The sequence below is a fragment of the Glandiceps talaboti genome, chromosome 13 (assembly GCF_964340395.1).
Source record: "Glandiceps talaboti chromosome 13, keGlaTala1.1, whole genome shotgun sequence".
In the NCBI taxonomy this organism is placed as follows: Eukaryota; Metazoa; Hemichordata; class Enteropneusta; family Spengelidae; genus Glandiceps; species Glandiceps talaboti.
Genome location: NC_135561.1, coordinates 19,681,719 through 19,825,897, shown reverse-complemented (window position 1 = coordinate 19,825,897; position 144,179 = coordinate 19,681,719). Strand labels below are relative to the sequence as shown.

Genomic DNA, 144,179 nt, shown 5'->3' with positions numbered 1-144,179 from the left:
TGGCCATTATGTTTCAACGGAAATTTTGTTTACTTTTTCAGAAATTTACTGTACCCATGGCACAATCTATCAGCAATGTGCACCCTCATGTGCTACATCGTGTTCAGCAGTATCACATGGTCCGGAATGCACAGAGGATTGTGTTGAAGGCTGTACCTGTCCACCTGGTGAAGTTATGGGTCAATATGGATTTTGTGTGTCAATCAGAGAATGCCCTTGTAGACATCAAAATCAACAGTTTTCTCCTGGACAAGTTCTCAGCATTGGCTGTGGTGAATGGTAAGCAAACTTTCATTTTTTGCAGACTTGAAGGACAGAGCCAGTAAAATTAGCTCCAGCATCAATCACCACCAAACAATTCTATCAACTGGCCAGAAAGTGGTCTTATGTCCAATGGCATAACGTTAAAGAACAATAAGGGACAAGATCAATTGTTCAGTATATGATAAAAACTAAATTCTTTTAGTTTCAGGAACCCCCCCCCCCCCAACTTGTTGGCCAAAATTGATAATTGTTTCAGAAAGCACAATCAATTTCCTATCAGTATTTAGTACTGTGAATATAAAGCCAGTGTGTTGTGAGACAAATACCCCTTTTATTTACACATTACTGTATTTCAGTGCCATGCATTTACTATTACAGTGAAAATTCTTCCACTTCACAATTTGACAAAATTGTTTATAATTATTTGCATTTAAAGGTGCAAAACATATTTCATTATAAAAGTAAAACCGTTTTTGTCACTGAGATGAGAACTAAAATGGCACCCCATCACAAACTAAAAGAATTACATTTATTATCCAACATTGAACTAGCTCATGCCACAAGTAGTCCAGAGGAGCTACTGCAATTTGTAGTTGGTGGTCTGCAATGGAAATTCAGTGGTTATTGGACTCATTTACTGCACCTAACAAAAATGCTGTACATAAGACAAGATGCTTCCTATAACAAATGAAATGCATGGTTACTGCTTTGAGTATCGTCACTCTGTCCAACTCATCTAAACCATCTCACTCTATTCTTGAGACCTGAAAGAGTATTTTACCATCTGGGCATGTTATAAAGTTAATGTTCATGTAACATCTTGGTTGACACCATGACCTCTGTTCCCTATGTTACACTATGCATTTCTCCAGTCACATGTGAGAATAAGTCAACCTTCTTGTTCTGTTTTGACCAGCTAGCATGAGGTAATATACTATTGCAGGTAGAGAGAATTGAAATTCTTGTTTCACTGTTTTTATTTAGTACCTGTGCAAATGGTGACTGGAATTGTCTGGACATCAACTGTGACGATACAGTATGTGGTGCAAATCAAGAATACACAAGTTGTGAGTCTGCCTGTCCACACACTTGTAATAATCATCATAATTATGTACCATGTGAAGATGATATATGTGAGCCAGGCTGTAAATGCATGGATGGCTATATCTGGGATGGTGATAGATGTGTTCTACCAAAAGACTGTCCCTGTATGCATGGCGGTAAATTGTATGAACGTGGAGAACAAATAAAGATAGATTGTAATAAATGGTAAGCTTCATGAAAATCTTGCCTTTTACTTAAGGAGAGTATTTTTATTTTATTTTTCCAGCAATTTTGAACTTTGTTTTTGCTATTTTCTCTGTGTGTCTATCACTCACCTTAACTTAGTATGCAACTTGGAAATAAAAGTTTTAAACGTTTGTGGTTACTTTTTTCATTCTAATCCATTTTCAGTTAAAACAAGTAAAAAATCTATGACATCAAGCTACCATTTTTACAAGAGCTTGTTTGCAAATTATCAGTGAAGACAGAAAAATATCAAACAAAACACTAGGCCATATTCTGAAACAATTATTCTGAAAATAAATGTTACACCACACTGTAACCAATTATGTATACTATTAACATTGAAATATTTTTTCCTTCTCTATGATAGTTTGTGCACTGGAGCCAATCAGTGGATCTGTGAAACCAAGGAGTGTAATGGTAAGTTCATATCAGACATGCATGTATCATATGTATGTATGTATGTATGTCTGTCTGTCTGTCTGTCTGTCTGACTGTATGTATGTATGTATGTATGTATGTATGTATGTATGTAAATATGAAATAAGTAACTACGGGTTTCATACTGAAGTTGTCGTATTAATACTAGGAAGCCTTGGCAATGTTCACTACAGATTTGTAAGTGGCCTTACGAAAGTAGGTTTGAATAAGAGTAATGCTAATTGTATTTCAAAATATTGCAGCATTACCGCCATTAGTTCAATAATTGGTTCTAGTACTATCTGGAGAAAAAGATGCAAGCATTATAACAACTAACACACTTATATTTGCCTTGTGATGTGGATAACATGTTCAAATGCAATTTTATATATTTCCTGCTAGATGCAGTGTGAACCCAATAATACTGTACCTGTACATAATAATTTAATGTATTTCGGAAATAAGCATAATTTGATATGTATGTATGTATGTATGTATGTATGTATGTATGTATGTATGTATGTATGTATGTATGTATGTATTAAATTTACTAAGTATTACTCCTGAAAATGTCTCTGTTTGTCTTATTTGATATGAATATAGGACTTTGTACAGTGTATGGTGATCCCCATTACATCACATTTGATGGAAAACACTATGATTTCCAGGGATCCTGTTCCTATATTCTGTCACGGTCATCATACAGAAATCCATCCCTCTTCAGTATAGCTGCTGAAAATGTACAGTGTGGTACAAGTGGTGTCACCTGTGCCAAAACTATCACCATGACGATGGGTAAGTGACATGATAGTAATCAATAACTGTTTATGAAGGAATTTGAAAATGCCAAAAATGCCATTTTAATTTAATCTTGCAAATCAACTTTATTCTGTAATGCTCAAAATTCTGAAATTGTACAAAATGAAATAATGTTATCTTGTAACATGAAATTTTTACTTTCCACAAAAAATAAAGTTATCCAATTAACAAAAACTACACAATTTTGAAATACAGAATTAATTTATGTTTGTAATTAGTCTATTGAAACAATACAAATTACACATCAATGAAAGCCGAACATAATAAACAGTTAAAACAAAAACAAGGAAATTGTCAATGTGTGATTATAATAAATGTATTCATACAATGAGGAATTATACATCAACAAAAGTCAAAAATAATTCCCCAAAAAATACTAAGTGGAGATTTTAATTTCTTGTCAAATGGAGAGGAAGGGACCAATGAAACAACTCCAAAAACAAGAAAATAACCGAAGTTTTTATTTTCATGTTAAAGGGAGAGAAAAAGGACCTACATTGTACCTTATGATGAAAAGACAAGAGAAAATCATTTGAAGTTTTTGTTTGTATGTTACAGGGAGAGGAAATGACCAACACAGATTAGTGTTGACAAGAGGGAAACCCCCAGAGATAACGTATGGAGATGGTCCAGGCTTTGTTGTATCCCAGGTTGGACTTTTTGTCTTTGTACATACCAGAATTGGTGTCACTTTGACATGGGACAATGGTACCAGAGTTTACATCAATCTAGCACCTGTGCATAAACAAATGGTAAGTGTTTTCATTGTTCCTTGGATTTTAAAGATTCTGGTGATTTTAAGGAGTTAGTGCCATTGGGGGCTAATTAACAAAAATGCTATTTTGAGAAAAAATTAATTTGCGTCACTAGTTCCTCAAATTTAAATATTTCATTAGACACTGTCTGTATTCACCCAGAAGAATTTTGGTGAGATAAGAGAGGAAAGGGAAAACTATCATAAAATATGTCATTTTTAGAAAATAACAAAATTTGACTCTGAGCCAACTTTTAATTTACATATTTATCTAGATAGCTTCCAGAATACAGCCTGGCCTTTATTGCGGTATGATATCATACATGAACAAAGTTAGAAGTGTTGAAATTGAAAAATCAGAAAAATGAAGTTTAGGCTCTTTTAATAAATCCTTCATATGTCTGTAATATATTGGTGAGAGAACATAGCTTTTTTCTTCTATACAATCAAATACAGCTAAAATAGGCAGAGTTCCCCAGAAGTCTAGAGTACTAGGTATAATTTATATTGAGAATCAAAGTAGATCGTTTTACAGGTTTAGGTTGTTGTTTTGCTGGATAGATAACAACACTAGCTGAAGTCAGCATGATTGTTATTCAGTGTAGTTTCAAAAGCTGAATGAATGTAAACAAAACTTCAATTACAAACCTGTGTTCAGCAGTTAAAGTGCTCTTGGCACTCTTGGTGAGTAAAACTACAACCTCAGCTAGCCAACTGATTGATGGCCATAGATGGATTCACATACACAAATGATGACTATGTTGGGATTGGTTGGCCATGTGGTGTCTTTATCTTTTTCTCTCATTTACAGATTGAAGGTCTATGTGGTAACTACAATGGTGACCAAAATGATGATTTTGTGCCACCATCTGGAGGCTTTGCGTTAGAAAGTCCAGGTGAATTTGGGGATAGTTGGAAAGTGTTTGATTACTGCCCAGAAGCACCAATCATTGAAGATACATGTGCTCTCCATCCTGAAAGAAAGACGTGGTCTAAAAAACAATGTAGTGTACTGAAATCAGACACTTTTAGACCATGCCATAGCAAAGTTCCTTATGAATCTTGGCTCAGAAGATGTGAATTTGATGCTTGTGGTTGTGATATGGGCGGTGATTGTGAGTGTCTTTGTACAGCCATTGCAGCATATCAATATGAGTGCAACAGGCATGGTATACATATTCGTTGGCGAACTCAAGAACTCTGTCGTAAGTGTACATTTTATTTACTTGCCTTTGAAAATATCTGTATGTTATGAAAATTGGAAGGAAAGTGTCACAGTCATAATTTTTCATAATTATTTGTGAATACACCTGACTGTTATTTACTACACTGTCACAAAGTATTCTGGGAACAAAACAAAATTAGGAGCTTCCCTCCTCTTGAAATTATAGCCTCAGCATTGTTTGGGCAAAGATTAAAAAGTGATGATCCTCCTAACTTTATTTGTTTCCCAGAATTCCTCATGAACCCAGTGTACAGTAGGGTGCTTCTAAGCCAGATATGCAAATTGTATATACTCTATTCTATTTGAAAGTGGTTGCACAGTGCAGGATTGATGAAAATAACTTTAGTCCTCCCCTATTATTATCATTATTTATGTATTTATTTATACATCAATACATCCATGATATGGGTTTTCATGCAATTGCTAAATATAATAAAAACAAAGTTAAAATCAAATCCACATGACAGATACAAAGAATTATGCAACAATATTGAACACCGAGAGGAGTGGGAGAATGCAGAAGGTATTAGATTGATGAACTGTTTGCAATGATGGATGCCCTGTATCTGAAGGATCGAGAGTGGGCTTTTGGAATGTGGAATTTGGTTCTTGTGTTGTGTTGATGAACGGTATCATTGGTTGTTATAAGTTCAGAAAGGTATGATGGTACTTTGTTAGTAATACATTTCTTGATAGACATACATAAGTGCAACTAAGACCCCTTTAACAATCATTTCATGTGATTTGGTCCACAGCTATTCAGTGTGAGGAGTGTTTAGTGTATGTTCCATGCTTACCGATCTGTAATGCAACTTGTGAACACTGGCATCGCAGGGACCCAGATGGCGAATGTTTAGATATCTGCATTGAAGGCTGCGAATGCCCGGAAGGTGAAATCTGGCAAGGAGGGGAATGTGTGCCTGAATGTACACCTGGTCCAGGGTGTCCTCCAGGTTGTCCTACACCACCTGTATGTCCACCTGGGTATGAGTTGAGAATTATCGGGGATGATGGATGTTGTCCTTTCTTTACTTGCGTACCGATAGAATACACAACAACTTCAACACCAGTAACGTTTATCACAACTCCACCGATTCCAACAACGACACCATCGTTTACATCTGAGCATACCACATCAATACCAAGTACAACAGTAACTGGTATGTCACCTAACTTGTCTTTTAAATCTAAGGTTACAATTGTACTTTTGTCACAGAATCATAGAACTCTTGTATTCCAAAACTAAAATATTTTGTAAGTGAGAGTCCTTTTGTAAAAATATCACTGTTACAGTCACCTGATTGGCCATTTGCTAGAATCACTACACAGAAATGATTACCATTTATGTACCACCTGATTTACATATGGTACAATTTACATATATGTTATCTGATCCCCAATAGGTCATTATCTGGACAGAGATGAATCATCAGTGTTCCACCTGATTTACATACAATTTACATAAAATATTATCTCATCCCCAATATGTCATCAACATTCCACCTGATTTACATACAATTTACATAAATGTTAGCACACTTCTGATTGACCAATCTACAACTTAATATGTTATATCTACACTTTTGTTTGAAAGAAAAAACTATGTGTCTTTTTGGCTAAATGTTTTATTGGTATGTACGATTTAAATTTAAGTCAATTTGTTACATTCAAATCCTCTGATGATACTTTCATGAAGATGCCACTTTTTAAAACTGAATGTTTTTGTCATTCTTTTTTTAATAGAGCTTTTTACTCATGTAGTGCAATGCCCTTTCATGGCATAACTTTAGCTAGTGTTAGGTCATACAGGTTTAAATTATTAAAACATTACATGGATCTTTTAAATAATAAATTTTCTCCTGACAATACTGTACTTGGGTAGGACAATGCCACTGTAAAACATGCCACCTTTGTTAAGTTCTGCATTTTTAAATTTGTACAGATATATTTTAATGTATCATAATTTTGTCTTTTCTGCTTTTGTGTACATTTTACATGTCTTTTTATCCTGTCCTTTGTATATCGTTTTTCCCTCGTATTCATTTGTATGTGCAATTTGTTTTTGTTCTATTGTGGAGGGTCGCTTTCTATAGGTGTTTAAGCCCCTGTGTGACTCATCCTGACATTATGTCAAAGCTGAATAAATATTCTTTTATTTTAGTGCAGAGCTTAGCATTGTTCATTTTATAAACACAGTGTGTTATGGGATCATGCAATGTACCAAACCCATGACAGAGTTTTCTTAAAGTTCTTATCTTCTAAGTAAATATTGTACTTGGAGAAACTGATACTATTGATACTATTGACAATTGATATTGTCTCACCATAGTTTGCCCGACATGTGTGACACCAACATGTCCGCCAGGATCAGAACTGATACCCATTGGATATGATGGGTGCTGTACTGAATTTGAATGTCGAATTGTAACCATGCCAACATCAGTTGTAACGACAGCCTATACTACTACACAGCAAGGATCAACCAGTAAGTTGTTATGAATTACTCTTCGTCATCAATGTACAACAAAATAATTAATGGCTTGCAAAAGAAATGAATAATACAGAATATGGTGTTGTTTGCATTACTTTTATAAAAGTGTAAGGCCAAATAAAAAAATAGAGTGTTTCTGATAACCTGACTTAACCCTAGTTTAAGCCACCGACTCTACACTTTACTTCTATTTCCGTTTACGCCATCATGCATTTGCCTCATCTGTGGTCACTTTTTGTAAAAATCATATTCCAGAGAGAAAGAATGTCTTTTTAGCATTTGCCTCATCTGTGGTCACTTTTTGTAAAAATCATATTCCAGAGAGAAAGAATGTCTTTTTAGCATTTGCCTCATCTGTGGTCACTTTTTGTAAAAATCGTATTCCAGAGAGAAAGCATGTCTTTTTAGACTATAACAGTACAGTCTGCATAACATTCATTCAGATAGGTGGCTTTAATTTAAAGAGTATCTTGTAGAAGTGCTCTTTTTGATGGGGTTCTGCTTTTCCTTTTGTGGGCAGTTCAACCTCTTTACCTGCCAGGGAAGTAGATGTCAAGATTATTGTGAATGTTTAGGCAGGTAATAAAGCTGTCTGCTGATCTATTTTACTTTACTTCTCAGCGTGCCCTGTGACTTGTCCACCTATTCCAACATGTCCAATTGGATATGAACCAATAAGTGAATGGGATGGTTGTTGTGAAGTATCAGGGGGTTGTACTCCTATTCCATCACCAACCCCAGGTAAGTCATCCTTACTTATTGTGAAGTATCAGGGGGTTGTACTCCTATTCCATCAGCAGCCCCAGGTAAGTCATCCTTGCTTTAATGTGAAATATCAGGGGGTTGAACTCCTATTCCATCACCAGCCCCAGGTAAGTCATCCTTGCTTATGATTATTGTGAAATAATGGGAGTGGGAGGGGGGGGGGGGTGTACATTGCTCTCCCGTTTCATAACCAACCATAGTTATCCTTGCTTATAGTGAAGTATCAGGGGGTTGTACTCCTAACTCCTATTCCATCACCAACCCCAGGTTTTAAAGTTGTCCTTGCTTATTGTGAAGTAGCAGGGGTTGTACATCATACTCCTGTTTCATCACCAACCCTAGTCATCCTGGGGGGGTGGGGGGGTGGGGGTGGGGGGGTGGTACCCGTATTTCAACCCGAACCTCAGATTGGTCATCCTTACATGTTGTGGCATACCAATATCAAGGGTTGTACTCATGTTCCATCCACAACCTCAGCTGCAAATAGTGATTCCAAATAAGTTGCATACTTATACCTGATTGAATTATTATGGAAATATCTATAAATCTTGACAATGATATTTGTAATCTACAGAATGTACTCTCCCCCACCCACCCACCCACCCACCCACCCACCCATGACATGAATGTTGACAATGGTCTTTGTAATCTACAGAATGTACTTGCCCCCCACCATTGACTTGTCCCACTGGATCACTGACTGTCACGGAAGGCTATGATGACTGTGGCTGTCCAATCTATGAGTGTGTCAAAGAATGTATGTATACTTTTCATATTTTAATGCATTATCATATGACAAGTATTTTTTTTCTAGTACATAGCGAATGTCATAATACCATGCAGCTTTTCTGTTTGATACAACCACGCAGAAACCAACAAGAAACTGGACATGCTACACTTTAAGATTGAATGAATACAGTTTCTTGCTATGTTTTGTCTAAGTGAAATGAACTACACATGCTACCATACAGATATCAACTGAACACCGCAAAGGACATTTTACTTGCCCTTCATCGGGTGTTTGATACTATGAAACACATTGTAACCCGAATGTCTGCATGGAGTTACAGTATATTTAATTTCATTTAGACTAAAGTAAATGTAGCAAAAAATGCGATCGTGCTATTAAAGTGTAGCATATGCAGTTTCTTGTTGGTTTCTGCGTGGTTGTAGCAAACAGAAAAGCTCCACAGTATTGTGAAATTCAGTGAATATCATTTTCTACATTATTTTTGGTGCATTTGAAAAATAATCATGCACTTACTGAAATATATTACTATTAAATATAATAATGAGGGGTTTATGTACCCAGAGAGAAATAATGTGAAGAAATAATTCATAAGATGCAGTGTGTGATAATAATATAATCATCTCTTTTGCATGGCCCAAGAGTCTTCTCTCTAGTAAACACATTGATTCATTTAGGTATAATAATCAATTAGAGAAAAGATAATGACAACGACGACGATGGCAACGACGACGACGACGACGACGACGATGATGACGACGACAACAACAAAACACTTCACAGAAAGAACGATTTTAAGTTTAAATTTTGAAAATTATTCTATTATTAAAGCAGTGGTGAATTTTTTTTTTCATATTTGCCATCTAGTTTATAATTTTACCATAGTTATAGATAACGACCACTTGTTAGTATATGTATATTGTATCATTTGTACTTTAATGATTCATCTCTGAATTCAAAAGTGGTCTCTGTATTTAAGTTTCTTTTTCAGAAACTGTGAAATATTCACTGCTTCCTTCAACTGTAAAGTGTTCTAATGTATTTCAATAGCATGTCTTTTCTCTTTTAATGCCTACATAAACAAGTTATTGTCTTTTTTTACAGTGACACCACCACCAACACACTTCCCAACAGTGTCATGGCCTCCGAGACCTAACCAAACAACAACAGCCATTCCTTCAAGTAAGATAGCACTTTTTAAATATATTTGGTTGTAAAATAACACCAGAATAAATGTTGATAAGACTCTGGGATCATAGATACAAATGAAAATTTGTACCCACAGCACAGTAAAAAAATCAGTTTGATGTACTTGGAGAACAAAACTTCATTTTTAAATATAATTTATTAGAAGTAAATCTTTTCTGTTCTTAGATTAAATTGCTGCATGCATACATTAGCAGTATTAACACTGCAAATATATCGGGCTACTACTGAATATAGATTATAGTTATCAAGCCAGTACACTTATTGAGAAGGCATACACTGAATGAATATGACTGACAGAAGTAAATCACAGGGACTAACAATTTCTTGATATCTGTATTACTGCATTCATCTTATACTAGAATGTACAAAAAGAACAAGAAGGCCGACATATTCTCATCAGTGCCCATAATTATGGATGTGTAGGATGTATAGAGAAGGTACATCAACCAAAAAGAATATTATTGATATTTTAATGACATACCTATGGGGTCAAAGTCAAGAATTCAAGATACAGCAGTTTCGAAAAAATATATTACCATAACATTCGTTGTAGCACAACTAAAACAAAAATTAATGAAAATTTCGTATTTTAAATTTCAGCTATGCTGCCAGCCACAACGACTGGACCCACACAAATAGGTACAACTCCTGTACCTCCAGGCAGCACTCCTGCACCACCAGGTACCACATCAGGACCTCCAGGCAGTACTCCTGCACCACCAGGTACCACATCAGGACCTCCAGGCAGTACTCCTGCACCACCAGGTACTACATCAGGACCTCCAGGCAGTACTCCTGCACCACCAGGTACTACATCAGGACCTCCAGGCAGTACTCCTGCACCACCAGGTACCACATCAGGACCTCCAGGCAGCACTCCTGCACCACCAGGTACCACATCAGGACCTCCAGGCAGCACTCCTGCACCACCAGGTACCACATCAGGACCTCCAGGCAGCACTCCTGCACCACCAGGTACCACATCAGGACCTCCAGGCAGCACTCCTGCACCACCAGGTACCACATCAGGACCTCCAGGCAGCACTCCTGCACCACCAGGTACCACATCTGGACCTCCAGGCAGCACTCCTGCACCACCAGGTACCACATCAGGACCTCCAGGCAGCACTCCTGCACCACCAGGTACCACATCAGGACCTCCAGGCAGCACTCCTGCACCACCAGTTACTACATCAGGACCTCCAGGCAGCACTCCTGCACCACCAGGTACCACATCAGGACCTCCAGGCAGCACTCCTGCACCACCAGGTACCACATCAGGACCTCCAGGCAGTACTCCTGCACCACCAGGTACCACATCAGGACCTCCAGGCAGCACTCCTGCACCACCAGGTACCACATCAGGTCCTCCAGGCAGTACTCCTGCACCACCAGGTACCACATCAGGACCTCCAGGCAGCACTCCTGCACCACCAGGTACCACATCAGGACCTCCAGGCAGTACTCCTGCACCACCAGGTACCACATCAGGACCTCCAGGCAGTACTCCTGCACCACCAGGTACCACATCAGGACCTCCAGGCAGCACTCCTGCACCACCAGGTACCACATCAGGACCTCCAGGCAGCACTCCTGCACCACCAGGTACCACATCCGGACCTCCAGGCAGTACTCCTGCACCACCAGGTACCACATCAGGACCTCCAGGCAGCACTCCTGCACCACCAGGTACCACATCAGGACCTCCAGGCAGTACTCCTGCACCACCAGGTACCACATCAGGACCTCCAGGCAGTACTCCTGCGCCACCAGGTACCACATCAGGACCTCCAGGCAGCACTCCTGCACCACCAGGTACCACATCCGGACCTCCAGGCAGTACTCCTGCACCACCAGGTACCACATCAGGACCTCCAGGCAGCACTCCTGCACCACCAGGTACCACATCAGGACCTCCAGGCAGTACTCCTGCACCACCAGGTACCACATCAGGACCTCCAGGCAGCACTCCTGCACCACCAGGTACCACATCAGGACCTCCAGGCAGCACTCCTGCACCACCAGGTACCACATCAGGACCTCCAGGCAGCACTCCTGCACCACCAGGTACCACGTCAGGACCTCCAGGCAGCACTCCTGCACCACCAGGTACTACATCAGGACCTCCAGGCAGCACTCCTGCACCACCAGGTACCACATCAGGACCTCCAGGCAGCACTCCTGCACCACCAGGTACCACATCAGGACCTCCAGGCAGTACTCCTGCACCACCGGGTACCACATCAGGACCTCCAGGCAGCACTCCTGCACCACCAGGTACCACATCAGGTCCTCCAGGCAGTACTCCTGCACCACCAGGTACCACATCAGGACCTCCAGGCACTACTCCTGCACCACCAGGTACCACATCAGGACCTCCAGGCAGCACTCCTGCACCACCAGGTACCACATCAGGACCTCCAGGCAGTACTCCTGCACCACCAGGTACCACATCAGGACCTCCAGGCAGTACTCCTGCGCCACCAGGTACCACATCAGGACCTCCAGGCAGCACTCCTGCACCACCAGGTACCACATCTGGACCTCCAGGCAGTACTCCTGCACCACCAGGTACCACATCCGGACCTCCAGGAAGTACTCCTGCACCACCAGGTACCACATCAGGACCTCCAGGCAGCACTCCTGCACCACCAGGTACCACATCAGGACCTCCAGGCAGCACTCCTGCACCACCAGGTACCACATCAGGACCTCCAGGCAGCACTCCTGCACCACCAGGTACCACATCAGGACCTCCAGGCAGTACTCCTGCACCACCAGGTACCACATCAGGACCTCCAGGCAGCACTCCTGCACCACCAGGTACAACATCAGGTCCTCCAGGCAGTACTCCTGCACCACCAGGTACCACATCAGGACCTCCAGGCAGTACTCCTGCACCACCAGGTACCACATCAGGATCTCCAGGCAGTACTCCTGCACCACCAGGTACCACATCAGGACCTCCAGGCAGCACTCCTGCACCACCAGCTACTACATCAGGACCTCCAGGCAGCACTCCTGCACCACCAGCTACCACATCAGGACCTCCAGGCAGCACTCCTGCACCACCAGGTACCACATCAGGACCTCCAGGCAGCACTCCTGCACCACCAGGTACCACATCAGGGCCCCCAGGCAGTACTCCTGCACCACCAGGTACCACATCAGGACCTCCAGGCAGCACACCTGCACCACCAGGTACCACATCAGGACCTCCAGGCAGCACTCCTGCACCACCAGTTACCACATCTGGACCTCCAGGCAGCACTCCTGCACCACCAGGTACCACATCAGGACCTCCAGGCAGTACTCCTGCACCACCAGGTACCACATCAGGACCTCCAGGCAGTACTCCTGCGCCACCAGGTACCACATCAGGACCTCCAGGCAGCACTCCTGCACCACCAGGTACCACATCTGGACCTCCAGGCAGCACTCCTGCACCACCAGGTACCACATCCGGACCTCCAGGAAGTACTCCTGCACCACCAGGTACCACATCAGGACCTCCAGGCAGCACTCCTGCACCACCAGGTACCACATCAGGACCTCCAGGCAGCACTCCTGCACCACCAGGTACCACATCAGGACCTCCAGGCAGTACTCCTGCACCACCAGGTACCACATCAGGACCTCCAGGCAGCACTCCTGCACCACCAGGTACAACATCAGGTCCTCCAGGCAGTACTCCTGCACCACCAGGTACCACATCAGGACCTCCAGGCAGTACTCCTGCACCACCAGGTACCACATCAGGACCTCCAGGCAGCACTCCTGCACCACCAGGTACCACATCAGGACCTCCAGGCAGCACTCCTGCACCACCAGCTACTACATCAGGACCTCCAGGCAGCACTCCTGCACCACCAGCTACCACATCAGGACCTCCAGGCAGCACTCCTGCACCACCAGGTACCACATCAGGACCTCCAGGCAGCACTCCTGCACCACCAGGTACCACATCAGGGCCCCCAGGCAGTACTCCTGCACCACCAGGTACCACATCAGGACCTCCAGGCAGCACACCTGCACCACCAGGTACCACATCAGGACCTCCAGGCAGCACTCCTGCACCACCAGTTACCACATCAGGACCTCCAGGCAGCACTCCTGCACCACCAGGTACCACATCAGGTCCTCCAGGCAGCACTCCTGCACCACCAGGTACCACATCAGGACCTCCAGGCAGCACTCCTGCACCACCAGGTACCACATCAGGACCTCCAGGCAGTACTCCTGCACCACCAGGTACCACATCAGGACCTCCAGGCAGCACTCCTGCACCACCAGGTACCACATCAGGACCTCCAGGCAGTACTCCTGCACCACCAGGTACCACATCAGGACCTCCAGGCAGCACTCCTGCACCACCAGGTACCACATCAGGACCTCCAGGCAGCACTCCTGCACCTCCAGGTACCACATCAGGTCCTCCAGGCAGCACTCCTGCACCACCAGGCACCACATCAGGACCTCCATTCAGCACTCCTGCACCACCAGGCACCACATCAGGACCTCCATTCAGCACTCCTGCACCACCAGGTACCACATCAGGACCTCCAGGCAGCACTCCTGCACCTCCAGGTACCACATCAGGTCCTCCAGGCAGCACTCCTGCACCACCAGGTACCACATCAGGACCTCCAGGCAGTACTCCTGCACCACCAGGTACCACATCAGGACCTCCAGGCAGCACTCCTGCACCACCAGGTACCACATCAGGACCTCCAGGCAGCACTCCTGCACCACCAGGTACCACATCTGGACCTCCAGGCAGCACTCCTGCACCACCAGGTACCACATCAGGACCTCCAGGCAGCACTCCTGCACCACCAGGTACCACATCTGGACCTCCAGGCAGCACTCCTGCACCACCAGGTACCACACCAGGACCTCCAGGCAGCACTCCTGCACCACCAGGTACCACACCAGGACCTCCAGGCAGCACTCCTGCACCACCAGGTACCACATCAGGACCTCCAGGCAGCACTCCTGCACCACCAGGTACCACATCTGGACCTCCAGGCAGCACTCCTGCACCACCAGGTACCACATCAGGACCTCCAGGCAGTACTCCTGCACCACCAGGTACCACATCAGGACCTCCAGCCAGTACTCCTGCACCACCAGGTACCACATCCGGACCTCCAGGCAGCACTCCTGCACCACCAGGTACCACATCAGGACCTCCAGGCAGCACTCCTGCACCACCAGGTACCACATCAGGACCTCCAGGCAGTACTCCTGCACCACCAGGTACCACATCAGGACCTCCAGGCAGCACTCCTGCACCACCAGTTACTACATCAGGACCTCCAGGCAGCACTCCTGCACCACCAGGTACCACATCAGGACCTCCAGGCAGCACTCCTGCACCACCAGGTACCACATCTGGACCTCCAGGCAGCACTCCTGCACCACCAGGTACCACATCAGGACCTCCAGGCAGTACTCCTGCACCACCAGGTACAACATCAGGACCACCAGTCAGTACTCCTGCACCACCAGGTACCACATCAGGACCTCCAGGCAGCACTCCTGCGCCACCAGGTACCACATCAGGACCTCCAGGCAGCACTCCTGCACCACCAGGTACCACATCAGGACCTCCAGGCAGTACTCCTGCACCACCAGGTACCACATCAGGGCCTCCAGGCAGTACTCCTGCACCACCAGGGACTACATCAGGACCTCCAGGCAGCACTCCTGCGCCACCAGGTACCACATCAGGACCTCCAGGCAGCACTCCTGCACCACCAGTTACCACATCAGGACCTCCAGGCAGCACTCCTGCACCACCAGGTACCACATCAGGTCCTCCAGGCAGCACTCCTGCACCACCAGGTACCACATCAGGACCTCCAGGCAGCACTCCTGCACCACCAGGTACCACATCAGGACCTCCAGGCAGTACTCCTGCACCACCAGGTACCACATCAGGACCTCCAGGCAGCACTCCTGCACCACCAGGTACCACATCAGGACCTCCAGGCAGTACTCCTGCACCACCAGGTACCACATCAGGACCTCCAGGCAGCACTCCTGCACCACCAGGTACCACATCAGGACCTCCAGGCAGCACTCCTGCACCTCCAGGTACCACATCAGGTCCTCCAGGCAGCACTCCTGCACCACCAGGCACCACATCAGGACCTCCATTCAGCACTCCTGCACCACCAGGCACCACATCAGGACCTCCATTCAGCACTCCTGCACCACCAGGTACCACATCAGGACCTCCAGGCAGCACTCCTGCACCTCCAGGTACCACATCAGGTCCTCCAGGCAGCACTCCTGCACCACCAGGTACCACATCAGGACCTCCAGGCAGTACTCCTGCACCACCAGGTACCACATCAGGACCTCCAGGCAGCACTCCTGCACCACCAGGTACCACATCAGGACCTCCAGGCAGCACTCCTGCACCACCAGGTACCACATCTGGACCTCCAGGCAGCACTCCTGCACCACCAGGTACCACATCAGGACCTCCAGGCAGCACTCCTGCACCACCAGGTACCACATCTGGACCTCCAGGCAGCACTCCTGCACCACCAGGTACCACACCAGGACCTCCAGGCAGCACTCCTGCACCACCAGGTACCACACCAGGACCTCCAGGCAGCACTCCTGCACCACCAGGTACCACATCAGGACCTCCAGGCAGCACTCCTGCACCACCAGGTACCACATCTGGACCTCCAGGCAGCACTCCTGCACCACCAGGTACCACATCAGGACCTCCAGGCAGTACTCCTGCACCACCAGGTACCACATCAGGACCTCCAGCCAGTACTCCTGCACCACCAGGTACCACATCCGGACCTCCAGGCAGCACTCCTGCACCACCAGGTACCACATCAGGACCTCCAGGCAGCACTCCTGCACCACCAGGTACCACATCAGGACCTCCAGGCAGTACTCCTGCACCACCAGGTACCACATCAGGACCTCCAGGCAGCACTCCTGCACCACCAGTTACTACATCAGGACCTCCAGGCAGCACTCCTGCACCACCAGGTACCACATCAGGACCTCCAGGCAGCACTCCTGCACCACCAGGTACCACATCTGGACCTCCAGGCAGCACTCCTGCACCACCAGGTACCACATCAGGACCTCCAGGCAGTACTCCTGCACCACCAGGTACAACATCAGGACCACCAGTCAGTACTCCTGCACCACCAGGTACCACATCAGGACCTCCAGGCAGCACTCCTGCGCCACCAGGTACCACATCAGGACCTCCAGGCAGCACTCCTGCACCACCAGGTACCACATCAGGACCTCCAGGCAGTACTCCTGCACCACCAGGTACCACATCAGGGCCTCCAGGCAGTACTCCTGCACCACCAGGGACTACATCAGGACCTCCAGGCAGCACTCCTGCGCCACCAGGTACCACATCAGGACCTCCAGGCAGTACTCCTGCACCACCAGGTACCACATCAGGGCCTCCAGGCAGTACTCCTGCACCACCAGGGACTACATCAGGACCTCCAGGCAGTACTCCTGCACCACCAGGTACCACATCAGGACCTCCAGGCAGTACTCCTGCACCACCAGGTACCACATCAGGACCTCCAGGCAGTACTCCTGCACCACCAGGTACCACATCAGGACCTCCAGGCAGTACTCCTGCACCACCAGGTACCACATCAGGGCCTCCAGGCAGTACTCCTGCACCACCAGGGACTACATCAGGACATCCAGGCAGCACTCCTGCACCACCAGGTACCACATCAGGACTACCAGCGACAACTCTGCCAATCACTACCGGTAAGATTTTCCTAAACATTATTTCTTCTTCAAAATTTTTAATTTTTCCTGTTTCTAGTATTTTGCTTCAGTTTGAATACAGAAAACTTGATTTTTACTGAAATCTGTTCATTAAACATGATATTTCTAAATTTCTGACTGCCAATTTCACCATTCATTTTCTCTATTTGCTAGTACTACTTATTCATATTCAGGGCCTGTACTTTCTATGGCATTGCTAGCTTTTCACATTCAGGGCTGTCATGTCGCATTATAAACTGAACATGATATGGGATGCATGGCATTTGTACAAATATGAAATAGTTAATATGAAAAATCCTTCATACAGGGTAAGGGAAGGCAGATATATCAAGTGCACCGTAATTACGTGTGAGGACAAGTTACGCCGAGTGAAGACGCATGAAGACGATAAACAACGAGAAACGGGAGATAATGAGGTGTTCGTAGTTCATGAATAACTGACAATAGATAATGACTTTTGCCCTCCTTTGTTTTCTATAAGTACATCGTATTCATGCGTTTTGGGATGTTATTGGATGTTATAGCCTTGGTTTGTTTCCAGTACCGACATCGTCTTTGTGCGTCTTTGACCGTAATTTGAAAAAAAAGTAAAAAAACATCGGAACTATGCACAATCAACAGGGCTCGAAATGAACTTGATTCCCTGGTAGCCCCATACAACACATGTAAAGGTACATACAACTAGTTAATATCATAAAATGATAAAAAGACATCCAGATGTCTAAAAAAAATATAATAATACACAGACAGAAGAGGAAGGTGTGCATACAAAATTATTAATCGAATTATAAAATTATACGCGATGTATCGGTAATCGACCGTGGCCCTTGGGAATGTGTTGACCTTTCCACAATTATACAACCAAAACCCTGTGTGTTTATGATGATGATGAAGCGAGAAATGGTCAATATAATTTGCACCAAAAAGCTCAATTTCCAAAATACAAGTACAACTTACGATGTCGGATTACGGTATGCCAGTGCCAGTGCAGTGGTACGGTGATTAGTGTGTTGCACTATACGCCCATTTCATATGTCATGACTAATTTTATATCTTTTAAATGCGACTACAAGTAAAACAGGTCTTAGAAATTCATAATTACTGCGAACAATATCAACTGAAACTTCATTTTATATGATAGGATTTAAGCCGAGAACGACTACGAGTGTCATTTACCAAATATGTATACATCGGCAATCAACGCACATGACATCAGCAATGACATGTAGACTCATTAGTGAATGACCGGTTTACTATTCTCAGGCTACGGACTCAGTGATATGAAACCTTGTATTTCCGCAATTTTCCAACGTAAAATGTAATTTACTTGAACTTTAGCCATAAACAAATGTTAATATCTTGGTAAGAAACATAGAGAAAAGTGACTCAGAAACAGTTGAATTACTTGTAATTTGCCTGACGAATCCACCGCTACTAACTTTAAATTGTAATCAGATAGAAAATTATCATGGATTCATTTGTGCTCGTTTATGCAGCTGTCTAATTTACATACCCTCAAAGCAACCCTTTAGAATGGAAATTACAGTTTTCAACAACAATGAAGTTTAGAATTATTCAATGTGAAACAATGAAATAATATCGGTGATTTGTAAAATGAAAAACAATTCTCAAATATCGGATTGCGGAGTGAGTAGATAGACGTTGTGAAAGCAACTAAAATTAAGAGAGCGAGCATAGCAGCGGGAGAATGCGTTGTGGTCGTTGCAGTGTCGTATTTTGTTTTTTGCACGGCACATTTTTTTTATCGTATATGCACACTTTCATTGCAAATACATTGTTCCACATTGTACATCTTCGAGATATTTTGTAAGCCTTTTAGGTAAATAGTGGCTCACTTAGGCTGCCAAATATTGAAAGTGGTAGCCCCGTGCTAACAGATAGACTGTTTCGAGCCCTGAGTACTTACGACCGGTATAGCGATCTACTATATAAATTAGTACACTGCTGTGTTTATCATTCCCTCTTCAAATTCATGAGGTTAAGAAAAAACAACATTTTGAAGAAGAAAAAATCCCTGAGTTTAAAAAGTACCAAATGTGAATGAAAAACAAATAATACAGTCAAACAAACTTTGAAATAATGTATTTTTTATTAATTACCGTTACTGGCTGAGTATCATGATTTGGTCCTGCTATATCAGATGACAGCATTAGTTACATACTGTAAACTTGATACGGAAAGCTGACATTAGGTGTCCTTGAAACTCAGAAATCTTGAACAAAAACTATCAACAACATCAAAGTTAGGATGCTTTGTAAATACCACTGTAATTATGTTCTGATTTTCACAACACATTCATTCTTCATGTCTTGGACCGGGCGCACATGCATTGGCCGTATAGTGGCCATGCCAGTGATCACACATTGATTCAGTGCCCAACATTCACATGTTTCACTGTCACCATCATGCAACGCGATCCCCTAACACAACTTTTCGGAATTAAAATACACATGTACTAATTTCGTTTCCATTAATCTAACCCCCATCAACAAATGAAAAAAAAACACAACCTGTCCCATAAATTTGTTCAATAGTACAGGAATCGATATATTCAAGAAGTCTGCGATTTATTCATGAAACATTGCGATCTTCCTTGTAACGTTCGCCGACTGATTTTCGTCCCTTATTCTCAAATTTACGAACAATACAAAAGAAAGAAAGGAAAAAACCAAGCTAGATTTATTAGATTATCTGTTGAGTGTTTGTACATCAAATTAAATACACCGACGTACACATCGGTACAGCCGCTGTGCTTCGGCCGTGGCTTGGATTTTGTGTATTCCTTGTCGCCCACTGGGGTGAACGGCAGTATGTTGAATGGAGTTATGTTGAAACGAAGATCAGGGCCCTGAAAAGGGCTGACAGGGAAAATATTCCCTGTACCTTCTGATCTTCATTGAGAACTAGACAAGAGACGTAGGTAAGACATCTGAAGCTATCGAAATACAAATGGGTAACTCTTTGGAGACACATACTAATATTATATGTATTGTTTAACCCATAGAACAACGTAAAGCCACGTCTTTCAGATTAGTGATTGACAGACAATAGATGTTTATGTACAAACTTTTGCTCATGAATATGCGTGAAACCTTATGAATATTCGTCATCCTTTATTGTCTTCACTCGTCTTTACCCGGCATAACGCGTCCTAACACGTAATTACGATACACTTGATATATCTGCCTTCCCTAATATAGTCAATCTAATCAAAACTTGGAGCCATTACTACTGACCTACATTGTACCAATGTGTATGTGTGCTAGATGTTTCCATTATCAGTTCTCTTGAAATAGCTCTCATCAAGATAACTTCCATTTTTTCAGGACCACCTGGCCATCCACCAGTAACAAGTAAGTGTGGTTATCTTGTTGTTATCCATATCACAAATGCACTGTGCCAGGTGCATTTTTATCTCTGCTGTCAGCGATATGTTTGATTTATTTCCGTTGTAGTACGTCGTCCATTGTCTGTCGACTTTTTCTGTTTTAATCTTCTCCAACACTGGGAGTCAGAATGTTTTGACATTTGGTGTGTGTGATGAAATAAAGAATACAACATCTTCACCTTGTCCATTTCCTGTACCGTTTATGTAACAAAGATGTTTAAAACGTAACAGAGATATTTTGACCAAAAAAATGGAAAAGGCATGCAGTGCTTATGGGACCACATGTTAGAATTGATACAACCCTGAGTCAACACTGTTTTCTTTCTATTTTCTTGAACACGTCAGCTTGTCCTACATGTCCAGAGCCAATCACCTGTCCTCCTGGTTTTGAACTAAAGAAAAAATTTGATGGTTGTTGCACACAGTATATTTGTTATGAACCAGCAACAACAGGTAAAGACAAACACTCATATTGGACAATTTTATTTTCATTCAGTGGTCTAGTATGTAATGACAAGAAGGGAATCTGTATAATTATGATTTCAGAAAGAAATGTTTTTTGAAAAATATTTTATGAAATGGCCAACAATAATATACTTATGACAAGCTGAACACAATAGTAGTGATGGAAATCATCTTCCGATTATATCTCCTTACAGTTTCTTAATAACATATATTTCTATACCATAAACATCTACTTTCTACCACCAGTGCTGTTAGTAACAGTTTCTCTAGAGTTGAGATGCTTTCTCTGGTGCAAAACATTCATATCCCTAATTGTCCAGTAACTTCTGTCATGACAAATGCCTATTAAAGCATGAAATAAATCATTATTACAGGACCTGTACCACCAGGTACCACATCAGGACCTCCAGGCAGCACTCCTGCACCACCAGGTACCACATCAGGACCTCCAGGCAGCACTCCTGTACCACCAGGTACCACATCCGGACCTCCAGGCAGCACTCCTGCACCACCAGGTACCACATCAGGACCTCCAGGCAGCACTCCTGCACCACCAGGTACCACATCAGGACCTCCAGGCAGCACTCCTATACCACCCGGTACCACATCAGGACTACCAGGCAGTACTCCTGCACCACCAGGTACCACATCAGGACCTCCAGGCAGCACTCCTGCACCACCAGGTACCACATCTGGACCTCCAGGCAGCACTCCTGCACCACCAGGTACCACATCAGGACCTCCAGGCAGCACTCCTGCACCACCAGGTACCACATCAGGACCTCCAGGCAGCACTCCTGCACCACCAGGTACAACATCAGGACCTCCAGGCAGCACTCCTGCACCACCAGGTACCACATCTGGACCTCCAGGCAGCACTCCTGCACCACCAGGTACCACATCAGGACCTCCAGGCAGTACTCCTGCACCACCAGGTACCACATCAGGACCTCCAGGCAGCACTCCTGCACCACCAGGTACCACATCAGGACCTCCAGGCAGCACTCCTGCACCACCAGGTACCACATCAGGACCTCCAGGCAGCACTCCTGCACCACCAGGTACCACATCGGGACCTCCAGGCAGTACTCCTGCTCCACCAGGTACCACATCAGGACCTCCTGGCAGCACTCCTGCACCACCAAGTACCACATCAGGACCTCCAGGCAGCACTCCTGCACCACCAGGTACCACATCGGGACCTCCAGGCAGTACTCCTGCACCACCAGGAACCACATCAGGACCTCCTGGCAGCACTCCTGCACCACCAGGTACCACATCGGGACCTCAAGGCAGCACTCCTGCACCACCAGGTACCACATCCGGACCTCCAGGCAGTACTCCTGCACCACCAGGTACCACATCAGGACCTCCAGGCAGCACTCCTGCACCACCAGGTACCACATCAGGACCTCCAGGCAGTACTCCTGCACCACCAGGTACCACATCAGGACCTCCAGGCAGCACTCCTGCACCACCAGGTACCACATCAGGACCTCAAGGCAGCACTCCTGCACCACCAGGTACCACATCCGGACCTCCAGGCAGTACTCCTGCACCACCAGGTACCACATCAGGGCCTCCAGGCAGCACTCCTGCACCACCAGGTACCACATCAGGACCACCAGGCAGCACTCCTGCACCACCAGGTACCACATCAGGACCTCCAGGCAGCACTCCAGCACCACCAGGTACCACATCAGGACCTCCAGGCAGTACTCCTGCACCACCAGGTACCACATCAGGGCCTCCAGGCAGTACTCCTGCTCCACCAGTTACCACATCAGGACCTCCAGGCAGCACTCCTGCACCACCAGGTACCACATCAGGACCTCCAGGCAGTACTCCTGCACCACCAGGTACCACATCAGGACCTCCAGGCAGCACTCCTGCACCACCAGGTACCACATCAGGACCACCAGTCACCACTCCTGCACCACCAGGTACCACATCAGGACCTCCAGGCAGCACTCCTGCACCACCAGGTACCACATCAGGACCTCCAGGCAGTACTCCTGCACCACCAGGTACTACATCAGGACCTCCAGGCAGCACTCCTGCACCACCAGGTACCACATCAGGACCTCCAGGCAGTACTCCTGCACCACCAGGTACCACATCAGGACCTCCAGGCAGCACTCCTGCACCACCAGGTACCACATCGGGACCTCCAGGCAGCACTACTGCACCACCAGGTACCACATCGGGACCTCCAGGCAGCACTCCTGCACCACCAGGTACCACATCAGGACCTCCAGGCAGCACTCCTGCACCACCAGGTACCACATCGGGACCTCCAGGCAGCACTCCTGCACCACCAGGTACCACATCAGGACCTCCAGGCAGCACTCCTGCACCACCAGGTACCACATCAGGACCTCCAGGCAGCACTCCAGCACCACCAGGTACCACATCCGGACCTCCAGGCAGTACTCCTGCACCACCAGGTACCACATTAGGACCTCCAGGCAGCACTCCTGCACCACCAGGTACCACATCAGGACCTCCAGGCAGCACTCCTGCACCACCAGGTACCACATCAGGACCTCCAGGCACCACTCCTGCACCACCTGGTACCACATCAGGACCTCCAGGCAGCACTCCTGCACCACCAGGTACCACATCAGGACCTCCAGGCAGCACTCCTGCACCACCAGGTACCACATCAGGACCTCCAGGCAGCACTCCTGCACCACCAGGTACCACATCAGGACCTCCAGGCAGCACTCCTGCACCACCAGGTACCACATCAGGACCTCCAGGCAGCACTCCTGCACCACCAGGTACCACATCCGGACCTCCAGGCAGTACTCCTGCACCACCAGGTACCACATCAGGGCCTCCAGGCAGCACTCCTGCACCACCAGGTACCACATCAGGACCTCCAGGCAGCACTCCTGCACCACCTGGTACCACATCCGGACCTCCAGGCAGTACTCCTGCACCACCAGGTACCACATCAGGGCCTCCAGGCAGCACTCCTGCACCACCAGGTACCACATCAGGGCCTCCAGGCAGTACTCCTGCACCACCAGGTACCACATCAGGGCCTCCAGGCAGTACTCCTGCTCCACCAGTTACCACATCAGGACCTCCGGGCAGCACTCCTGCACCACCAGGTACCACATCAGGACCTCCGGGCAGCACTCCTGCACCACCAGGTACCACATCAGGACCTCCAGGCAGCACTCCTGCACCACCAGGTACCACATCAGGACCTCCAGGCAGCACTCCTGCACCACCAGGTACCACATCAGGACCTCCAGGCAGCACTCCTGCACCACCAGGTACCACATCAGGACCTCCAGGCAGCACTCCTGCACCACCAGGTACCACATCAGGACCTCCAGGCAGCACTCCTGCACCACCAGGTACCACATCCGGACCTCCAGGCAGTACTCCTGCACCACCAGGTACCACATCAGGGCCTCCAGGCATCACTCCTGCACCACCAGGTACCACATCAGGACCTCCAGGCAGCACTCCTGCACCACCTGGTACCACATCCGGACCTCCAGGCAGTACTCCTGCACCACCAGGTACCACATCAGGGCCTCCAGGCAGCACTCCTGCACCACCAGGTACCACATCAGGACCTCCAGGCAGCACTCCTGCACCACCAGGTACCACATCAGGACCTCCAGGCAGCACTCCAGCACCACCAGGTACCACATCAGGACCTCCAGGCAGCACTCCTGCACCACCAGGTACCACATCAGGGCCTCCAGGCAGTACTCCTGCACCACCAGGTACCACATCAGGGCCTCCAGGCAGTACTCCTGCACCACCAGGTACCACATCAGGGCCTCCAGGCAGTACTCCTGCTCCACCAGTTACCACATCAGGACCTCCAGGCAGCACTCCTGCACCACCAGGTACCACATCAGGACCTCCAGGCAGTACTCCTGCACCACCAGGTACCACATCAGGACCTCCAGGCAGCACTCCTGCACCACCAGGTACCACATCAGGACCTCCAGGCAGCACTCCTGCGCCACCAGGTACCACATCAGGACCTCCAGGCAGCACTCCTGCACCACCAGGTACCACATCAGGACCTCCAGGCAGCACTCCTGCACCACCAGGTACCACATCAGGACCTCCAGGCAGCACTCCAGCACCACCAGGAACCACATCAGGACCTCCTGGCAGCACTCCTGCACCACCAGGTACCACATCGGGACCTCCAGGCAGCACTCCTGCACCACCAGGTACCACATCGGGACCTCCAGGCAGCACTCCTGCACCACCAGGTACCACATCAGGACCTCCAGGCAGCACTCCTGCACCACCAGGTACCACATCAGGACCTCCAGGCAGCACTCCAGCACCACCAGGTACCACATCCGGACCTCCAGGCAGTACTCCTGCACCACCAGGTACCACATTAGGACCTCCAGGCAGCACTCCTGCACCACCAGGTACCACATCAGGACCTCCAGGCAGCACTCCTGCACCACCAGGTACCACATCAGGACCTCCAGGCACCACTCCTGCACCACCTGGTACCACATCAGGACCTCCAGGCAGCACTCCTGCACCACCAGGTACCACATCAGGACCTCCAGGCAGCACTCCTGCACCACCAGGTACCACATCAGGACCTCCAGGCAGCACTCCTGCACCACCAGGTACCACATCAGGACCTCCAGGCAGCACTCCTGCACCACCAGGTACCACATCAGGACCTCCAGGCAGCACTCCTGCACCACCTGGTACCACATCCGGACCTCCAGGCAGTACTCCTGCACCACCAGGTACCACATCAGGGCCTCCAGGCAGCACTCCTGCACCACCAGGTACCACATCAGGACCTCCAGGCAGCACTCCAGCACCACCAGGTACCACATCAGGACCTCCAGGCAGTACTCCTGCACCACCAGGTACCACATCAGGGCCTCCAGGCAGTACTCCTGCACCACCAGGTACCACATCAGGGCCTCCAGGCAGTACTCCTGCTCCACCAGTTACCACATCAGGACCTCCAGGCAGCACTCCTGCACCACCAGGTACCACATCAGGACCTCCGGGCAGCACTCCTGCACCACCAGGTACCACATCAGGACCTCCAGGCAGCACTCCTGCACCACCAGGTACCACATCAGGACCTCCAGGCAGCACTCCTGCACCACCAGGTACCACATCAGGACCTACAGGCAGCACTCCTGCACCACCAGGTACCACATCAGGACCTCCAGGCAGCACTCCTGCACCACCAGGTACCACATCAGGACCTCCAGGCAGCACTCCTGCACCACCAGGTACCACATCCGGACCTCCAGGCAGTACTCCTGCACCACCAGGTACCACATCAGGGCCTCCAGGCATCACTCCTGCACCACCAGGTACCACATCAGGACCTCCAGGCAGCACTCCTGCACCACCTGGTACCACATCCGGACTTCCAGGCAGTACTCCTGCACCACCAGGTACCACATCAGGGCCTCCAGGCAGCACTCCTGCACCACCAGGTACCACATCAGGACCTCCAGGCAGCACTCCTGCACCACCAGGTACCACATCAGGACCTCCAGGCAGCACTCCAGCACCACCAGGTACCACATCAGGACCTCCAGGCAGCACTCCTGCACCACCAGGTACCACATCAGGGCCTCCAGGCAGTACTCCTGCACCACCAGGTACCACATCAGGGCCTCCAGGCAGTACTCCTGCACCACCAGGTACCACATCAGGGCCTCCAGGCAGTACTCCTGCTCCACCAGTTACCACATCAGGACCTCCAGGCAGCACTCCTGCACCACCAGGTACCACATCAGGACCTCCAGGCAGTACTCCTGCACCACCAGGTACCACATCAGGACCTCCAGGCAGCACTCCTGCACCACCAGGTACCACATCAGGACCTCCAGGCAGCACTCCTGCGCCACCAGGTACCACATCAGGACCTCCAGGCAGCACTCCTGCACCACCAGGTACCACATCAGGACCTCCAGGCAGCACTCCTGCACCACCAGGTACCACATCAGGACCTCCAGGCAGCACTCCAGCACCACCAGGAACCACATCAGGATCTCCTGGCAGCACTCCTGCACCACCAGGTACCACATCAGGACCTCCAGGCAGCACTCCTGCACCACCAGGTACCACATCAGGACCTCCAGGCAGCACTCCGGCACCACCAGGTACCACATCAGGACCTCCAGGCAGCACTCCTGCACCACCAGGTACCACATCAGGACCTCCAGGCAGCACTCCTGCACCACCAGGAACCACATCAGGACCTCCTGGCAGCACTCCTGCACCACCAGGTACCACATCAGGACCTCCAGGCAGCACTCCTGCACCACCAGGTACCACATCAGGACCTCCAGGCAGCACTCCGGCACCACCAGGTAACACATCAGGACCTCCAGGCAGCACTCCTGCACCACCAGGTACCACATCAGGACCTCCAGGCAGCACTCCTGCACCACCATTTACCACATCAGGACCTCCAGGCAGCACTCCTGCACCACCAGGTACCACATCAGGACCTCCAGGCAGCACTCCTGCACCACCAGGTACCACATCAGGACCTCCAGGCAGCACTCCTGCACCACCAGGTACCACATCAGGACCTCCAGGCAGCACTCCTGCACCACCAGGTACCACATCAGGACCTCCAGGCAGCACTCCTGCTCCACCATTTACCACATCAGGACCTCCAGGCAGCACTCCTGCACCACCAGGTACCACATCAGGACCTCCAGGCAGCACTCCTGCTCCACCATTTACCACATCAGGACCTCCAGGCAGCACTCCTGCACCACCAGGTACCACATCAGGACCTCCAGGCAGCACTCCTGCACCACCAGGTACCACATCAGGACCTCCGGGCAGCACTCCTATACCACCAGGTACCACATCAGGACCTCCAGGCAGTACTCCTGCACCACCAGGTACCACATCAGGACCTCCAGGCAGCACTCCTGCACCACCAGGTACCACATCAGGACCTCCAGGCAGCACTCCTGCACCACCAGGTACCACATCAGGACCTCCGGGCAGCACTCCTATACCACCAGTTACAACATCAGGACCTCCAGGCAGTACTCCTGCACCACCAGGTACCACATCAGGACCTCCAGGCAGCACTCCTGCACCACCAGGTACCACATCTGGACCTCCGGGCAGCACTCCTATACCACCCGGTACCACATCAGGACCTCCAGGCAGTACTCCTGCACCACCAGGTACCACATCAGGAGTACCAGGCAGCACTCCTGCACCACCAGGTACCACATCTGGACCTCCGGGCAGCACTCCTATACCACCCGGTACCACATCAGGACCTCCAGGCAGTACTCCTGCACCACCAGGTACCACATCAGGAGTACCAGGCAGCACTCCTGCACCACCAGGTACCACATCAATACTACCGCCTACAACTCTGCCAATTACTACCGGTAAGATTTTCCTAACATCATTTGTTCTTTAAAATTTTTAATTTTTCCTGTTTCTAGTATTTTGCTTCAGTTTGAATACAGAAATTCTGAAAATCTGAAATCTTTTCATTAAACATGATATTTCTAAATTCCTGTCTGCCAAGTTCACCATTCATTTACTCTATTTGTTAGTTCTACCTATTCATGTATTTTCTATGGCATGGCTAACTATTCACATTCAGGGCTGTCATGTCACATTAACTGACCATGACCTGTCCCACCAGGTACCATATCAGGTCCTGTACCACCAGGTACCACATCAGGACCTGTACCACCTGTACGGCATAGTGAAATGTTTATGTGCCTGTGTGTGTGTGTGTGTGTGTGTGTGTGTGTGTGTCTGTGTCTGTGTCTGTGTCAGTGTCTGTGTCTGTGTGTGTATGCAGACGGCTGCAGCTCAAAAACTGACAGACTGTTTGCCTTGCATTGGTTTTGGCTAGGGTGTGTAGTTGGGAAAATGTTCTGACACCATAGGTGTGTTAATTATTTGGGTATTTGTTCGTTAAATCTACCATGCATACTTTACCTTATATCATTTGTGAGTTGATTTTCCCAGGGATGTTTCTTGGGATGTTAAGATCGAGATTTAGAGATGAGATTAAGTGATAATGGAAATATGTTCTAATATATTATTTGGCATATATTTGATATGTTAATTTTGAGTTGATAAAAAGTTCAATTATATGGATATTAATTGTAATTGTCGTTTAACATAATTAATTGTAATTGTCGTTTAAGATAATTAATTGTAATTGTCATTTAACATAATTAATTATATCAGGACCAGAAGTTAGTACTTTGACTCCGCTTCCTCCAACTACAGAGTCAATTACCCCTACTGGTAAGTAGTATCAGTTGTTTATTAACACATTTTATGGTTTTATTTTAATCACACAAAAAAAGAAAATGATAAAAACAAAGCAAATTGACAGTGAATAAGTATACAATATACTGTTCACATTGAAGGTGTCCTAAGTGTAACAGGAATATTATTTTCCAATCAGGTCTAAAAAAAAATTGTTTTGTTTAGTTGCGGTTACCCGACCTGTTTGGTTGCATTTACCCAATCCTACCTAGTTTTTCACTGCCGACCCTAAACTTTTTTAATGTATTCGAGAATATAAATTGAAATAATAAAATTGCAAAAATTGCGAAGTCTCACAAGAAATAGTGGCTGCGGAAACTGAAATCAACTTTAAAAAACAGCCCCATTATATTCACTGAGAATTGTTAAATTGCCAATAATTAGACATTGTACATGTCAATTACAGGTCTGTTTTATCAGTAAACAGTACAGTAACAGGCTGAAATTGTGGTCATGGTGTGGGTTGCTGAATTTTAGGTGTGGAACAATAACAACCCCCCCCCCCCCCTCAAAAAAAAAAAAAAAAAAAAAATATATATATATATATATATATATATATATATATATATATATATATATATATATATATATATATATATATATATATATATATATTTCTTTTTTTTGGGGGGGGGGGTTGTTATTGTTCCACACCTAAAATTCATATATATATATATATATATATATATATATATATATATATATATATATATATATATATATATATATATATATATATATATATATATATATATATTTTTTTTTTTTTTTTTTTTTTTTTTTTTTTTTTTTTTTTTTTTTTTTGACAGTGAATAAGTATACAATATACTGTTCACATTGAAGGTGTCCTAAGTGTAACACTGTTCAGGGTGTACTGTGTGACAAATCATCACTTCTTACAGTTTCAAAAAATGTTCCAGTTGCAACTAGTGCAACTTTAACTGTCTTGCTTCACCACATGTATTGACAACCTTTTACCATATAACTTGTAGTCTTCACATTACTTTTACCATATAACTTGCAGTCTTCACATTACTTTTACCATATAACTTGTAGTCTTCACATTACTTTTACCATATAACTTGTAGTCTTCACATTACTTCTACCATATAATTTGTAGTCTTCACATTACTTTTACCATATAACTTGTAGTCTTCACATTACTTTTACCATATAACTTGTAGTCTTCACATCACTTTTACCATATAACTTGTAGTCTTCACATCACTTTTACCATATAACTTGTAGTCTTCACATCACTTTTACCATATAACTTGTAGTCTTCACATCACTTTTACCATATAACTTGTAGTCTTCACATCACTTTTACCATATAACTTGTAGTCTTCACATCACTTTTACCATATAACTTGTAGTCTTCACATCACTTTTACCATATAACTTGTAGTCTTCACATCACTTTTACCATATAACTTGTAGTCTTCACATTACTTTTACCATATAACTTGTAGTCTTCACATCACTTTTACCATATAACTTGTAGTCTTCACATCACTTTTACCATATAACTTGTAGTCTTCACATTACTTTTACCATATAACTTGTAGTCTTCACATTACTTTTACCATATAACTTGTAGTCTTCACATTACTTTTACCATATAACTTGCAGTCTTCACATTACTTTTACCATATAACTTGCAGTCTTCACATTACTTTTACCATATAACTTGTAGTCTTCACATTACTTTTACCATATAACTTGTAGTCTTCACATTACTTTTACCATATAACTTGTAGTCTTCACATTACTTTTACCATATAACTTGCAGTCTTCACATTACTTTTACCATATAACTTGTAGTCTTCACGTTACTTTTACCATATAACTTGTAGTCTTCACATTACTTTTACCATATAACTTGTAGTCTTCACATTACTTTTACCATATAACTTGTAGTCTTCACATTACTTTTACCATATAACTTGTAGTCTTCACATTACTTTTACCATATAACTTGTAGTCTTCACATCACTTTTACCATATAACTTGTAGTCTTCACATTACTTTTACCATATAACTTGTAGTCTTCACATTACTTTTACCATATAACTTGTAGTCTTCACATTACTTTTACCATATAACTTGTAGTCTTCACATTACTTTTACCATATAACTTGTAGTCTTCACATTACTTTTACCATATAACTTGTAGTCTTCACATCACTTTTACCATATAACTTGTAGTCTTCACATTACTTTTACCATATAACTTGTAGTCTTCACATTACTTTTACCATATAACTTGTAGTCTTCACATTACTTTTACCATATAACTTGTAGTCTTCACATCACTTTTACCATATAACTTGCAGTCTTCACATTACTTTTACCATATAACTTGTAGTCTTCACATCACTTTTACCATACGGTATAACTTGTAGTCTTCACATTACTTTTACCATATAACTAGTAGTCTTCACATTACTTTTACCATATAACTTGTAGTCTTCACATCACTTTTACCATATAACTTGCAGTCTTCACATCACTTTTACCATATAACTTGTAGTCTTCACATTACTTTTACCATATAACTTGCAGTCTTCACATCACTTTTACCATATAACTTGTAGTCTTCACATCACTTTTACCATATAACTTGTAGTCTTCACATCACTTTTACCATATAACTTGCAGTCTTCACATCACTTTTACCATATAACTTGTAGTCTTCACATTACTCTTAATTTGCAACACGATGTTTAATGTCATACTTGTTTTTCAAAATTATCAAAAAAGTTGAAAGGTAGCAAATGTAGAGAAAATCTTTTTTGCCTACTAAATAACTTAACATGACAGAACCCTAGTACTAAATATGTTTTACTAATAAATATTCGGTTTCCTCCTGAAAAATAGGGTTGTCGGACCACTGTGGTCAGGGTTTGAACCCATTCAGGGTTTGATTAAATTTACCACCCTGTAAGTAAGAAGAGTCATTCAGGTTGACTCTACCGAACAATGCAGGTTTTCCCGGGTACTCCGGTTCCTCCTGCATTAATACTGAACCCATGAGGAATGGCCCTCATTGGACTTCTTGGGAGACAAGTGTTTATATACTATTTATACTATCCAGTATAAATAAAGATTATTAAAAATCAAACAATAAACATGATCAACAGATTATTATCAAAGTACAAAATAATGTAATCAATTCATATTTTTTTGTTTAAACAGAGTGTCCGCCTGAACCAGAGTGTCCTCAGCCCACCTGTCCACCAGGGTTTGAATTGCAACCAATATCAAATGGACCATGTTGTCCACCAGTCTTCATTTGTGTACCAGGTATGAAATTAATTTCCAGACAGTTCATGATATCAAATGCTGCCTACCTACTTTTCTATCATTTTTTAAAGAATTGATAAAATACATCATTTGCAACTTTGTTTTAGGAACATTTAGATGTCCACCAGTTTTGTTTGCATTCTGGGTTAGATAGATAGATAGATATTATTTTATTAAAGTGACACAGTTTCTCATATACATAAGTACATATGTACATACAGTAGAGCAAATTCGTTGCAATATACAAGCAGTAATTAATGTGAAACCCCAGCGAAGGTAATTGGCTTACGAGTCACTTGTACCCAAATAAGTCTTCACGTGTGGTCTTCAAGAAAATATGAATCATAAGTATCACTTTTCCCCTAAGTTAGTATAAAACCATGAATCACTTTTCCAAATAGGGGGAGGACTATGTAACTGTAATCGTTTTCCTCTTCCTTATAAACATTTCGTACAAACACTTAGAGAATGTTTCAATATGACTTCTAGAGAAATGTTGCACAAGTTTCTCACTTGGTTGTGTACCAGTAGTTGTCTTCATAAATAGAATGAAATAAATAACTTACAGTAATTATCCTACTAGTTCAATATATCCATTTTGTGGTCACCAGTTTGGCCCTTATTTTTCTAAGGAAGTGTTACAAAACTTACACCACAGATTTTAATATGAAAATGAGGACTAAGAGTTTGCTTGTCACCTTGTGGATACTAATCACATGGCAGTAGATAAAACAGTCACTATTAACAGTATATAAAACTATGTGCAAAGTGTGTTAAAAAAACAATTGTTTTATTATAGAAAAATTACTCCACCCTAAACAACATAAATAAAACTATGGACTTTATAGATTAGAATACCATTATTCGACATAAGGGTTGTTGGTGGCTAAGTGGTTAAACCACTCGCCTCTTATCACTGTGGCCAGGGTTCGAACCCATTCAGGGTTTCATTAAAATTTACCACACTGTAATGTGTATAAGTAAGAAGAGTGTCGTTCAGGTTGACACTACCGAACAACGCAGGTTTTCCCTGGGTACCCTGGTTTCCTCCTGCCATAACACTGAATCCATGAGGGATGGCCCTCACTGGACTTCCTGGGAGATAAGTGTTTATATATATAGTTAAAGAACTATCCAGTATAAATATTTAATTATTTTGTTTTATTTAAGGTATGAAATAGAAATGATAGCTTTTCAAAGAAGTTTCTAGTACTTTGCCATGGCTACTGGACTATGATGTGGCAAAGTTTCCACATTCACCAAAACGATATTAATTAACAAATGCAATAAATGCTAATTTTGCAGCATGTGACTCTGAATGTCCAGAACCAGGTGAAGACTGTCCAGATGGGTACACCATGAAGTCACAGAATTTGTTGGATGATCCATGTGACTGTGATGACTTCTTCTATTGTGACGCTGGTGAGTTTTTAGGGTCAAAGGTCATATCTCTGTGTCTGGGGGAAGGGTAGATCCTGTGTGGTCAAACTGGGGGAGAGTTACCAGGGTCAAAGGTGACTTAATTTGCATGATCAGATATAGACATATAGTAACTTATATTAATTATACAATGATACACACGACAAAACAAAGTATTTCTCAAATACATACAGATTACAATTACACAAAAATGTACTTTAAGTAGATTACACTTGGAAGAATGAATGTTCATCAACTCTGCAGTCATATAGTTAATTTCTGCTCATAGTAAACAATGTCAAGGCTGTACTGCAATGCCAATGGAATATTGTTATTGTTTTGGAAGACATTAGCCCATTGCAGTACACACCTGATGATATTACAAGATGTCAGCAAAAATTTGGGATTTGCTTCCAGGAGATTTTTTGACCCTGTGAGTCGGAGTTGGTTGAATTGCCATCTGTGAAGTGGTCTGACCTTAGCTTACAGTATGCAAAATACTTCTTAGGGTGATAACGCATGCATAAACGACCAGAGTACTTTCCTTCAGACTTGGCAGTGTTGTTCGTTTTCATGGTCAGGTGACCGACTAAATTAGTATTCCTCTCGGGAATGACTAAGGTCACTCAGATATTGTTCCACTTGTGAGGAACTGATCAAAAGTCACAACGGACTGAGCAGCAAGATTTGCTCACTGGACATGGCAAGCAAAAGTCAAACACCTCGTAGAGGAATTGAATTCAACTTCAATAGACTACGAGGCAAGATGTGATTATTAATACTCGTAGTATTGAAAAACTTATTTATTTTGTTTCTTTTTCTTCCAATAGATCCAGGAATAGTCAGTTGTAATGCTAGTGCCTGTGCTAGTCCTCCAGTTTGTGCAAGTAATGAAGGTCTGGGCTGGAGTCATAACGATGGATGTTGTGACCATTATGTCTGTGAAACTAGTAAGTATAAGGTCTTCAATGTTATGACAGAATGCGCATCTCGAGAACTAATTCCCAAAATATAAAACTTCTCAAAATCTCTTGAAGTCTCCAATATGACGATTACTAAGTTGTTCTTGGACTTTTCACAATAATATTAAAAGCAAAAGAGAAAAAGAAATTTGGGAAATTCACCATCTTTGTTTTGAGCAAATCAACAGTCTGTTATTTTCCCCATAGACTTAATAGTTTTGTCGGCCATTTTGCATTCTAAAATACATGTAGTTTAAAGTTGCCATATGGATGAGGATTGGGTATTTATTTTGGATTTTTAATTTATAAAACAATTTTACCATGGCTTCCTACTTGAAAAATCTATATGAAGCAGCATATGCCAAGTCTGTGTTTGTAACGCAATACATTGCAAAAAGCTAAAAAAATGTGAAAAAAAAGTTTGTTAGTGTATGTACAATAACAAACATTTTACACATTTTATCATATTTTGCAATGTATTGAGTTACAAATAAGGACTTGGCATATGTTGTTTCACATTGATTTTTCAAGTAGGAAGCCATGATAAAATTGTTTTATAAATTAAAAATCCAAAATAAATACCCAATCCTCATCCATGTAGCCACTTTAATTTTAGTACCTATTCTTATTATTACTTAAATTTTATATCATAAGGAAAGAGAATACACGTCAAAGAGTACAAACAAAAAACAATACTAACACAAAACAAACACAGAATCAACTACAAAATAAGTGAGAAACAGCCACCATTGTGGATATGTTTTCTAGTTTTAGTATTACTTTGACTTAATCTAGAAAGTTTACACAGTGACCCCAGATAGTTTTTTATTTTCACTGAGAATGAGTTAAAGTTTTTAAAGTAACCAAAATTGTAATATTTTTGTTTTATTTCAAAGGCACTATGTCAAGAGTTCATTATAATTGATTAATTCAGACATTAGACAGCTGATAGCAATCTGTTCATTTTTTTCTCACAACAACAGTTGCAACTCAGTAATAAGCAATGTGAAGCTGAGGTCAGAGTGATAAAGATGACATTTAAACAATATGGAAGGTCAATATCAATTTACAGTTTCTAAGACAACTGATATGAAACACTGTTCACTTTTATTTCTATCAACAGTTGCCCCTATTGAGCAATGTGAAGCTGAGGTTGTAAAGATGACATTAAACATTGGAGATTGTCAGAGTATTACTGAAGTAGAACTAAGACAGTGTACTGGTATGTGTCATACAAGTACTTACTATAATGGAAATGGTGACTTGGAGAATGACTGTGATTGTTGCAGTGCATCGATAACCTCTACTAGGACAATTGATATGTTATGTACCGATGGCAGCACAACACCTATGGAGTATGAATACGTAGATGAATGCCAATGTCTGGAGTGTACAACTAGCATGATTCGTGATCTCTCTCCTGACTTTGTGTAATGGTGAGTATAGATAAGTGAAAATAACTGATATTTAGTGAGACAGGAAGACAGCAAATTGCTGTTTATTTATCATTATCTACAGGTACCTCTGTAGACTTTTCAGCCCAATGAGTCAATTAATTACAGCACAAGCAGGGTTACTTTGCTGTTTCACTCATGGGAAACTTTTATACACACTCCATAACTTCAAATACAAACTTTTGAAAGCAAACAACTATAGAGGTGCCGCACACATTTTAATAAATATATTGTTATCATTAGGAAAGTAACAATTGAAGCCATTAAAATCACCATGTTCATGTGTAATCCATTTAGTAGAATCCTATATCTACTGCACTGTAAAACATTAGCAATGATTTACACTTTTCAATGCGATTGCGTAAAGAATGATCTCTGTTACTGTTAGTCTGGAGTTGAAATGTGTCTATCTGATTCTTAAAAAGATCATATCCCATGAGTGAAATGCCAAAGTTGTCATGTTTGTACTGTAATATGTATACTTATAGACATTGCTATGTATAATGTAATGAACTTACCAGTGAATTGTAGAACTACTTGTTAGGTACTAAGGCCTAACAACAACAAAATTGTGTGGTTTCGATTACGCTCAATTTTAGAATAGGTGGGGTAGGTAGATTTTTTATTTTATTTTTATATATATATTTTTTTCATGTGTGGGTGTCTAGTTCAGGTAGTTATGTTTTCCGTTGTTTTCCATATGGTCCCTGTGTTATTAGTTTCGTCTCATCAGATGTACAGCCATTGCAGATTGGAATAATAGTTTCATATTGTCTTTTTAAGTTGATGTCAGTTTACTCATCCACTATTTCTTGTAAGATTTCCCAATTTTCGTGATTTTATTATTGAATACATGAAAAAAAGTTTACGATCAACAGTGAAAAACTAGATAGGGTCGGGTATTAAACCGGAACCAAACAATTTTTTTTCTACGCCTAATCACACCACATTAGCGTGTGTGTGTGTGTGTGTGTGTGTGTGTGTTTGGAGGGGAGGGGATGGGGTGTCATGTCTTTGAATGCAAAAGACTTGTTTTTTTTAACACAACTGAACTGAGGTTCAGTAATGCTTTTGGCAAGGTTTTGAAAAAATGACTGGGCAGATTCATTTGAAATTTGATGGGAATATTTGTAGGTGTGTCCAGCTGAAGAATTATTGAAGACAATATGACCTGATTGTTGATATGCAAATAAAACCTAAAAATATGATTTCTTGTCAAACAGCTAAAATTTCAAAATTACTACCTGGCTAATTTTCTAAAATGTTGTAATGATGTTTCTGGGGGTGTGAAGAGCTGTTGATGAAACGATTATACAATCATTAATATGCATATCATTTCTGGCTCTTTGGTAAAAAATGAAAACTTCAACACTACTTGGCAGACCTTCTTTATAAAGATTTCAAAATCAGATGTTCACAGCATCATTGGTGTTATTTTAAAATAATTGTTGAGATCTATATCTGAAATTAGAAATATTACACTGTAATATTACCATTGTGTACCCATACTACTAAATCATCAATTTCTTTTCTTTATTCCAGACATATTGCTTGGTTGAGTTTCCATGACAACTGATTGGCAAGACAGACAAGTCAGATTTCGAAATCTACGGAATGTCTGAACTTTTCTAGAATTTTTCAACAGGTGGTGGTTAGTTCTTGTCTCTCATAGTGAAAGAAAGACTTCTTTTACTCTTTTCACCAGAAAACAATTTATATCAAGACATGTGATCTATGTTACAGACTATTGAAAAGAAAACTTGAACTTGATGTACAAAAGAAATCAACAGCTTTACTTTACACTTCTGAAATCATGATAGCTGAAGGAACTCAAAACATACAGAATTTATCTGTCATGTTTTGACCCAACAAAGGCATAAATTTTACTCTGTGATAGAGAAGCTGGCTAGCAAATTTTACATTAATAATCATGAACAAATCGAAATGGAAAAATGTTCATATATCTCTGGTGTGTTTTCAAGATGTTTTTCTGATGTAGTTTCTGGATGTTTCTCTGATATGTGTTTTCTGGGTGTTTCTCTGATATGTGTTTTCTGGGTGTTTCTCTGATATGTGTTTTCTGGGTGTTTCTTTGATGTGTGTTTTCTGGATGTTAACTGCAGGAAAAGGAAAACACAATTTGGCAACAGAAATGTAATGTGACATCCCGAAAGTTGTGTTACGTTCTCTTCTTTCTTTCTTAATTTATAGTGTACACTGCCGTTTTAGAAGGTGCGTTCATTTACAGTGTACACTGCCGTTTTAGAAGGTGCGTTTATTTATAGTGTACTCTGCCGTTTTAGAAGTTACGTTGCAGGTACAGAGGTTGTATCTATTATACTGTTACTAAAGTCAATAAAGTACATTTTATTGGTAAATCAAATACTAGTTTCCATTAATTTGGCAGGTTTTTGTGTGAATGTATGAACCATGTGTGGGTAGAATATACTTCACTAAGGGTTGATCGCACAATGTCGCACAAGCTCAATAAACAAACATCGTTCATTTTATAGGAAAAAACCCCCTCCCCTCCCCTCCCCCTAAACGAACATTCACAAGTGCAACATCACACATTTATATATGATGTAAACCATGATGAAAATTGTAGCAGTGTAAAAACATGATGGTAAACATGAAGTTCCAACCTTATGAACCTGTTTACTGAGATAATGGTAAACACATCCAAATACTACCATAAACCCAGCACTGTAAATTGTATATCACATCAGAAGTATATTTTTATCACCTTATCAATATCTCATTAGTAAATACAGAAGCTTATATTATTGAAGGGTGTGAAAGTTTCAAAATTTGGTTAGAAGTGCGAACATGAAGTTCAGCAATTGCATTGACACCAGCCCCCTCCCCCTCCCCCCTAAACAGACAACATTCGCTTGTTGACAGGGTATTTCAAGTTGCTAAATATTCCACAAGATTATAGACAATGATCTGAGAGTAAATCTTACACAAATGAATTGTACAATGTTAGATTATTTGGTCAGTCATGACAACGGTAGGACATAAAAAAAAATCTTTATCACAGACTCAGTGCCTCATTTTTGGATCTAGACTTTGAGAAATCATGTAACACAGCACAGCTGTTCTTTTGAAAATTATTTCAAATGTGTGAGAACTTTTTGTGGGGGTAGGGGATTATACTTGAAGTATCAGAAACAGTAATTGAAAATAATCACATTTAATTTTCTCACTGGAATGCAAGTTGCTGAGGCTTTAAAAATATCTTCTCTACACGTTACCTATTTGAGATACACAAAATCCCTTAAAGGCCAAGGTTTCAATCCTAGGTTCTCACACCTGTTCTCATTGAAGCCACAAGGACTTGATGGGATCATACTTCTTTTATTCTGGACCATTTCTATAATTTGGCCAGACAACAATTTTCTTTGTGCCCACATTCTAATGTTAATGTGACATTAGCTTTTAACATGGAAACCATAACATGCCATTTAGTGTGTGTCACATCACATATGAATACAATGAAAGTGATAGAACAAAATGATATAGGGCTAAATACCACAGAGTATCTTACAGTCTACAAAATGTCATACATCATGGAAAGTTAACACCAACAATGCACACCAAACTTAACAATTCAACTCTGCCATGCATCATCAACCACCTGTCACTAGCTTATCAGTTGGTCTGATGAAGTGTCCAGGATAAGAAGTGAAATTGTTGCCACTGAAAGCAACTGTCCAGTCAGATAGATTGTAATTACTCTAATATCAACTAACACTTACCATTTCAAATAATGTACACATACCGTATGCATGACATTCAAACATAGATTCTATATTTCACTTTATTGAGTTAGATATATGGCAATAGTATATAATCCGATACATTATAACACATCAAACATCCTTATTTTGTCCTCAATGACAGGCGTCTTTGTGAGCAGAACAAGTATATATATGCCCTTGATAAAAAATAGATAAAATATTGAAAATCAAATAACTTACATATAACACAAAAATTAAACTCATTTCTATAGATATAAGCTTGGGATTTTGATCAGACAAGACTCAACTGAAAACTCACAAAATAAAGCATATATTACATTGACTAGAATCTTCATTAAAAACAAAAATTGCTAAAAACAAAAGTACTGGGTCCTTGCTTGAGTGAGGGCGCTAATACACGTCACAATCGTACTTCAAATTTTGCAAGTGCACATTATGCTGGTAAATCAAAACTTCAAACAGGTGTTAAAACACATTAATATGCAAATGTGCCATCCCACACACCAGGTGTAATGTACAATGTACAATGATTTCATATTATGCTTGCATAAACCAACTGATTTAAAGAATAGCTCATTGTAAATACTGACAGAATATGGCAATATGTAAATTGGGGAGCAGCGTAATTATGAACAAAATGCTCATAATTGTAATTTTTTTGATAACCTAGGTGGCAAAAGTAGTTATTTTTACTCACTTAGATGGTTATACTATGTGATTGTTTGCTAACTTAGGTTACCTTACAAAATGGAGTTTTGGCTAACCTATGTGACATTTTTTTGGGTTCATTTACATAGTAAAATAATTATTCTGGCCTACCTAGGTGGCAAAACTGATTTTTTTATGAACACCTAGAGCAAACTAATTTATGTTCCTCGCCTAGGCGGTTAAACTTATTTTTTGTTCACTTAGGTGGTAAAACATTTTTTTTTGCTAATCTAGGTGGTAAAACTGATTTGTTTGCTCACATTTGTAGTAAACTATGATATTGTATGAATAAAAACATTAAAATACAGTAAATAATATTACTTTTTGATAATCTATTTTTTCTTGTCCATAAAAATGTCAGTACTGATAATGAATACAAATAGTACTCCAAAGAACCCTATCAAGTAGTACTGAAAATGTATAATACCATATCTAGATATGTAAATGTTCTCTGCCAAGTACTATTCCATATCATACTCTTGGGGGATAATATTTTCCATTAAAATTTGAAGCTGGAGGCAAACCATTACATCAGAAAAAAATCAACCTCCAGAATCATGATATGTATTTTAAGTATTTGGCAACAAATTATTTCTATGATTAACCTTACAGACCTAAAAAACAGACCTTTGTTTCCATTTCACCGTTATGATTTGACAGGAATTACAAGTCTGTGGAAATGCAAGTACCCTGGATAAAAAAAATAAATATCTTCTTGGTCTTATCCTGGCTAAGTATGACAAGTCTTGTAACACTCTCTGGAACTCTGTGTTGACCTTATTTGTAAGTATTAACATGAAATGCACCTCAGTAATAAACTGTTTAAACAGTTTGCTGCTACATTGCTCATGAAAACTCCAACCTATTCTCAGTTAAAATCATGAGAAGAAAATTAGGGGTCATCGTACAAATCTTAGAAATCATTTTAGAATCCAATATGGCCACTGAATACAGTATTAACTCTATGGGAAAATAGAAGATTGTCGGTCTCCTTAAAACAAGATGGTTGACTTCTGAATCTCTGAGTTTTCTAATTTCAAAAGGACCAGAAGCAGACTTCCATATGGCAAAGTTAAGAGAGATTTAAAGAACTTTGATTTTCAGTTAAAGTCACCTCCGAGGTGTGTTCTATCTTAATTATACCTTGTATGACACCAACCTGATTATAATCCAATGTAGTTATCACACCTATTTGTTCATTATTACCTTCATTTTTTGCTTGAATTATCTATTGTATTACAGTACTTGTTCACAGTTTTATCTTTATCTCTGTCCCATGTGGCATTGATCGACTAAGACTAAAAATCAAAATCCACATAAGAAACCAGCACCCCACAAGGTCCATCTTAACGCCCACTACCACTCTCGTCAGAACCTTCCAGTTCTAGTCCCTGGTGGAATAATTTTGGAAGTGAAGACTACAAGGTATAAAATAAGGTATATAGTTATAGATTGAACTGAACAACTAGCATACCACTAGCCTTTAGATCCTTGCTATCACTGGGTACTTAGATAGATTGAAGCAATGTACTGTATGGCAGACTGATTGGTTTTGATAACACACTACCTTGGGAAGTGACAGTCCCTTGTTATTACAGTTTCTAAGATTCTAATTTTGTAGTATAAATCAGGTCAGGTCAGGTCAGGTCAGGTCAGGTCAGGTCAAACGTGATATTCTTTCCATTCTTCAACAGTAAGATTCGTCCCTTACTACTAGTATCTGAGTTTCTGCACTGCTGTAAAAATTAGGTCAGGTCAGGTCATAGGTGATATACTTTCCGTTCTTCAACAGTAGGACTCTTCCCTTACTACTAGTATCTGAGATTCTACTTTGCGATATAAATCTATATATCTTGCAGCTTTGGTTGTAAATGGTAAAATGTAGTCTGTACAAAAACTCTTTCTACTCAGGTGTTCTTCACCTCTATCTTTGAATTCACTGTATTTGATGGAGTTCAAAAATCCAATGGCAAAGTCATAGCAGTTGTGTTCATCCTCATGATATCTGTAAATAACAACAATAACAATAACAATAATAATAATAACAACAGCAACAACAACAACAACAACAACAACAACAACAACAAAGATAATAAATCTTGAAGTTCAGTTTAAATATTCTAAATAAAAATTGACTAAACAGGCCACCATTGTCAGCATCTTGTTATGGTAGAAAGATTACAGTTATTAGATTTAAGTGGCTGCATTTCCTTATGCTAAAAATGAGACCTGGAAATGTTGTTTTAACCAATCCTGCATCATGCCACCATTGTCAACATCTTGGTATGATAGGAATCCTGCATCATGCCACCAAAAGAGTTATAGAATTGGCAAATATGGCTTAAAGGTGATTCAAAATGCTCACATTCACTATCGCTAATTTGCTAGACGACATGTTTGTGAAATGCATTCTGGTTTTAAAACTTTTCAAAAGCGTCTGCAAACACCTTAAAATGACCCTTTTTCAGTCACTTCCCTTCGGATTTACTTCGAGAGTTTTCGGGTATTTCCGGTCCCACCTAGACCACGGGATTTTATGACGTCATAAAGAGACATGGATAGCACGTAGCCTATGGCGAGCGTAGTCACTAGGTGAACAAAACTCAACAGCATTGTGAAAAAATACATTGCTAGTGGTTGTAACAGACATCAGTAAACAAAAACTACACTCTACATGTCTTATTAACCAACATTTACCGATATTTACTCACACTTTCTGATTAATTGGCAGTGTCTGTGGGTATAAATGCTAAAATATGATCTCCCCATATTATGGTAAAATAAATAAAAACGGCTAGACTACAGAGTAGATATACATAAACACTTGTAATGTCGCTCGCGTGTTTCAATTTATTTATCTGATTTTTTTTATTATTTGCCGAGGAGAAGCATTACAATATCTTCGACAGGCATGGCGTCGACAGCATATTATAGCCCACTATACTCGACTATACTCACTGATGTCGCCTTTTGAACGGCGCATTTAGCAACAAAGTAAACATATTTATCTTGAATAAATATACTAGCTATTAGATTGCCATATCATCAGCAATAAAATTGTAAAGAATTGAGGAAATTTCGTGAGTTTAGTGTTGTCATTTACACGACTTTAGCAACTCGTCTGGAAGAAAACTTGTATGGTTTCCCTTGTTGCGATATCACTTAATTTAATGCAACAAGCCTATTTAATATTCATTAGAAGAATTCTGTAACGAATCATGGTATTCGAAGTGTACAGTTTATGAAACCAACAAATCAAATATCGCGATGTGTTCATGATATCAAATACGATTGGACAATATTGACGTCGGCAATCAAGGTCGTGACCCCAGCACATGGTTATGAAAGAAAGCCTGCAACTAGATACTTGGCTAGCCACGTCCGGTCCCGTTTCTCAGGGTTTGTTTTGAAGTTAGAGACGTTATTTCTGTACGACTTGAAGAATTTTACAATATATCTGATTGATAAATATGGATTACATCAACACGTGGATAAATTTAACCCGACACGAATGTGCACTGTGCTCTCCCGATTCCATATGTACATTGTACATACACTGCTTCAGCTTTGATCGGCGGCCTAGTATGAGCTTACTGCCGCGGCTGCGGTGACTGCACAAAACTTGACAACACTACCCCTCTACCGATATTATAATAATCACCTGTATACCGTGATAAAAACAAGCAATAATTCGAGTCCCCAACAAGTCGATGAGACCTACTTCTGTTCTGTCCGATCCGAATGCGAGTTTCTTAGGTTTTATATGGGTTTCAGACTCGGACTAGAGTATTACGCCCTAGACAATAATAGATGTAAACTTGTGTTCACAAGCCAAACATGTGACAATACAAGACCACAACGAAAACTGTGAAAAATTTGCAGGTCAGTCTCATTTTATATATGGACAACAAAATTAGGTCGGTCACAGTTCCATTTACATGTACATGATGCAATGACTCGGAGCGTACTTCCATATGCTCGGAGCAAATCGAATCAATTAGTGTATTATGGGACCAACAAATATATTGTGGCACATGTCCCGATACGCCTTCTTGAAGTTTCCCATTGGTATTCTAATAGCTAGTATATTTATTCGAGATGAAATATGTTTACTTTGTTGTTAAATGCACTGTTCAAAAGGCGACGCGAGTACGATTGGGCTAAAATATGCTGTCCTTGGCCCGGGGATGCCGTCAAACGTCACCACGGTATCGTAATGCTTCTTGTCGGCAAATAATAAAAAATCAGATAAATAAAAGTCAATGAATGTGAAACACGCGACATTACAAGTGTTTATATATATCTAGTCTAGCCGTTTTTGATTTATTTTGCCATAATATGGGGAGATCATATTTTAGCATTTATACCCACAGACACATTAGTGAGAAAGTGTGACTAAATATCGGTAAATGTTGGTTAATAAGACATGTAGAGTGTAGTTTTTGTTTACTGATGTCTGTTACAACCACTAGCAATGTATTTTTTCACAATGCTGTTGAGTTTTGTTCACCTAGTGACTACGCTCGCCATAGGCTACCGTGCTATCCATGTCTCTTTATGACGTCATAAAATCCCGTGGTCTAGGTGGGACCGGAAATACCCGAAAACTCTCGAAGTAAATCCGAAGGGAAGTGACTGAAAAAGGGTCATTTTAAGGTGTTTGCAGACGCTTTTGAAAAGTTTTAAAACCAGAATGCATTTCACAAACATGTCGTCTAGCAAATTAGCGATAGTGAATGTGAGCATTTTGAATCACCTTTAAATGAGGCTTGATGTATACTGGTACAAATAAATTATGGTAAAGTAAGCGAGGAGCCTCAGATCTTTTGAAACAATAATTGTGGTAAGTTCTTAACTTTGTTCTTGATTGTTAGGTTTTGTGATTGGTAGATTAATTGATTGATTGATTGATTGATTGATTGATTGACTGAATGAATGATTGATTGATTGATTAATTAATTGATTTCCTAGCTGTCTAATTGATTAACTAATTGATTTATTTGCTGATTGATTGATTGATTGATTGATTGATTGATTAATTGGTTGACCAATTGATTGATTGACTGAATTGATTAACTAATTGGTTGATTGATAGATTAACTATTTATTGATTGACATTGATTGATTGATTGATTGATTGACTGACTGACTGACTGACTGACTGACTTTCTGACTGACTGACTGACTGACTGACTGACTGATTGATTGATTGATTGATTGATTGATTGATTGATTGATTGATTGATTGATTGATTGATTGATTGATTGATTGATTGATTGATTGGATTGATTGAAAGGTTGGTACATTCTTTAATTTGTTAAATCAGAGTGGGTTTCAAAGCAATGGTAAATGTGTTTATTAAATTATTGATCTAACAATTGACTGTGAATATATAATTTACCTATCTGAAGCCCACTCTGGTGAACTGATATAATTTACCTATCTGAAGCCCACTCTGGTGAACTGATATAATTTACCTATCTGAAGCCCACTCTGGTGAACTGATATAATTTACCTATCTGAAGCCCACTCTGGTGAACTGATATAACTTTGCATAGATTCATCCCATATTTCCATGAGTTCATCATCATATTTATCTAACAATGGTATTGGTATAGAGTACTGCCAGCTGTACTTGTCTTTATCAACGTGGAGACCTCCTTCATCGTAGTTATATACAGCACCTGTTTAGAAATAGATATAAGTTTTAGCAGATATTTCTGAGAGATTTCTGCACAACTTGAGTCTCAAGTGATGCAGACTTGCTGAGCATCAATTCCTGGCTGTGTAAATTCCCCTTTTGTTAGACATGTATCACCAACTTAAGCAAAGCATTGACTAGGAAGGGGTTAAGATCATGGACAGTGAGGTGAGAAGGTTTGAGAGTGGAGTGTGAGTAACAGCTCATTTACACCACGGATGCTGGTATCGGGTCTGCAGGTGGAGGGATTGGCAGACCTAAGAAAACATGCCAGGCAAAAGACATACACCAACATGTAAAGCATTGACCATCCACTCAGGCATTAACATCATGTCTTTGTTAATCAATCACAGAATTCTGCCCAATGATAAGTTAGTGTTTATTGGAGCAGTTTAAGTTAGTAATGTCTAAATATAGTATATTTGGACAACTTTCGTTGGGAACCAAACAACTTTTGGCTCACGATTTTTCCATTAAGCTAGATGTGTTGAAGAGATATGATACCACGGGTAGATGTACATGTAGTATATAGACTATCCTATAAGTACTTAATGATGACATGCATTCTTTTTATTTGATTTTTAAAAAACCTTGTGTACAATTCTGCAAGTAAAAGATATGTCTAGTTGTATAGCTTCATGTCATTGTTAGCACAAAGTTCAGTTTGTTGAAAATGACAGAATTTCATTTTTTTTTGACAAGTCAACAATCATTACCTATATAAAAATGACAGTCAACAGGTTTTGCACTGACATTTTTTTTTGTTTTTAGAACCAAAATAAAATATGTGTGCGTGTGTGTGTGTATGTATGTATGTGTGTGTGTGTGTGTGTTTGTGTGCGTGTGCGTGTGTGTATGTATGTGTGTGTGTGTGTGTGTGTGTGTGTGTGTGTGTGTGTGTGTGTGTGTGTGTGTGTGTGTGCGTGCGTGTGCGCGCATGTGTGCATTATGCATATAAGATACTGTGTTATGTTTTTGTACATGTTTTGGTCAAAGTGCCATCTGTAAATACCATATACAAACAATTCACCTACCTTTCGAGCTTGTGATGCCGATATGAAGATTTGAGTTTCGTTGAAAATGTCTATAAAATGAAACAATGAGTCAAAAACACACTTTTAGTCCAGTGTATACGATATTGACATTGTGACTGAATTGAAGAATGTGTTAATATTTGAAAGAATCACCCATGTAATGTTATATTCCAATATATAGATTTGAGTTTCTTTGGAAATATCTATAATGATAACAATGAAGTACAACACAGGATGTGTTTAATACAAATGTACACATTGACTCACTGCATTACTGAAGAATGTGTTAATATCGGAATGATAAATTGTGTAGAGCTAAAGACTAATTAAATCTATCCTTGTGTAGTAAGTATATGAAATAATCCAACAATCTTCTGGTGCCAAGTTTAGAATATAGTTCTAAGCTTTTACTTTGTAGTAAGTAACCATAGACCGTGGGTGGAGGGTCTACGAAGTAACCATAGACCGTGGGTGGAGGGTCTATGAATTAACCATAGACCATGGGTGGAGGGTCTATGAAGTAACCATAGATCGTGGGTGGAGGGTCTATGAAGTAACCATAGATCGTGGGTGGAGGGTCTATGAAGTAACCATAGATCGTGGGTGGAGGATCTATGAATTAACCATAGACCGTGGGTGGAGGGTCTATGAAGTAACCATAGATCGTGGGTGGAGGGTCTATGAAGTAACCATAGATCGTGGGTGGAGGGTCTATGAATTAACCATAGATCGTGGGTGGAGGGTCTATGAAGTAACCATAGATCGTGGGTGGAGGATCTATGAATTAACCATAGACCGTGGGTGGAGGGTCTATGAAGTAACCATAGATCGTGGGTGGAGGGTCTATGAAGTAACCATAGATCGTGGGTGGAGGGTCGATGAATTAACCATAGACCGTGGGTGGAGGGTCGATGAAGTAACCATAGACCATGGGTGGAGGGTCAATGAATTAACCATAGATCGTGGGTGGAGGGTCTATGAAGTAACCATAGACCGTGGGTGGAGGGTCTATGAAGTAACCATAGACCGTGGGTGGAGGGTCGATGAATTAACCATAGACCGTGGGTGGAGGGTCGATGAATTAACCATAGACCGTGGGTGGAGGGTCGATGAATTAACCATAGACCGTGGGTGGAGGGTCGATGAATTAACCATACATATTGAAAATATTCTAATGGCAATTTTGAGATAAATAGGAGTTGTTTCCATATGACAAGTAAAATGTGACACTCCTGGCAATTACATCCAGTCAACTAAGAAAAACAACACCCACTTTTAAGATGTAAAAGGTACCATTAATTAATGTCAAATATTCCATACACTATATTTAGACATAAGACTACATTATATATACCTGTCTGTGACCACTCATGATTTAGGAGACTGTCGAGAGTTTTTTTTTTAAATCTATAGACACATAACTAAAGAGATGAAAACACACATTACACTGATGCCAAATGCTGCCATGATTATTCATGACTACATGTTTGTAATTTTTAAAGTGAATTGACATGAGTCACAGAGTTGCACCATCATAATATTATTCTAGGTTATATATTAACTAGTTTGTTTTAGCACCAAACACTTATTGCAGAAAATCTAATATAGAATTGTAGTTCTCTTAGCGGATGCAATGAAGGTTGTAGCTATTAATTACTAATTCATTTAGTCAAGGTCTAGTGCTATCTCTATGAGTGGCATATCGAATCTCAATCTCTGGAGTAAAGAGATGATTTGATACTAACACATCTCAGGCAAGGACAAAGAAATTTAAAGGTGGTTGACCTCCGACATGATGCACAGTTCCTAAAAATTTCTGATTTTTTTTTTTTTTAAATGGATGCAGTTGTACATGTACAAATGTACCGTATGTTCTTTACTTACTGTAAAAATGTTCCCTGTGTTGGCTTGATAACAACACTAAACGGTACCGCTTTGGCGTTGGCAAATGGGCTGGGTATTCGGAATGGCGGAGACAGACAAGGCGAAACTTCTAGATCAGAACCACAGACTGGACAGATGTCAGGTATTTCAAAACAAAACACATTCACTGGACTGCAGTGGTTGAAACAGAGCACTCCTAACTCCGGTGACGACATTATGAAGTTAAAACACAACTTTCACCAGCTGGAATGAAATAAAGAGTGGAAAGCAGTGGTCTTTGAGTGTTTATGTTTATAAATTAATCAGTAAATGAACATTGATATGTCACGGTATCGCTATTGTCATAGCAACGGAAACTTAATCCAAGATTGTTATTTGACACTGCACCTTGTACGTCACGACACCGGAAGCCATCGGGTGGTAACCCTCTCGAAATATTTTCGTGCGTCGAATAAACCACGACACTCAAAGATAACTGTCTTAGTCAGATAACATTGGATCCTGTGAGCTGACTATACCGATTTGAATCAAGTTATGCTATGGGACAAACAAAGCCGCTACAATCGGTTTATTATTGATATGCGGTACACTGTCGATCGGCTATGAATGGGCGCGGCCATTTTGACAATCAGGCTAATTTGGGACCCTTAAGAGACTAAACATTCACAAAATTCACTCTTAACTTTCAATAAAAATAAAATCAGTTGTAGGTATTTCTGATATGTAGCTACAAATTCAAGTTATATATTTATCGTCGAAGTATTGATAAAATTCACGAACTTTCTGAACTGACATTTTGACAAAATGATAGTGAAAGAGAGCAAAGGGGAGTCACCTGTAGATGCGCAACTAGTACCACTTTTTGGTATGACGTGCGCATTGTATTTCACTCCACCTGTATATTTTCACATTCCCTTTCTACAATAGGTCAAAAGACGATCGATACAGCTTCACCGATTACAACTCTTACACCTCATAAACATCATAATGAGCTCTTTAAACAATTCGTAAGGATTTCATGGAAGTCCAAAGGTAAGTAAAGCGCTTAGAATCAATTTCGATCGATCTGTTTTTCGTATTCCCGTTTGTTTGGTGCAATCAGTGATCACCCAGGTCAAGCGGAAAGTAACGGTGACGCTGTTATCGTTACATTCCACGCAACTATTGAGAGAGTATAAACCGAAATTAGTATTTATATAGTAGTATTCTAATACCCTTACATGTAAACGTTTGTCAGAAGTGCAAAAAGTAATAATACCCCTGCGTTTAGTTCCCATAAACTTAGCCGAATTTATGCGATCATGACGAGCGTGAATGCATCATTGGCCAGCAGTACGCAGTTGCATATTTTTAGTTGCAAACCCACCCCTATATTTGTATCAATATCATTTATTTTAGTATTACCCAAAGTGCACTCTCGTTACACAATACCAAAAATCATTTGTATCGTGCTTTAGGTTATGGGTAGGTGTGTAAACTGATCGCAATAACAGTATTCTGTCGAAATGTCACAGCTGTGAGTGCGAAACATGATCCCCAGAGAGGAAAACAGACATTTAAATGATCGCATTGTGTTGCTATAGTGATGTCATTTGCTAGCACATAAAAACGTAGACTAACCTTCTTTCTAACCCTGCATACCATTGGATAATAATGTCATTGTTAGACTTTAGCCGAGCACAAATTTGATATCCGCTTATTCATAATTATATACATATATATTGATAAATTTGGCAATGATATGTACATTCATGAATAATTGTAGTAAAATGTGTCAAATCTTTGCTACTACTATCTATAATTTTGGAACACATATTGACTAGATTTGGAATATAATATGTATGACAGATGATTATTACAGATCTGGGAAATAAAATGTTATTGAAACCAAATGTGAAAAAAACAACCTTAGTTCTGACATGAGAGCACAAATAATAAACCTAGTAGTAGTATACTTTGGATAAATCACTCGGAATTCTTCAGCTGTTATAATTATTGAGTGATTTATCATTTAGCCAAAAAGTATACTGGGTGAATTATTTATGGTCTTAGTTCAGAACTACATTGTAATACAAAGTCAGGTCTTGTATTCAGTATACAGACAGTGTGCCCTCTAATGATGAACATATTTTGTTGTGGTGGGTCAAAATGAGAAACACTGGCATTTCTTGTTGTGAATCACCACATACATTTGTAGTAAGAGATAGGGGAACACCAAATTTTGATGCATCACTAAAAGATACATATGTATACAATGTACTAGTCTGGATGCCAACATAGTCTCTAACTATTCCACTAACAAAGTGGAGGTGTAAATTGTAACAATATCGTAGGATCTAGATATACAGTCTGGAGCATTTATTTTTTGACATACGTTGTATTGAACTCACCTGGCTATATTGTATACATGTGTTGAATAGCATTGTCAAAAAATAAACATTGCTGTTCATCATGAACACAATAGTTGTTTATAAATACATTACACCTCATAATACTATTGCCCAAGGGGAACCATTTACAACATACAAAATGTATTATATACCAGCACATATTATTATCTAAATAATAAAGACCTCACACCTGACAGTCACTGTTACCTATTATTTGGTATCGATAACCTGCCTTCACTAGTACACTATGGTACATACAAACACTATATACACAAAGAATACATTTGTAATATTGACCTTTGTAATTTACATAGTGTGACCTCTCCACTTAAAATACACATTAATACATACAGTAAATATTTGAATAAGGATCCTATTATTATGCTTTTGTTTCCATTCAAATATTGTTTTTTAATAGTCTTACTCTTAAAGTGGTCACATGGATGAGGATTGGGTGTATTTATTTCGGATTTTTAATTTATAAAACAATTTTATCATGGCTTCCTATTTGAAAATAAATTGCTATAGATTAATAAAACCTGTAAAACATTTGTTATTGTATGTACAATAACAAACTTTTCACATTTTTTAAAAGCGTTTTGCAATGTATTGAGTTACAAACACAGACTTGGCATACGTATTTTCACATTGATTTTTCAAGTAGGAAGCCATGATAAAATTGTTTTATAAATTAAAAATCCAAAATAAATATGATCCCAATCTTCATCAATATGACCACTTTAAAACATAATATAGAAATTACTATGAGGTCCACTAGCATAAATTTTAAAGTATTATATTTAGAACTGGCATACATGTTATTCTTACTGTATGCACAGTGACCACAGGTACTACCACACATAGCTAGAACTTACACTATTATTAGATTCCCTACATGTACATATATTTAATTAAATTGAGATAAAAAAGGATTTAATATGCAGAAATTTATGCACAGATGTTTGTGATAATACGTTTCTGTAGTGAAGATATTGTAGGCTTAGTGCGTATTATTGTTACCATAGCAATAAGTACTTTTATTTGTATGAAGAATACAATGCACTAGATAATATCATTATCACCAAAAATATTATTTGCTGAAGTAAAAAACATGACCTCAGTTTGAAAATTCTGATGTACTAATAAGTGATTATTTCAATAATAATATAATTGGTATTGTATTATGAATTATTGTAAAATTAATTATAACTATTGTGTATTTGAACAATTCATGTAATATAAAGGCACCTGTACTTCTCATCAATTCGTAACACCTTAAAATAATGGGTCGGTCATTTCAAATAAAATAAAACATTAAAAAAGTAAGTGAATGTGTTGGTGATGTTTCCATTTCATAACCATACTTTAACAGTCTCAATGACTTCAAGGAAACTTTGAACCATTTGTTTTATTAAAGTTCCCAAATTTCAGCCATAAATGATAATTTTCACTCAGATAGGGGATTGTGGGGTCACCATCATATAATCAGTTATGTGAATTTTACTAATCCTGTCATCCATCCATCCATCCATCCATACATTTTTTAAAAAAAAATCATTTCACCAGATCAAAGAAATATAGGCAATATGCAATAAAAAAAGTAGATGTTACCAAATTCTCCTGTTTCTGTTAATACCAGGCAGTGTTATTACATGTACATGTACACATTAGTAATAAATAATGTTGTCGTGCTTTCCTACTCTGCGCTCAAAGCACTTTACCCCAGCACGGCTCTATAGCACTGTTACTTCTGGGGAGCAAGCAATCCATTGCAGCCTCTGTAAGTACATAGGATTAAAGCATTCACATTTCAACCTCTATCCTACCAGGTCCCCAATTATACAGCTGGGTTGACTGAGGCACAGACATGGTTCAAATCTTGCCCAAGGAATTTAGCCATTCAGAAACAAACAGATGCAACAGCACTCAAACCTGCAACCTGCAGATTTCAAGTTGGCCATGCTAACCATTCAACCATCATAACTCCACAAATAATTAATAAAAATACTGAGTGCATAGAAGTGTGAACTTTACTTCCGTTTGATACCAAGGTTCTTAAACTAGCTGAAACAAGCAAGTGTATTTTATAAAAAAGTGTGACCCCAGTAATGTTCATTTTCTTTAATACAATGTATCATAAATCTGCTAGGCAATTGAGATGAGCTTGGCACTGAATCCTTGCCACCCTATAGGATCTACATTGTATGTATCCCTATTTTCAGTGGAACATAATAAAATCAATCTGTAACGCTCTGAAATGATTTGCACTCGTGCTTACAGTGTTTTCTGTTGTACTTTCACTCGCTACCCTCATGAAAGTACGGGTGCAGAGAACACTGCAAGCACACATGCAAATACCCTTGAGTATGTCACACTTGTACTTACATGTCAAGGGGATACTGTCATATTATATGCCTTTGCTATTATTCATTAGTCTTTTGAAATTTACCTGAATGTTCAAAATCAAAGATAAATAAGTGATATCCAATGACTTTATGTATTTGATAACAGTTACAGGTGTCTGTGTATTTGATAACAGTTACAGGTGTCTGTGTATTTGATAACAATTACAGGTGTCTGTATTTGATAACAGGTATCTGTGTATTTGATAACAGTTACAGGTGTCTGTGTATTTGATAACAGTTACAGGTGTCTGTGTATTTGATAACAGTTACAGGTGTCTGTGTATTTGATAACAATTACAGGTGTCTGTATTTGATAACAGGTGTCTGTGTATTTGATAACAGTTACAGGTGTCTGTGTATTTGATAACAGGTACTGAGGTATCTGTGTATTTGATAACAGTTACAGGTGTCTGTGTATTTGATAACAGTTACAGGTCACTGAGGTGTCTGTGTATTTGATAACCGTTACAGGTGTAAAATCTACATCTACCATTGGGAAGAAGTCAAAGTTATGAAAACTACATTACCAAAGATGAACTCTACAACTATTGTGTCATGTGTAGTTGGACAAGTGATTTGACATCAGAAAACAAACCATACAGCTGTGGAAAACTGACTGTTAAGTGTGAAGTTGGGACAAATAACCACTGGATATACAATTGCAAGAAAACTGACCACTGGAGTTTCTGATCACTGGATGCACAAATGAATGAAAACACAGATCATCACAGGATTACCCACCATAGAAAAATGACCTCTGAATGTACAATTGAATAGCAGAATGGGTCTATAAAAACAATAAGTATACCCTGATAAACTGTAATGTGATGTAATATCAATTTTATTCCCCAGGCCTATAGTTTGATTTTAGAATCATTTCATTTCCAGTTGAAAATTGAATTATTAGACAAATTATGAACAGATGGTGTCAACAATATTGATTTTCAACACTTTCATCGATTATACTATTATTTGGTACATTGGAATCGGACATTGATATTATTGCCTGAATAGTAAGGGAGTGGCATACATGTATGTTGTCATAATCTATTAAAAAGCTTGTTACAATAAGTGACCCAACTGTTATTACAGTAATCTAGTGAAGTGGTTACTAATACCCAATATGTACATGTAGGTGTAAATAGATGGGTGGGTGCTATATACACATGTATGATTCATCAGTTATTTGATACAACAATGCCGTCTATGTTAGCATGGTATACTTTGAAAATCAGCATGCAGTTCTGGATTTTTATGATCCTATTATGCCCTTATATGGTGAGCTGTATTCTGTGTCCACGTGAGAATGGAACAGTGTGGCGGGATACATCCAGGACTGTCACCTTGTCGTGGTCGCTAGATAAAGTTTGTAATAGTTATTTGGAGTGCTATGGTGTTGAATCATCAGAAGTACTCTACCTGCCTCAACTCTGTCCAATAGAAATGCAGGAAGGGGATCAGCTGATCATCACACCAGCTGGGATACCGCTACCATTTATACATGCAGCTAAGGTCACAGAGGAAGAATTTCTAGCGTGTCCTAATTCATCGTATCCTGAAGAGTTCAAAATTGCGCCGTACGCAACCCAAGAAACTGTTTTAGTAAACCCATCGTTTTTGAGGCCAGGGTTGAATTACTTTGCCCAGTTGTTAAATGGTGCTTTTTCTAGGTGTGACTTTGGTCTGAGACTCAATGTCACTGTGAAACCCAACTATTGTAAAGAAAGTGATGATACAGCGCCATGTACTAATCAAGGAGTTTGCTTTTCTATGCCACAAGAGGGCGCTTATCAGTGTGACTGTAGCCCCTCATATGTTGGTGATTACTGTGAAGAGATTGATGGTTGCTATGCCAACCCTTGTTACCATGGAAGCACTTGTCAAGATTTTGCGCAAGGACATTCTGGGAGTGATTATGTTTGTACCTGTGCTCCTGGGTTTGCAGGTAAGTTGATGCCCAACTTGTAGGATACATGTACATGCTTGCATCATAAATGTTGGAAACTCTCTCCAATGTCTTTGCAGTAAGAGAATGAAAGCATCATTAGCCAAATACACGTATGGTTTATCAGCAGACATAAATCATTTTATGAAATCTGGCAAGTGGTGGTTGACATGCAGCAGTGAGTAAGAGTTATTGATGAAAATTATTTGAAGGCTGGACCACCATGTCATTAAGGCATGTCTGTATAACACACACACACGCATGCACGCACACACACGCACGTGCACACATGCACGCACACATACATGCACAGATGCATACACATATACCTAATGATACACGGACACAAACACAGATACAGATACAGATACAGACACAGACATACATGTACATACACACAGATGCATGCACACACACACACACACACACACGCGCATGTACATATATGTACTGTACATACATTGTAATTGTTTAGAGTTGATTGGTTATGGTGAAACATAGATAAGGGTAATAATTGTGTCATTGATTCAAACCTGTAGGAACACAGTGCTCTAAGTTGATTGGTCAATGTGATAGTACAATGTATGCATGTAATAATGGTCCATACATAAGGGTAATAATTGTATTATTTAACCTGTAAGAACCCAGTGTTCAGAGCTGATTGGTCAGTATGATAGTACAGTGTGTAATATACAATGGCGTAAGGGTAATAATTATATTGTTGCACTGCTAAGAACCCAGTGTTCAGAGTTGACTGGTCAGTGTGACAGTACAATATCATGGTATACCCCCCGGTATGTTAAGAGTAATAATTATATTATTTAACCTGTAGGTACCCAGTGCTCAGAGTTGATTGGTCAGTGTGATAGTACAATATGTAATAATGGTATTTGTACATCAATGTCTCCAACTACTTATCAATGTCAGTGTGATCTTGGATATACAGGTAAATAACAAAACTTTTATTTGAAGGCTACATGTATCTCAGATTGTTAGTTCAAGGAAGAGAACTTTTCATGTTAAAATCCCCTCCCCTAAAACAGATTTATTTAGGTCATAACTAGGGGTTTGAAACATCAATTATTGCAGTATACATGTATGTACATGAATAAGTGAAAATAAGTTTTGTTTTAAAATGTGTTGTCAGTGACTTAGTGGTTAAATCACTTGCCTCTTACCACTGCTGTCAGGGTTTGAACCCATTCAGGGTTTGAATAAATTTACCACGCTGTAAGTCAGAAGAGTGTCGTTCAGTTTGACTCTACGAACAATGTAGGTTTTCCCCAGGAAAAAACCTCACCTCTTTACAAAATACAGTAGCCGAGAGATAAAGCTGTAGGTCCCACCATCTGTACTCTTGCTTGCTAGCAAGAATGTTACCAGTTTAGATGCTTTTTAGATAAGAATAATTGGTATAAAAGTCTGTGGTACAGTCACTTCATTTATTTGTAATTTATGTAAGAAATCAACCTCATATGATTTTTCCCAAACTTAAGTAGCAATATTAATGACAAATGGGTTGTCATTTTGGATTTTTAATTCATAAAACATCTCTACAAAGTACTATGCTTCTATACTTGAAAAAACAATGTGAAACGGCATACACTAAGTCCATGTTTATAACTCGATAAATTGCAAAACATTCACAATTTGTTTGTTATTGTACTACATTGTACAATAACAAACTTTTACACAGATTTTAGCTTTTTGTAATTCTATTGAGTTACAAGCACGTACTTGGTTGATGCTGTTCCACATTGTATTTTTAGTAGGAAAACACAGTAAAATTGTTTTATGAATTAAAAATCCCAAAATAAATATCCATTTGTCATCCATATGGCCACTTTAAAATGGTTGCCACCAAACATGAACGCCAAGGATGATGAATCGTTCCGTCAAATAAGTATATGCCTAATTAACCCTGAATCAATATTGTGTCTCTACACAGGTGCAGTTTGTGATGCATGGGTCAACCAATGTAAAACAGACACATGTCATAATGGTGCCACCTGTATCAATCTATTTCTGAACTATACATGTGACTGTAGAGTAGGGTTCAAAGGTCGTAATTGCGAAATCAACATCGACGACTGTGCATCAAACCCTTGTCCTAACTTTGCAACATGCATAGATCTGGTGAACGAGTTCTACTGTAAATGTCCTCCAGGATTGGTAGGGACACTTTGTGAGGATACCAATGGATTTTGTAACATTAATCCCTGCTATAATGGAGGTACATGTGTAGATGAGGGAGACACTTATCAATGTGAATGCCCTGGAGACTGGGTCGGCATTGATTGCCAAGATAGGGCTAGTCTATGTGAAAGTGATACATGTGCTAATGATGGCACATGTAGTGAGACATCTGACACTGTGTCTTGTTACTGTAGGCCAGGGTATACAGGTAAGCTCAGATTAAATCTATGGTGTCATTACTACTTAAAATGTGTGCAGTCAAATGTTGGGAAAACTGATGGCAAAAACCGTATCATTCATGCTATAAGTAACACAATACCATGTTACCCCTGACAACCGACCAATGTGACCTGGTTTGAGTGTGAATGCAAGTGTATATGTGAAAGTAAGAGACAGGGATGAAGACAGTGTCAAAGGGAGTTGTGGTAGTAGCAGGAAATACAACTCAGAGCTAACACACCTCAGTGTATTTCCTTTACTTACCCTAGTATCACCAGTGCCACTGCAATGGCTAGTGAAATTTGAAAGAGGTATTCGTCTGAAGGCCACGTTGAATTTCACACAATGATATCATATCATATCATCTAATGACGTCATTACATGACAATTATCTGCTGATCTGCCAAACACAGATAATTATTCACAACTTAGAAAGGTACACTGAGAAATGTACTACTTACTAATTGCTGTACATACATGATATCGTTATTGACAGGTGCTAGATGTGAAGATATTATCAACTACTGTACATTCCAACTTTGTCAGAATGGTGCAGCTTGTATGAACTTTGGTGAAATCTTTAATATTCCCGGGTATAATTGTACATGTCAGCCAGGATTCATAGGTAAGCAGAACTATAGTTTTTAACTATTGCTCTCTTCATCCCAGCATAAAGGTTAGTAACATTTAGTAATTTCACAAAAAGTTCACATTATAAAGGAAGGGAAATTCTGACATCCCAACTTTTCAATGTGTCGAGACCATAGATCCTTGTGTTATTCCAACTTTTCTATCTTTCCATTTGTAGGATTCCACTGTGATAAGACATAGATCCTTGTGTTATTCCAACTTTTTAACTTTCCATTTGTAGGATTCCACTGTGACAAGACCATAGATCCTTGTGTTATTCCAACTTTTTTTAACTTTCCATTTGTAGGATTCCACTGTGATAACACCATAGATCCCTGTGATCCCAATCCATGTGAACACAATGGAGTGTGTAGCAATGGAGAAAATTATCAGTATTATAATTGCTCATGTCCACTAGGTAAGGTAAAAGTTAAACATGTTCACCTACAACATAATATATATGACCTACATGGGGTCAAAGTTCAAAGTTCAACCAAGTGTAATGGCGTAAACTATCACTGTAGTAAAAGTATAAGTATTACAATTGTTCATATCCACTAGCTAAGAAAAATATACATTCACATATATATAGTATATTATATTGCATATGTACCAGTGGATTATCTGCACAGTGCATGCATGTAGTGTTGGTATTTGAACTGCAGTGCAGTCCAAAAACATTTTTGTATGCAAATGGTATGCAAATTATGGTACAATAAGTCATTGCACACGGAAGTGCATGATCACACAGTCTGATTTTTATAGAATTTTACCGTTTCAGATAAACATGTGTAATACTAACAGAACCCATGCCATATGAGTTCCAGTGTGGGTACTTGGGGTATTTGCACTCATGCTTGCAGTGTTTTCTGCTGCACTTTCACTTGTTATGCTTGTGAAAGTGAGGCTGCTGTGAACACTACAAGCACTCATGTAAATACCCCGAGTACACCACACTTGTACTTGGTTCTGTCATAGAATATATAACCTGCTTTGGAGGTCAAAGTTCAACAGACTACAAGTGTGAAATCTATCTGTACTATGCTAGCTCAGTTGGGAAGCAAATCTTGGGCGGTACTGTAGTTTTTCCTTCTTCATCTAGATGCCAGGATTGTGATATAATCTGTGTAAGCAAATGTACTCATAACCTTTAACCTGTAACCTTTGACCTGCAGGGTACACTGGACAGAATTGTGAAGTCAATTTTGATGCCTGTGCTGACACATCACTATGCTTAAATGGTGCTATCTGTGTTGATAGTGATTTCGCATTTGAATATGCCTGTCTTTGTGCACCTGGTTTTACAGGTAAGATTACATTCTGTTGGTTAATATTGATTACCTGCATATACATTTGAATATGTCTGCCTTTGTGCACCAGTGTTTTTACTCGTAAGTGTGCATATCATTGGTCAATATGTATCACATGTCATGTATTCTTTGACCCTTATTCATTGATTTGTATTTCATAATATGCAAATATTTATCTACTGATTTAGAGGGTTATTGATGGCATTTTACAATTTTAACACATTACAGTGAACAATATCACATCACATACAGTGAATTGATTTGCTTCTTTAAAAAAATGTTACAGCAAAGTCGTGCTTGCAACACACTTCCAAAAGTGATTACACTCGGTTTACCTCAGTATAAAACCAATGCTGAACTGTATGATCAACAAAGTATTGTTTTCTATCCAATCAGGGCAATTGCTATCAATGTATCAGCTAAATAGTGAAATTGTTCATTAATATCATTGTATTTAGCGCCCTCATTGTCCATTGTTCAGATTTCATTTGTTTTTTTGTTGCCATTTAAAATAAATTTGCACACTTCAGGCAGTGACTGCAGTGCTAATATCAGTGACTGCCTAACTAAAATGGATGGAAGCAGGTGTGATCATTCTGTTTATCGCCCTCATTGCCCATTGTTCAAATTTCATTTGTTTTTTGTGACCATTTCAGGTAGTGACTGCAGTACTGACATCAATGAATGCCTATCCAATCCATGTCAACGTGGAGGAACCTGTGTGGATTTTGTTGGATATTATGAATGTCAGTGTGCACCTGGTTTTGAGGGTAATGATTGTGAACTTGGTGATGACAACTGTGAAAGTCAGGTGAGATTAAATGTACATGTAGGGTCAGTTTACAGCTATTACCAGGTACATCATGATTATATGATTTGTAGATTTTATACCATGTGTGGGCATACAGTTATGTTGTTATATTCTACTTACTGAAGCATACTTAACCAGCACTCTATTGGCAGAACCCAAACCTGGTATTGTAAGTAGGGTAGTTTAATATAGCCATGAGGGGAATAGGGAACTTGCAAACCCACCATGTTGAATGTTTCATCATGGGAAATGTGATAATAAATGCTAATCAATTAGTATTATGAACAATATTGTTATATTGTTTGTAACCACAAATGATCAATTCATAGTCACCCTGACCATTGTGGGAGGTTTATTTTATCAGTAGCTCCAGATTAGGTATTACGATAACCACAGATAATCCCATAGTCATTTGTATCTGAGCATGCTCAGTCTGGATTGCAAGTTCCCTATTGGGGGTTTGGTGATTATATACGTCAAAGTTCATATATATAATTCAAATTTCTTGAAAAAGCCAAAACTTCATACATATATATATATATATATATATAAACTAAACATGAAATACAAACTTGGAAATATTGGACAGGTAGACTCATTATAAACTTTTGCTGTTACTTTGTTCAAGAAACCGTCTACCCATTGTCAGTTTTATCAAAGAAAAAACCAGGGGTCACCATACAAATTTTGCAGGTAAAGGTCAAAATGTTACCAAGCCATTTTAGAATCTAATTCTATAGAAAAATAAAGGATTGACAATTTCCTTGAAAACAAGATGGTGGACACCTAATTTCTTTAATTATTTCAAAAGAACCAGAAGTAAGCTTTCATATGGCAAAGTTTTGGAAATATTTTCAGAAATTTAATTTTCAGTGAAATTCATCCCAAGCTGCGTTCTTCCTTAATTGCTTCTACCTGGAGTTAGGGTTATTTCAAATTATATATTGAATTGAACAGAAAATATTGTATCAGTTTTGGAATGCAAATATACAATGTATGTACATTCAAGTCACCCTTTTTACTTTTTACTTTTCTTCAGCCTTGTCAGAATGGTGGAACCTGTGGTAATTTATTTGGTGGATACACATGTGAATGTAGTCAGGGATTTGCAGGTGAAGACTGCGACATCAACGTCAATGAATGTAGCAGTAATCCATGCAGGAATAATGCCACCTGTCAAGATGGTGTAAACAGCTATATTTGCATATGTACACCTGGGTTCATAGGTCAGATTTGCGAAATTGACGTCGATGAATGTCAAAGTATACCATGTCAAAATGGAGGAATATGTACAGATAAAGAAAATGGATTTGACTGTCTCTGTACACCTGGTTTCACAGATGCTGTGTGCAGTACGAATATTAATGAGTGTCTTGTACACCTGTGTGAAAACGGTGCTACGTGTGTGGATGGTATTAACGGCTATACCTGTTCATGTCCAGGTGGTTTCACAGACACATACTGTCGTACCGAGATCAATGAATGCGATAGCTCACCATGTGAAAATGGAGCTACTTGTATTGACGCAATCAACAGCTATACGTGTGTATGTACTGTTGGTTACACTGGAGACAACTGCGATGATACGATAGACTACTGTGCAGCACAACCTTGTGAGAATGGTGGTGTCTGTACAAATGTTCTGACTGGTTTTATTTGCTATTGTACACCTGGGTATACGGGAGAGCGATGTTCGTTGGAGGTTGATGAGTGTAGAAGTAATCCGTGTCTAAATAGTGCAACATGTGTGGATGGAGTCAATAGTTTTACATGCACCTGTCAGTATGGATATACAGACCCCCTATGCAGTACTAAATTAACACCATGCCAGATGTCAGAATGTGAAAATGGAGGAACCTGTATTGAAACTGATTCGGAAGCCACGTAAGTTTAATCTTATTTCTGTTATTGGTGATTGAAAGCTGTATTCATAAAATCTCATTTTTTTTGGCAAATTTAAACCCCAATGTTTGAATGCCATCTTATCAGTGAAACCAAAAAGGTTAGATAAAATACAGTGACCTTAATAAGAATCATACAATGTTAATTTTGATGGCTGCCTTTGATGCCATTGTTAGCACATTTAGTCGTTTCCTTTAGGGGTTTCCTCCACTTTTAGTGTATGTACATGTATACTAAATTTTTACAATTTACTCACAAACCTGAAAGAAAACAGTGGCTATTTCATCAATAATCATCCAACAAAATTTTTATCAACAGTGCTACAGGGGGTTGTCTGACTCGATAAAATCTTACCAACAGAGACATTTGTAGAGTCAGACAATAAAATTATTGATAAGATTTTTGTTGAGCTAGATGATGGGTTATTTCAGGTTTCATAATTTTACATGTAATATGCCATTGCATTATATTATGCCTAGCAGTGTGCCCTCTAGGCCAATTTAATGCACCACTGATGCACACAATTTCTAGTGACGCACCAAAATTTGGTGTTCCCCTATCTCTTACTATGTGGTGACTCACAAGAAATGCCAGTTTTTATCATACTGACCCACAACAACAAAATTTGGCTATCATTAGAGGGCACACTGATGCCTAAATACTTGGTTGAGTTTTGGTAGTACCACCTAGCAGGTGTTAGGTGATTACTTTTATAAGTAGAATATATAGCAAAAATTGCCCCCCCCCCCCATGTACCTTTTAAAGTGACAGTAGTTTTAAATAACAGTTATTGGTACAGTATTTTAACAGAGCGAGTTGACTCACAACTCTGTGGTGAAATAAGAAAAGTCAGTCGAGTTCGCAGTTATCATACAGCACACATCAAAGTCATGAAAAAAGTTTCTACTGGATATTATATATTCTGAAGTTGAAAGCTGGGCTTATTATTTTAAATACATATTGAAATACTTACATTGCTAGTGCATGAGCATTTTTAGTTTGTGTGTTTTATGACTGCCAAAACAGCCATCGTTTGACTGGGTATACCGCCCTCTAGAGGCACAGTTTTGTAAAAGTGAAAGTAGATTGACTCCCTAGGTATTGTGTTTAGTAATATTCATTAACCTAAGGAGCCCCAAACATAATATCTGTGACTAGTGAGTGAATAGGTGTAACATTATGAAAATGTAGTAATACCTAGAATGGCTGCTCTGAACAACTTTATTCTTCTTGTGGTATATTTTCTACTATCCTGTCTCTGTCTGGTGTGTAGGTGTCAGTGTCCTGTTGGTTTTACGGGTGACTCCTGTCAAATAAACATCGATGAGTGTGCCAGCAATCCGTGTATGTTTGGAGCTACTTGCCAGGACTTGGTGAATGACTATAGCTGTGTATGTGTACCAGGATACCAAGGTAGGAACTGTGGTGAAAATATCCAGGAATGTGACTCCAATCCGTGCTTAAACGGAGCAACTTGTAAAGATCTGGTCAATGGATATCAGTGTGCTTGCCCAGTGGGATTGTTTACAGGTAAGTTAAGTTGACTGTATTGTTGTCATTTACAATTACTGTATCACTATTTTGTGTGTTGGGGTTTTACATTTTTAGAATGCCTAGTAAAAATAAAGAAAGCTTTCAAAGTTGTGAAGTTTATTTTACATTTAAGTAATATCTTGTGTTTGAAATGAATAAACAGCTCACAGAATTTGAGGATTTTTTTCATATCATTATCCATTGCATAAACACAGCTGAGAACCACACACAAGTATTAATCGTTGTCTACAATTACAACATTTATTGTACTGTCTGGGTATTTTATCTAAATTATAAAAGAAAAAGTTATGAAGTTGTAACATTTGTTATATTTAAGACTAATTTTGTATTTGAACTTGATAAAAAGTCGTTGAAAAATTTGTGAAAATTTTACCCATTATCACCTATTACATAAAGAGAACTAAGCACCACACAGAAATATTTTTGTCTGCAATTACAACATTTAGTGTGCCTGGATTTTATAATGTAAAACTCCCAGTAAAATGTTGCATTAGTAGTTGCAAAGTTTGTTTTACATTTCAAGAATAATTTGAATTTGAACTAGATAAAAAACTTCTCGATTTTGTGTAAATTTGACCCGTTATCACCCATTACATAAATACAGCACAGTACCACATACAAGGGTAGCACCTTTAACATGCTATTTATCAATAAACATCTAATCCATTGAATGAGTCATTCATCACAAAATGGGTGTAACAAAAATGACAAAATACTTATAAAAACTGCAATTCACTACTCATTTCTATACCAAACTGCAGCTGGCGTGGTTTACTTTATACATTCAAATCTCACAACGTGTCTTTTCAGCCAATGTCTGGTATTGTTTGCATAGTTCCAGTGACTGGCTGTAGAGTCATTGGAATGGTTCCAATGTATTGCATGCTACTACTACTACTCACTTCACAGTTGCTTGTTAGCTGTGAATAGAACAATGGATATAAATAAGTCTTTTATGAAGGAGAACAAAAGTAAACCTCAAAACAAAAGAAATGAATACTATACTCCCAAGTGTGTGAGGGAGTGTTTACAACTATTACTTCCAACTGTTGGGGTTAAAATTGTGATTTTTTTGAAAGTTAAGTCCAAATATTGCAGGAAAAGATACATGATGTTAGATGATGGAACATGCTGTATTACTATATACTATGTGTTCTCTGATACAAGTACTGTATTGTGTAATTGGATACTGTAAACCTATCACCATTAGACAATTTTGCAATTTTAGCTCTAGAGTCTTTAGCTAGTTCTCAAAGACTAATTTTCACTAATTACCAGATTGGTATATTGTGTTCATGTACAAGAAGACATTTTAGTCACTACTTATTTTTACGTTTCTGTTTTCCAGCAAACTAAGTGAAAATATAAGTCTTTAGAGAATATGTCCAGGTTTACAATATTTGTCATTTTGCAAGTACTTATTTATTATCTAGTTTAGTTTAGTTAGGAATTAGATATCTGTGTATAATAACATCCTATCACAGACTGGTATGGAAGTCATAATTATTGTTACTTTTTGAAGTCATTTTTGTTTTAAATGTTACTTTTTGAAGTCATTTTTGTCCTTGTATAATACAAAATTGTCTGATAAAACTGTATCAAAATTAACAACAACAACAAATTTCAAAATTGAATTTAAATGGCATAAGTTGAATTTCCACAATTTTATTTATTTATTTTTATTTATTTATTTATTTATTTATTTTTTTATTTTTTATTTTTTTTTGGGGGGGGGGTAAATATTTTGCTACAAGTTAAAAGTACTGTATAGTATTCTACAAAGTGAAGCCATCACTTGCTATCGGTAGTCACTCAAACCTAGTACAATATAAATTGGATTTTATCACATTGACATTAACATTATACTAGAATAATGCAATCATTTTATTTTTAAGAAATTTACACATTTTTTATGAATTTATGAATATTTACATCAGTACACAATAACAACGCTTTCTGTCTCATCATCAGTGAAGTTGTTGTCTTTGAGAACAATTCTCAGCCTATCAAAGAAAAATATGTCTCTTGTGAAATCAGATTTCAGTCAGTGACATCACATGAGTAACACATTTCAACATGAACCCTATATTTTCTTCTTTACAGCTGCACTAGTCTTTCAATCAGATAACCAACAATATATTTGAATACAGAAAATTGTTTAATAAATTAAAATACGAAAAATTAGACATTGGACATGTTGATTACAAGTCAATTTTATGCTTAAAAGTAGTAACGCACGGTAATATGTTGAAATTGCGATTCATTGGAGGGGTTGAGTTTTTGGGTGCAGACCCTAAAGTCAATTAGGATTTATTGTACCATACTGTAAATATACTGCTACACAAATATTTTCACCCGCAGGTGATTCAATACTGTTCAGGGTGTATGATATTACAAGTTAGTCATTATATATGTAACAAAAGTTGAAAACTGTCTCAAAAATCACTCCAGTTGCAACTAATGCAGCACAAATTAGAAATAGTCAATATTTAGAAGAAAAACATTAAATTTGCTCAAACAATAAAACCGCATTTCCTTGTTGAGGCAAAAAAATCATGGGAAACATTTGAAAATTAGTATTATTGCTACATGTAGTGTAAGGGTATTTGATGTAGATTTGAATAATGAACTTGTAAGTATATACAGAGTACACATCCAGTAACAGATGTTGTCAATCCTTTATTTATCCACTACTATACAAATTACCAATAACATTTTATTCAATGTTAATACTCTATAACATAAGCGATATGTTTTGTACATTGTAGAATGAAAGTGAGATTTCTAATTTAATTCATCATGGGTCACTGACTCTCATTGAACTATCAAAGGTCATTTTTGTCTGCCACCAAAATTACGAGAAGAGGGAGGTGTATGTATTGTAAAGGAATAATTGAATTATATACCCTACATGAATTTTGTGTTAGGATCTGTGAATTGAACCCTTTTTTTACATGCGTATAGTTTCTTCTCAGTTGAATTTTTACAGTCCCTAAATCTGGTCACACTTCTCTCATATTACAATCTTATTGAAGTTATTCTAGCTTCTTGCAACATGGAGGGGGGGAGGGGGGGGGGGGGGGTTAAAGACTGACAAGGTTGGTTAATGTATCTAAAGCAATTTCTGACCCCCATTTTGTGATGAAATTGTCTAGTTAACCAAGTTTCATTAAATTCTCAGAATTGCAAAATAAAATAATCCATAATCTATAACTACCAATGTTCAGAACTAAAGACCTCATTCACTACTCTCATAATAACATGCAAGTACTAAGAAATGATGTTAAGATTGATGGCAAATATCAATTCTTATCATCAATTAATTTCCAGCAATATTCGCTAGTATTCAGAACTAAAGCACCACATCTCCCTCACTAACACTGCAGTCTACATACCTGAAGGACACGAGATCCAACCTTCAATGTATTAACAATTTTTCACTGGCTAATGCATTCTCGCCAACCAGAGTTATTATTTCTACCACTACATTTCAAAATAAGTGGGAGGCTCGTTAAGAACGTTGTCGTAAAACAGAACGTGGTTTGTGACGATGCAAATAGAGTGGCTAAGCGCTAGTCCATCGAGTCTACATGTAGGCTTAGTTCAAGTAGTTGTATTTAAATATCCCTAACCCTAATGGTACTCTCGCCTTCATTTTGTGTTTTAAAACAAGTTATAGTGTATAACAAACATAAGGACCAGTGTTTTCCAGTCTTGCATCACAACCAATACATTGAAGGTTTCCGCTGTGACTACATGTACATTTGTACTTTTAATACTTCACCGTGTATGCTACACAGCTGTAACAAATGGTATAACATATTTACACTGTACACTTCTTTTATCAATTGTAATGCACTACATACAAATGTGTTTCTACTCATTGCTCTACCAAATTAAATAGTCTGAATTGATTGTATGAAACAACCCCACCACATGTCAAGTTGTCTTTGTTTAGGGCTAGTGTACCATATTTGTATTTGTACAGTTGGGGACATATTTCAGTTCCAATCAATGGATAATTCTCACTACATTGACATTACAGATCAATATTTCCACAATGTTTTTGTAAATCTACCAATCTCATGGAAAAAATAACCTTATTGGTAGCACAAGTTGTTATTTCTTAAGAAGATTTGTTATTATAATATAAAGTAAAATTGAAAAATTCAATTTTTTGAAATTTAATAGAAGATGGATGACAAAAGTTAACAAGCTGAGTTTATATATATTTTGGTTTTTGCTACATATTTAAAAGGTTACACTCATAGTGTTGTACTTTACTGACTCAGAAGCACGTCACTTTATTATCACTCATACATGACTAAACTCAAAACCTGGTATTATGATATAACTCGTAAACAATCCGATGACGTAATTTATCATACGTATCAAAAAATGTTTAGAAAATCCGTACTATGCAATCAACTGTTCTACATGTAACAATGTCAGTAGGTAATGGTAATGTTGCAAGAATGAATGTTCATGGACTCTGTGTTCATACTTCGTAATTAAATTTCTTCTAGACTCTGGGAGTAGAAATTTCATTATAAATAGTAAATGGTAACATTATAGAACATTATACTGGTATGTGGATTTGTAAGTATTTTCACTTGTATAACAAACTTATAAACTCAGTTTGCGTCACTTTAAATAAAAGTCCAGTATATTAACCTAAGTATTTATAGTAACATTAAGGTTGTTATTCAACATTTCAATGATCTATAAAGCTGAGTGAGTAGTATTGTTTAAACAACGAATTGACTACTTTAGGGTGGCCTTGGTTAATTTTATGTTCCTCATCATAACATCTTTAGGGACTAGATAAATAGTTCAATGTAGGATAAAAAACTATATTCTTGTACTTAAGCCTCAGACCCCCCCCCCCCCCCCCAAACTAAATTGGCCAAAATTGAAAATTGTTACAGAGATCACAATCATATCTGACAGACTGCGTAGTACGTAGTGTGTACATGTAGTACTATGAATAAAAAGCCAGTATGTAGTGGGGAAAAAATACTTCTGTTATTGACATCACTTTACTAACTGTATTTTGGTGCCATGTATTTACTATTATAGAGCAAATTCTTCTATTTCTCAATTTGACATTTTTAAAAAAATATTTTTATTTAGGGTTACAAAACAGATCCATTAAATGTAAACTAGATTTTGTAGGATCAGAAATAAAATGGCTCAAATTTCATATCAGGATCTCATTGAGCTAGACATAAAGAGAAATCTATAGATTTGATGTCATGGATAACATCTAGACTTTAAAAAGATTACTGATAAAATCACAGCCTGTGTACGGACTGACACTGTCCATTGGTAGACATGTGTATGTTTATATTGATTTATGATTGGCTACATATAGTACCGCAGTTGATCAATGGATATTTCTAACACATTTTCTGTTAGTAGAACAAAATATAGAAATATATATATTTGAAAGTATTGTACTTGCCAAGGGGGAAATATAATGATATTAATATGCATGACTGTACATGTTTTAGCTTAAACTAGGTGGATTTGTGCATGGCGAGTGAAACTTAAAGTTCTTTTGTGTATAATAATTGATTATTATAGATTGGCCATGAATAATGGGATTTATACTAGAGCTGTAACAGTCTGAAACATGTGTTGTGGTATTGTAGTTAAGGTCAAAGGTTATTGTGTTCATTTGCATAATAATGCCATAATAACTTACAGTACATGAAGTGTACAACAGCAAGTTGTATTGTTGTTTGACTCTGTACACATGAATATTGTGTGATTCTGTTCCCACTTAGACTAAGACTAAAAAATTCATCTTTCTCAACACCTTTATTAATTAGTAGCTAAACACTGATTGCAAGGGCACCCATGCATACTTAATTTAAGTTTTTCATCAGAACACCTTAAAAATGATGGGTCAGTCAGTCAGTTAAATTTAAATAAATAAGTCAGTGTATGAGTACTCGTTGGTGATACTTTCATTTCATTGAATCAATGACTAAATGACAAGTGAGCAACGCACTAAGCAATTCATTATTTATAGCCAACTGCTTCATGTACACACATAATCACAGGGCCTTGCAACATTACCAGGTACATAATCACAGGGCCTTGCAACATTACCAGGTACACTAATAATCACAGGGCCTTGTGATGTTACCAGGTACACTAATAATCACAGGGTCTTGCAACGTTACCAGGTGTATTGCAAGGAATCTGACCTGTGATTAGGAGGAGAACTTCTGACACCTTCAAAGTCAGTTTTAATTGTCCACCACTGATAAAACAACATTCTGATGAGTGGCTTCTCTAGACAACTGCTGCAATGGTTGTAAATTGTTGAAAACTCACAGATTATGTGTTCATCTTCCAGTCTCAAATTGAAATAAGCTAGTGTCAGAAATGTATGAGGAACATTAACAAACTAATGGTTGCAGTGTAGATACATATATGCAGGGATTATGTTTTCATACATTCTTATAATAAAATATTTTTTATATTTTCACAGGTAACCACTGTGAAACACCCACCCACCAGTACTGTTCCTTCTTCCCCTGTCAAAACAATGGAACATGCCAAATTATTGATGAGGATAATTATGCCTGTGACTGTCCCATTCACTACACAGGGAGTAACTGTGAAACTTACTTTAACTTCTGCGATAGCAATAACTGTATAAATGGAGCTACATGTCTTGAAGGATCAACGTCCTATTCTTGCCAATGTCCTCTAGGATTTACTGGACAGTTTTGTGAAGTTGATATTGATTATTGTGCTGATGTCATCTGTGAAAATGGTGCAGTATGTGTTGATGGACAGACAACATTCACATGTTTCTGTAGTCCTGGTTTCATGGGTGAACTTTGTGAAATCAACATCAATGAGTGTGGGTCACTGCCATGTGTCAATGATGGCACGTGTGTCGATGGAGTATTGGGGTACGAATGCCAATGTACGCCTGGATTCACTGGATCTAATTGTGAATCCGAGCTGAATGAATGTGAATCCAATCCCTGCTTAAATGATGGAAAGTGTATAGATCTGCTGAACGGATACCAATGTGATTGTAGCAGAGGTAAGCCTTGGAATCACACTGCCATTTTCATTCCCAACATTTCAACATATTCATTACATTTGTACATGTTCCCCTTATCATTATACTGTGTTCACACAGTCACTCAAATTATTATTTGGAATAGAAATTTTCAAAAGTATAAATATTGACATTTACTTTTTGTATGAAGAGAACTTCTCGATACGTGTACATAGCAACTTTATATTATTGTATGTGCCATCATTGTCAACTGACCAAAATTCATAACATTATTTTATAAAAGTCTCCTGAATGCAGTAATGACACAACCAACTACCCAATGTGTGTACTGCTATTCCCATCTACCCAATGTGTGTACTGCTATTCCCATTTTTTTTGCTTACCTATATTGAGTTTGGTCATCATTGATAAAGTTGAACACAGTTTATATTAATTTTGACAGGTTTTACTGGTCCCGAGTGTTCAACTGATATTGACCTGTGTGCACAGGGGTTCTGTCAGAATAATGCCACTGATTGTACAGAGTCTGAAGATGGACATAACTACACATGTACCTGTCTACAAGGTAATAGTACACTTACATGTATATGTACAAATGTAGTCTAGTGTTATTAGGCCCAATCTGTATATATTAATATGGGTCTGATTAAGATGACATTCATTATGCTAGATGACTTTGTGTAACATATTCACAGAGCTCTTAGAGCTGAAACTACCATTTTAGAGAGTATTACAGATTTTTTTTTATCTCCCTTATGTTGGACTATGGTATTATGAATATACAGGAAAGGAATCTGTCACTGTACTTTGGGGATTGTATTTGAGAAAATGTTGGCTTGATATACATTGCTGTTAGGAATGCTATTGAAAGCTTTGCAAATTTTACCAAACCCCCCCCCTCCCCGTTACCAGGGTTTCCAGACTTTAGCAAAAACTCTGTACATATACACACTGCATCCCAAACCATGGTGTGACCCCCCCCCCCCCAGCAAATAATATAACTGAATATGACATTGTTGTAAAATATTCAAAATATTCCATTTTATTTTAATTATCAGGTTTTACTGGATTCAACTGTGAAATTAATATCAATGAGTGTGAATCTAATCCGTGTGTTAATGATGCTATATGTAGAGATAAAGTCAGTGGTTACCAATGTTACTGTACTGATGGTATGTATCACACTACATTGATGTCTGCTTTGTCCACTATTAGTTTTACTGTCCTTCACCTATGTATGTTTTCCATGATCATGCACTTACATAAGTTAACATCAGGAAAGGATATGTTGTGAATTCACTATATTTAATAAAAAACGTAGATATTAAATGAGATAAAATGTGTTGGTTTCACTCACTTTCACGCATCAATATATGAAGCTGGCATTGATCGGAACTTTGACAGAAGTGACGTATATGCGTATGGGCCTTGATAGGTAACTTCTGCTTAGTGTATTGTCATCTGGTTGTATCGTTTTTAGAATTACAATACAATAGAAACACTCACATGTACAACATAAGTTGTCTAGCAAAGTCTACATTTCGCTTCCACCTAAGCTCTGATCGATGTCATCTCGTTACTGATATGATAAACAAAAGTAAACGAAACTAATGCATTTTATCTCCTTTTTGATAAACATAGTGTATTCATAATGTATCCTTTAAATAGCATACATGATTGTGGAATCGCAACAAGATGTAGCCAGTTCACTGTATTTAATACAGCTCTTAACATGATAAGAAAATGAATTGGCAACCTACCACAATCACCCAAAACTGTACAAATTGGGAGTGTGAGATAATACCCCTAGATATTGTCAGCAGTATAGACAGCGCCCTCTAGTGGTGTACAAGGTGAAATGCAAAGCCTTGAAACATTCCTGACCAGTCATATATCATTTGTATAGAAGAATGTCGATAACATGTAAAAATATTGTGTCAATTTATTTCTAGTGAAACAAATTATTAATACATCGTAAATTTATCTTTTTCAAAACAGAAATTATGCATCAGTGTTGTTTGATTGTTAGGACAGGAATGGTGTCATATAAAATTACAAATTGTAAGGTAGAGACCGTTTTTGCCAACAGAATTTAGATTTAAATGATACTTTATGTTTTTGCCACTAATGTTACAAATTTTAAAGTCGATGACATATTATATATCTTCATTTCATATAATTAGGTTATACAGGAACACACTGTCAAGTCAATTTTGATGACTGCGACAGTCTTCCATGTTTGAATGGTGCTACCTGCGTAGACTTAGTTGCTAATTTCAGCTGTGACTGTGTGGATGGATTTGATGGCGTCACTTGTGAAATCAACATAAATGATTGTGTACCAAACCAATGTCAGAATGGAGCTACGTGTACTGACCTAGTCAACGACTATCAGTGTCAGTGTGTACCAGGTAAGTCTACTTTTAAATCTGTGAGAATAACAACAGGAAAAAAAATTCATACAAAAGCATGTTTACTTAATTATTTGTAATATACTTGTATAAAACTGAAGAGGTACCAATCATGATTGATTTAATGATTTTCAGTAATTAGACTATATTTTCAAAATTCTTTCTTTTAAATTCAATATAATTTGGTACTGTTACATCAAACATACTTAATCGTTTATGTTCTGAAAAGCTTGTTGATGTAGCTTTAGTTTTAATGAGTCATTTGCATAATTAATGATTTTCAGTAATTAGGCTATATCTTTAAAATGCACTCTTCAAATTCAATTATATTTGGTACAGAACACTGAAGTAAAGCATTTTCTTTATGTGCTACATTTGTTTATAGCATTCTTATCAAGTGTAAAAGTATACCGGTTCAATTCGTTTATTTACAAGCCTAATGTGGGGCTTTTCTAATGTGGTCAATTAGCAAATTAAACAGTAAACTTATACACTTGATATGGATGCTATAAACTATTGTGGTGCATACAGTAAACACTTTACTTTGGTGTTATGGGTTGTACTTGATATGGATGCCATAAGCAATTGTGATACTTACAGAAACCCTTTACTTTAGTGTTATCGGTTGTACTTCAAACATAACTAATTGCATATGTTCTGTTGCATTCCAACAATTATTGTGTGTAGGAACAAAAATCTAAAGACTTTGCCCTTACGAAAGGTGTTCAGTTTAAATCTAGTTAATATTAGGATTAAGAATTATATGGATTTCTACCATTTTACCAGGTTTCCATGGTAAAGATTGCTCTGTAGAAATAGATGCTTTTTCATCCAATTCCTGCAATCCTACTGCAGTGCATAAATCTTGTAATAATAGAATTTCTATCATTTTACTAGGTTACCATGGTAAAGACTGTTCTGTAGAAATTGACGAGTGTTCATCCAATCCGTGCAATCCTACCAACACACTACAGTGTTCAGATCTATTAAATGACTATACCTGTCAGTGTCTACCAGGCTTTGATGGCAAGACTTGTAATGATGAAATCAATGAATGTACTGATCATACCTGTCTTAATAGAGCTACATGTATAGATGAAATCAATGGATATAGGTAAGAAATGACTACAGCTGATCCTGTATGGTTTGTTTATTTCTACTCTACATGTATACCTACATATTTTCAATACCTTTCAAACCCTTCAGGTCACAAGTATTTTCCAGCTGAATGAAGAAAAAATATTGGGAATAATATAATTATACCTCTTCTATGATATTTTATAAAAATTCAGGAAAGACATGAAGATTTAGAATGTTTTTGATTCATATTTCGAGGACATTGAACCAGTGATGTAGAGATTGGATGTTGTGATGTAGAACGATCAGGGTATAAATCCATATTTTCTGTTCAGAGAAAATAACTTGGCTTGTGTATGTTATAATGTTATATACCAATCGCTGTAACTTTATTTGTATATTTCAGGTGTGTCTGTGTGGATGGATTTACCGGTACATTCTGTGAAATTGATATCAATGAATGTGATAGTAACCCGTGTTTAAACGACGGAACCTGTCAGAACTCAATTAACAGTTATTCTTGTCAGTGTCCCAATGATGGTAGAAAGTACACAACAAACTGTGATGTCATCGCTCCATGTGTTGATAATGTGTGTCAGAATGATGCAGTATGTGTCGACAACATGGCGGAGTATTCCTATACTTGTCTGTGTGAGCCTGGTTTTGGTGGACGATACTGTGAAAATGACATTGACGAATGCATCATTTTCCAAGTTGAATGTCAGAATGGCGGTACTTGTGTTCATTACACAAATCTCTTTGTCTGTGAATGTCCTCCTGGTTACCAGGGAAACTTTTGTGAAACAGAGATAAATGAGTGTGCCAGCAACCCTTGTGTTAATAACAGTACTTGTAATGATATGGTCGGTGGTTATGTGTGTGTATGCCCTCTAGGGGTGACTGGGAGAAATTGTGAAGAGACACTATCGAGATGTGAGCAACAACCCTGTATGAATGGTGGAACGTGTCGCGATTTTCAATCCATTGGAGATGTCCAATTTCAGTGTGAATGTACGTCAGGTTTTGTTGGTCTATTCTGTGAGACTGAGCTTGACGAGTGTTTGTCAGAGCCTTGTCTGAACGGTGCTACTTGCCTTGATTTGGAGAATCAGTATTCATGCAATTGTGTGGCAGGCTGGGAAGGCATAAATTGCGGAAATGAAATCAACGAATGTGACAGCCAACCATGTTTGAATGGTGCAACATGTATCGATGAATTCAACGCTTTCACATGCACGTGTTTGCAAGGCTTTGACGGACCCTTATGTGATGTGAACATCGATGACTGTGCTTCCAACCCGTGTAACGTAAATGCTAGTCTATGCCAGGATCTTGTGAATGGATACAAATGTTACTGTCAGGATGGATTTACTGGCGAAACTTGTCAAATCAACATCAATGAGTGTTTGTATGGATTGTGTCAGAATGGAGCGACATGCATCGATGGTGTAGCCATCGTCACATGTGTATGTGTTGATGGATATACAGGCCAGTATTGTCAGGAGGAAATAAATGAATGTGTACCCAATCCATGTATCAATGCTGTCACATGTCTGGACTTACTGGCTGACTATCAATGTTCCTGTCAACCTGGATTTACTGGTAAGTTGTTACAAGATTTTGTCACTCTGATGTCAAAGATATTCTACTGAACTGAAATCTTGGGATTACAGACATATTTGTATGTTTTGTATGCCTTTAAATATCTTGACCCATGCTGGATGTGGTTTTTCATATTTTGTGTGAACATGTATATACATTGCATACACCCCCCCCCCCCCATATATTGTATGGTGTATGGTGGTGTACTGCAAGTTATTACAAATTTCAAAAGACATGCACACACACACACGCACACACACGCCCTCTCTGTCCCTCCCACTGACTCTCTCTCTCTCTCTCTCTCTCTCTCTCTCTCTCTCTCTCTCTCTCTCTCTCTCTCTCTCTCTCTCTCTCTCTCTCTCTCTCTCTCTCTCTCTCTCTCTCTCTCTCTTTCTCTCTCTCTCTCTCTCTCTCTCTCTCTCTCTCTCTCTCTCACTCTCTCTCTCTTTCTCTCTCTCACTCCCACTCGCCCTCCTCCCTCCCCCCACTCACTACTAACTCCATTCCTCTCCTCTCTCACTTCCTTCTTCCCTCATGCCCTCCTTCCCTCACCCATTCACTCCCCCCCCCTCCATCTGGACATTGACTTTTAGATTTAAAACCAATAAATTCAATGCATATCTCATATTCCTAAAGTCTATACAAGTATATAATTGGTAAAAGTCTACAGAGTTTTATTCTTACTCTCTTACAACAGGAAAGAATTGTGAAGAAGACATTAATGAATGTGAATCAGAACCGTGTCTGAGAGGAGGTACATGTATTGATGCTATCGACACCTATATATGTCAATGTGTACTACCATACAGAGGTACTGACTGTGAATTATTACCATGTGAAGATATTCCATGTCAAAATGATGGTACTTGTGTTGATGATCCCGATACAATGATTGGTTTCTACTGTCAGTGTTTCCCTGGATTTACAGGTATGTCATCTGTTTTACCATAATGTTGCATAGGCTTCAGAAATACAAGTTTTATAACTTTTTGCATGCTGTTACTTTGTTCAAGAACACTCCAATCCATTTACAGTTAAACTCAAGAATAAAAAAAATTTATGGTCGCCAATTAGCAATATTTTTGAATCAAGAACAAAATGATCTCAAAATGTATCCATGAGATGATTGCACAATGTCACACAAGCTGAACAAGTGAAATATCATTTGTTTACTAAGGGAAGGTGTCTGATGTCAATGTCATAGCTGAACTTCATTTTTGCACTTCTAATCAGTGCTGGGTTTACGGTAGTATTTTGATGTGTTTACCATCATCTGAGTAAACTGTAACAGGTTGGAACTTCAGTTTCATCATGGTTTACATCATATATAAACATATGAGGTCGCACTTGTGAATGTTCATTTAGGGGGAGGGGGTTTTGTCCTAAACGAATGGTGTTCCTTTATTGAGCTTGTGGGACATTGTGCAATCGTCCCTAGTGTGTGTCATGAAAGCCGAAGTACAGGATAGGGGTGGGACTACACTTAATGGTGAAATAAGAAAGAACACACACACACACACACACACACACACACACACACACACACACACACACACACACACACACACACACACACACACACACACACACACACACACACAGATATCACAGGTTTAACTTGGTCTAATTTTCCCCTAAATAAAAAAATACAACACTTTATGACAATGTGTCTATAATACACCATGTACATGTATGTATCTATATTTGTAGGAACTCAGTGTGAAGTTAATATTGATGACTGTCTCTACTCACCACAACCACAGTGTATGGGTAATGGTTTATGTGTGGATGGTGATAACACATTTACTTGTCTCTGTCAGCCTGGATGGGTTGGTGAGGATTGTGGTAGACCAGTGGATGACTGCCTTAATAATCAGTGTCAGGTAAGTATTGGTTTTTTTCAGACGATTTACACATTCTATAGCTACTTGTAATGATAATCTAATAGCTGGTTACCAGAAAATACATTGATCATAATTGACATCCACTCACCAAGCAGACAGTGATTGTCGCCAATATTATGACATGATAGTAAAAGTTGATATGTTCTTCTGTCTTAGAATGGTGCTACCTGTGTTGATCTACATCTATCCTATCTCTGTGTTTGTCCTGACGGTTGGTCAGAGTCATTCTGTGACGTTGAGATAGATGAGTGTCTATCATTTCCCTGTCAGAATAGTGCAACCTGTATAGATGAATGGATGGACTATAGGTGAGTTGTATTGACTGTAGAGGGCACTCTAACTGCTATACTTGCCTTCAGTATTTTTATATTGGACTGTCTGAAATGGTCACATAAATTCAACAGAAATTTTCATGGTATTTTCATCTTGAATGATCACAAGGACAATGATAGAGATCAGTTTCACAACTCTAGGGGGCGCTCTTGCTACACCGCATCTCCCATCTGCTTTTGAACATGTTATATGTAGGATTGTCTGACATGGTCACGATTATTGATACAAAAGCAACAGTGGGTGCCTGTGATGTAGGTTAATGTGATACTGGTTGTGTCTGTGAAAGTAGTCATGTTGTAAAATAATCTGTCAATGTGTGGACTGTTTTGAATCTAGTGCTAATAGTCTCACTTGACCATTATCTTGCCTAATGTTCTGAGATTCAGGGTCCGTGATATTTATGCTTTGATAAAGTTATCAATACTAATTACAATGTATGTCTTTGCATGAAACTTGTTTTATTCCTGCTTACCACAAACAAGCAAGTTCATCAGTATTTATTTATATGTTGTATTATTCACCCAACATCTTTGTTTCTTCTAATTTGTATTTTTATCTTGAATTATCGCCAAAAAAATGAGAATGAAATTGAAATAAGTCTAAATACTTCCAGGTGTCTTTGTCCACTTGGATGGACTGGTAAAAACTGTGATGAGGACATCAAAGAGTGTCAGTCCAACCCGTGTCAGAATGGAGGCACCTGTATTGAGGGAGCCAATCAATACACTTGTCAGTGTCAACCATTTTATACGGGTAATAACTGTGAGACTGAGTACGATCCCTGTGATCCTGACTACAATGAGTGTTTGAACGGAGCAAGATGTGTGACTCAGACTGATGGATCTTATGTCTGTGAATGCCTACCAGGTAATTATACCATGCACGAGCCAAGTTGAACAAAAAATATGGAATATGTAATCTAGTCGTTCTACATCACAGCAACACACATCTTTTCACTACAACGTATGACTACGTCACTGGTTCTGCTGTGTTCGAAATATGAATCAAAACATTCAAAATTACCATTACTTTCTCCGAAATTTCTTTGGTATTACTGCCGCAGGTATAAGTATGTTATTCTCCAATATTTTTCTTCATTCAGCCAGAAAATACTTGTGACCTAAGGGTTGTCACTACTCATTTAAGGGACTCGTAATGACAAAGGCCCCTTAGGTCACTCATATTTTCCTTGGCTGGATGAAGAAAAATATTGGGAATAACATCTAATGATACTGATCTGTACTATAAACAAACCTGCCAAAAATTCCTGCTCTTCTGTAAATTTTAGTCATAATGCAACTTTTATTTTAGAATGAAATGTCTAACAGATAACCGACACTCATGTACACAAATTCTCCGCTAAACATTTTGAAGTTTTTCTGTAAAATTTTGAATCAATACAACTTAATTTTACAAATGAAATGTCCAGCAGATAATCATAACTTGTGTATACAAATAAACATTTTCAACAACATTCAAATTTTTAAAAATTTAGACTCAGTGTAACTTTATTCTCTGAATAAAATGTCTGCCAGATAATTTTAATGCACTTGTGTACATAAGCTTTCCCTCCAAAACATTGAACAAAATCCATAGTACTGTGACCATAGTACTGAATAAAGAATTGATTAAACAAAATCTATGGTTTCTTCAAGTTTTAGGCACGGTGCAATTTTGATGTCAAAGGCAATGTTTACCAACTTGAAGCAAATCACACTTCAACACCAAACATTTTTTCCCACCAAAAAATATTATTAACAAATTTAGTTTTTTATAACTATTGTTCATGTCATCTTCATTTGAGAATAGAATTGTGGTTTATTCATGTCAAAATTTTAGTCTAAAAATGTCAATTTTCATGAATTATTTTGTAAATGTGTTCTTTTTATGTAAATTGACAGGTTTTACTGGTTTTGATTGTGAAGTCAACATTAATGAGTGTCAGTCAGATCCCTGTCAGAACGGTGGTTCTTGTAAAGATTTAACCAATGCTTATGTCTGTGTTTGTGTCATTGGTTACCATGGTAACAACTGTGAAATCAACATTTATGACTGCGAACCAGGTATCTGCCAAAATGGAGGAACTTGTGTAGACTTAGTGAATGAGTAAGTCTACACTTTCAGATTTTGACACTATTTTCTTATCGCCTTCCTAACACTTCAGTCAAATATCAGGTATATTTCATATACACACCAGTTTACTATGGTGCCATCTGGTTTGAGGCTTTTCTGCTCCCATTTGTTTCTGAATAGCTAAAGTCCCTGGACAAGATTTGACCCACGATTGTACCCCAGTCAGCCCAGCTGTATAATTAGGGACCTGGTAGGATAGCAGTTGCTTTATGAATGAATTAATACTATGTGTTTACAGTGGCTGTCAATGGATTGTATGCTTCCCAGGGAGTTGAGGAAGTAAAATGGGCTGTTGTGCCACTATAGGTACATGCCGGATGTAAATCGCAAATCATTTTGAGTACAGTGTGGTGAATCACTTCACTAAAACCTAACACTATTATGTTATTATTTATTATTTGTTTGTCTCCATAGTTACCGTTGTGAGTGTCCGACAGGTTGGAATGGAAAGAACTGTAGCGATGACATCAATGAATGTGTGTCCATACCGTGTCTAAATGGAGGTAGCTGTGTGGATCTCATTGGACAATATGTCTGTAATTGTGCACAGGGCTTTGTTGGTAAGTAAGGTATTTCTACCACCAAGCAGTAAAGCTAGCAAACAGACAGACAGACAGACAGTGTAAGTAAGGTATTTCTACCACCAAGCAGTAAAGCTAGCAAACAGACAGACAGTGTAAGTAAGGTATTTCTACCACCAATTGAGCAGTAAAGCTAGCAAACAGACAGACAGACAGTGTAAGTAAGGTATTTCTACCACCAAGCAGTAAAGCTAGCAAACAGACAGACAGTGTAAGTAAGGTATTTCTACCACCAAGCAGTAAAGTTAGCAAACAGACAGACAGACAGTGTAAGTAAGGTATTTCTACCACCAAACAGTAAAGCTAGCAAACAGACAGACAGTGTAAGTAAGGTATTTCTATTACCAAGCAGTAAAGCTAGCAAACAGACAGACAGTGTAAGTAAGGTATTTCTACCACCAAGCAGTAAAGATAGCAAACAGACAGACAGACAGTGTAAGTAAGGTATTTCTACCACCAAGCAGTAAAGCTAGCAAACAGACAGACAGTGTAAGTAAGGTATTTCTATTACCAAGCAGTAAAGCTAGCAAACAGACAGACATTGTAAGTAAGGTATTTCTACCACCAAGCAGTAAAGATAGCAAACAGACAGACAGACAGTGTAAGTAAGGTATTTCTACCACCAAGCAGTAAAGCTAGCAAACAGACAGACAGTGTAAGTAAGGTATTTCTACTACCAAGCAGTAAAGCTAGCAAACAGACAGACAGACAGTGTAAGTAAGGTATTTCTACCACCAAGCAGTAAAGCTAGCAAACAGACAGACAGTGTGACAAAGTCTGATAACCATGAACAGATGAACAGAACCCATAGTCATGTAACAAGAACTATTTGTATGTGTCCCTGGACCTGGATGACTCCTGGATAGAATATAGAGTAACTGGGAAAGCCCTGACAGTTTCACAGCAATGTGCCACTGATCTATACAATCATGTGGTGTGGAGGTCGTACATTCTCATATGTCGCCCCAAAACTATGAAACTCTATGCCCCCCTGACATTCGCCAAGCCTCCAGCCTGGATTGTTTCAAAACAAAACTGAAGACTTATTTGTTCACCAAAGCCTATGGTGTGCTTTAGCCATTCAGTGCTACTGAACAGAACATTGCTCTGGAAATCGGCACTATAGAAATTTAATTGATTGATTGATTGATTGATTGATTGATTGATTGATTGATTGACTGATTGATTGATTGATTGGCTTTGTTTATGGCTGTATAAAAAATTAATGAGAGCTACTGTTAGCACTAAACAAACCTTTAAAAAGGAAAACTCTGAAATTGAAATCTACAGTACAAATTGCGAGCTACAAGTGGATGTACAAAATTGCCATGGTAACACAATTAAAACTTTACGTTGTATTTTTATGTCACAATTACAGGTACAAATTGTGAGACAGAAGTGAATGAATGTGACAGTCAACCGTGTCAAAATGGAGCACTTTGTAATGACTTGATTGGTAATTATAGTTGTCAGTGTACTGCTGGATGGACTGGTAGAAACTGTGATGTTAATATTGATGACTGCCTTCCATTCCCCTGTAACAATGGCAGGTGAGTAATGATAGTGAAAGAAAGACTTGCAAGAACACACAATATTGGAAAAACAAAAGATCATATAGTCCAACCACTTGGAGTGCTATATGACAGCAGATTTTGACCACTTAAAGTTGAAGTACTATTTGACAGTAGAGTTTTGTTGACCCCTTGTAGTACTATTTGACATTAGATTTTGTTGACCCCTTGTAGTACTATTTGACAGTAGATTTTGTTGACCCCTTGTAGTACTATTTGACAGTAGAGTTTTGTTGACCCCTTGTAGTACTATTTGACAGTAGAGTTTTGTTGACCCCTTGTAGTACTATTTGACAGTAGAGTTTTGTTGACCCCTTGTAGTACTATTTGACAGTAGATTTTGGTGACCCCTTGTAGTACTATTTGACAGTAGAGTTTTGTTGACCCCTTGTAGTACTATTTGACAGTAGATTTTGTTGACCCCTTGTAGTACTATTTGACATTAGATTTTGTTGACCCCTTGTAGTACTATTTGACAGTAGAGTTTTGTTGACCCCTTGTAGTACTATTTGACAGTAGAGTTTTGTTGACCCCTTGTAGTACTATTTGACAGTAGATTTTGGTGACCCCTTGTAGTACTATTTGACAGTAGAGTTTTGTTGACCCCTTGTAGTACTATTTGACAGTAGATTTTGTTGACCCCTTGTAGTACTATTTGACAGTAGATTTTGGTCACTTGTAGTGCTATTCAACAGTAGAGTTTTGTTGGCATCAATTCAGATACTAGTAGTAAGATGCCCCTCAAAAGTATATTTCATTGTTATTATATTACGCATATCAAGAGATCTTAGCATATGGACTTACAAAATATACCTACATGATGCCCTAAAAATATATTGAAAGTAAATTTCTTACTTCTAGTGGAAGTCTTGCCTTGAAAAAAATATGACTCTGTATTGCATAAATTCAGTTTACCAAGAATTGTACAATTACCATAACTGTTTGTATCTTTTAGATGTGAAGATCTAATCAATGGGTATCAGTGCGTATGTGATCCTGGTTGGCAAGGAGATAGCTGTGATGTTGACATCAATGAATGTAGCAGTAATCCATGCCTCAATGGTGGAACTTGTAACAACTTGGTCAATGAGTACAGGTGTACTTGTATACCTGGGTATACAGGTAATATTCAAATTTAGATTGAATTTAGTAGTGGTGATAGGTGGGACAACTCAGTGCGTGGAAATTAACATTTGTATTTTGGCTCACAGATGTTGCATAATTGTTCATATACATGTACATATACAGGTAGATGAATAGGTCATATATGTATTAAAGGGGAACACCACTCTAGGAAATAGATGATTTTACATCACTTACAATTACTTGCGATTTCAGAGAAAACATCAAGTTGATCGTGTGCCTTTATAGGGTATCTTTAGTGTGAGTGATTGTCTCATGGAGTCAGCAGAAATAATATATTCATGGTTGCACAATGAATAATGTTCATGACTCCAGGCTGAGTGTGTAAAACATTGTGCAACCATGAATATATTATTTCTGCTGACTCCATGAGGCAATCACTCACACTAGAGATACCCTATAAAGGTACAAGGTCAACTTGATGTTTCTCTGAATTCGCAAGTAATTGAAGGTGGTTTAAAATCATAAAATGACTCTCTAGTACCCATAGGTTTTTGAAAATGTCTCTATTTCCTGGAGTGGTGTTCCCCTTTAATACCACTTTTTGTATATAAAACTCTTTCATTTGACAGTGACATTTAGATAATTGATTTAACTAATTATATGATGTATTTTGACATCTGTTTCAGGTCCCAACTGTGAGTTTGATATGATGGTGTGTGAAGACCCTGCCACTGGGTTTGTACAATGTCTAAATGGTGCTACATGTATAGAAGGACCCGGACTACAGATAACTTGCAGGTAAGGGGCAATATCACCTCCTCACCTGGATACTAACCCCAACCCCCCCCCCCTCCACAATCCTATGACACCCCTCCCTTACCACACCGTTTCTCAATGCCAACACTACAGCATTTTATACAATGTTGTAATGGTGCCATGTGTATAGAGTGACCAGTACTATAGATAACTTACAGGTAGATATCATATACTTGCCTGAAAACCCTCTTCACCCCAATAGATACCGTAACACCCCCTCCTCCACCCCACCACTAACCACTACCATCACCATCTCCTAATACCAACACTGCTAGGTTTATACAATGTCTAAATGATGCTACAGTAAGATTATAGATAACTTGCAGGTAAATTTCTATAGCAAAACCCACTAGCTGGGGAAACCCTCTCCATCCCCCCCACCCCACCACTACCGAACCACTTGCAGGTGAATTTATGGAACCATTACCCACTGGCTTGGGAACCCACACCAGTCCCCCCAAAAAAACAAACGAACAAACAAAAAACAAACAAACAAAACAAAACACCTACTTGCAACAACTTGACATTCTCCCAAATACATATATGTACATGTACACTACAAACATTCTAGACAGGGTTTCTTAGAATCTATCAAATCAGAATCTACAGTTTGTAAATACTGTTATTTTATAATATCAAAAATGAATTGTTTAAATGAATAGAGAGTATAATGGTATGTTTCTTGTCTTTTTTATTTCTAGTTGTGTTGCAGGATTTACTGACCCATTCTGTGGTACAGATATTGATGAATGTAATAGTGATCCATGTCAGAATAATGCACAGTGTCTAGATCAAGTTAATGGCTACATCTGTAATTGCACTCAAGGTGAGATCGTCATATCCAATGTTTTTCATTCCTTGATTTCTCCCAGTTATTTTCTATGTCAAGGCCCTTCTCTAGCACTTTGTACATGTCTGTATATATCGTGTTGACAGCTATGTGACTGAGATTGCACTCAAGGTGTGATCCCACACCATACTTCTCATTATTACATAATTATATACTAGAGATTACTTGTCTTAGTGCACATGCATACTAGTGGTATTTTCAATGCAGTGCAATACCGAAAACATTATTGCATACCTATATGCAAAGGAGGACATGGCCATTCACTACACACAAAATCATGTGATTGTGCTGTATGATTTTTATCGAAATTTACCGTTTCAGATAAATATATGTAATAATAACAGAACCCCATATGACATGTGAGTTCCAGTGTTCCAGGCGTATTTACACCTAATGCTTGCAGTGTTTTCTACTGCACTTTCACTCACAAATATGGGCACAGACAACACTGCAAGCACTTGTACAAATACCCCAAGTACGCCACACTTGCATTCACGTGTCATGGCGTACTGTCATATTTCTTTGGCTTATCCCAATCATTTTGTGCCAAGGACAATTTATTGTATCAAGAATAGAGATAGAAGAATGATGTAATCGTAAATAAAAAAAACTTAGCTGAGTAGCTTTACCGGAAGTATTTGTCAGTGATGTACACTCATAAAGGTTCATACATTTAAGCCCTGCTAACACAGTCTAGTTTATTTTTACATCTTTAGGTTGGACTGGTATCACCTGTACAGAGGACATTGATGAATGTGGGTCCAATCCTTGTCAGAATGGCGCCATCTGTAGGCAGCAAACTGCAGGAGAAGGTTATATCTGTTACTGTGAGCCAGGATACTCTGGTAAACACTGTGAACGTGAAATCAATGAGTGCCTGTCCGACCCGTGTCAGAATGGTGCGACCTGCCTCAATAACTTGAACAGATATCAGTGTATTTGTGATACCGGCTTTACTGGTACCAATTGTGAAGTTGAAATTGATGTGTGTTACAGCCAGCCTTGTATGAATGGAGCCACCTGTTTTCAGCCACAGCCATCAACATATTTCTGTATATGTCCAACTGGTTTTGTTGGACTCAATTGTGAGTACCTGGATCAGTGCTTGTCACTGCCTTGCCTCAATGGTGCAAGTTGTACAAGTAACGGCACCTCATACCATTGTTTGTGCACCCCTCAGTATAGTGGTTTGAACTGTGAAATACCAGTGTTGCCACCGACAACCAGTGTGACACCAACACCAAGTATGACATCAACAACCACTCGGATTGTTCCATCCACAACCACAGGGGTGTTATCAACAAGTAGTTTCAGTCCAACCTCGCCAACAGTTAGCAGCTCTGAGACGATTGTTTCCTCAACACCTTCATTTCAGAGCACAGCAACAGCTCCAAGTCCAGGTATCAGCTCTACAACTGTTCCAGTAACAGGTACCATTTCACCATCCATATCTACACCATCATCATCAGTTTCACCATCAGCAACTACCCCCTTACCCAGCATGTCTGCCGTTCCATCGAGTACCCAATCAGTGAGCAGTATTCTAGACTCCAGCATGCAAATTTCTATCACTCCTACTGTTACATCTGGTGTAGTTCCAATCAGTAGTCCAAGCATGTCAATCATATCCAGCTTTGTTCAATCTACAGTTTCATTGGTCACATCTAAGGTGTCAACTTCTCTTTTGTCATCTATCATATACAAGACAACCAGACCAGTGGTGACAACAGAGAGTTCTTTTGTTTTTTCAAAAACAAGCATATCGTTACAACCATCTGTACCGTCCAGTTTTATACAAACATCGATATCTCCGTCCACTGTAACATCAACAAAGACCATTATACCGTCCTCTTCCCTTGAAAGTCTCAAGCCGTCCGACACATTCATATCAAGTTTGTCACCAATAATCACTGCAATAGTACCGTCATCATCACTGCAGCTAGTGAGCACATCAGCTGAAATAACTGCTACATCCACAATAACAACAACAACAGTAGCAGAGTCTACATCCATAATTTCAGCTGTATCATCGCCGTCCTTAAAACCCACAAGTCAGATAATTTCAACTCCAACAGTTATGAGTACAATTATGGTGACACCAAGTGTTGAAAGTACTGCAACACCAACCGTGATAACTTCCACCCCTAAGACTGCAGCGTCATCTTCAACTGTGATCACAAGACCACCGGAAACTACAAGCAGTGCTGTGCCATCTATCTCATCGATATCGGAAGGAACATCTATTGTTTCAAGTTCCGCAGCTCTGCTAACTTCAACACGAATTCCAACAAGTCTGACTTCTCCAGCAGTTACTGCAACAACAACAACAACAGTAGCAGCAACAACGTCTGTGATTGATGTGAGTACAACTATTCAACCTACACCATCTACATTCATATTATCTTCCATCGCATCAACAGAAACATTATCCAGTAAAACAACCACTGCAACACCATTGCTGTCAACTATACTGCCATCGTCCAGTACACCATCATTGTCTGTATCAGCATTATCATCAACAACAGCAACACCTTCATTGAGTGCTACAACAACAATTGAAGAGTCTGCAACACCAGACATCTCATCCAGTACAAGCACACAAGTTGCAGTGGTGTCTACATCTTTGACTGCAACAAAAATACCAACATCATCAGAAGCTATCACTGCAACAAAAACAGCAACTTCATCCGTGGCTACCACCTCAGAGATGATCACAAAATCAGTGGTGGTTTCAACAGCAACAGCTACACCATCATTGCCTACATCAAGCCTGATATCAGTTGAAACATCATCCATTGCATCATCAACACCATCTCAAACTCCAACATCAGCTTTGTTGTCAACAAGTTCTGATACAGGAACTGTTGTCATGTCAGCAACAAGCACTACAGTGTCACCAACCAAATCATTGATACTGCCAAGTTCAATCACAGAAAAGACCACACCTTCACCCAGTAGTACCACAGTGATACCCACTACCACAGTGATACCCAGTACCACAGATACACTCAGTACCACAGTTATACCCACTACCACAGTGATACCCAGTACCACAGATACACTCAGTACCACAGTTATACCCACTACCACGGATACACTCGGTACCACAGTTATACCCAGTACCACAGTTATACCCAGTATCACAGTTATACCCAGTACCACAGTGATACCCAGTATGACAGTTATACCCAGTACCACAGTGATACCCACTACCACAGATACACTCAGTACCACAGTTATACCAAGTACCACAGTTATACCCAGTACAACAGTTATACCCAGTACAACAGTTATACCCAGTACAACAGATACACTCAGTACCACAGTTATACCCAGTACAACAGTTATACCCAGTACAACAGTTATACCCACTACCACGGATACACTTAGTACCACAGTGATACCCACTACCAGAGTGATACCCAGTACAACAGATACACTCAGTACCACAGTTATACCCAGTACCACAGTTATACCCAGTACAACAGTTATACCCAGTACAACAGTTATACCCAGTACAACAGTTATACCCAGTACAACAGATACACTCAGTACCACAGTGATACCCACTACCACGGATACGCTTAGTACCACAGTGATACCCACTACCAGAGTGATACCCAGTACAACAGATACACTCAGTACAACAGATATACCCAGTACCACAGATGCACCCAGTACCACAGTGATACCCAGTGCCACACCCAGTAGTACCACAGTGATACCCACTACCACGGATACACCCAGTACCACAGTGATACCCAGTGCCACACCCAGTAGTACCACAGCCACATCCAGTTCAACAGCCACATCCAGTGCAACAGTTATACCCAGTACCACCACGTTTACATCCAGGACCACAGTTATACCCAGTACCACCACATTTACATCCAGTACCACGGTTATACCCAGTACCACAGGTATACAATGTGCACTATCAACACTAAACCAAATGTCACCACAATCTACTTGCACTGTTCTACACAGACTAACATGTAATTTATACAATGACTTGATATTGAAAGTTCAAATGAGAACATTCAATTTGAATGCACATATCCTAGCCTCATGTTTGTCAAATTTGTTTGCATGACACTTGGATATGTTGGTGTTGTTACAAACACACACATACATTCACTGCACAGTTGTCTAAATTTTGTCGTAATTCCAATAATTATAGAATTTGATGTCAAGTTTTCACTCTGAAAGCACCAATGCCAACAACTAATCATTTCACATCATCATATCACAGTCCCACATGTACTTCACATCACGTGACGTCAAATCATCATACCACAGTCCCATACGTACTTCGTATCACATGACGTCAAATCATCATACCACAGTCCCATACGTACTTCATACATGTATCATGTGACATCAACTCACATCACATATAAACACTAACTAAGTCATTCCAATTGTTAACAAAATCTCTACCATGCTTGTACCATTCTTCACTGTTAACATTTCTCATCTTTGTCGTAAGGCTTATCAGTATTTCTACCTTCTTACAAAAGATATCACATCTTTTGGGAAATCGCCTTCTATGTTTCTTGCCAAATATTGATTGTTTGTTCTTTCAGCTAAGCACTACAGGGTCTTAAGATTGTCTTGTGGTGTCTTTAGGGTTTCTTCCACATGTCTTGGTGTTTGGTTGCACACACCATAATACTACCTTTCTCTTAATTTACATATTCTCTGGTCTATATACATGTAGCCAATGGTATCTTTACAGTTCTTCGGCATGTTTTGGTGTTGTAATTACATGTATGAACACCTCAATATCATCTGTCTCTGTGTGTATCTATAGAAACCTTTTATGTAACTAATCATACAGCTTCAGCATATGTGGTATCTTAATGGTTCTACAAACAATAGGTAGTCTGAGATTACACCCATCACCAGACCACCTTTCTCCGAGCTCTGTCTGTCTCTTTATCTTCTATCATATTATTTGTGTCTATAGCTATTAGTTGCTCTGAGGTATCTTTACTGTTCTTCCACCTGTCTCAGTATTTGATTACACACATCACATCACATTATCATCTTTCTCTAAGCATATCTTAAAACATTCAAGCTATGATAAAAATATAAGACCTCTCTACTTTTTAGGTTAGGCTCAACTTTGGACATCATGGACAGATTTGGAGAAAAAAAATCATAAACTGGGTATCTCATGCACTTAAATGTGATGAGGAAGCATATCTTATACTGTCTCAAGAGATTAAAGTGCCGAGAAACCCCGTTATCACAAAAAGACAATTTTCAGTTTCTGAGTTTTGGTCAATGAACTAAAGTAAGTTTTTCTTACTGTAAAATAGAAACAAAAATTTGTAATGCACACTTGTACAATTAAGGGATACAAGTTTCCAGATTTCATATTTGACTTCAAGTGACCTATGACCCTGAGGCCATGTTGTTTTCCTTCTTTTCATCAAATCTGTCCATATTTTAGCTGTCTATATGAGTAATGATATGTCAAGTAGTTCTATTTTCTATGTGGATTTACCTGGACTACACTTTGTTACTTATCTTGACAACATTTGGAATAACACGGAACATAAAAATAACTTCCAAGATTTTTCTGCAATAGGATTCCAATCGATGCCAGGCGTTACAAGCAGTATCCCAACATCACAAAGTAGTAGTACTAGACTGCCGGTGCAGTCTGTTGGCACGGTTACCATGCAACCAAGTTCAACGATGAGTGTGGTGCCTTCACAGAGTTTGTCATCCAGTACTTCAAGGATAATTTATAGCACTATTGAAAGTCAGAAACCAACTGCCACTGTACAGCCATCTGTGACTATCAGCCAAGTGTCCTCAGAAGTACTACCTGTTAGTTTGCCCAGTCTTACAGTAAGCAGTACTACAGTTCTGAGTATCAAACCAACAGACATAAAAACCTCAGAAAGGAGTGAAACTTCCACAAGTATGACCGACTCAAAAAGTATTTCCTCTAGCTTTCCAGCTACCACCTTCAGTAGAACTATTACATCAAGTATGCTGACAACTGACACAGTAGCATCTTCTCTTCAGTCATCAACAAGCACTGAACTCAGCCAAACTTCCACAATTACGGCCACACCACAGAGTGTTACCCCTAGTGTTGTAACCACTAGCAAAGGAATGGAAATATCAAGTATAAAACCAACTCCGAGTGTTACGACATCATCTATTGCCATGACAACAACTTCATCTTTATCAACATTAGTTACCAAGATGTCACCAACTATAACATCGTATCCAAGCCAAACTGAGGAAATATCACCTTCTTATTCAGAAGTAATAAGCTCAACTTCCCTGGCCATCTCCATGGCAACCCCTGTAGTTACAGTGGTTAGTTCCTCACCCGCACCCAGCACTGCTGTGTTCTCATTTCCAGCAGTTTCGAGTTCTCTAGTTGCATCAGAAGTTTCAAGTTCTCAAACCGCACCAACAGTTTCAAGTTCCCAAACAACACCAGTAGTTGCAAGTTCTCCAATCTCATTGGTAGTTTCAAGATCTCAAGTCACACCAGCAGTTTCAAGTTCTCCATTTACACCAACAGTTTCAAGTTCTCAAACCACACCAACAGTTTCAAGTTTTCAAACCACACCAACAGTTGCAAGTTCTCCAATCTCATCGATAGTTTCAAGTTCTCAAGTCACACCAGCAGTTTCAAGTTCTCCATTTACACAACCTCTATCTCAAGTACCAGCAGTATCAACTGCTTCATTTACAGTTTCTATTACCCAGAGTTCCTCATTACCTAGGAGTTCCTTGCCAGTGGATGTGACCCCTACCATGACCTCAAAGTTGCCAATGGCAACAAGTGTACTGTCTTCTTGGCTTTCATCTACAGAAGAAACACCAAGCGTAGTTTTCACTTCAAGCATAGACTTAGGGGGTCCTAGCACTTTGATTGTTGTCCCCTCAAGCAGACTAGAAGAAACATCTCAGCTGTTGTCAACGTCAACAAGTACAGGTATTTTGTCATGGGTGTATAATGGTACATTGGGAAATCAAAAAGATACATTTTTACCTGACCATGAAAGTAAAATTTTGTTTCCTGTTTACAAAAAAAAAGTTGCACACTCATGAGATGCAGTAAGATCGTTTTTATTTTGGAGGGAAAGTGAAAATGGAACAAGAAACAAAATTTAACTTTTCGTGGTCTAATATGAATAATTAGGATTCATGGGTTGCATAGTTTAATACATAAAAATGAAACACATTATGCGTTGCCATGGTTGCGGTATTTTCAGTAGCCCCTGAATAATGTATGAACTATAGTATTGTATTGTCCATAAGAAGCATTCTAAAATAACATCAAACTGGATATGAGTTGTACAATGACAACAAGACCACTTTAAGCACAATATGAGTTATTAATGTCCACAATTCAAGTCTAGATTTTTGGCATTAGTGTTATCTTATCAGTCAGGCTGCAAAGATTAGATAGGATCTGAGATTCTCCTGTTCATAGCCAACTTTTTACATGCACTGCCAGACATTTTTTTCTCACCTAAAATTTTAATCCAAATCTGACTTTGGCATTTGGTACAAAATTAAGTACAACAAGGGTTAGAGTTGTTGGGATGTGGGATTTCAGAAAAATTGGGATACAAAAATAGTAGTGTAACAACACTTTTATGATGAATAAGTGGGAAGAAATCAATACTTTGTTGATAATGTTTTGAACTGTTTGGAAAATGATGATACATTTGGCAAATAAATAGTCATGAGTGATTGTGCTTGGTGGCCAAATAGTTGCTTCTGTAGTGTATACTGTCAACATGAAGCTTGTCGCCACTGTGCTGCATACAGCATGACAGTTACTGTGCTGCCTACAGCATGACAGTTACCGGTTTTGCATAACAGCAGTGGTATTCAGCTCTGCCTAGCTTTACTAGCACATTGGAAGATGCAAGAACCAAAGAGTGCATCGATGTAATGATGTTAACTCCATGGTTTGGAATGAAATCCAATAGTTATGGAAATGCTTCGCAGGTGCTTGGAATTTTACCGGCAACAAGGACAAGCTAGCCGAAATGGTTGCTGGTCAGATATTTGAAATGCAAGGCAGAGTAAGATAAGGTGTCACTTATACATGAAGATATATGCAAGCTGATTAGAGATGAAAGTTGTACTCAGTAAAATCACCACATACCAAATAGACCAGGATGGCCACTTTAAAACCAGAAATGGCACACTTTGCAGATCACAATGGTTACACGTATATAAAGCAAGAATTGCCACACAGACTAGAATTGCTTCTTTTACCAACAAGAACTGTCACAGTTTGCTATCAGAATTACCACAAGCTAGAATTAGCACACATACCAGAATTGCCACATTTTGGGATCAGAAATGCCACATATTAGAATTGTAGCAGAGACCAGAGATAATGACCACTTAAGAATTTTCACTATTTTGCAATCAGTCACAAACCAGAAATGCCACACTGTACATATCATTGTGTTCTTTCTAACAAATACAGTAAACTTCGTGTTCTCTCAATCTTTGCATGCTTCACTCTATTATTAACCTGTTTGAATAAACTCTGAATAATCGGATAAAATCTTTGAAAGATATCTTCTCCCTAAGAGGTTTCTACTGTAATGCCTTGTTATGCATGTATTTGTAGTATTGAATTGTACCATAATCAATTTCTTATAAACAATTGTTTGTTGTTGTTGTTGTTGTTGTTGTTGTCATGGTAATAATAATTTGATGTCTAACAGAATGTATCTAACAGTGTGTGTGTGATTTTATAGGTTGGTGAGGATGAAATATACAGTCAATGCAAGAATGTGTGTTTATTATGTGTTGGTATATCTGTTATACTGGGGTAGTGTACATGATACATGTTTAGTATGTGTTTAATATATATCTGTAACTTGGCTCATCGTAGTAGTCTTGTCTTGTTTTGTACATGTGTGTATTTGCTTGTTTCTTTCATTATGTACCATTTGAACAAAGTGTTGTGGTGGCCTTTTTGAAAAATAAATCCTTAACCGCTCCAAAAAATGAAGAAACCTCACAATTGAAAGCAAATAGAATTATATAAAGGTTGTGTGTTATATAGTTCAGTATCAGTTACATTCTATTTAGTAAGGCAGCTTGTCATTTTATAGGTACATGTAATAGACTCTGGATGACCTGATTGCTATGAGGAGTTCCATTAATTTCCAGTCAGCAATCCAACCACCACCCCCTTAATTTTCAGTTAACTTGGAATGACCCTATTGTTTGCAAGTTCGTATTGGTCTAGACTACTATGTACTAGGGATGAGCAGGTATGCCATGAATACAAGTAACATCAGTAGAATAATCATGTATATAATATGTTTTTCTAACTTGCCCACCCATTACAGAATCTGTCAGTCCAACGTTTACTATCAGACCAACTCCAAGTTCAAGCCCAGTGCCAAGTTCAAGTCCTACACCTGCACTGACAAGCTCACCAACTTCAACTAGTAGTTCAGCAGTTGTGACACCAACTCCAAGTTCAAGCCCAAGTCCAACACCAACATTGACTAGCTCTGTGATAGAGAGGAGTAGTAGTTCTATTGTAGTGACGCCGACACCTACACCCATCCCAACCACCACCTCTGGACCCCCTACATGTGCTAATGGACTGTGCCAGAATGGTGCTACATGTGTGGATAGTGTAACCAATGGGGAGCCAACCTTTGAGTGTCGGTGTACATTTCAGTATATGGGTGACTATTGTGAGATTGGTATGTTGTCATTTATTTAGTACATACGATCACTAAAAACACACAGCGTTATAACTACTTACTTGAAAACTTACTTGAGCTGATGTATTTTGGGGGAATAATTTTTATTTCATTATAAAAGGAACCAGTAGCATTCCACATACTGAAGCAAGCTTACCATTACTTGGTACATATTGTCTGAACTCAAACCGGACACCTTGGAATGGTTTGAAACTAAACACCACAATAACATAATTATGTTAAAATGTCAAGGCAACACCTAGTAGTACATAATAACAGTGATTACTTGCTCTGGTACACTCTCATACTAGAAGTATTTGCACTGCAGTGCAATAATGAACACATTATTACATACCTGATTGCAAGTGATATGCAAATGAGGGTGTGATCGTTACTTGCATACAAAATCATGTGCACTCATGCTTGCAGTGTTTTCTGCTGCACTTTGACGAGCGTAGTGAGTAAAAGTACAGCTACAGAGAACACTACAAGTGCTAATGCAAATACCCACGACTACACCACAGTGGCACTCACGTGTTATGGGGTCCTGTCATTATGATGTAACAGAATTCTTATAGTTACAGATATCCATTACATTCCTTCACAGCCAAGAACATTGCAAAGCCAGCATTTATAGGAGAGTCATATTTGGTGTATCCGCCAACATCCCTGGACACACAGCAGTCAGTTACTCTGAGAGTCAAATTTCAAACTACTGACACTGAGGGCAGTCTACTGTACTCTGCTGGGCCATATACCCGTGAATCATTGGATCTAGCTTCTAACTTTATACATCTGTACATAGAGGGCGGTGTTCTCAAAGTAAGTCATGATTGGTTTGGATTAGAAATCTCACCCATACCCACAACATAATTTGATAAGTTGAGAATTTTTGTCTTACTCACTGTTTAGCCAATTCTCCACAAACATGATGTAGTTACACTTCTAATTATCATGTACATGTAATCTCTCACTTTTTTTCGTGAAATAAAAGTCGTTCACACTGGATCTACTCATAAACTTAACTTGATGTGAGATTCTGCAAATTCACTCAAAGTGTGGTCTACTGTGACATACAGGTATTTGCTGGGAAATTCCAAATTCAGGTCGGGGTCGTGGGTCGGGGATGGAATGAATCAATATTTTGATGTGATTATGACTAAAAACTGCAGTTCTTGATTCAATAAAGATAACAGCTTCTGTGTCACAACAGTGAGATATTTCAGTGTAGTCATGGTAACAATAAGTGATGTGTTTGTATGTGATGTATTTACAGTACCAATTCTCCTGCAAGATATCAACTTTTATACTGGATACTGGTGTGGCTGTCAATACTGGACAGTCCATTGAGGCTATTATCATGTGAGTATCACTTTATCAAATAACATGATTAATTGGCAAGTTCCCAACAAAGGCTTATTTCACCTTTGCTTCATTTCTTGCAATGGAAGCCAAAAAATCATTTCCACAATTTCAAGCAGTCTCTCTCAAACATAGGTATAAAAATTGGCAAATCAGAAAAAAATATGTTGGACACTGGGTAGAGGTATTATGGGATGTAAAACAAAGTAAGATAGATAATTCAATGTATCATTTTTTTTTTAGCTACAAATAATCCCAAAATCCTTTGCATCTGGGCATGCTCAGTGTGGGTTGGAAGGTGTATATACCATAATTGCGTTATTTCATTTTTAATCAAATGTATGTCCCCTAAAGTGACTAAATATTGATACCATACCTGTAGAGTAAACTGATATAAAGAAGATAGACATTTAAACTTTGAAGATAATACACACAACTGATATATAGTGAAAACAAAACTGAAGCTTTTATTGACACCAGTTACCAGTCTGATGCGGTGGGTTGGTCACATGACAGAACACTGGAATCATGTGACAAAATGGAATTCCAGAAGTGTGAAAGTTGAAAACAACCCTGTCTGTTTTGTGATCAGGTTTAGACTTTCTGATATAGATCACTTCCATTACACCATGTTCAAACCAATAAACCAGTAATAAATATAGATTGATATATTTACGATTATTTTGTTACATCAACAGTCAAGAACAGAGCTGTAGAGCAGCAGTAATTGTTGGACGAACTTTAAAACAAGATGGTCTCCAGTGTACATTCTCTGTATGTGAAATGACAGACCTTGGATTATTGTACATCGGTGGCCTACCACCTGATGTACTACCATTAAACAGTGCACCAGCATACACCAACTATATCGGTTGTATTGAAGAACTTAACCTTGATGGCATGACCTTGACCTACATGGATGCAGTCGATGGTGATAATATCTATGAATGTGGATCAGCACCCACCCTACCACCCCCTCCCACCACCCCTAAACCAACCACAACTCCGCCACCACCCACCACACCGATTCCAACACTGCCACCGACCTGTGCCGATGTTGTCTGTGAGAATGGCGGTACATGTACAGATGTCATATTGAGTGATGGTGTTGTCAAATTCCAGTGTAGCTGTCATCTACGTTACAAAGGAACATTTTGCCAAGAAGGTAAGATCTAACAGTGATTTAAAATATCAGCTTTTTCACCCAAGTTAATTCATAATTTATACTATACTCGATTCAACTATTTATGTTGATGCATCCCTTATGGCATTTAAGAAATCATCTTCTAGGTCACAATTCATTTCCAGCTGAGTAAAGAAAAATATTGAAGAATAACATAATTATATACCTCCTCAAGTATACTTGAAAAATCAGGGAAAATAATGGCAATTTAGAAGGTTTTGACTCATATTTCAAGCACTGCGATGTTTATAAATCACCCTCTGCAAGAGACAGACACATACAACAATTGTATTACAATGTATATAAATCAGATACATGCAACAATTGTATCTATTCTAACTTGTTTGTGCACAGCTTACTGTTCTATTTTTCAGAAAACAGACTAGAAGTAAGGGGGTATATATATTTAGCATGGCTTGATTAAGAAAGATATATAAACAAAGTCTTTTCTACTGATAAATCTAGACTGGAAGTATTATGATAAAATAACATTTCACTTCTTACTTCACTTCTTTACAGATGTCGCCATTCATTTCCCAGCATTCAGTGGGAATTCATACTTGGAGCATGCCCAGCTGGATTTCACTGAAAATGCCAACAATGAAATTTACATAACATTCAAAACGTTTGCTACAGATGGTACTATTTTCTACTCCTCACAAAATCCTAGTATTCCCAGTAGTAATTTCATCCACCTGTATATTTCTAATGGAGTTGTCAACTACCAGGTAGACTGTGGCATGGGAAATGTTCTCACTGTCAATACTTTTACCTTTGTCAGCCATGACAGACTGGTAGAAATCTTTATCAGGTGAGTAAATATACACTGTAAGTTGTCAAAAGTCAATTACATTGTCCAAAATCTAATCAAATTGTATATTTAGTATGTGTAGTTTACCTGCAGAACAAGAGGTAATGTAGTGATGTCTGTCAGTCTGTCTGTCTGTCTGTCTCTGTCTCTGTCTGTCAGTCAGTCAGTCTGTCTGTCTGTCAGTCAGTCTGTCTGTCTGTCTGTCTGTCAGTCAGTCTGTCTGTCTGTCTGTCTCTGTCTGTCTCTGTCTCTGTTCATCTATCTGTCTGTATCTGTCTACATTCAGCTGTCTCTGTCTCTATATACAGAAAGATAAAATCATGTAAATTCATACAATTCTTTTTTTTCTCTTCTTTTCAGACAAAGTAAGCCATCAGGATTGTTTGGTGGCATGTGTTTGGCAACCGTTACAGTTGATAACAACCTTCCTAGAACAAGCTCTGTTTTCACTTTTCAAGCAGAAAATGCTCTTGGAGTACTGTACCTAGGTGGTTTGCCTCCCAATATGGTTGCCATGGCAGTACGACAACCAGTTGTCAATTTCGTTGGATGTATCCGTCACCTACAAATCAACAATGTTGAATTCTATGTATTTGATGATGCCATCAATGGTATGAATATCGGAGAATGTGAAGTTCCTGCTTGCTTATACCAACCATGCAGGAACAATGCAACATGTGTAACGTAAGTTCAGAGTTCAAAGTGCAGAGTTCAGTTAATGCTGCTGAAAATAATCCAACCAAACTCAGAACACATAGTTATGTCCATTCACATATACCTCAATATACACAACGTGTCGATAGAAGTATCTGTAGTATTACCAAAAGCTGATGACACTTTTATTGCCAATGGAAAATATGAAAAAAAGAGTAGAACTTTGTCTAAACTCACAATTTTTTACAAGATGTGCTTTAAATCTATGATAGTCAACTAGGCATGTAATAAAGATGTTATGGCCCAACTAAGGGTGTATGTGTGTGCATCAGAATTCATTGCTGTGCGTCAGTGACTTATCAAATGAACATAGAGGGCGTACTTCATCCATGTCTGGCTTTAACCTTGTTAAGATATTAAAGTCAACTATTTTTGTCTCCTGTTTTCCTTTTATTACATTTTATTTCGGTAATTGTTTCCTCATCTCAACTTTGAGTTCTTGTATCGTTACTTTTCAGATCTCCTGAGAATCCAGAGGACTGGTTCTGTGATTGTCCAGTTGGTTATGAAGGTGAACTGTGTGAGAGATTGATAGAACATTGCATAGGAGATCCATGCTTACATGGCGCTACTTGTATTTCTGATATACAGGGCTTTGTATGTCTGTGTCCGTATGGCCGACATGGTCTCACCTGTGATCAAAGTAAGTTGTGTGTGTTGTCATGCCAACCATGTATAAAACATTCCTCTCTACACTCGCAATACATCTATAGTTGTGTTGTCATAGCAATTATACACAATATGATTTATGTTATGTTTTCATCACAACCTTGCTGCATAAAGAAATATTTATTATACTTGCACAAGAAAAATTCAGATTAATTAACAGCAATTCTAAATGTTTTGACACACATTGAAAGGGTGACGGATCAACTCGTCCCAATTTCAACTCGTCCCATTTCAACTCGTCCCACTCAAGTCGTCCAATTTTCAACTCGTCCAATTTTCAACTCGCCCCAACTCTTTACAATATAATTTACCTGTGCATATATGGAATCGAAGCTAGTAGTACTCAGTTTGGAGGGTGTGTGGTATCTCGTATTCCACTAATGAAGTACCACTTGCGCTGTAAACACATACTACAAAACCTGTACACGTCTCCAAAACCCGAACGCGCGGAAGCCGCAAGAGTGTCAGTCACTAATATTCTCCCTGGTTATTATCATTATTATTTCTTATTTGGGTTGTAAACATTAAGTCCTAATGTGAAAAGTGATATTCCATGACTGAGGAAAGTTGTTGTGCTAGTATAAGTTCTAGATCTACCAAACACTTAGCCAAAAACCATACCACTTTCTGCTACGAAATGTTACATTTGCTACGCTTCAACTGGCTACGTAGGTAAAATCATGTAAATGTTTCGGTCCCCGTACGTACTTTGAGTCCATGTATCGTTTAGATTTATAAACGTTTCCTAGTGTTGTTGGGGCGAGTTAAAAATGGGGCGAGTTGAAATTGGGGCGAGTTGAAATGGGACGAGTTGAAAATGGGACGAAGTGAATCGCAATCCATTGAAAGCATGGCAACCAATTATGTAAATATACAATCACTGTTCTGATAAAGAATGGCCAGAAAATAATTCTTGTATTTTCTGTTCAATGGTCAGACAATAATTCTTGTATTTTCTGTTTGAACGTGTAAAACTTGGCTAGTATGTTGTATAATACCTGTAATGTGTATAATTGTGTGTATGTGTGTATGTGTGTGTATGGATGTGTGTGTACATGTGTATGTACTTGTGTGTGTGTGTCTGTGTGTAGTGAGTATGCATGCACGTGTGTATGTAGTGCACAAGCATTTATGTATGAGTATCTCTAAAGGTATGAGTACCTTGCACGTGTGTATTGCATGTGTGTGTGTGTGTCTGTATGTGTGTGTGGTTCTGACCACCAACTGCCACTCATGATTGTATTTTACGATCTAAAAGAAAGATAGATGCCTAATTTTGTAAATGTGGTCTTGTAAAAGATTCTAATTAATCAATATATCTGTATCTGTAGTGGTGTTCACATTCTTAATGTTGTTTTATTTTGATACTTTACAGCTCTGGACATTACCCGACCACAGTTTACTGGTATGCACTTTGGTTATTCCTCCTACATGGCCTATCAACGTGATCCCAATTTAGATTTCCTAACTCACATGAAATTGAAATTCACGGTAGAAGATAACACCATGGCAACAAAAAGTGGACTAATGGTATACTCAGGACAAAAAGGTAAGGAGATTTCCAAGATCTTTTCTGCCTTTGTTGAAAAGTTTTAACTTTCACCAAATAATTTTGTGCTTCCTGTTATTGTTAATGTCATACAGTGTTTTGGGGAAAGATTGTAGTTAGAAAGTCTACATAAGTTCCCTGGGTATTTTAATGGGGTTCCCTACCAAAATTATGGTCTAGTGTATGGAAATCTGTGCAAGAGTTACCAGATTTCTCCCTCTTTTATTTGGGTTTACCATCCAAACCTGTGGTACAAGGTACGCAAATCCATGAAACTTTTATCAGATTTCATCTCCTGCCAATAAAAATGATGATGCAATGTATAGAAATGTCCTCAAGGGATCCCAGAATCGTGTAATAAAAAATAGTTTTGATTTCAGTTTCAAGACTAGTTCCTTTGTTACAGTGGAAACAAAATACAGTTGTACTGTCTTTACCTTGTTAGCCCCCGTCGGACGAAGTCCGAGGCGGGGGCTTTATAAATTGGGTTCTGTCCGTGCGTGTGTGCGTCCGTGCGTCCGTCCGTCCGTGCATGCATGCGTGTGTCCGTCCTCAGCCATATCTCGGACAATCATGGACCGATTCCTTCCAAAATTGGTACATTCATAATTAGATATGAGTTACATATGCACGCTGATTTTCTTTTGGATGCGATGTGGTTTAGCTGATTTACAAACATTTAAAATATTTCACATGTCTGTAACAATAATTTGTAGAGTAAATTGTACATGTGTATGAACATGGGTTCAGAATTGCAATCATCGAATTCAAATTTAGATTATCGAATTCAAATTCAGATTAGATTCGGATGTTTGTAAGAGTGACTTTTGTTTTTTATATCTGCATCGATAAAAGGTAAGGAGAATTATTATTCTTTATTGTCAATGTGCTTTGGATAATTGTTAATCTTTATTGTCAATGCGCTTTGTACCAGTATGAAAACTAGTGCACACTTCATTACATACAATGCATTTCATGCTGTGCTAATCATAATTGTACATTTGTGGTAAATGGTATGTGTGTAAATAAAGCTTTTAAATGAAAGTTGTAAGCGCAAGTATGCATATTTGTTTATCAAAATCATCAAATATGGCCGGAAAACGGTTTATTGTACTTTTTGAGAATTATTTAGTCCCTATCCAATTCGTCTAATATATGAATATGTCTAATAGTGTGAATCCAAATCTGAGAATATTGTGCAAGATCGCCAACGTTATCCAAAAAGAGGCTGATGACGTATGTGCTTTAGATTTCATTCATGAATTGTAGTGCTCGCACAAAATTTCTTCCATTCTCCACGATACAGTAGATTCCGTTGTAAGTTTAACCCTACATTATCAGTGTTCTCCACGAGGGGTTTTTGAGGGGCGCACCGCCCCTCTGTTTGCGTTCAGCGCCCCTTTGTTTTGATGTGAACGTCTTCAAGAGATTCTATTCAATGCCGTTAATGAAGGAAGTGAACAGCGACACTGCGTCTATCATCATTTATGAACTTATTTATCGCCTTGATTATAACAATGGTAGCCGAAACAAAAACAGTAAATGTAGTACCGTCGTAAAGTAGAAGACGGTATGTTGGTAGTTTCTATGGCCGGGTATATCAAGCCGGTAATTTCCAAGCCTTCCCGTATACGTAATACAGTACGCATACGATGTACGATGTCACGGCAATTTTCACATTGTATCGATAAATACGAACAAAATCCTAAAATTTATACATGTTCTTTAGAAATAACTACTCCGGTACGGTTCCATGGTAAAATTTATGTCCTAAATGATCACGTTTGGATGTGAATCGCGATCGTAGTACCACGAGGTAGCTCCAATGTGGCAGCCATGTTTGTTACTGCACATTTGCACTGAACGTATTCGGTTATTCTTAGCCCAAATTCGTCACATTAAAAATGTACGTATTTCCGGCAAATTTGGATGAAAAATCATTTTCCATTCATGAAAATTAAAAGGATATCAAATTTTAGAGAAATAAAGGGAAATGAATTGTTTTCAATTAATTTTTATGAATGACATGCACCAGATTCAGTAATCAAAAATTGGGGTGAACCTTGATGTATACTACCAATAATTGCAAATTTACCAGGGCAAGTCTGTTTTGGTGTTGGAGGACCTGGGTTTGTTTCTATATCACCTCCAAGCAGGAGCAACATCCTGGTGTAATAATTATAATACAAGTAAAGGTGAAGAATACAAGCGCAGTAGAAGGACAATATCTTTGTTAATTTTACATTGATCATGTAGTGCACAGAATAAAAACTTCCTACAGACTGCCTGTATTGTTGGACACACATTCCCATGATTGTTTTATTGCTAATACCTAGTCAGTAATTTGAAATATAAACTAAGACAATTGAACTTTCTATTTCTAGTTCTTTCAAGTGTTTGTATCCTTGGTACAACTTATAATATTGTAGTGAGTTCTAGGACAAGTTTCTAATAATGTATGTACTGTCCTATCACCTGTCTTTTATTTTATGTATGTACTGTCCTATCACCTGTCTTTTATTTTATGTATGTACTGTCCTATCACATGTGTTTTATTAGATTTTGGTTGTTGTCTTTGCTTTTGTTCTCTTTGTGTTCTCTAGTTCTCTAGTGGTCTATGTTCAGACCAGCAGTTAATTTGGGACGGTGCCCAAATCCTACTTTAACCTCCTCAACTGAAGAGTGTTCTCGGGTTCTGAGAACTTTGTTATTGTATTTATGTCTGTTGTGCAAGGTGTGTGCCTTTGTTGTGTCTGTATGCTTGTAAACCAGTACAGGATCCAACAATTTACTCCTACCACTGATATTGAATTTCATAAAATGGAGAGTGTATTTGAGAGTGCTCTAGAAATTTCATCCCAGTGTATTCTTATAGTGAAAGACTATGGTATGGCATTATTTACTCAAGATGACCAGTTCCACTTGTTCGATCCTCATAGCAGAAATGATCAAGGTTATTCAATGCCTGATGGACATGCAGTTCTTATCATTTTCAAGACAATACATGATCTCTGTACCCATTTAAGACAACTAACATCAACATTGACTGAGGATTCTCTTGCAAGTGTGGCTTTTGAAATTACTCCTACACTAGTCTATACAACAAATAGTCCAAGTGATTCCTTTAACCTTACAGCACATTATGGGATATGTTCATCTGCCATCATAACATGTACAACTGAAGAAAAGTATATACATAAGATGAAACAAACACTTAAAGTTGATAATAAAAAAAAATTCTCAAAAACAGAAAGATCATGTGCGCGTAAAATTAATGTCGCGAACCCTGATTTAAAGGAAGTACAAATGTATTCAACAGAACAAGACACATTAACACAATATACTAGTGAAACAGCTTCATGTAGCGTCAAAAGCATGCCACAGGTGTGTAAAACAGACCAATTACAAAGAACTGTTTCACAACCTTTGTCATGTGTACTTAAAATTAATGTCACAAAACCTCATTTAAAAAAGGTACAGATATATTCAACAAAACAACAAACATTAACTCACAAAAACATTGTGAGATAGCTACATATAGAGTCCATAGCATGACACAGGTGTGTAAATCAGACAAATTACAAAGAACTGTTTCACAAACAAGTTATCAGCACAGTGATAATGATTGTAAAATCATTAGTGATTCTGCACCAGTTACACATTATTATCATCCAATTGACAAATCATGGCAATTTGCAAAAGCAATACTGTTGTCTTTGTCCCCACCAAAACACACTTTATTTTTTGGGGGGCTAGGACTTTAAGTCTCAAACATCCACTGCAGGGGCTGTGTCATCTTCGATGGCTTGTTGAATGCAAAGTACAGTAATCAAAACTATTAATTCATAAGAAATGTATAGTGATTACTCTCTCAAAACTTTGTAATTGTGTATTACATGTAAAGTTTCAATAATCTGTTCATTTATGTCCACAAGACATTCACTAATTATTCATGACGCAAACAGTGAGTCTGTGGTTACAATTTAGTGTCACTTCTTTTTTCAGTTGAACTTCCTGGCTATGGTAATGACTACATTGCGTTGGGTATACAGAATGGATATCTGGTTTGGATTGTAGATTTAGGATCTGGTAAGTATACAGATCAAGTGTAATAATGAGATTTTCTTTATCATTGGGCAATATTGCTGTTACTTTGTTCAAGAAAACTTCAACCCATTTTCAGTTAAAATTAACATAAAAAATCAGGTGTTACCATGCAAATTTTTTTTTTAAATAGAGTTCAAAATGATATTGAATTAAGCCATGTAGAAGCCAATATGGCCACTGAATATTGAATTAAGCCATGTAGAAGCCAATATATCATGTTTTTTACATGGAGGGAAAAAGCAGATAGTTGATTTCCTTGCAAACAAGATGTGAAATTTCAGTTTCAAAATGACCAGGAACAAGCTTGATATGGCAACATTTTGAGAGATTTTATAAATAACTGATTTTTAGGGAAATCTGTCCCAGAGATGCATTCTACTGTAAGACTGTGGCTATCTTCCTGTCAATAACCCATTCTCTTTATTCTGTTTACCAGGTCCTGCTTATGTGTGGAGTTCAAGTCCAGTAGATACGTCTATGTCAGCTCACTCTGTTCACATGGGTCATGATAGACGGGTAATCTGGATGAAGCTAGATAACCAAGTCAACGTAACAGGACAGACAGCTGGTCATCTTGTAGGTCTTAACTCATTCACTGATATCTATATTGGTGGCTATGATGTCTATCAGTTACAACTATTGCCTTCTACCGTCAACTTTACCAGTGGATTTCAAGGTAGGCTATAGTAATAGTGTATTATCAGTTACAACTATTGCCTTCTACTGTCAACTTTACCAGTGGATTTCAAGGTAGGCTATAGTAACAGTGTATTATCAGTTACAACTATTGCCTTCTACTGTCAACTTTACCAGTGGATTTCTAGGTAGGCTATAGTAATAGTGTATTATCAGTTACAACTATTGCCTTCTACCGTCAACTTTACCAGTGGATTTCTAGGTAGGCTATAGTAATAGTGTATTATCAGTTACAACTATTGCCTTCTACCGTCAACTTTACCAGTGGATTTCAAGGTAGGCTATAGTAATAGTGTATTATCAGTTACAACTATTGCCTTCTACCGTCAACTTTACCAGTGGTTTTCAAGGTAGGCTATAGTAATAGTGTATTATCAGTTACAACTATTGCCTTCTACCGTCAACTTTACCAGTGGATTTCAAGGTAGGCTATAGTAATAGTGTATTATCAGTTACAACTATTGCCTTCTACTGTTAACTTTACCAGTGGATTTCAAGGTAGGCTATAGTAACAGTGTATTATCAGTTACAACTATTGCCTTCTACCATCAACTTTACCAGTGGTTTTCAAGGTAGGCTATAGTAATAGTGTATTATCAGTTACAACTATTGCCTTCTACCGTCAACTTTACCAGTGGTTTTCAAGGTAGGCTATAGTAATAGTGTATTATCAGTTACAACTATTGCCTTCTACCGTCAACTTTACCAGTGGATTTCTAGGTAGGCTATAGTAATAGTGTATTATCAGTTACAACTATTGCCTTCTACCATCAACTTTACCAGTGGATTTCAAGGTAGGCTATAGTAATAGTGTATTATCAGTTACAACTATTGCCTTCTACCGTCAACTTTACCAGTGGATTTCTAGGTAGGCTATAGTAATAGTGTATTATCAGTTACAACTATTGCCTTCTACCATCAACTTTACCAGTGGATTTCAAGGTAGGCTATAGTAATAGTGTATTATCAGTTACAACTATTGCCTTCTACCGTCAACTTTACCAGTGGATTTCTAGGTAGGCTATAGTAATAGTGTATTTACCTCGGAGTCAGTAAACTGGATCATCAGGTTGGAACTTCAAATAATAAGAATAATGTTCATTGATTCACAACCAAGTTACTTTTTTCTCCGTGTCTACATTTTGGAGACTTAGTTGTGTATCAACAAACATTCCAATTTGTGTATTTAACCGCATTAAGTAACTTTAAAGATTACTTTGGGAAATAAACTTACTGAGTATGAAATAAACTTAGAGAGTGATTTTATAAGTTTGTTTTATGTACGTTATGTGCCGAGGTTACAGTGTCTTAGTTTCTTCATGCTGTAAAAGTATAGAAAACCTAAACATATATGCAACTTTTGTATTGATTTACAGGATGTATCTTTGATGTAGAGATTAAGGCTGGTAGACTCACTGACTTCACTCCCCCTGGACATCCTGCTGGTCATGTGAAATCTGGTCGTAATGTTGGACAGTGTGGCCTGTCAGAATGTCAACTTGTAACATGTTACAATGGAGGAACGTGTCTAGAGATAGGAGCTTCATTTGAGTAAGTTATTAAGTGTAAATAGTTTTCTAATTTGTTAATCAGGGATATGCCAAATATGGTGTTCTCTCCAGGTATTTTAGCGGAATGAATCTCAGAGCCAGTAAAATTCCCAGTCTTGGATGAGATGAATTCTACCCCTCATCACACCTTGAGATGTGTCTTTTCACAATATCTCAAGACAAAAATGATGGCCTCTGTTCTGTTTTGATACATCTTGATTTTAGGAAAGTAGTTTATTAAAACCTGTCGAGAAATTTACCTATTTTCTCTTTTAAGATATCAGCCATCATTTTGATGTTGATATTGTTGTTGAAATATAGTAACTACGTATATTAATCATTTTGTATTGTCATTATTATAGATGTCTATGTACAGAAGGATGGACTGGTGTTCTATGTAGTGATGTAGTAGGACCTTGTGATGCCACTCATGACCCACCACCCCTTTGTACTGCTGGTTCTACCTGTACCTTAGCTGCTGTAGGATATGTGTGTCATTGCCCCCTGGGTAAAATGGGACAGTACTGTGACCAAGGTAAGATTCTATTTGTACCTTAGCTGCTGTGGGATATGTGTGTCATTGCCTCCTGGGTAAAATGGAACAGTACTGTGACCAAGGTAAGATTCTATTTGTACCTTAGCTGCTGTGGGATATGTGTGTCATTGCCCCCTGGGTAAAATGGGACAGTACTGTGACCAAGGTAAGATTCTATTTGTACCTTAGCTGCTGTGGGATATGTGTGTCATTGCCCCCTGGGTAAAATGGGACAGTACTGTGACCAAGGTAAGATTCTATTTGTACCTTAGCTGCTGTGGGATATGTGTGTCATTGCCCCCTGGGTAAAATGGGACAGTACTGTGACCAAGGTACGGTTCAATCTTGTGGTGTCATGATGGTCAAGTGGTTACAAAGTTGCTGGTTCAGACTCTGCAAGACACAGGTTTGATCTTTGGTGTTTCTAATTGCCTTCAGTCTTTGGGAAAGATTTCAAACACAATATGTGAAGTATTTAATCCTGTGGGCATATAGAGGCTGTTGTGGATTGTATGCTTCCCAGAGAGTTGAGGAAGTAAAACGGGCTGTTGTGCCACTATAGGTACATGCCAGAGGTAACAATAAAGAGCTGTGAAGAGAGTATGGGAAAGGGTGATAAAAAAACTTAATAGTGTTTCTATTACATCTCAATTATGTATTGTTGTATTTTTGTGATAAAAGTAAAAAAAATGTTTCTGCAAGTTCTTGTGATCTATTCATTCATACTTCTTTCTTCTACCAGTATAAAAAAAATAAAAAGTCTGACAGGATATGTTTTCAATAACAAGTTGTATAACTCTGAGTTCTGAATCCCATCCCAAATTATCTTTCTATTATTTTTCCACAGACATTATCATCAGTGATGCATCTTTCCAGAGTGAGTCATCATACATGGCTTTCCCATCCGTCAGTATCCGGCATACCACCAACATCACTATACAGTTCAAACCAGAATCAGGGGATGGTCTTCTGTTTTACGCCGCCCAAAATCTTGGTTCTAGTTCAGGAGATTTCATTTCAATATCACTGAATAACAGATATATTGAGTTGAGATACAAGCCTGGTCCTGAACAACCTGTTATAGTGGGATCTGCTGATAGATTAGATGTCACTTCTGGGCTGTGGTATACTTTGGAAGCTGGTCGGGTGGATAGGGACGGCTACATCAAAGTAAATGGTGTTGAAAGTAAAGGTAAGTAACTTAATTGTTGATGTCACTTCTGGACTGTGGTACACTGCTGGTCAGATGGATAGTGTTGAAAGTGTTGAAAGTAACATTGAGACACTTATTGATAATTAGGTTTGTAGTTACAGTTATTGGAGCTATTATATAGCCTTTTAAGGGGAGAGATGTCAAATTCAAAATGTCGATAGATTTTTCTTATACTTTGCATACCTAAGCATTGATATCTGAATATGTAAAAAATGCAGAGAAAATACTATGTCACCACCTTTGTTTTCAAGATAGTGGCCATTTCTTGTATGTACATATATATTTTGAGGTCAAAATAAGTAGATTTACAACAATTAACTACAACATGATTTTTGAAAGTTAAAGATTATCCCGGAGCACCAAATGAAATTATATATTTAAATGCAATATATAGTAGGTCCAGACATATTTGTTTGTAATTTCTTTTCATTATTTCATATAATATTATGTTATTTTATCTTCAGCTGCTTTAATATTGTTTAAGAAAAACGTAAGAAAATTGCTAAAAAAAGGCTAAAAGTCTGTGATAGATTTTTTGTACACGCTGTATGTGTACATTGTATTATTCCAGCTACTTATCAATGACAAAATAATAGTGGGTCACCACGTCCGTTTAAATTCTAGAATTGAAATTGTCCCCACATCCCATCTAAATTTTGACATTTTCGACAGAAATATCTTATGAAATTTTGTTGAATTTTGTCAAAAATTATAATGAGCATCATTATCTTTGCACATATGTATAATGTACCAATGCCCCTTCATAATTAGACAACAAAAATCATTGTGTGTATGCTAACTTGAAAATGTGGGTAAAAAATGTGAACCCCATCCCATCAAAATGTCAACATTTTTGCAACAAAAATCACAAGAAATTGTACAATATTGGAACACACATGCATCAAAGGATATTCCTGTCAGTTCATATGTATGATAAATCAACTGAACTATTCATATGTGGAGCTTATTTCTTTCTCTAAATGCCAAAGTGCTCATAATATTCACAATTGTGACCCTCCACCCCATCATAATTTCAACATTTTTCGAACAAAAATCCTATGAAATTGTACAGTATTGGAACACACAGGCACCAAGGGATATTTCTGTCAGTTCATATGTATTATAAATTTACACACAATGGTGTTCAGTGTAGGATTAAAAAATTAATTCTTTTATTTAAGCCTCAGCCCCCCCCCCCCCCAATCTAAATTGGCCAAAATTGAAAATGCCCATCCAATTTCAAATCAGTGTAGTAATACTATGAATACAAAGTCAGTATGTAGTGAGGAAAAATATAGTTCTTTTGTTTACACTTTATGTTAGTGCTGTGCTATCGTGAAAATTCTTCCATTTCTCAATTTGGGGACATTTTTTAAAAGAAATAATTGCATTTAGGGGTACAAACAGACCCATTAAAAGTGAAATCGCTTTTTGTAGGATGAGAACTAAACAGCTCAAAAACCTCACCCACAAAGTCAAAGAATTTAGTTTTTCATCCTACATTGAACTATATATTGATCTCATACCTTACATCTCCATTGTTGAAACAGATACATATTGATTTCGCGTAAGGAAATTCCTACTGCTTTTGCGCAGTTTGGCAACTATGAAAGATAGGAAACGACTCATCAAATAGAACTATAAATGTTACTATCAGTAACAGCTCACACTGAACATGGCATCCAGTATACATACCTCTAGCTCTGCATAAAGTGGTACTGCACACACTGAGGAACCAAAAGCTATGCTACTAGATTAATTTGGGGTACAAAAGTAGAACCTCTCATTGAAACTGTATAGTAATGTTACCATGGATACTTCTTTCATGGGGAGACTATGTAGGTAATTTTTATACAATTTGTATAATTTGTTGCAAATTGAACTGTTGGCTTATGATACTCAGTGTCACTAGTGACTAATTCTATAGTACTAGTATAGTTGGCCAGACAGATGAACAAATAATCTATTTTTGGTTGAATATATCTACTGAAAAACAAACTATAAATTCATGAATTTTACATTGGCACGATGTTACTATACTGGTACATGGATGTATATGATGACCGGGGGGTGGGGGGTGGGGGGGTGGGGGTGATATTATAGCCAGGGTAACTATATACTTAGATCTACAGCTAAACAAAAATGACTATAGCATTAGATATTATAGCCAGGGTAGCTATATACTTAGATCTACAGCTAAATAAAAATAACTATAGCATTAGATATTATAGCCAGGGTAGCTGTATACTTAGATCTACAGCTAAATAAAAATGACTATAGCATTAGATATTATAGCCAGGGTAGCTATATACTTAGATCTACAGCTAAATAAAAATGACTATAGCATTAGATATTATAGCCAGGGTAGCTATATACTTAGATCTACAGCTAAATAAAAATGACTATAGTATTAGATATTATAGCCAGGGTAGCTGTATACTTAGATCTACAGCTAAATAAAAATGACTATAGCATTAGATATTATAGCCAGGGTAGCTGTATACTTAGATCTACAGCTAAATAAAAATGACTATAGCATTAGATATTATAGCCAGGGTAGCTGTATACTCAGATCTACAGCTAAATAAAAATGACTATAGTATTAGATATTATAGCCAGGGTAGCTGTATACTTAGATCTACAGCTAAATAAAAATGACTATAGCATTGGGTATTATAGCCAGGGTAGCTGTATACTTAGATCAACAGCTAAATAAAAATGACTATAGCATTAGATATTATAGCCAGGGTAGATGTATACTTAGATCTACAGCTAAACAAAAATGACTATAGCATTAGATATAATAGCCAGGGTAGCTATATACTTAGATCTACAGCTAAATAAAAATGACTATAGCATTAGATATTATAGCCAGGGTAGCTGTATACTTAGATCAACAGCTAAATAAAAATGACTATAGCATTAGATATTATAGCCAGGGTAGATGTATACTTAGATCTACAGCTAAACAAAAATGACTATAGCATTATATATTATAGCCAGGGTAGCTGTATACTTAGATCTACAGCTAAATAAAAATGACTATAGCATTAGATATTATAGCCAGGGTAGATGTATACTTAGATCTACAGCTAAATAAAAATGACTATAGCATTAGATATTATAGCCAGGGTAGCTGTATACTTAGATCTACAGCAAAATAAAAATGACTATAGCATTAGATATTATTCCCCATTGTTTTCTCCCACCTTTAGTCAATAAAGTGACATAAGGTGGCTTACATAACATATTGAGTTGGATAAAAACAGTGACAAAAAAAATATGGTCACAAGTATTTTCCATCTGAAAGAAGAAATACATTAGTCCAGAGAATAGTTATTATACCTGCACAAGTAAAAGTTATGAAAAATTAAGAAGAATGGCAAATTTCAACATTTTGACTTAACTTATAGTGTATGTTCCACAAACCAGTGACTTACACATTCTTTGTCATGATGTAGAACAACTGGGGTATCAATCCCATATTTTTTGTTCAGCCACATTCAACTTGGCTTGTATGTGTTGTGATCTGTTCTCTCTCTCTCTCTCTCTCTGTCAATGTAGGTATTACAAGCCTTGGTCTGACTTCACTAGATACAACTACATTGTTCTATGTTGGTGGTGTATCACACCTTGACAAGGTAGCACCCGATGCTATCTCTAATGATGTATCCAGCTTCAAAGGATGTATTAGACAATTAATAGTTAATAACAGGGAATATGAACTGAACAAACAAGGTAGGACATATTACTCGGTTTTTTTGTCTCTCTGTTTATGTTTGATTTTATCTATTGTTGTACATGATTGTATAAACATAATTATTTCTTTTATCAAACTATCATACAGTCAAGGTCTCAATCACAATTTGTTTTGCTATTTCATTTATCTTTCAATTTATCCATCTATCTATCTATCTATCTATCTATCTATCTGTCTATCTATATATCTAACTATTTATCTATCTATATATCTATCTATCTATCTATCTATCTATCTCTCTCTCTCTCTCGGTCAATCTATCTATATGTCTATATATCTATCTGTCTGTCCCAATCAAATTATGTACTGGTATATCAGTAAGGAATAGTATAAGCTTGAAGACCAAAACATACCACATTGTAGACTTGCAAACTTACATTTGGAGAGAAATATGCTGCCATTTGTCTGTTGCTATGGCGTGGTCATGGATGCTATGGCTAATTGTGTCAAAAAAGTTGGATGAAAATCTGCAGAATAACACTTCCAGAAAACATCTTACCAGAAAAGCAACAAAACAATGTTCCTGACTTGACCTTTGACATCTTTTTTTAGGTGCATCCGAAGGACAAGACATGACAGACTGTGATGGTACAGCCTGTGGGTATAGTGTATGTAAAAACAATGGTGCATGTCGACCAATAGGAACTACAGACTTCCAGTGTTCCTGCTTCCCTGTAAGTTTCATTGAACAATTACTTAGTGTGAAACATGTGTAGGGAATGAGCTGTGGGTGAGCATCCATGCATATGAATCTTGATTTCCTTCTGCTCACAATTCCAAGAGTACCTCGGTAATGAATTACAATTCGATCTTATATACTGTCTCAGATTCAGTGTGAAAACTAATGAATTTAGAATTAATAGATCATAGTTGCTACTTATTCTCTTATGAATGATTTTAGTTGAACCTAACAATAACATTTAGAAATGAAAGATCTTTGGTTGTCGGTGGCCGAGTAGTTAAACTACTTGACTCTTACCACTGCAGTCAGGGGTTTGATTAGATTAACCATGCTGTAAGTAAGAAGAATGTCGTTCAATTTGACTCTATCGAACAACGCAGGTTTCCCCGGGTACTCCGGTTTCCTCCTGCATTAACACTGAACCCATGAGGGATGACCCTCACTAGACTTCTTGGGAGACAAGTGTTTATATACTTAAAGAACTAACCAGTATAAATAAAAGATTATTATTATCTTTATCCAGCAAATTGATATTTGTTTCAGGTTTGGTGATTTTTGTGTTGTTATAAAATATGTCCATCATGACAGGTGTTACTATATGTCTACCAATTGTCAGATTTGACTAAGGGACGATCACACAATGTCACACAAGCTCTATAAGCAAACTTTGTTCCTTTAGGGAGGGAGGGGGGAGGGGGTCTGGCATCAATGCGATTGCTGAACTTCATTTTCACACTTTTAAACCAAATTTCAGCAGAAAAGTTTCACTCCTTCAATGACAACAGCTTCTGTATTTACTACAGACACGTTGATAAGTTTATAAAAATTTACTTCTAACGTGAGATATGGTGCTGGGTTTCTGGTATTATTTTAATGTGTTTACAATCATGTTTTTACATTACATCAATCATAGTGGTCACAATTTTCATCATAGTTTACATCATATGTTAACGTTTGATGTCTCACTTGTGAACATTTCTTTAGAGGGAGGGGATTTTGACCTGAACGAATGATGTTCATTTGTTGAGCTTGTGTGACATTGTGCGATCGTCCCTAATGTGTGCAAGTTTCTATAAACTGCATCTAAAGAAAGACTGAAATGTAAAAGTAACATTATACATTGTACTGTTAATGTTACAGCCTATGACTGGTAAAACCTGTGAAGAGTCCATATACTGCATCAATAATCTATGTCAGAATGGTGCTACATGTCTTGGTAGTGGTGGTGGTACATACAGCTGTGTGTGTCCTGTAGGACATGCTGGCTATTTCTGTAATCAAGGTATGTATGACAGACAGTACTAGGACATACACCATGATGTGTGAATGCCAGTGTATTCAGGGTATTTATGCAAGTGCTTGTGGTGTTGTTTGCAGGCATTCTTTCACTAGTGTAGCAAGTGAAAGCACAGCAGAAAACATCATGAGTACACAGACATTCATAAGTTGTGGAGTTCTCTTATTAATACATACATTTATCCAAAATGGTAAATACATGGATGCAATAATGTTCTTCAATATTGCAGTGCAGAAAAATCTCAATTGTAGGCACGTTTACCGAAAAAAGTTATTACTATAGTACAAATAATAGCAATGTTTATCAGTGACACACGTTTAGCATCCATACCAGTATAGGGTGAAAATTAAAGTGATTCCCAGGTGACAATGCTGGTCCAGTGAAAAGTATAGAGTCAATAACAGTCAATAAAACTGAGAGCATTTTGACTTCATATTTCTATAGTCATAATGAGACAAACTTTAAAAAAAACACTCTGGAAGACTCGTCTCATGAAAATGTCTTTATTTCCCACTGTGGTGTTCCCCTTTTAAGCCTATACTGAGCAATGAGTGGGGAGCAAGTTTCTGCTTGGTTTTTCTTGACATTCATCCCATAATATAAAACAATATCAATGGTAAATCATGAAATTATTATTGACAAACAAAAGTTTACAGCAACAACAGCAACAACAACAACAACAACAACAAAACTCGATTTAAGGATTTAAACTACAGTATGAGATTGACAGTTTCAATCATAACAAACAGTGCCATCTATCAGTATCAACATGAACAGAACTGACAGCCATTACACTACAGTCAACAACCTAAATGTACCTAAAAAAAGAAATTTATAATGTGATGTTTTTTTAATCATAGTTCTCAGAAAAATGTCTTTATTTTTATTTTTATTTCTTTTCATAGTGGTCACTTTCAACAGTGCAAGATTCAATGGTGATGGATTCTTATACTACGAGTTGCCCAACTACAATGACCTTGACATGACCTCTACTGTGATGTCACTAAACATTAGTACATCAACTGACAATGGTTTGATATTATGGATGGGACAACCTAACAGAGATGATAACACTGATTATCTTGGTGTTGGGCTTGTCAATGGAAGAATTAAACTCAGGTAAATTCACAGATTCTGTTTTATGAGAAACAGGAGATGTAGAGAACTGTTTTGATTTATATTTCATAGCATTTTATTAAGAACTTTTTTGTATTTTGTGATTTTTATTGGGTGCACAAAGATTGGTATACATGTTTTCTTCAAACTTTACATTTCAGATTTCCATCAACGAAAAACAGTAAAAAAAAATACATTATTCATAGATGCTTTGTTTAATATGTTATCAGGACAGTCCACTTCTTTAGGAAGTTAAATGTTTCATTTAGTTTTAGGTGTAAATAACTTAATCAGTTACCTTCTGTATTATGTCAATCCATTTACTGCAGTGTCTCTCTAGTTTATCTTGATTGATTTGTAAATATGTATACAAAGCTATGGAGATGAGAACTTTCAAAGTAAAAACTGTGTGATATATTTCTCTCACTTTTGCTCTATCAGGACAGAAATGTATATTTCACTATTTGTAAACTTTGCATATGGGCCGGTTGCCTAGAAACGAAATAAACACAATATTATTATTATTATTATTATTATTATTATTACAATAGTTTATCCTTTTCCTTGGTAATTTCATGTTCCATATGATGATAGTTCTATTCTATCCGTAGAATGAACATAAACAAATGGTAGTTGGTTAATTGTCATCTTCTGGAAGTGTGTGTCTTTTTGCAACAACAACAACAGAAGATTTTAGATTGTAGATTTTTTTAGGCTTATTTAAAATGATTTTTGGATTTGGCATAAACCATGACATATGGCAGTTGGTTTCGGGTTTAAGACTACAGACAAGAAAACTATTTATGTGAATGTAGATACTGTTTCTTTCAGATATATCAGTAATCATAGTCTTTCTGACCTCATTGAAAGTGAGAATAAGGAAGACTATCTTTCCTCCATAAAAGTGGGAGGGGGGGGGGGGGCAGTTTTCATTCTCTGTGAATTTTACTGAGTGGGTTCAACACTTTATTAACATGTCCATGTTTTCATCACTGAATGTGTAGTGAAAGTGTTGATATAGATTCTGTCCACAAGACTCCTTTATTAAATTCACACCACTAATCATCTTCTTTTGTTCGACTTTGACAGTTTGAGTCTTGGATGGCAGTCCTACGGATCAATTTTCTCAGACGTGGTGGTTGTCGATGGACAATGGCACTCTGTCATAGTTAACAGGTACATGTAGTGAATATATGTCTTATAGTGTAAAAAAAACTATGTTTCTGTACCACAAGATCTTTTGGTACAGAAGACTTATGATATCATTGTCTTTAAACTCCAATGTATGAATCCCACAGTCTTAGAATACTAAATAACTTATCAGTGGAACCATAAGGATTATGAGAGACCATTTTTATATTCAACATCAACTATTTCTCTAGCTGTCTGGTAACTGTTTTCACACCTAATTTTAATCCACCATTGGCCTTTAAACCCAATGTATGAATCACACAGTCTAGGATTACTAAATATTTTATCAGAGGGGCCATAGGGATTAAATAAAACCAGTCTTTTTATTCAGGACCAAGTTTTCTATAGCTCTTCAAGGCATTTTAATGCAAATATTTCCACATCCAAATTTTAATCCTTGGGACAAAAGCTTAGCAGAGTTGACTAACCACTACATATTGAAAAAGAACAAGATATGCAAATGTTTGTTTCAGTATATATAATGAATATATCAATACCATGGTTGCCCCTGACAACCAGCCATTACCACTACCATTAAGGGAGGCAAGGTATTAATAAAATATACAACTCGGTGTTAACTCACCTCTGTCTATATCATTTACTTATACTATTTTATTTTGTATAAACCTCTCTATTTCAATTGTACCATGATGTTAATACTGATATATTATGGTTTATTTTGCAGACGAAATACTATGATATCATTGTATGTTGATGGCATAAAGACACCTACATATGACATAGGAGGTAGCTATACTGACCTTAATACAGATGGTATTTACTATATAGGTAAGTGTAGTGTTTCAGAGGTGTGGAGAAAAAGCCTGGTAACATGACATGGGAGGGGGGGGGGGGGGTATGCAGTGTTTCATTGAGTTTTGGAGAAAGCCCTGGTAACATAACATGACATGGGTGGGATTTGGTAAAACTGGGATAAATTCCCATCCATACCCAGACTGTAAGATATGTCATGTTGTTATGCCCACCTTTTGACAGTTCAAAGTCACTAAATGAGGGACTAATATTAATTGATGTGATTTGTTCAGAAGTGTGTGTTGGGTTATTGTTAATGTAAGAATTTTGGCATTGATTTGGTTTTACCGCCAAACAATTTTTATGTGAAATGTAGAACCTACCAAAATAATGCAGCTATGTGTCTAGTAGTTACTATGTATATGTCTATTGTATCCATCTCTGTCAACAAATTATTCACATTGTTTAGCCGTCAGCTGTGTAGACATAGTGATGGTTCAAATCTTGTCTTGTCTTTTAACCATTTGATCATCATCTCCACAAGATAAATATTTGTAGTTTCAAGTTATGCACTAGTAGAATGAAAGACTGCAGTAATCATGAACTGTCACATCATTTAAGCTTCATTTGTGCAAACAAATATCTTTCATCTTTTGACTATCAATTACATCCCTAATTATTTTGTTTTTAACTAAAATTGACATTTTCTCTAATTCAGGTGGCTTTGATTACATTGATAACGTTTTGGAACTAACTCAGCAGCAGTATAGCAGCACATTTCAAGGCTGTGTGAGAGATGTACAAGTTCAACTCAATATGGATGCCCTTGACCCCATGGAAGCCACACAAGGTGCCAATGTACAAAGTTGTGATAATGATGATGTCACAAGTAGGTAGCCAATCAACACTGACCTTTTGATGTGTTATTGTGATGTCATAAGAAGGTAGCCAATCACCATCGACCTTTGATGTGTTATGTCAATGATGTCACAAGATGATAGTCAATAGACATTAACCATTGAAACTTATGGCAGTGATGTTACCTTTGACATGTCTTAGTGATGATGTCACAAGAATATAGCCAATGGGCACTGACCTTTAAAGGTTAAGGTGATGATATCACAGGAATGTAGCCAATAAGACATTGGCAATGATGTCATCAAGTAGCAGCCAATCAGCTTCTCTTTTATAATGTCAAGAATGCCACTGTTAAGTGGCCAATAAGAAACAGTCTTATAAAGTTGCAGTGATGACCATGCTTCCAAGAATTAGCCAATAAGACAACAGCTTTTGAAGTTAGTGATGTCCCTAAATGGTAGCCAATGACAGAATTGTTTGCATTTTGATAAAACAATGTTGAACCAAAAAGAGGGCTTTTAAAGTGCCAGCTATATAGGAGCCTTATTACAAATAATCACCACCTGAAAAGCTAGTTACTGCAATAACATATGAAGTAAAAGTTTTTTATTTTTACACATTCCATAATCAAATCAAAACCGCAATTTTTAAAGTCTATTATTTCCAGCAAAAATTTCAAACTTTCAAAATATGTTTTGATGACTAATATAAACATGGTTTACAAATTACTACAATTTGGTTTTCTGAAGAATTTTTTAAAAGTATGAAAATTAAGTCAATAATCTATGCTAATTTTTTTTGTTATAATTTCTGCCAGATATTTATTATGAGATGATCTATAACTTTATTGCTTTTATATAAATTTGTCTGATTTTATCAAATGATGTGAGGTCAAAAACATATCAAGTTTTTTAAAAAGTAATTTAAAAGTAATTTTGTAGCGAGATAGACAGTATTGACTAAAATCTGTTAACTGTACATATTTTGGGGTATAAAGAATCATTACATTTTTAAAGAATAGCAGTATCCTACTGTGACATTTCCATGTTGTCCTCCTAGCTAGAAACTGTCTAACCTACCTGTAGACTCAAACAACTACTGCTACCACTCTATATGCTATCCTAACTGGCATTTGATTTTGAATTTCACTGTCCTACCTTGTCTACAATGATAGCTGTGTCCCATTGGTCTTGAATGACATTCCTGTATGGACCGTTATTGGTCGAATACATAATAAGACATATTTAAATCATGCCATCAGCTCACATGAATCCACAATTAGGTGTCATCATGGAAATGCAACCTCACTCTAATTACGTACATCATATTCTGTTGAAATGTCGCTAATATTTTACACACATTATGCGTATGGTGGGGCATGGCTTGTAGACGAGTGGGACACTGCTATCATCGTAGACAACAAAATTCAAAAACAAAATGTCAGTTAGTAGGGATAGCAAATAGCCTATGGTAGCGCTAGTCTTTTTAGTCTTTATGTAGGCTAGAAACCGTCCTGTATGAGATAGGAACTAGAAGTGCCAAAGGCAGGTTTTCTATCAAATTTTATTCCAGACATTCCAAAAGATTTTATTTAAAAGCATTGTGATCATAGCAAAAGTGAAAAAAAAGTGAAAAATTTGTGCACTGTTACGAAAAAGATATACACCCCATTGCCGAGGACTTGGTCTGTACCAATTTGTTGGTCACCTCAGAAGGAAACGGTTCTGTTCTATGTTAAAACTATATTTCAATGTCATTTGAGATCTACAAAATACTGTAATTGTCACCTGCAGTGGAAGTATGAAGATAGTAACACAACCTTCCTTCATGAAAAATAGTTACAACATAGTAACGAACAGGGAAAGACCAAATGTTGGTACACCACAAGACATGATGTGTCTGTACCATATCCAATCATTGACCTCCACTGTCTATGATCAAATAAAACCTTGAGGACACACTAACAAGGGTTGTACGTAAAAAAAGTCTGTGAGTACCTAAAAATGATGTAACACAAATTCTATTATAGAGAATATCATGTTTTTGCAGTAAAAAAATACATCAGTGAAAAATCAGGTTTGTCATGTTTAACCAGTTTAATTTGAAAATATGTAAATAATTACATAACGATGGTCTTTTTTCAAAAAAGTACATGAAATTGATTAATGAAAAACTTCAAATATCTGTAAATTTTTGTAAGTTATGATACTGATGTTGAGTCCATACAGTACACCTATATTATGCATCTTACCAATAAGCATTTTAATTTTTATCTAAACAGAACAATTTGTCTGTTTTCTGTCTTTGTTTGTTTTTGATATTTAAAACATTTTATGTAAATGTATGCCTATTTATTTGCTGAAGGGTGCATTTTATCTCATTGGCCTACTCTGTTTGCTAGAGGGCGCTCTTTATTAGACAGGTATATTGTAACTACTGGAGGGTATTCTTTATTGGATATGCATATTTGCTAGATGATATTTATATGTTTGGCACAGTACATTTGCTAGAGGTCACTCTTTATATGATAGGTATATTACATTTGCTAGAGGTCACGCTTTATATGATAGGTAGATTACATTTGCTAGAGGGCGCTCTTTATGTGATAGGTATTTTGCAAGAGGGGACGTTTATAAGATAGGTACATAATTGCTAGAAGACACTCTTTATATGAAAGGTATATTATAATTGCTAGAGGGCGCTCTTTATATGATAGGTATATTATATTTGTTATTTACACTGATATGCAAATTAATAATGTTATGTCATGTATATACGGTAAAGTTTTCATTATCACCTTGACTTAGGTTATACTGGAAATTCTACATTTAAAAGTCTGGTATGTATATGATAGCGAAATGAGATTAGATAGATTATAGTCAAAATTGAGTCTTCCTAAGAAAGGTGACGACAACAATCATAAATTATAAATCAGATTGTCTGGTTGTTGGTGACCAGGTGGTTAAACCACTTGTCTTAGACTCTTACAACTGCAGTCAGGATTCAAACCCTAGTCTGGGTTAAGGTTTGCTTAAACTTCACCATGCCTAACTGTAAGTAAGAAGAGTGTCATTGAAATTAACGGTACTGAACAACACATGTTTTCCCTGGGTACTCCACTTTCTTCCTGCATTTATACTAAACCCATGAGGGTCAGACCTCTCTAGACATCTTGGGAGACAAGTTTATAAAAGCTTAAAAGAACTATGTCCAGTACCTAAAACTATGACATGAACAATTACAGAAGTCGTATCAAATTTGTTTTCTACAAGTTATTTTAGAATAGAATAATCGTTACAGACACACATCAGTACGTATACACACAAATAATTCCACTGACAGTAACATGATTATTAAAAGATGTTTACTGAAATACTAACCGTAACAAATAAAGTGTTTATTGTTTTCTTTTTTCATTTTATTTTGTATTGTGTACTATTAATGAAATGTGCTGGCACATTATACTGATGTTATATATCGTTGTTTATATTTGTATCACAAAAACAAAATAAGTCTTCTCAAATTGAGTGCCTTTTGCTATTTTCCACACTTGTTAGTCTTTGCTACAACCAGTGACAGGCAAGCATTGACAAGCCGAACTTGTTACAAACAGGGAAAGTAACTAAATGAATTGGATAAATAACACTTGGTACAGCATGTTGGAAGTACAGAGACAAGTATTATATTCTATCATTAATAAGAGTAGTTATATCTAAAAGCTCACGTTCACAAACACTATTCAAGTTCAAGTTCCCTGGCATTTCATGTACACAGAAGGAGGCCATAAAACTGTTTTGATTAGCATACATGTCTCCTAGTTCCAACATGAAGTGCCAAGTACAAATTCATTGGTTTATGTTCCTTGTTTGTAACAAGTTCTCTTTGTCAGTGCTTTGATATCAGCAGTTGCATATGTATAGAATCGTTGTGTAATTAAGAAGTCATTTCTGTATATATTTGGTGAATTTCAACAAATTTTGTATTTTTATACATCAGTGATGTTTGCTTTTTGTATGGATTTGAATTATGTCAGTTCTACCCACATCAGAATGCAGTCAACCAATTTTATGAATGAAATTGTTTGGATTAAACCAAGGTTGTAAATAAAACAGGGGTGTTCAGATGAAATAGCATCCACATTTCTGATGTACTGTATCTTAGAATCAAATTTGGTTGTAACTGATTGAAATAAAGATTTATTTCATAATAAATGATATTTACAGACTTTCATTGCATGAATGAGTTTGGATAGAGTACTTTTTTTTTTATAATTAGCCTTCTACGCTTTGGTCTCTGACATACATACTCACATACATACATACACACACACACACACACACACACACACACACACACACACACACACACACACATACATACATACATACATACATACATACTCACATACAGATATATGTAAATACTATACCCTGGTACAGTCATATATTCTTGCAAAAAGTTTAGATCGAGTGGAGGGCCGCCCAGGGGAAATCACGTCCATTCTAGATCTGTTGCACATGATGTGACAGATTCCGTCGTGCTAAAGAGTGTACGTGTCCCTCCCTCACGCACGCACACACACACACATACACACACACACACACACACACACACACACAATCATACATACACTAAATGAGAAATACACTTTCCCACCAACAGCAAATGATAAATTGTCATTAACACTGCACTGATATATATCCAAATTCCTTGCTTTTTTTAAACAAACACAGTCTTGTGAGAATATAATATTGCCAGGACCATGTCCCTGTAGTCTTAGCACAGACTTTACTATATCAGATATAGCTAAGTCTGTAGTCTACTGTTGTAGCCTGTATACAACCCAAGACCAATGCAGTGTCACCACTGTTACTCTATATGATCCTCTAGTGTCGAGAAAGAGTTTTCTGTCATGTAATTGACTCAACACAGTGTTTTTTTCAATCTTTCCCTCCTTGCCTGTATGGCCGTTTGTTTTCATCCATGATCATCCAAGGCAAGGCGATGCTGAAAACATGGACAATGATGCAATGGATTGTGAACACAATACACTAATTACAACGACTTGTTCATTGCAAAGAATTCAGAACAAAGTCGTAGCATAACCAGTGATGCACATTATGTAATATGGAGCTTAAAGCGATATAATTACCTCTATCTATTACAGAATAGACAGTGGAGATGAATTTCGATCGCTCAAAAAGCGCGGGCTCACAATAGTGGACTTGGCTCTCCAGCTTACCAGTATGTCGAGTCGGTTAGATAGCTATGGCCTAGTCAAAGGTACATGTATTTGTCTCGTATGTAAGGTTCAATCTGTGGTTTCACCCTATTGGCTATCGAATACCACTTCACAATTTGATTTTAGAAGCCTGGTGGGTGTTAAACGTGGATGTTTACCTGCCGGGTATACCTCCATTGGCTGAACAGCCGGTGAAAAGCACAACGTATTCTCAGTCACTTATGACATAATATGAGCTAACATTCTATTCCAGGATGGCAATATTCTAGTCTAAGATTATCATAATACAAAATAATGACGTTATTAGGTATATACGATATTAAAAAATACCGTTGCCGATGATTGCTCAGTAATATACTGAAGTTGTCCGGAGCTATCATCGGCAACGTTTTTTTTTAAATATCGTGTATACCTAATAACGTCATTTTTTGTATTATGATCACCCTAGACTAGAATATAATTACCCTGGAATAGAATATTAGCCCATAAGTGACTGTGGACGTATCTCAGCGTCTATCCACATCATTCTGTACTAAAACATTAAACCATATATTGTTAACAAAAACAAATATCATGAAAGATAAACTCGATTTGCTTTTAAGATGTAAAAAAAGAGGAATTGAAAAAGGCGTCGTTTCATTTCGGTTTCGTCTAATCAGTTAATAACTAGCTACATGACGTATTTTACAGTTTTGATATCATTGAAGGCAAGGTAAAGATTAGATTAATTGTATTATGCATGTATTGCTGACGTCAAATTGACCACAAAAACAGGATATGATGTCACCGAAGAGGGTGTATTACGTCATATCTTGTTGCCCACGCATAATGATTGCTTCATTGGTAGTGTAGAAGTAATTTGTAACATGATTGTCGTATATCAATTCAATTTCTAGAATATATGTATATTATTTATTTATTTATTTATTTACTTATTTATTTATTTATTTATTTATTTATTTATTTATTTATTTATTTATTTATTTATTTATTTATTTATTTATTTATTTATTTATTGTTTGGATCAGGCTCGATTTCCATATTTAAAAAATACACTAGGAATGAGAATATCCAGATACAGATAAATATTGGTATTAAAATGAATGGTTATGTTTTGCGATATCACACACCCAGTATCACAAAAGGCACAACTATAACGGAGGAAGGAGACTTGTGATTCTGCTAGCAAGTTATTCAGAATCAAACGTAAATAAAGTAATGTAGACTTGTTTTTGTCAGGGCTTAATAAAAAATAAACTAAAACAATCAACATTTGTGACAGCCAACCTCAGTGAGATTAGCCTAGAGGCTATCCAACTGCTATCAGTGGCTTCGAAACCGAGATCTCTCATCTTCTCACGAGAGATGATGAGATAATCTCTGCAGGCTAAGTCAAGTACCTCAACCTTTTTACAAGTCTAATGGAGATTTACAACAATAAAAATGCATTCCCACACTTAACTACATAGTATACCTTTTGATTTCGCACAGTAAACGTATGAACACTATCAGGTAAGAAGAATTTGTAGATTTCCGTGAAATGTCGACCATATTTTCTAACCTTCATAACTAAGTACATATATACGGGCTGTAATTGTAGGCCTACTTCTTAGAGTTTAGAAAACTTTCTATATCCGTATTTCTTTTACAGACTCACATACTTGTGATAATACGTGCAATCTAACAGTTTTGTGGCCAAGAGTTTATCGTTTATAATCAGGATCATTGACTTACTTACTTACTAGTAAGTTTATCATTAGGCTGCGATAGTTATATTAAGTTTAAATTCAGTGGTATTTTTCTTTCATAATGGCAGAACTAACTTTTATAAACACTAGATTCTGGTTACAAAATATTCAAGTGTTCAAGTACATAATTACTAAACACATGTGAAAAAGATTTTTCACCACTATCATTTCTCTGTAGCCAATAGCAGAACGCCACTCCAGGAATTCGAAATAAAGTCATTTTTCCATACTTTGGGTTCTGGGGTAATTTCATGATTTCATATCACATGTATTTGCTATTTCGCGCAATTGCCAAGAAAAACTAACTTCAACTCTTGTTCATCAACTCCAATGCCTTCAGATAAATAATAATTAATATTTACTCAACCATCTAATATCTATGCATGTCTGCTTAGTCCCATGATGCAACAGTGGACCACTGCTAGGACAAGGGAAAATATATTTTCAATCAAATTTTTGGTGTTGCTCTGAATTCGCCTTACCAAATTGCTGTACCATAGCCTGCGGGGGGGGGGACAAGGGGGCAGCTGCCCCCCCCCTGAGATTTTGGAAAAAAGAAAGAAAAAAAGCTACTTTTTGAATACATAGCGATGCTATTAAAATCATTATTTACGTGACGATTCCTAGCATGCGCGATTTAAATGGATAGTTCACTACAGTGACTGTACATGCACACTGCTGACTCTATATGTATCTTATATCGCTGTTGTACCCTGGCTGTCTCCCCCCTGGCAATTCAGGGCCGTAGCCAGACCAAATTGCCAAGGGGGCAGAACTTTGTCTTGCATTTAAAATTTAGAAAAGTGCTAATTTACATAAATATGCATGCAATTTACATAACATATATTTTAGCATACGCAATTAAATATCATATGTAAGGTTAGAAAAAATAAAAAATTCTGGTCAACGGGTAACCTAACCCATCACATTGGGTAAGTAGGTCGATTTCATTTTTTCACAATGCTTGACAAGGATAAAACAAACCATATATAATGATAGCAAAATATTTCAGGTCGAGTTTAGATAGAACTTATTTAGTCATCTTGATACTATCCCATGCAATTTGTACACAATTTACGGTTAAAAAAATGGTGTAGTTCCTCTCACCGGCCCTCTCTTCTCAAAAAATGTTAAGCCCCGCCAATTGAAACTCAAGCATTATTTTAGCCACCCCTTCTGTCACCTACACTACAGTGGAGATATAAAATCATATGGTACAATGATGCATTGGAAGGAGACAACTCCAAGGGTGAAAAAAATTGAAAATAAGACAGTGTAGAATGCCATTTAGAGGCATAAAATATCAAACCATAGACATATAATAAACGTCGTGCTAAAGAGTGTACATGTCCCTCCGTCAATTTCGTTACTCTAAAACATGACCATGGTGGCGGTGGTGGTGGTGGTGGTGTTGGTGGTGGTGGTGGTGGTGGTGGGGTAGGGTGTTCACCAAAGGCAGAACTTCGAATCATCACAAATGATCGAGTGTCCGAGTTTAGTGTATTTGGGTGTCTTGTCCCCGATCTGATTAAAACCGTACCAGACGTGTGAATATAAATGGCTTATTTCTTATTTTACCTATATTCCTTTGTTTATTGTCGTTTGTTTTCGATTTTATTTATCTGTATTATTCGTGTATCAGTTTTCAATAATTAGAACAAACTATACATTTTGAGAAACTTCTGGTTTCTGTAATATGTAGTCTGGATGCAAACATAGTCTCTAACTAATAAACCTGTGGGTGGAGGTGTAAATCGTAACAACACCGTATAGGAACTAGACTATCTAATACACTGTGACGTGGTTGCAGTGCGTAAATCGTATGTACGCCGTACGTGGAGATGTTAAGTGGGAGCAGGAAGTCGTTGCCACGACAACCGGATGACATAATTGACAATATGACACATATCATTCAAGAAAATAAAGTTTATGTATCAGTAAAATACGAGTAAATAGCTAGGTAACGTACCATTGCCATGTACAATGAAAAATATATTCACTTTCCGAGTGCAGCCCCCCCCCCACCACACACACACACACACACACACACACACACACACACACACACACACACACTATACAATTGTCTGACACGTAAGAAGGTCGTTAGGAGAACAGTACAGCAGTATGGAGAATGTATGCTAATAACGGAAAGAAAGTGTAACGTCGAGGTGTGTGTGTATGTGTGTGTGCCTATGTGAGCGGGGGGGGGGGTCTGTTGTGTAAAATGTGAACCTACGGCCTTCCCTCAAATTAATTTTTCTAAAACATGACCCTCCCCATTTCAAATATTTAAAAAATATGGGTTAAAAATCTGTTAGACGTGAAAAGGGACACGATGAGAAGGACGCTATCCCACCGCTGCCAAGACAACATTGATAATTTTAAAGGCATTAGGTGTTTCCCACTACTACCGGTACCACCAAAGTGAATTCGTATCAAGGCACTGGTACAGTATCAATCAAATTGTTTGGATCTATAAGTGGCAGACCTGAATGCCATGCAGAACTCACAAAGCAGTGTACTATCAACATGTTTGGACTGAGGTCAACATCCCCCAGCCCCCTCTCCGATTCTTTGCACCATATATTACCCCCAGTATATCTTACTACACTGTTCCCTTCGCTCCTGTTAAGAAGCCTTAATGAGTAATTACAAGGGGGGGGGGGGAATCAAGTCTGGTCTGTTGTGTAAATATGGTCCTCCCCCAATTCCATTTTCTAAAAAGTGACCCTCCCTAAATTTTCTTCCTTAAAAAAAAAGACCCTTCCTCTGTTCAAATATTTTGTTAAATGGGTAAAATGCTATCAGACGGAAAAGCTAAGGGGACACTTCAAGTACCAGAATCAATGGTATGGATTCAATCCCACAGCTGCCACCATGCATTGATAATCTAAAGGCATTGGTTGTTTCCCATTGCTACTACCACATAGAATTTGTGTACAGGGGGTTTGTGTTTTTAATCCAATTGGCAGAGCTGAAAGCCAGAACTCCCCCGGCAAAACTAAATGGGAGCACTGCCGACATTGTCGGGACCTAGGTCAACATCGCCACTCCACGACATTAGCCCCAATATCTTACCCCGGGGGCGGTACCAGTGGCCAACTCTGGTAGGGGTGTGTGGCCAGTGCTGGAAACCCAAGGCCCCATTTTAGACCCACTTTGACCAAAAATCAAGACCCCATTGTAGACCATTACAGGTTTCTAAAAGATGAAAGTTTAGACCTAACTACATTTTCCTTAGGAGGCAACATTTTTGGGCAATTAATGGCAATTACGATTTGGTAAGACACCCCATTTTAGACCAAAAGGGCTAGAAAATGCACCCCAAAGGGCGGCACATATACGTATACTCATATATTAAGGGGAGTAGCCCCCCCCCCCCCCCGGGTATCTTACCCAACTGTTCCCCTTCATCTGTGAAACCTGCTCATCTTTTCAAACCACAATTAACAAATGATTCACTCCATGGTTGTCAACACCAATTTGACTGGGCAGCCATGTTAGATGCCAAAATCACAAAATAATTCAAATTTAGATAATGAATACAGCGTATGTACATGTGACCCCAACCCCCTGCTTCTATTTTCTAAAGTATGACTCTTCCCGAGAACCACTTTGCATAATCTGACCCCCTCCAGTGTATTCCCCCGACCCTCTCCACCTTAATTGATCACAGAGAGCTTCCTTATACATTAATTTATTATATTAGGTACCGTTTCTACAAAAACACTCCAAATAAACACATGCTCGACATCTCGACATCTACGTTTGTTTACGAAATATTAAAACGTATACAGGGAAACTTACAATGATAATTGAAACGTAGATGAGGAAATGTAAAAGGTTTAAAATCTCATGTTGGTTTTATGTAAATGTATACATGGCCACCTGTGTATACCGGTATAATCAATGGTAGCAAATTATTCACGTATTTATTTTAATTTCATTTACCCTACCTGCAGGAATTTTGATAAACGTGTGTATTTCTGTCACGGTTGATCATTTGTTTATTTTTTCATATTTTTTAGTTTATTCATAGTTTCTGTTTAAATAGTTTTGTTTGTTTGATTATTTGTTTGTTTGTTGTTAGTTGTTAGTTGGTTGGTTGGTTTGTTTGTTTGTTTTCAACATGGTTTCTTGTCTCCATGTTACATAATCAGTCGATACAAAAATAATGTAATAAAATCCGTCACCAAGTGTTAGACTGAACCTCAAGTCCTATTGTCTTCCGACTTCCGATTGTCACGATGTGACAATGAACTTGAGTATTGCTAAATAACCAGTCAAAGAACAACAAACCAGTTATGTATAATTACCAAATGAACTTATTTATTATAGTGTTTCTTTTTTTTAAATTGAGATGGAAAGCGGTTTGCTTCAAGTTGAAAATTAGGAATCGAAACCATACAATATTCAACAAGTCGTGTTATATAATAAACTTGTGTCGGCTATATTTTGTTTACTGCTTCATACATATCTTTCTTTATGTTCTTATTTATTTATTTCTTGTTATGTAAATGACAGTGTATAGTTCATTGACACCGTGTTTAGTTTATTTAATTCAATCGGACTTCCTACTTTAACTTTAGGTATTTGGTTTATTTCTTTCTCTTTCCTTTTTCGTTTAATCATTTTATTTCGTTTGTCTGAAAAATGCAATTTAGGTAAAGTATTTATTATTTAGGATGAGATTCACGAAAATCTTTTAAATGCTGACTGTGTAGGCACATTTCGTGATCTTCACAGTAGTATATATATACACTAGTACTAGTGGTAGCTCAATAGACATTCGCCTACTATAGTAACTGTGACGTCATCGCGAGGGTAAAACCACTTCACAGAAAGCGTAGCTACCTACTACTATTTATCGATGCGCTCATACAAAATAGTTCGCTATAAATTTATTATTTGCTATTCTTTGAGACATTAACTGGGATGAGTCGAGTATCTGAGCTGTTGATAGCTATTTTATTTAATATACGATAAATGAACGATGCAAATAATTTGTTTATGGACTAAACAAATATCATGTGCGCGGTGGAAGGATATGACAATTTTGGACGTTAGACATAGTACGTCGTGTATGTACGTGTTTTGGGAGTGCCCACCGTTGTCGACCCTCGAAACCAGGTCCTGTTTTGCGCTAGATTTCTGCGTTTAGCTAATATTCAGTAAACATCTAAGTATGGCAAAGGTTGATAAGGATGAGCTTATAGAGAGGGCCAAGTTGGCCGAACAGTCGGAGCGGTACGATGATATGGCAGATCTAATGAAACAGGTGACGGAAGATTCGGTCGATGTGCTCAGCTCGGAAGAGCGCAACTTGCTGTCGGTTGCCTACAAAAATGTAGTCGGAGCTAGACGTTCTGCATGGAGGGTCACATCCAGCATAGAAGAAAAGACGAAAAACGAAGAGAAAAAGGCCCAGCTTGCCAAAGATTACAGGCTTAAGATCGAGGAAGAGCTTGAGACTTTGTGCAAGGCTGTCCAGGTTAGCTAAAAAACCCATGCATTTCTATCTAAAACACACAACCACTGAACGTTACACATATTATAATGAATGTACCGCCGCCATGACACAACTCACGTCGAGGCATCCCCATCCGATTTTAACATGTCCATTGATAACTTTTTACCGTAAAATTGTGTATTTGTTTTCTCACAGTGAATTTAATGGTTTCCTTTTCGTAGATTTGAATACAACGAGACACGAAAATGACAATATTATCGCTGTCGTATTCCTCTTCCTATTCTGGGTCGCGACCCTTGACCTTACCCATTTTACCGGTGCCATCACTACCTGTTCTGACCCATTTATAATATAAATCCTTTCGTGTGTGAAACTAACAAAATATCACAAACTTGTGTCTCCAAATGATGAATGTTGTAGGATAATTCATAGTGTCAATTTGCACTGTAAGTTCTATTTATTAAGGGTTTGAAGAGCCCATGAAATATTTATTTCTGAAAAGATCCGTTAAAAAAATCAATGTCACATGAAATAAATATGTGTTCTTGATAAGTTCGTTTTCATTTCATAAGACGTTTGTGTATTTGTGATGAAGGTGTAGTCACACTCTCTAGAAGTATCACTTAAGTAGATGTTGGTGCTGGTTTTGTAGTGGTTTGTCCAGACATGTTGACACAGGGTTGTGCTGTGTCCTTGTACCCTATCAAATCCGAAAGGTATTTGGGTCATCCCAGCTTGATAATTTGTATGGTTTCGGTGTGGTATAACTTTACATTCAGAAAATGTTGGGATATAAACCAACAATTCGTTCATATTGCTTTGCTGGACTAAATATTTCACATATATCATCAGTATTAGTGTTTGGGATCATCAGTTCAGTCAAGGTCAAAGATTAGTTAGACATGCTGATGTGCACTGACCATAACTGACCCAATGGGCCAAATGCATACTATCAGTCTTTCTGTAGGTGCTTGATTTTCATAAATGGGGCAATCCTCATAAGATAACCCGGCCCTAATGACATGCAAGTTCAAGTGTGGCATGCTCTGGGCATTTGCACAAGTGCCTGTGCATTGTGGTCGTAAGCAAGTGAAGGTGTAGCAGAAAATGTCACAAACATGAGCAATAGTCTGACTACATCCACAGTTGCTTCCTTGAAAGAATACATACTCTCCCCAGGAGTAGGGAAGACTGTCGATATTCTTCAATTATGATGGAATAGTTGGGTGGCAGTCAGGCAAACAGTCTGAGGCATTTATCTATCCTATCATCGTTAAGATTATTGAACCATCCTTGTATTCAGGTAAAATGTTTAATTGTTCATACCCATTTAGTATCCTGAGCAACTCATACATGTACATGTAAATCATTTCAAAGATTAGAGGGTTCCAAATTTTCTTCTGGTGGGATGCATTGTCATGCCCTAGTCATACAGTATTACTGCCACTGTTGTAGAACATGCTAATACATAGAACAGGGAACTCTTGTATTGTTGTAGTTGTCAAACATATTAGACCAAAATTCTAGGGAAGGTCCTAGGGGAAATCTTATTGAGTTGTCATACATGTACGTTAGACCAACATTCTAGGGCGGGTGCTAGGTAAAATGTCTGGACTCCAGACATTGTTATATTTTACCGATTTATAGACCTTCACAGAAACACTTGCCCCGTCTACACGGCACTAAAAATCCTACCTGAGGTAGGATTTAGGATAGTTTGAAGTCCGTGTAGACGCAAACGCGTCCTGAACCTGTCCTGAAACCGTCCTGACTTAGGACACCTTTGAGAGGTTTCCTGAAACCCTCCTGACTTCGTCCTATGTACTGTCAGGACGGAAGGCGCGACATCTCCGCTGTAACCTTCCTACGTGTAGACACAAATCTATCCTACCTCAGGTAGGACTTGGGACTGCCTCAGGTAGGACGACCTACGTGTACATTGTAGATGGGGCTACTGTCATTCAGTAGTTTTTGACAGGTTGACCTCTTTCTCTCTCAGCTGCAGTAGCCTATTCCTCCAACCCAACAAGTATGTAGGTATGATCAGATCTGACAACACATTCAGTCCATGTAATCTGACAGTTAAATCTACCAGGTGATGTAGTGTATGGTACATAGATGGCACCTATCAGTTTCAGAGATCACAGCTCGGGAAAACAGTACCATCATTGAGCTGCAAACAGCCTTAGGCTAACATAGCTATTATTGGAATGTGCAGATGTGCGCTATATCCCACAATGCATGTGGTTGGTGATTTATGTTTAAATTGTGATTTGTTGATCACTGATAAATATGGACATTGACCAAAATGTTTAGCTGTATTTGGTCATGTATTGATTTATGTTATTTATGTTGATATTCAAATATGTCATTCATGAAAAATTTATATTTTTGGGTTGACTTTGTTTGAATGGTTGACAACCACTGTGTCCTGCACAAGTCATTAAAATATTTTCTGAAACAATGTCCTTTTGTACCCACCACCATAGTCAGATCGTAACCCACCCTTACCACCAGTCAGATCGTAACCAACCCTTACCACAAGTCAGATCCTAACCAACCCTTACCACCAGTCAGATCCTAACCAACCCTTACCACCAGTCAGATCCTAACCCACCCTTACCACCACTGTCAGGTCCTAACCCACCCTTACCATCAGTCAGATCCTAACCCACCCTTACCGACAGAAACAGGTCCTGAACCACCGACCCTTACCTCATAGTCAGGTCCTAAACCACCTTACCACCCTTATCACCAATCAGGTCCTAAACCACCCTTACCACCATAGTCAGGTCTTAAACCACCCTTATCACCAATCAGGTCCTAAACCACCCTTACATGTACCACCATAGTCAGATCCTAACCCACTCGTACCACCAGTCAGATCTTAAACCACCCTTACCACCATGGTCAGATCCTAACCCACCCTTACCACCATAGTCAGATCCTAACCCACCCTTACCACCAGTCAGATCTTAACCCACCCTTACCACCAGTCAGATCTTCTACCCTTACCACCAGTCATATCCTAACCCACCCTTACCACCATAGTCAGATCTTAACCCACCCTTACCACCATAGTCAGATCCTAACCCACCCTGACCACAAGTCAGGTCCTAAACCACCCTTACCACCAGTCAGATCTTCTACCCTTACCACCAGTCAGATCCTAACCCACCCTTACCACAAGTCAGGTCCTAAACCACCCGTGCCATTTCAATCAAATGCCCCTTTCAAATGAATGAATGGAACACCACTGCAATTTGAAGCAATTATTGATGACTTTGTAGGCCCATTGTTTTGTTTACTTTTCTTTGTGTGTGTGTGTGTGTGTGTGTGTGTGTGTGGGGGGGGGGAGGGGTTGACCAAATTATAAATAATTACTTTCATTGGTTATCTTATACACGATGATAATTCTTAACATCAGATTTCTTGGGTATCAAAAAATTTATTTAATCAAATCATGTATTAGTAAAAATTGATTTAATTAATGAGTTATCAAACATGCTAAGCTACATGTAATTCTACTCTAATCCGTGGCTTTTGCATGAAATTGTGAAAAAAAATCATTGACAAGTATGCTGCCGTGCATAATCTTACATTTTATGTGTCAAACCCAAAGTAATAGGGGCACCAAGTCCTCTTGAAATGAATATTGACGTCATTTTATGTATTAAAAAACCTCCACATACACACGTTATGTGTCAAACCAGTACATTTTGATGGTGACCCAGTACCGAACCCAAGATTCTGCCCTCCTGATCTGTAACTGGTAAGTTGAGACAGTGGTACTTGTCTCCAAGCCCTTTTGTAAAAAAAAAATTCCAATGGAACATTGAGTCAGTAAATATTCAAGAAGTGGAAACACTGGCTGATGAAAAGATTGCCGAACTATTGTTGTTCATTGAATAGTTAGTGTTACAAACAATGTAGTGAGGATTGATATTAAACTCATTGTAATAACAAAGGCTTATAAATAGTTCTGGTTGTAATACAAAGAGTAACTTGGACATTAAAAAGTACAATGTATGTGCGAAAACAAGTTGTTTTAAAAGTGAATCAGCATTTGGTAGGTTTTCAAGCAATTGCAGTGTTGTCAAACTTGTCTTGCCCATCGTGAACCGAGTTTACCTAGTCATTGTTTTTACAAGAAGTTTTTGAAAACCCAAATTGCAGCATTGTCAAAACAGGATTTCACATAATCTGTGGCATTTTGGTCTCAATTGTAGATAAAGATAACTGTTTAGATATACAATGTAGGGAGAGGATTAGGGAGCCCTTCTGTCAAATGTAGCCAGCATCCACATAATAGCAATGTTTTTAAAGGTATGGTAACCTTGACAACAGAGGAAAATGGTTGAAAATTTTGTAGAATTCTATATCTGTCAATATATAATTTTGATGGTGACCCAGATAACTACTTTGACAACAATGGTAGATTTTACCTGAGTACAAACATACTTGAGAACCAGTATTTAAATGACAAAAAAATATAAATACTCATAGTAGAAAATAACCTATGCTTTGCACAGGATATACATATTTTATTAGGTTAAAACTGGCATGTCAAATCGCTTCCTATGAGTAGCACTTGACAGGCATTGTCGACAGCAATGATTCCCACAAATTTCATGTAGAACTGTTCTGTGAACATATCTGTGTAATTCATTTTGCCAAATCGGGGAATTGGAAAATACCCTTGAACTAAACTCACTCTTAGTATTATAGTATTATAGATTACAACAACCATGTTTGAAAAACTGGATAAACAAACATCACTGATAGAAATGAAGGATAACTAGTTCACATTTGCATGACCTCATTTTGGGTCAGTACATGTGACGTAAAATACAAAAATGTACATCACCATGGAGTAAGTTATCAAGAAAATAATGCCAACATATACACGTTATTTCATTTCTAGACATCTTTTTTACAATCCCATAGGTACAGGTAATACAGAACAAAAGAAATAAACACATGCATTATTTTTGATACTCATATCTCTTTAGTACAAGTGAACTTATATAATAGGTTCAATAGTACTAAAGGCATGGTAAAATGTGTGGGTGTGTGTGTGTTTGAATGACTTAGTCAAAAACCACCTGACTGATTGCTGCAGTATTTGTGTAGGTGGGAAATTGTTCAAATGAAAATTATTTGTACCATGGGTGAGTGATTTTGGTCAAATGTATGATTTTTGGCTTTAAATATGTTAAACTCAGAAAGAATTGGGCAGATTGGTCTGAAATTTGGTAGGATGTTCTTTGGGATGTATAGATAAAATGAAATGATCCCATCAATGATATGCAAATTAGGTCTAAAATGTGAATTTTGGTCAAAAATCTTTAATTCCAGAACCAGCCATATTGGGCTGAAAGTTGGAGGGGGTATATTCTGGAGATGTGTAGATGGAGAATTATTCAGGTCATAATCTCATGAGTGACGTCATGGTCGAACAAATGTGAATGTTGGACAAAATTTGTTTCTCAAAAACTACAATTTGTTTGGTGGATGGAGCTGAAATTTGATTGGAATGTTTGTAAAAGTCTAAGATGTTTTATAAGACATACACATGTATTGACACAGCAGTTCCTGGCAACCATGGTCAACAGGTTTTCTGGAAACGAGGGCATTGGACATATTATAAGGCCAACTTATACACATGTGGTGGACAGTCATTACAAAAAAATATGTTTAAATGAAAAATTGCCACCCTCATGAATAATTGGGTATCAGTATATATCATCATCATGTAAACAGAACTATAGTTAATTTTGACAGCCTCACATGATACAACTCTGCCAAACCCCTTTGGTTAATACCCTAATCTTGCCACAGCCAGTAACTTGTGCATGAACTTGACCTGAAGAGGGATACAAAAATAGGAGCAATGGGTCTGTAATTACACACTCCCCATGTAACATGTCAAATATTCAAACATTTATTGCAACCATGAACATTTGAAGTTCTAAGTAGAAGGGGTGGCGTAGAACAACAAAATTTATAAGAAATGACTTACTAAATAAAAGAAATAGATGTAAATACAAATGTAAGGAAATCAATATAAGTCACCACATCAGATTTTAATCAGATTGATGACAAGTGTAAAAACCCTACTGTGCACCTGTTGGTCATTTTCAATATTTCATCAGTATAGTGATTGCATAAAATCTCTAAATTGACACACTAAATAAACATACATTTAGTTTTAAAGGTAATTAGTAGTTGTTTTCAGACGATATAAATTAATGTAATGGATCGATCAATTGATCCATACATTCTCCTGTTTTCTTACTTTCTGAAAATCTAGAAATGTAAAAATATGTAAACTGTGCACCTAAACACCCTTACTATCTCTGCTGACCCACTGTATACTACTCTACCCACAATGCCCTCTGATTTATACCCTCACACTTCCTCAATATTCAGACCACTCTCATCAGTATACAGGGTTTTATACAGACATTTTTTATCATTTTCGAATCATACTTTTGTAACTCATGAGGTTTGAATACCCATTTTCATTGGTTTAAATATCAGTTATTTTTTTAAGGAGATAGACATTTTATAAATTTTTCAACAGACATTCTTGAAAGGCATGCAGAATATATCTCCCTAATTTTATAGTGACCTTTTGAAAAATCTAATCATAAAACTCACAAATAGCATTTTTGCAAAGTGGGGAAAAAGGATCATCTTTTACAATAAAATTGTTCTTGGTGAGGGAAAGATTTAGTTGATACAGTAAGCACTAACAATTACTTGTATAACTAGTTAAACTACAGTATGGTGATGATAAACCCAGATGTGCAAAGACTAAAAAAATATCTTCTCTGGGTGCCAATACAGGTAGCGATACAGTTAGTCAGTATATGATGTGTATGTGTATGTGGCTTTCTAAACTTGGTTACATGTACAATGTATGTTGATTGTGAAAGTTTTAAATGTGTACCACCTACAGTTTGTACAGGTATGTTCACACGTGGCCTACAACAGACAATAAGGCCCGTGTCTTTGACCATTATGTAAATTACTAGACACTTTTACTTTGTCATTTTATGACTCCTTCCATCTAGTCTTAACTCTCTTGAAAGTGTTTCACAAAATGTGCAGAAAAATTATGGTTTGTGTCATTTGGAATGACAAGGTGTGATGTGCGTGAAGTTCTCTTACATTGTACATGTGTACTTGCATGATGGCTGGCCAAATAAACATCACTCAGTTCAGTGTAAAATGAGAGTAGAATTCATGAATGCTAAACTAATTTTCAGTACAACTGATATAGGAATGTTCTTTGTTCATAATTACAAGATCTGCACCATCATCTTTAATATTCATATACATTGCACTGGGAAATGAGGTATCATTCATTGGATACAGACATAATCGATCACTGCGGTATACAAGCTGCCGTGTTGGCTGTATCTACAGATACATGTAATCTAGTCTTGGTTACCATTACATGTGCTTTTGTAGGGTGACCTTATGATCACCAAAAAATTAGGTTTTAGTTATAGCAAGTACAGCTGTGTAACAAACAATTCTGTAGTTCTTTGCATCTGAGCATGTGCAACGTGGATTGCACATTTGCTATCGTCCATCTGCCATGGCATGCATGTGTGCATGCATACATGTACAGTTATGTGTGTGTCTTTTCATATGTACATGTATACACATGTATCCATGACTGTTAGCATTCACATTCTGCAGGAAAACATGAAATACACAAGACCCAAAACTACTGTCAAAAATTGATGCACTACATACATGTACATTTATCCCTCTGGTCATCTTATGTTAACATTTTCTAACCATCACTGTCTGATTATGGAAATTTGAGAGACCCAAAAGTGTACGATTCTTGCTGGTATCGCTGACAGGAATAAGTACTGTTTCACGTGTTTGTATCAGCCAGAAACATAGCATTAGTCTTAGTCTCAATGATACACAATATATTATACTGATAGCCACATATACTAGAGAAGTACAATGTACATGTACATGTACCAAGTTGAAGTTACCCAGTTTAATCTTATCTATTACACAGCAAAACAAAGTGTTACATCCAGTTACACTGAGATTAATTATGTCACAGGATTAATATTACAACTACAAGCTGTCAGCACACTATGATGATGTATCAAGTTAGTTCAGTAGTGTTTTTGGTATGGCTTGGCAATACACACATACACATACATGTACACACACATGTACACACACAAACAAACAAACAAACAGACACATACACAGACACATACACAGACACCAGTATGCCCTCTAAGCCAATTTGACGTGCCACTGACGCACACAATTTCTAGTGACACACCAAAATTTGGTGTTTTCCTATCTCTAACTACACATGTATGTGGTAACGCAAAAGAAATCGTTTGACTCACTCACAACACAATTTGGCTATCATAAGAGGGCACACTGACAGACACAGATGCAGGCACAGGCACAGACACATGCACATACACATACCATACACACACCTGCACATGCAGTCCTGGTCATTGGTAAAGGTGAAATATTTCAATTCTCATATTCTCTTGACTACTGGATGATATGTTAGCAAAAAACTGAACATTGAATATTTACTTCACTATGGAATGTCATTGGCAGTCACCAGCTGTTGACCATTTAAAAGTTACAATGATATACATGTAAGAGTAGACAATGTAAATTAAATTGATCATCGAATGAATAGACCCAGTCCTATAGATGTAAGTCAAACCACAATCTCAAAAATGTTATAATGTGTTTGTTTTTATTTTCTGGTCATCTCAACAGTGTGTCAATTAATCACGAGATAGTTAATAAGATAAAATATAGATGTACTTGTATTGTCCACTAAACATGGAAATTTGCCTTTAGCAGTACTATAGCTGTATTGTCACCTACTGTACTACAGTAGTACCCATGTCCATTTTCTTTTTAAATATTTACCCAGTGTTTATGATATTTATGTAACTACAAGATAACCTTTTTGGAAGGAGGGAGTAATGACTTTGTGTTAAGTAATTTGTGATAGTCTGATAGTGAATGTGGTGAACACTGTGGTACTCAGACTATTCTAACATCAGACTTATCTATACAGTCAACTACATGTACTTGTTTGTACCTGTCACCCATTTACCTTTACATGTAATATTTATGTTTATAATTTGTGTACTTGAAAGAAAATGAACTTTTTTAAAAAGGGTATTGACTTTGTGAAAGGTTATGAACACTGCACTATTCCAACATATACATGTTTGTATATCTGAATGTAAAAAAAGATTAGCAATGATTAGTTATTCTTGCTTCATATTCCATACATGTAGTTGGTTGAATCCCTACTTTTCTGATCTGGCCTCCGCTTCCAAAACTTAGTGCAACCCCTGTCACCATGTATGGATGAGATTAGAATGAAAGTTATTCATATATGATCAATAGAAACAGGTGTGTGTACAGCTGCTGACTGTCCATGTAGAACCTATAGACAGTTCACTTTGGTATACAGGGTTTTGAGTCTACTAACCACTAAATTTGAGTGAAGGAACACCAATTCAATATGCAGTAGTCCATGTGGACCACTTACTATTTTCAAGGTATAACAGAATTAGCTAAAAAAAATAAAATGAAAAATTGTTTATTTGTGATCACACCATTGCCAGTCATTGGTTTATGTACATTCACTGGCTTCATCAGATTCTATATTGCAGAAAAAGCTAGCTGCTAGACATTTTAGTTCAGAAATTTTTACAGGTACATGTATAAAAAGATTTGTAAGTTGAGATAAAAAATAGTAGCAACTCCGAATAAAATAAATCTTGCATTGTTAGTAACAAAATTATTGAACATGAACCACCATCTAGCTCAATATATCTTGCATATAAATTTATCCAATATTTTCAAGAAATCTGAAGAATGTTATATTGTGTATTGATTAGTGTTCTCTATCTATATAGGATCTCAAGGTCTTGAGCTCAATAATTTGTAACTCGGATATTTAATCATATACATGTACATGTACAATCATATAAAAGTCTGTTTTGTACCGTCGTGGTTACAGTAAGGCTCTGCACCAGTAGGTCATGGGTTTAAGTCCCACTGGGAATGGAATTTCCTGTGACTGACTGACCCAAACCCAAGATGCATGTTTTTACAGATTGGATGAGTAGGCTGTATCATCACTCAACCTTGTCTCACTCACAAAATGAGTGTGACTTTAGAGGGGAAATTACTATAGTAAAGACTTGAACCGTTATGGATAATTACTCACTTGGAGCCCTCAGGTGCTATGTGGCTGGGCCTTGGTGACTCCATGATAGACTGTGGACTGGGAAAGTCTTGACAGTTCTGTAGTAAGGTGATACAGTAGCAAGTATGCAACATAGCCCAGTCATGTAGTCTAAATCTTCAATTCTTACAAAATCCTCCAAATTGGTACATTCATATATGAAGAAAGGAAAGTCCAAATCTATTGAAAGATAACCAAGTGAAGAAACACTTATTCTTCTTCTCTATTAGTGATAATATTGATTGACATTAACTTTTGTCTTTGACAGAACCTTCTAGATAACCATCTCATCCCCAAGGCAGAGGAAGCTGAGAGCAAGGTATTTTATTTGAAGATGAAAGGAGACTACCATCGATATTTGGCTGAAGTTGCTTCTCCTGATAACAGACAGGGTATGTGTCAAGTCTTGTCATGAATGAATCGTAATTATTTCAATTTATTCATTGGATTCAAGAAATCAGAGGATGAAATCCACAACTGTAGCAAGACAGAGCTTGAAATTTAGCTTTTTAGCACAACTGTACTGAGGTTCAGTAGTGCTATAGGCATTGTAAAATGTGTGTGTGTGTGTGTGTGTGTGTGTGTGTGTGTAAAATCGCTAGACTGATTGCCTTGCTATTTGGTGGGAATGTAACTTATGGTGTGTAGATGGAAAATTGGTCAAATGAAAATGATTGAATC

At 38.3% G+C, this 144,179-nt stretch overlaps 3 protein-coding genes across 3 annotated transcripts in view; 2 read left to right on the top strand and 1 right to left on the bottom strand.

The window, feature by feature from the left end:
* Positions 1 to 40,936: 40,936 nt before the first annotated feature.
* LOC144444741 (MKRN2 opposite strand protein-like) lies at positions 40,937 to 50,797 on the bottom strand. Its single transcript, XM_078134266.1, has 5 exons — positions 50,590 to 50,797; positions 50,203 to 50,445; positions 48,319 to 48,368; positions 47,099 to 47,267; positions 40,937 to 43,587 (listed from the first exon to the last, which is right to left on the bottom strand). The coding sequence occupies exons 2-5, from the start codon at positions 50,415 to 50,417 to the stop codon at positions 43,368 to 43,370; spliced, it is 654 nt and encodes a 217-aa protein (XP_077990392.1). The 5' UTR covers positions 50,418 to 50,445; positions 50,590 to 50,797; the 3' UTR covers positions 40,937 to 43,367.
* Positions 50,798 to 61,574: 10,777 nt separating this feature from the next.
* Positions 61,575 to 124,917, top strand: LOC144444389 (uncharacterized). Its single transcript, XM_078133802.1, has 42 exons — positions 61,575 to 61,671; positions 61,954 to 62,108; positions 63,148 to 63,992; positions 65,284 to 65,540; positions 72,067 to 72,633; positions 73,055 to 73,177; positions 73,671 to 73,784; positions 74,796 to 75,023; positions 75,921 to 76,137; positions 76,507 to 77,702; positions 78,400 to 78,630; positions 79,413 to 79,585; positions 79,763 to 79,914; positions 80,553 to 80,806; positions 81,841 to 82,045; positions 82,487 to 82,632; positions 84,032 to 84,203; positions 85,180 to 85,346; positions 85,997 to 86,108; positions 86,828 to 86,952; positions 87,693 to 90,896; positions 92,435 to 93,946; positions 96,339 to 96,704; positions 97,312 to 97,526; positions 97,981 to 98,066; positions 98,765 to 99,231; positions 99,769 to 100,060; positions 100,421 to 100,744; positions 101,233 to 101,417; positions 102,819 to 102,992; positions 106,998 to 107,081; positions 107,536 to 107,775; positions 109,172 to 109,346; positions 109,708 to 109,880; positions 110,728 to 111,072; positions 114,658 to 114,831; positions 115,406 to 115,527; positions 116,676 to 116,817; positions 117,738 to 117,951; positions 119,038 to 119,124; positions 119,825 to 119,928; positions 120,611 to 124,917. Exons 1-42 carry the CDS (start codon positions 61,575 to 61,577, stop codon positions 120,787 to 120,789), a joined length of 14,400 nt encoding a protein of 4,799 aa, XP_077989928.1. The 3' UTR covers positions 120,790 to 124,917.
* Positions 124,918 to 132,816: 7,899 nt separating this feature from the next.
* The window catches only part of LOC144444153 (14-3-3 protein zeta-like), a 17,126-nt gene continuing 5,763 nt past the window's right edge, over positions 132,817 to 144,179 (top strand). The window contains exons 1-2 of the mRNA XM_078133562.1: positions 132,817 to 133,234; positions 143,767 to 143,890. Of these exons, the coding sequence (XP_077989688.1) occupies positions 132,929 to 133,234; positions 143,767 to 143,890 (430 nt within the window). The 5' untranslated portion in view covers positions 132,817 to 132,928. The remainder of the gene's footprint in view (positions 133,235 to 143,766; positions 143,891 to 144,179) is intronic.

Excerpts from the sequence above, each read along its gene's own strand:
- LOC144444741 (XM_078134266.1), bottom strand. The coding sequence starts at position 50,417 with ATGTCGTCACCGGAGTTAGGAGTGCTCTGTTTCAACCACTGCAGTCCA. Across the intron at positions 47,268-48,318 it reads CGGCATCACAAGCTCGAAAG|GTGCTGTATATAACTACGAT; the intron begins GTAGGTGAATTG and ends ATTTCTAAACAG. Across the intron at positions 43,588-47,098 it reads CCAGAGTGGGCTTCAGATAG|ATATCATGAGGATGAACACA; the intron begins GTAAATTATATC and ends TGTTATTTACAG.
- LOC144444389 (XM_078133802.1), top strand. The coding sequence starts at position 61,575 with ATGTTACAGCAAAGTCGTGCTTGCAACACACTTCCAAAAGTGATTACA. Across the intron at positions 78,631-79,412 it reads GTGTTTCCCTGGATTTACAG|GAACTCAGTGTGAAGTTAAT; the intron begins GTATGTCATCTG and ends CTATATTTGTAG. Across the intron at positions 86,953-87,692 it reads CATCTGTAATTGCACTCAAG|GTTGGACTGGTATCACCTGT; the intron begins GTGAGATCGTCA and ends TTACATCTTTAG.